The sequence below is a fragment of the Parus major genome, chromosome 4 (assembly GCF_001522545.3).
Source record: "Parus major isolate Abel chromosome 4, Parus_major1.1, whole genome shotgun sequence".
NCBI classification, from domain to species: Eukaryota; Metazoa; Chordata; class Aves; order Passeriformes; family Paridae; genus Parus; species Parus major.
Window position 1 is genome coordinate 5,057,291 of NC_031771.1, and position 144,179 is coordinate 5,201,469.

The 144,179-nt window shown below is 42.4% G+C and overlaps 3 protein-coding genes and 1 long non-coding RNA gene across 10 annotated transcripts; 1 reads left to right on the plus strand and 3 right to left on the minus strand.

Annotated features, from left to right (window-relative positions):
- Positions 1–4,385: 4,385 nt before the first annotated feature.
- Positions 4,386–26,598, minus strand: NDNF (neuron derived neurotrophic factor). 2 transcript variants are annotated; one of them, XM_019006460.2, is made up of 4 exons: positions 26,429–26,598; positions 8,431–8,610; positions 7,297–7,421; positions 4,386–6,446 (listed from the first exon to the last, which is right to left on the minus strand). In XM_019006460.2, the coding sequence occupies exons 1-4, from the start codon at positions 26,446–26,448 to the stop codon at positions 5,056–5,058; spliced, it is 1,716 nt and encodes a 571-aa protein (XP_018862005.1). In that variant the 5' UTR covers positions 26,449–26,598; the 3' UTR covers positions 4,386–5,055. The 2 variants fall into 2 exon arrangements, with proteins under 2 accessions (XP_018862005.1, XP_015481197.1); XM_015625711.3 differs by lacking the exon at positions 26,429–26,598 and adding an exon at positions 24,791–25,183.
- Positions 26,599–40,492: 13,894 nt separating this feature from the next.
- TNIP3 (TNFAIP3 interacting protein 3) lies at positions 40,493–94,543 on the minus strand. 5 transcript variants are annotated; one of them, XM_015624821.2, is made up of 15 exons: positions 90,288–94,543; positions 88,895–89,036; positions 84,445–84,557; positions 73,531–73,616; positions 66,682–66,814; positions 60,698–60,784; positions 59,114–59,203; positions 58,487–58,552; positions 57,476–57,607; positions 55,220–55,348; positions 52,873–52,989; positions 50,402–50,527; positions 48,781–48,942; positions 46,188–46,248; positions 40,493–41,318 (listed from the first exon to the last, which is right to left on the minus strand). In XM_015624821.2, exons 4-15 carry the CDS (start codon positions 73,593–73,595, stop codon positions 41,287–41,289), a joined length of 1,200 nt encoding a protein of 399 aa, XP_015480307.1. In that variant the 5' UTR covers positions 73,596–73,616; positions 84,445–84,557; positions 88,895–89,036; positions 90,288–94,543; the 3' UTR covers positions 40,493–41,286. The 5 variants fall into 5 exon arrangements, with proteins under 5 accessions (XP_015480307.1, XP_033369516.1, XP_015480304.1 ...); XM_033513625.1 differs by lacking the exon at positions 84,445–84,557; XM_015624818.2 differs by lacking the exons at positions 84,445–84,557; positions 88,895–89,036; positions 90,288–94,543 and adding an exon at positions 80,194–80,733.
- Positions 64,212–100,192, plus strand: LOC107203185. The gene is made up of 3 exons (XR_001521077.2): positions 64,212–65,512; positions 65,780–65,976; positions 99,649–100,192. It is a non-coding gene; the product is annotated as an uncharacterized LOC107203185 (long non-coding RNA).
- Positions 97,061–111,036, minus strand: QRFPR (pyroglutamylated RFamide peptide receptor). 2 transcript variants are annotated; one of them, XM_015624816.3, is made up of 6 exons: positions 110,426–111,034; positions 102,266–102,424; positions 101,625–101,686; positions 100,620–100,855; positions 100,225–100,322; positions 97,061–99,296 (listed from the first exon to the last, which is right to left on the minus strand). In XM_015624816.3, the coding sequence occupies exons 1-6, from the start codon at positions 110,763–110,765 to the stop codon at positions 98,893–98,895; spliced, it is 1,299 nt and encodes a 432-aa protein (XP_015480302.1). In that variant the 5' UTR covers positions 110,766–111,034; the 3' UTR covers positions 97,061–98,892. The 2 variants fall into 2 exon arrangements, with proteins under 2 accessions (XP_015480302.1, XP_015480303.1); XM_015624817.3 differs by having other exon boundaries at positions 99,208–99,296; positions 100,225–100,269; positions 110,426–111,036.
- Positions 111,037–144,179: the final 33,143 nt, after the last annotated feature.

A 144,179-nucleotide genomic window follows, 5' to 3' on the forward strand; every position in this document is an offset into this window, starting at 1 on the left:
ATCATTTTATAATCCAGACTCTCTGATCTTTTCCCCCATCCAAAAAATCCCTACTTTGAAAATTAGCAAGATTATTTCTTAACTTCCATTCTAGAAGCAAAGCAAGCCACAACACTGTGTCCCCTTTGTGGTGTTATTCCCACCTTACAACCAGATTTCACAGAGTCAATCTCTTCACTACCACACTTGCTAGGCTTAGAAAAAGGATTTTAACACAATTAAATCAAGAATTCAGGTATCTTTGCAAGGTATGCATTATAAGATTAATACTTAATAACCCTGTCAGCATTTATTTAAGCTAAGGCATTGGAGCAGGAATTTACAGTCATTTTAGCTGCCTGTTGCTACAAACACACATTTCTCTAAATCGAGGGAAACAATTAAGCAAGTGACTGCTTACCTCTAGCAGGCATTATCCTACATGAATATCCAAACCCAGAATTAAGACACAGCCATAGCACATATCAATGCAGCAACAAAACCCTCAAAAACCAGCAATTCATTATTTCCTCTCTATCAGCCTTTCAGCAGCTTTGCCATTCTATTATCCACACACGTTTGGGGCATGAAGCATTTATTCCTTGTTTGCCCAGAGAACAAAGGAATAATTCTTTTGTTTGCTCTCTGAAGTAAGACATCATAGCTCAAGTTAAACTTCTTATGCAGAAGGTTAGCAGGTTCAGGAGACCTCATACAAGGAAATAGGCTTTTTTCACACTTTTCAGACAAAAGGAGAGACAAAGAGGGAAAAAGGTGTTTTAATAGGGCCACACTTACTAAGCCCTCACAAACAACTGACTGAAATACCAATATCACGATACAAAACTGAGTAACTATCTCTGGCAGAGTTAAAGCATAAAAACAAAGCCTCTGAAGGCCTGAACATTCTCTTTTTACTCAAAAATAGATTTAAAGAAGCAAAGACAAACTGACCCACCTACCTCTAGGAGCACACTGCTATCCTCCATCCTCCTGTGGCAGGGGAAGGCAAGGAATCTTCCACAGTTGCTGTGCAAAGGTTTGTTAAGGGAAGCAGGATCACCTGGCCCCAGTGGTGAAGCTGCTAATGAAGCCCAGCTACATCCTCCCAGGCTCTGGGTGATATTTCCCTGAGGAATTGGATTGCATTTTGTGTCACTGCTCAAATCAGTGGAAGTGGGGTAAAAGCAGATGGAAAGAGCCGCCTTCTTTGGAGCGGATTTATTTTGCACCCATATTGCCTTTAAAAAAAAAAAAAGTCCATGTAAGAGGGAAAACCAGCAAAGAAAGGCATTTCTGCAAGGTTTTCCTCAGATTTCTATGGCTTCAGTTTACTGATATGCCACAGCCGTGTGGTTTTTAACACAATCAGTTTTATTTGTCTCCCAGAAGAGGAAGAGAAATTGCTCAGAGCTTGTTTATTGGGCAAAACTGTGCATCTTATTCTCCTGCACCTTCTATACAGAAGTGTTGGAAAGAAAACCAGCAGCAAGAAGTAAGAGACAAAAAAAAAACATGTGTGTAATAGTCAAGAATAAAAATATCATATTCCTCTAGCCTCTTAACATCACTAGAATGCCAGGACACCTTTTAAGTAATAGCGAACATTATCAAATGGAAGAGGACATAAAAAAATCGGGAATTTCAATGAACAGATGCAGAACTGAGAACATGAGTTTCCAGCTGTGCTGTTCACATCTGGGACAATTCCAGTCAAACGAGATTCACGTATTGCCACAAAACTGAGGGCTGATCTCTGCTGTCACAAAGGTTTCTGGATAGGTTTCCAAACAAAGAGAAAGAGGAAAGTTCAGGGTTCCTGGTGCACATTCCCCCAGCATGGCTTATGTACTGAATTAAATAAAATGCATTTTCACATAACTGAGTGTATCCAAACGTGGTAACCCAAACCCTGACTTGTCAAAGGACTTTGAGCAACCACAACTATTGCATTTTTTTGCCAAGTGCTAAGGTAAATGCTTGCTGTTCAAAATAAGGATTTGCTTTTTCCCTGTTATGTTACCAGTCCTAAAATTTCTGCTTAGAACCCAAAGAAATATGGCTCTGAGTCCCATCTGTTGTTGCTACTAGTGGAGTTCTTGAAATGTTTGTGTACATCACTGATGGATTTATTCTGCAGCTTTGCCACCATCGTAACCTTTTGTTCCGTAACTCATGGACCATTTTGGGCTCTCTGAAGTTCCCATGGTAAGGCAGCTGCCACATTTGCCAGAGAGTAAAGGAGTAAAACTAAGTAAGCCCCCTTTGACTGATGAAGGTGTTGAAGATTATCTTGCTGTGGCTTTGCAATGGCTCAGTGACTCTTTAGCAGCTTTGAAACAAACCTCATCTCTAGAGAATTTCTCTGTTACAGTCCTGCGATAGATGTGCCTTCAGGAGGTGCTGCCACCCCTGTGAGCCACCTCTGCTGCTTTCCTACAGCCCTGCGTGTTCCTCAGCTGCAAATTCCAGCGTGGCACTCTGTCCCAAAGGGACACATACCATCAGTATGAATACTGAACTCCATCTAACCTTCTATTTCCCAGCTTAGCTTTCTATTTTAATTAACTCGCCAGCTTTGTGCTTAAAAAAAAAGCCCCCATGTATATTTTTATGTATATTTATATATGTATGTGATATTCTGGGGTTTTTTGACCTTATACACCAGGTATTCATCTATTGCATTCTTTATAAATTCTTTTCATATCTGTTTCCATGTTGCCCATGCTATGACTTCTTACATGGGCTCTCTGCTTTCACAAACACTCACTCTGGAGCCTTCCCAGCAGGTGAGACCGATTTTATTTTAACACCTGCTTCAGTCACCTCTCAGTTAAGCTTATATTTGCACTGTATAAAACAGTGCCTTTATTTTGACTCTATCCTTCAAAGAACAGCCTCTCTCAGATCATTAAGACCTGAATACTAATGTGATGATTAGTAGATATGGCATTAATATGGTCTCAGTTTAATCCAGAAGAATAAACAGATCTGGCTGATCAGGAAGAGAAGAATTCCAGTGGGAAATAAAGACAACTCTTGTGACATTTTTCTTCGAAATCAGTGTGCTCAGAAATAGAAGCTGCACACATCTTGGGGAGTTTTTTTAATTTTGTGACATGCTGCAAACATAAGAGGTTAGCAGGCAGGAAAGCCAAGTGAGCTGGGTGAGTATCCAAACTCAGAGAAATCTGGCTGAAGGGAAGAAGGAGAGCTGGAACTGTGGTAAAACATGTGTTTTGAAGTAAACATCATACTAGGCCAGTGGAAGGGGTACTGATCCCCACACAACTAGCAGCAGTAAAGAGAGAAATGCTTAAAAATTTGTCTTTAGCTGAAGGATTCAGTAGCTTTCCAGACTATGAAATATAGGGAAAGTATCTCCCTGGCAACCAGTGATCTAACCTTGGTACCAGTGTCCTGTTCTCGAGGATTCCCAGCTGGAGTCACCTACTGCTCCTGGACACCCTGGAACAGTAATCCAGCAAGTGTGTGCTTCTGCCTTCCTTTAAGGAATCAGAGAGATCTGAATTATCTCCAGAGAAATCTGAATTCCCATTATTCCATTTGTTATGTAACATTAAACACAGCAGGTGTCTTCTGATCAATCTTCATATGGTACCTGGTTTTTTTGGGGGTTGAGGGGGGAGAATCACAACAAATTTGGCACGTGGAATGGCACAGGAGCTTGTGCAGCCACAAAACCCTACTGTCACCCGCCAGTCTGCAACCTGCAACGTGCTGGGGGCAGCAGAAAGGAAAATGTGAGGAGCTCAACACTGTGGGACCAAGGAAAACTGGAGCTCACCTCTGCAGGGAAGGACAGGAAGACCAAAACTTCTGTTTTTCCCGTCAGCAGCATAAGAGGAACCTGCTTTCAGCCTTTATATGGATTTTGGTCCCTTTCCCTCCTACTGTCACTGCTTCAAATGGGGCTGGTCTAGCTGCTTCTCTGAGGAGTGTTTTCTATTAAGCAGCTCTCTACAGGCTCTTGAGTCAATGGAGGTGATGTGGAAAAACAAAGAAGACAATTTAGAAAATATGATATCTAGAAATACACTATCTTAAAGAAATCTACACCATGGAAATAGCTGCAAATTAAATGAAACTATCCTGGGTCTTGGTAGCACTTCCATTCTTGTCAGTGGAAAAAATACAATCTTTTCAGCTTATTACTGTTGTGGTCAGACCCAGCAGCACCCAGAAAGCAAATGCTTCCAATGACAATCTGACAAAAAATAACAAAAGACCGTACAAAAGACTCCCATGGCCTCTCTAACTCAGGCTCCAAGCCACAATGAAACAGGAAAACTGAATTCAGTTCAAGTTTCAGCATGTCTCTCTCATCCCCACGTCTGCCTGCCCACTTAGAATGTCAAAAAAATCCCAACAAAAAGTCAACAATATATAATCTAATATTTTTAATTTTATGTACAGGAATATAACGTTATGGCAACTTTGTACATGAAATACATACAGTATTTAAACAAGAAAATCAGCTAGGTAAGAATTTACATTAGCAATGAAACTGCTTCATGTGCAGCCCAGTTAATACTTAGTTTAGATCTGTATTTTATTGGGGGGAGATTTTAATAGTTTACAATCATAGAAACATAAACATTTAAAACAAGACTCTATAAAATAATTTACAGAAACCCTACCATCTACACTGAGAGAAGGGGCATATGTCTGTGAGTTGTGTGTGTGAGTAACAAGGTGGACAAATGATGTACCTCAGCCTCTTAAAAGTATAAAATAATTTAGAAGCAGTTCATGCAATATGGAAGCAAAGGCGTGCCAGTTCCTCCGAGGTTTTCTGCTGCCTTGGACACCTACTGAGCATCACACGTGGGTCACTGGACTCGTGGTAACACCGCTGCCAGCTGCTACCGGGCAGCACCAGCCTCAGCTCCTCCAGACAACGACTTATGTAAACATAAATATACAAGTTGATATCTTTTCTACACAGTACAAATACAGGTCACAACTTCTCAGCTGTGCAAGTAGTCAATCCCTATACTCGGAAGCAGGATAGCGCTCAGTCCAGAGTTCCCTGTGTTCCTCTGTCCAGGGGCACTAACAGAACTTCCTTGTTTTCACCAGTTTGCTCTGGTATTTCACCGAGTGCCCGCCGTGCCCTATCACGTAAACATCCAGCAGGTAGGACTTGCCAGGCTGCAGGCCTCTGATTGTCTCTGTGGTCACTGCCTTCTGGATGTTCTGGCTGTGGAAGTATTTACAGAGAACCTTTTCCGACTTCTTCCTCGTGTCTGGACCCAAGCACTGGTTCTGCTCTCTTTTCTTCTGCTCTTCGTTGTAATTGTCATCCACTTCCCTCTTGTAGATGCAGAATTTGTTCCTCTCCTGCGTGCCCAGCCACGCCACCGTGACCGAGGAACACGTGCGGAGCTTGTCGAAGGCTTTGATCCGCGTATCTTCGGGAAGGGAAGGGAATGACTGCTTGTTAGGCCTTGTTGTGGCCAGGATCTTCAGCATGGAAGCGCCTTTCTTGCTGCCCTTCAGCCTGATAAGGTATTTAGCTTTTGCTTTCCCCCGGAGCTGGAACTGCCGCACGCCCTCCACGCTTTGAGACAAGAGAAGTTTTCCATCCCTCCTAACTTGGATCTGAACAGCATCCAGGCAGGAGTGAATGGAAAAAGTGACTTTTTGGTGGGATGAAACAGGGGCAAAACGTAGAAATTTGACTCCCTTTCTTTTGATGAACACATCTGTAACTTTGCCATCCTTCAGCTCGATTGTCTTCTGCTTCGCCTCCTCCTTGGTCCTGGCAAAGGTGCCGACGTAGGCGGTGCTCATGTTGGTGTTGGTGTTGACTGCAAACATGTCGAAGTAGTACTGGGTGTCTGGCTTCAGGTCAGACACGGTGAAGATGTTCTTGTTCCCAATGCAGACTCTATGCAGGTCAACTCTAGGCTTTGGGGATGTTTGCCGCCCAAACTTGGACGATTTTAGGAAACCACGTTCTTTGCCAGAGTTGCTGTCTGCAGGGAAGCCGAAATGGGCAAAGTCAAAGGGACTGAAATCCAGGCCTGGCTTTGGAGCCATCATGAAGGCATCGTCAGAGCTGAGCTTGGCTTCGACAGCACAGAGGCTTTTGAAGTTGTGCTCTTTGTTGATGACTATGCAGTACTGGATGGGCTGTCTCAGCAAGGAGGCCGTGGGGCTCGGTTTCCATGCCAGCGTCACCGTTGTGCGTCCCAGAGAGGTGACATCCACTCTGGGATCGTAAGGTAGCTCGGGATAAGGCTGGTCTGACTCCGGAGTGGTGGTTGCATACACTTTAAAATGGGTGTCTTTCTCTGTGGACAGCAGATCCAGCTGGTACAGCCCAGAGGGGGAACTGGAGGACACAAAGTACTCCACATCGTTGCCTTTGTAGGAGAAGAGCTCCGTGCCTTCCTCGTTGGTAATCTGCTGTTTCTGTTGTTCAAGGGGCTCTGGGTCACCTGGAATATGAGCAAAAGGAAACATTTGTACAGCCACACTCTGCAAATGTGAGGAAACAGAGCTCTAACAGGCACATTGATAAAATACAAATGTGAGATGGAAGGTTTTGTCCTCTGAGGAAGATGTAATTGATCAACAATTGTGTCAAATCAGAGTGGAAAATTGGTTTGGCACTCGGGTTAAACCCAAAAACAACAGAAATTCCACCTGAACAGCATTAATGGAGTTTCATGAGTGGTAGCTAACACCTTCCACTGGAGTGTCAGGCATCACACTGGGAGTTGCCATGCAGTTTTCCCCAGGGGAAACTCACTCACCTGCCTGTTCCACCTGGATGTGGACCCTTGGCTTTGGCCATCTGAGTCACACTAAAATTTTGTTGCTAAACACGGTGGGGACCAGTGGCCATACCATGTGGTGTGTGACAGCTCAGCACACGTGTCAGAGGCTCTGGCAGCCCTTTTCTGTCCTGAGCAGCAGCTGCACAGCTCCGTGTCAGGGGGTGAGCCCTCCAAGGGGTGAGCTCAGTCCTGCTGCAGTGCCAGCCCCATCTCTCCAGTTCTTATCTTGTGTCAACACCTCACAGCAAAGCCCCCATCCAACTGAGTGGCTCTGGGCTAACACAGTTTGCTCTGGCAGCATCCAGACCCCTGTGACTATAACCTCAGCTTTTACTTTGTAGTCCTTTTCCTTTTCATGTTGCTGCCTGTTGTCAGTCTCCTGCCCTGGTAGACAGAAACAGCAGGAGATGATAAAGAGAGCCCTGCTGCAAGACTCAGTGTTTGAGGAACCCAAAATCCAGGAGAAAAGCAGGGAAGGGGACAGGGGAAGTCTCTGATGGTTTGTTACCTGATCCTTCCCCGCTGGCTTCCTCTGGGAGCTCCTGCACACTCAGTTTCCACTCCAGAGGGGCATCACACGGTGTCACTGTCACTGCTAAGGGAGTGTTGTCCTCTTCAACCACGAAGAAATACCTAGAGGGGGGTTAACAGACCCACGTGTCAGGAACCCCTGATGGCAGTCAGCTGGCAGGGACTGACTTGGCACCATCAGGGATGGTCTTGGTGGGGCCACAGAGTCAAAAGTGTTACCAGCAGGCAGAGGGAGAATGGAAATGGAAATGGAAATGGAAATGGAAACGGAAATGGAAATGGAAATGGAAATGGAAATGGAAATGGAAATGGAGGGCAGAGCTAGGGAGGAGAGTTCACATTTATGTGTCAAGGCAGAGCAGAGGGGTTTCTGGCCTCCTGCCCTCCCCTCCAGCAGCTTTACTTACCCTATACTACCTAGATACAAATAATCACAGAGATAGAAATGAGGGAAAGGGGGATCTCTCCTGGAATGTGCTCTTCCAAGCAGGACACACATTTTACATTGTATCCAGGCAAGCACCCGGAGATACACATGCATCCAGCTGCCCTCCCACAGCCCTCCAGGCACCACACATCACCTACTGTAAAATGTTCCTCAGTAATGAAGGCTGGAGGAGGTGTGTGATATGAGGCAATGCAGCTCTTCCCTGAACTCTCTGGAGCCTCAGGTTCTCCCCCAGCCTAACCCTCAGTATTTTCTGACCCATAGGGTGGAGTTTGGGAAGTGGGGAGTGCAGACCAGGCTGCCTAACGCTGCTTCTTTAAAGCACAGGAGGGAACAGTGAAGAGGGACAAGTGTGGTGGGTCAAGCCTGTAGTTTCTAATTTCCTTCCCGCTCCCACTGCCTCCGGACAGGGACAGTGGCCCCACTTCAGGGAAATTCTGCAGTCTGAGGGAGCTCTGGGCTTATCCCAGAAATCAAATAACTTGGGCAGACCCTCAGCTGGGGAAGCCAGATCAGGATGGAGGCTCACATATTTACTTCACCAACCAGAACACTGGCATTTGTATTTTTCTGGTTGGGATCCAATTTTTATCTCGAAGCACCCAGCAACCAGAGCTGCTGTCTTCAAAGTTCTGCTTCCTCACTTGGGCCAGGCAGAAATACCTTTTGGGGGTGTCTCGGAAGAGGTAGCTGCTGATTTCCGCTCCGTCGGGGATGACTGACGAGTCGTGGAAAAACGCCTTGTCCCGGATCTGCATCTGGAAGAGCTCCTCATCCCTGGTGGGCAACTTTTGGGGCCTGGAGCCGAGGGGCAGCAGCAGCAGCAGCAGCAGCAGGAGCATCCTGCAGCAACGACAGGGAGTGCCACCTCAGGAGGGGCACCACGTGCAGCTGGTCTGAGCTGGAACGTGGGCACACCTACAAGAATCTCACGGGAGCTTTGTGCTGTGCAGGAACCTTCGCTGCCACGCAAAGGCCAGGACAACTCACGGTCAGGACTCGGCTCTCACTGTCACAGCGCTCGGATAAAGGGTGTCACCGAGATTTACCCATCCTGAACTGTGACTGCTTGCAAATTGGAGTCACTACCAAAGAGCAAAAGGCTTCCACATGCTTGGGTGAGTTACACTTTGATGTTTTGCCACAGCAGAAACGGAGCTCGCTGGCTTTGGGAGCTACAGAGCAGACGGAGGGGACATCGATTTTGCTTCCCCTGGATTTTGGTTGGGCTTCCAACAATCCTCTGGAAAGTAAATATTTCCAGTGAAATTGTTCTTTACAAAAATAGCGAATTAGGAAAACATGTGACACAAACCCACACATATTCAAAGCACATTGGTATTAGCATGCAATTCAGCAGGGCTTAGTCCTCAAGCCTGATGGGAATTGCAAAACACAAAAGCAGAGAATCCTTTACAAATTAGGCATAATAATTCATAATCTCAGCCTTTCATTATTATGTCTATAACTAGGTCAGAAATGACTACCCTAACAGATACAGTGGGACAGGCTGGAAATCTCCTTTCAAGTACAGTAGATGATCTCATATATAATGGCTCTGGGATGGGGGGGAAAGGGAAAACAGCCCATTTATGTACAAGTGCATCAAGTTTAAATTGTTAAAGGATAACCATTTTTAATTAGGAGAGAAAAAAAAAAAAAAAACCAAAAACTAAAACACATTTAGGCCATTACCTAAACTGTGTTAGCACTGATTTTGGGGAGAAACCTGGTAAAAAGCTGAGCTGGCAGGAACAGTTTTATCTTGTCCCTTGGCTGAGTGTGCAGTCGTGCACTGCTCTGGGTACTGCACTGTGAAGTAACTACTACTTTACAGCAAACTCTTCCTTTTACATTTAAGATCAAATCTGTTGCTGAGATAGTTCTTTTTCCCACCACCCCAAGTATTTTATGTAAAAATAGCAAACATAAAGCTCCTTGAGAATTGGCACACTGTAGTCCAAGCCATACTAAAACTGTTCTTCCAAAATCCCTCTCCCTGCTGCCTCCAGCTCCCCTTCTGCCTGTCCTGCTCTCATGGCAAAAACACAGCCACCCACATGCTGCACAGCAGGGTTTCTGACACCAGCAAGGCTGTGGGAGGGCTATTTTCACCCTCATTTTGCTTACTCTGCCTCTGACACTGTTATTTAATCATTCCTTCCACCAACATGAAGGTCCCATCTCCTCCTCTCCCCAGTTCCTCGTCCCCAGAACGACACCAGCTCGTTCCCTCCTCCCTTCCTACTGTTTTCTCCAACTCCTGCTGTCCAGCTCAGTCCCTTCACTTTTCTATTTTCCCATTGAAATTGGTGATGGGAGAGGGAAAACACATGGCAAACTCAGCAGTATCCACAAGCCAGGAGTGATGTGCACTGAGCACTCCCTCACAGGACGCAATTTTAGGTCTCAAACATTTGGGATGGTTTAATGCCAGCTTACTGCAGTGCTCTGCCCTACAGAAGGGAAAGGAGTCCAGGGCTTCACCTAACACATGCAATTGCTACCTACAGGTAAATCCTGATTTAGCTTTCCCAGCCTTTGTCAAAATCTATCCCAACCAGGTCCTGGGTTAGCTTTTGATGACAGTGGCTATAGCTGCTCAATTTCAGACCAAAGTGTTGATACTTACCAGCAAAGTTAAAGACATTTGACCTTTTGGAGCTAAGATCATAAGTCAAAATATTTGCTGGCTTGAGTCACCCAAGCTGGCAGAAAGCTCCCCTCACACAAAGCACGATGAGTTTCGTGTGCTCTATCACACTGTTTATTGATTTTTCGAGTATTATTGTTGGCCAACAGGGATGAAATTCCTTCCAACTTAATCACAACAGTTACAGCAGATTATTTGGTTAGGTAAGAAATTCTGATGCTTTCTGCAGACAGCGTCCTCCACATGAACCCCCTGAAATTGCAATCCTGTGTATTTCCATAGTCAGTTATAGCGCAATGTAACCTCTACTAAAATAAACCATTTTGATTATAGGCTAAGCTTCACTTCTTCAATAATTTCACTAGCTAATGCACTTTAAAAACTCCCATAAACAGTGTTTCTGCCCCCCTTAACAGCTACAGAGCAGTGACAAGGTACAGATTTCTCTCCAATTTCTTTATCTAATTGTAAAAGCATTTCGGCTTAAAAATAACTCCAAAAAGACAAATTAAATTTAGTTCTGTGATCCCTGCCCGTCCCACACATGAAATACCTTGCAAAGTTGTCAGCTGTTACTGAAAAAGGAAACTTCCATAATCTCTGTTCTTTGACAAATTAATAGAATTTTGAGTGCTTTCATTTTCACATATTTAACCTCAGAGGCTTAAAATGGGCACAGTTTTCACACACGGCACTTCCAAAAGCGGGACAACAGCAAAGTGGCATCCAAACCTTGCTCACAGTTTTGGGAAGCTGTGCTGTCAGTGTTACACCACCCTTTCACAGCAGTTAATAAACAGATTTTAGTTTTTGCAATGCACTCATTATAATTTGGCAGGGTTTCAAGCTAAACCCTCCACAGATCACTCATGCAAAACATCAAGAGCAAAGCAAAAAGCCCATTTATACATCCCATCTTTGTTTCTGGGAAAGATCACCAATGATTTTGACAGTGTCCCTCAGAAAATCCACTTGCTAGATGTGAGCCTGTGAATTTGTGCTCTGCCATCCAGCCCTCAGAAATTCCCAACAAACCATTTTCTTGTCTTGGATTTGTTTTTAGGAGCCAGGTACAAGCTGAGGCCTAAGTGCTGTGCTGCTAAGCCACACAAATTACAGGAAATACGTTGTGTGATTTTCTGTTCTCTAGGCTGTGCCGCCTCCTCAAATGTCTTTTATTCTGTTTTCTACAAGTTTGTCTTGGTATTTTTTTTCTTTTAAACTCTGAGTCAATATTTTATTGATATATTCCTGCTGACTAGAGGGATTTGCCTGCTGTTTATCACTGAATTTAAGAGAGTGCCAAAACAAACAGTCCTAAGTGAAATAATAAGCACCCTTTTCCTTCTCCAGGATTGCAAAAGTGCCCTCTAATGGCCCAACTTTACCTCTCACTTCTTCTCCAAACTCTGTTTCAGCTGAGCCTTACAGCCAGAGGGAAAAGTCCTGCTGGCTGACCGACCTTGGGAGTCAGACTGAGCACGGAGCATCCAGAGGGTCCCATCTGCTCCCAGGCAGGGCTGCTCCCAGGGGACAAGGCCACTCGATTTTGCCTTCCAGTCACCAGGACACTGAACCTGAGCAGGTGAGGGATGCCAGGGCAGGTGGCCAGGGTTTCCTTGGATTTGAACCTGGAATGCAGCAGTGCTGTCCCCAGGTGAGCAGCTCCCAGGCTACACAAACACTCCGGTAGCAGGAGCCACACCTCAGGAGAGGTTTGCTTAATGAGCCCAGCTGTATTTACCTAGAAAGATCAACAGTTGAAAAATACATGCTGTACATTGGAGAGGGAGATACATGATTTTAAACACTTCAAAATTCACCACCTTGCCAGAGATAACCATTTTATAAATGGCATTTTATAAACTTGAGTTATAAGCACATACATGAAAATAATTGTTAAGTCAGGTCACGGGTTTTATGACAATTACAATTAGTTCCTTTTATTAAAATCAATCTCCTTACCCAACCTTTCCAAAATCCCACCTACAGAAGCCCTACACAGCCCTCTCTCCTGCCTTCAAGACCTCCAGGTAACAAACTCCATCTGCAAATCTCCAGGTAAACTGCAATTACGACCAGAAATGGAGAGGATAATGGGATCTGCAGCTGGCTCAGGTTTGGGCTGAGGGATAAATTAGCTGGAGCACCTCATGGGGTTTTCCCACAGGCTCAGCAGGGTGGGCACATCCTCAAGCCAAGCCTTGGTGGCCTTGGGGACAAATGAAATCACCCCTGTTTTGATTTCCCTGCTGAAGCCTACGGTATTTTCTGACTGACCTCTTTTTCCAGCACTGAAACACATCTATAAGGGATCAGAGCCTCCCTGCCTATATCCCACCACAGAAATCCCACCCAGCAAGCCAAAAATCCATTTTGTTTGGCTGTTGGGGATCCCAAGCAATTGTGTCCTCCTGTTTGGGCTTCACTGTGCGTTCATTTTGTGCTCCCAGGAAGGCTCAATGTCACCGAACACATCTATGCTGTGGAAAAAGGGAGCAAAGTGTTGGATTCACCAAATCCAACACTGGTACCTGCTCACAGTCATCTTCCCTCATCTGTGGAAGTAATTTGCTTTGCTCCTCAACTGTCACCCAGACCTGCAAAGGAATTACAGCACCAAAACAAAAAGGATCTGGGTTTACCTGGAGCAAATGCATCTGGAATAACCAAACCATCCCGTTAATTACAGAGAGTGGGAAGGGCACAACTGTAATTTAGTGAGGATAATTTCAAGGCACTGCCTGACACAGCGCTCTTGTGTTGCATTTCTTCTCTTTTTATTGTATGGATGCTTAACTTTTTTTTCCTCCTTACATCCTATTTTTAAACTCTGGTGTGCTGGGGGTAAGGTTTATTTTTTTCTGTTTACATTACCCATGCTGCATCTCATAGTAAGTCTGCAGATTTATTGACGTGATTCAAGTCCAGCTTTGGAAATAAAAGGGCCCTGTGTGACTTCTTTGACTTATTATAGGAATGCTGGAAGTCAAGAGGCTGTGAGCTTTTCCATGATACACTCCATTTCCAGAGATATATGCCACAAATACATGCACCTCAGCACACACAGTTATCACCTGAGCAACAGAGGACTTTAAAAGCGCTTATAAATTTGGATTGCAACGCAATTAGTTATTTTTAATGTGCAAACAAGGAAAAAATAACTCCTTTGCAATTTAAGCATTTACTGGGAGCTGCTCAGTTTGTTTGTTTAGGGGGAGACCAGAGGGGAGAAGTGAAGGCCTGCTGTTTAATGCTGACTGTTCCCTGAAGGATGTGGAAAACGTTTGGCATGCTTTTCATTTGGGCTTTTTTTGTGGTTCCTTTTTATTTATTTTTTTTAAAGCATCGCTTTTGAAAACTTGTTGTCTGGTCCTGCCTGGTGCCTGGGGAAAAGCATGGGCCAGGCAAGGCTCTGGGACCTCTCCAGGGGCTTGGGACAAGGAATGCAGCCCTGACAGGGGGGATGCAAGGGTGTACCACTGTCTCCTTGGATTTTAAAGACCAATTTTTTGTGTAGTGCCACAGCCAGCTTGACATGGCAGCTCCCACTGGCAGGACCAGCTGTAACTGGGCGGGCAGGAGCTCTCAGGGACCTGTAATCCATGGATTAAAGCTCCCTAAGTACTGGGGACACGATGGACTATAACGGTGCCTTTGAAACATGGAGGGTCCACCGTGTCAATAATCTGTGGATTATCCAAGCACCTCTTGGCAATTCCAGTTCAAGCCACAATTTTCCTTTACTGGGAATATTGTTTTAGCCAAGCAAATCACTGTAGCATTCCAGAGGAAAAAAATACAGCCACGTAAAAATAGGAAGGTATGAAGAAATAAGGGTACATTTCTACCAAATCTTGATGGACAACAGTGGCAGTGAGCTACAGCTTAGGGGAGAGGTGAACTCCAAAGGGGCATCATTAGAAAATGCAGAGCTGTCTCAAATTAGACATGTTGAAAAGCAATTATACCCGGGGAGATACGGTATCAAAAAATCAAATTTTACATGGGCTATTTTGTTTCTAAACTGAGATTTATTTATTTTTCCACTTTTAGTGGAAACAGATTCAACCCCAATCACATCAAAAATCGTCACCCTGGAGCTGGTGGCAGCTGGACGCTTCAAAAACCAGCTGAGCCAGGAGATGCCATTTGGGACGCTCGAGGAAATGCCTCATAGTTTTCCTTTTTTCCATCAGAGACCACATACCAGCGCTTCTCTCTCTCTCCCAGCCACCTCTGCCCACCAGACTCAGCGCCAAGTGTCAAACCCAAACAAACAGCGCGGCCCCTGTTACAATGCTCGGTTGTTCCGTGCCTCTCCCTGCAAGGGGGTGGCAGCAGCACGGGAAGCAGGGATGTTCTGGAGCAGGGGCGGCAGCCAGCTGGCACAGCCCTCTTCCCAGGACAGATGTTACCTCCCCTGGCCACTCCTGGATCCCTGCTGCTGTCCCTGCTCACCCTCCCAAGCCCGTACAAAGCCTCCAAGTGGCTGGATGTCACTCCTGGAGAGGGCAGGCGGCGTGGGATAGGTGAGTGGTACCAGCTCCTCCAGGGGAGAAATATATCATACTTGGAGAGTCTGACCCAACTCAGAGTAGAGGAATTTTTTCCATAGTCTCAGCAGGGGCTGAGCCCCAGTAGGAGAAATAAGGCAGAGAAATCTCAGTTTGCACAACTCCAGGCCATTTCAGATAACCAGCCCTGAATGCCACGCAGCTCTACCACAAATCTTTCAGCGCAAGCGCTGGGGGTGTTTTATAATGGAAAGTAATTATTATCCCCTTGTTACAAGCAATAAAAGTAGGGCAGAGACTTTCCTTGTTCAAGGAAATCCCAATATAATCCTTTCCTTTAATCATAAAACAATAGCTACTTTCCTCGGCCAAGTCATTCTGCCTTCAGCACAGCTCGCCGGGTGTAGGTTGCTCGCTCTCGCTAATGAATTTCAGCAAGGGGATTAGCGGGGAGGAACACACGAACAATTACAAATTACAACCAACACCAGCTACAGAGTTTCCCTCTGTTCCTCTGGAATACTTCAGGATGACATTATGAGCGAGTGCCCTCGCCAAAATCCTCCAGGGACTGAGATGAAATGTCAGGGCGTGATACAGAGCAGGGACACAACCAGGATCTGCATCCTGCTGTCACATCCTCAAACCACCGTGGCTGGAGGACTTGGAAAAGTGCTACAACACAAACCCAAAGTCCTGAACTTCATTAACTACCAAAGGAGTTAAGGTTGCTTGAGCCATTCCTAGGGAATACTGCTGGCATAGCAGCTGCTCCTGGCCACCAAGTTGTTTGCTACAGGGGAGAACTTGAGGAGCTGCAGGTCTCCAGAGTGACTCCCAGAGCAGGAGCAGGTGAAGCAGAGCTCCAGCAGCTCCAGCAACAACCAGAGCACTCCCATTCTGTGGAAAGCTGTGCCATGAGCACACTGGAATTCCTTATGTGCTTCTCCCCTTCCACTTTTTGGTTGGTGATTAATAAAGGGAATATTGCTTGGAAAACCTGTCAGGTGCAGGGGGGCTGATTCCCACAGCTTCCATCAGGCAGTTTCCTTCGGCATCAGGAGCACCACCACACGTACACAGGATTACAAACCACAGCCAGCCCACAGGCATTGCAATTCCCACTCACTTCCCTACCTCTGCACACACAGTTTTCCCACGACAGCGACTCAGGAATTCCCCTTTGCCGTGTTACCACACCGCCCTTGTTACCACTGAGAGTTTCCCACCTGCCATAGCGGAGAGGAACAGCAGCAGCTTTCCAGAAAGCTGGAAAAGCAGAGTAAAACAGCAGCAGTATTGCTTATCTGCAATGCCTGGGGAAGAGCCTGCATCCCTGTGCTGCCACCAGAATGGTGTCTTGCAGTGCTGCTGACTCCAAAGGAATGATGAGTTCTTCTGCTGAATTCAGAGTTTGGCCCATTTGAGAATTGTTTAGGTTGGAAAAGCCCTCTGAGACCATTGAGTGCAGCTGCTAACCCAGCACTGCCCAGGCCACTGGTAACCCATGTCCCCAAGAGCCACAACTACACACATTTCAGATATCTCCAGGGATGCTGACTCCAACCACTGCCCAGGAAAGCCTGTTCCAATGTTTGACAACCCTTTCCATGAGGAAGTTTCTTTTTAACATCTCATTTAAACCTCCTCTGGCACAGCTTGAGGCCATTTCCACTTCTCTTACTTGGGAGCAGAGACCAGTACATATTACTTATGACCACAGTAGTATACTATTTTATATATATATTGAGAACTGATCCCTCAAAATTTCCAATCCCTGAATTATCAGTCAGAATCCAAATCTTTCTGATTGCTCTTACTATCCAAAACTGTATCTAGTTTTAGTATTTTCTGCCTTCAGCTTTAGAAGTGTGGAAAGGAAACCTTAGGCCCTGCAAGTCCTTAATGAACCCTTAAGGTGCTCTCTCCTAATGATTTGTTGCATATCAGAGTAATTCACAGATGCTGTGTCTCATTTTCCCCAGCTGGAAGAAGGCTGCTGAAAATATGTAAACATTTGTCAAGTGTTTGAAAATGGAAAGTATCAAATGTAGTGCTGAAGCTGTTGATATTTACATATTTCTACCAGGAACCCTTAGTGTTAGAGCTGGCAGATCTCAGCCACAGTTACAGCAGCAAAGACTCCAAGATCCAGCATGGATATTGTCTCCCACACTGATCCCCACCATCCCCAGGAAGCAGCACACACCATTTCTTAGCTCTGGTTCCTCAGGGGCTGCAGTGGCTGAGAGCACAGGATGGCTCATCCTGGATGAACCACATCCCAGCTCAATCAGCCTCGGCACCGCTCCTGGGCGACACACAGCAAATTCCCCCTTTTCAGGGGGAGGTATGAGAAGGAGCAGGAATGCTCACACTGCCTAAATTTTAGTATTTACTCCCCCAGCATCCTGCTTTTGAAAAAGACACAGATTTCCACAGATAAATTAGTGATATTAGCTCAATAAATTAGTTAAAGTTGTTAGTGGAGGGCATGAGCTGCTCCAAATTTCTCGGCACAGCTGCCTGCTGTCCCCACAATGGTGCCTGACACTTCCTGGTGCTTCCAGAGAACTTCCCCCAGCATCACTCAACCCCTCCAGCACATGTCAGCCATGTCACAGAGCAAGGATTTCACTCCAAAAGGCAAAATGATGGGGAGACAGTGAGGCAGAGCCATGGAGATGGCCTTGGTCAGAGCTGACCCAGGCACAACTGTCTGCAGAGGCTGTGAGACCCCACAAGTCCAACTACAGCACACCAGCCACCAGCCCACCACACCAAAGCGGGACAGGAGCACATTTGGGAGCTGCCAGTCTTCCTTCTAGCACTTTTGTGTTTTCTAAGCAGTGGACTTGTGCATTTCTGAGCTGGAAAGTCTTTCCCAAGTGCAAAAGGGATGGGTACTCCAAAGGGATGTGGCACCAGAGGTTGAAACCTGCCAGGGTCACCCGCAGAGCTGTGGGAAGGGGTCTGAAAAATCAGATTATTGCAAGGGTTGGTTTCAGCTCCACTTTAGTGCTGGGCCAGTGTTTATTTGTGCAGGCTGGCAGGGGAAAGGTTAGCCCTTTATGTGCTGGCTGCCAACAAAAGCGGAGGGAACCCATGCGGGCGGGGAGGCCAGGCTGTCATGGGTGAGCGAACATCCAAACAGCCCCAAAACCTCCGGCCCTCTTATGGCAGCCATACATCCCACAGGGCCGCCAGAGGAGGAAAGAAGGGAGAAGAAGGGAGGAGTTTCTGCATTCAGAGGTGACTGAAATGCACACCAAGGGCATTCTTTTTCCCAAAGGGTAAGACATGGTGAGAGCTGTGGTGTGGGCGCTGCCTTCTGGGGACGTCCCTTTGCCAGCGACTGGAAGTGGCTACAACATTCTTAGGCAAAAGTTACTGCTAAAGGAGTAATACCAGCATCACTGCTGATCATTGTTAAATCCAAAAAGCTGTAAATTCCTAAAACAGTGTCTGCCCCTTGGGGCTTTGTCCCCTCAAAGCATCTCAGCAGAGGCTTGGGCTGGAGCTGTGTGGGGGAAGATGCCCCCGGGTCCCGCTTTGCTCCCACACATTTCACCGAGGGCCAGGAGCTGGGGTCTGCTGGGCTCTGCCCAGTGCTCACGTACCTGAGAGCAACAGGCTGAGCCAGAGAGTGTTTGGGGCTACTGGAAACACACCTTGCTGAGGTCTATGAATTTTGCATTTTCTAGTTTAAGCTGTAATTGCCTGGATTTCCTCATAAACACCTTGCAACTGCTTCTTCTTAGTTGAGTGGGAATTAGAACGTGCTCCATAAATTAACACAGCACGTTTCTTTCCCTGAGCCTGCCACACTGCTATCACACACTTGCAAGAGATGTCTCAGACTCTTGCTTTAAAATACCTGCTTAATTCAAACATTAAATTTAGACTTGTTCACATGATGTGAGAGGGTCTTAAAACCTACTTATTCTCCCTCTTATTATTTTTTTTCTGACTATTGTACTATAACAGGATTAGAAAAGTTTTAATCATCTGATATTAAATCTTCCCTGCAAAATTGTAACTTTAATACCCCCTAGGACTATTAGACTTTTATTCATTATTTCTCATTACTGAAAAATCAGTTTGAAAGAGCCCCTGGAGTCTTCCCCAAGTAAGGATAAGATCCTATTAGTCGTACAAATCACACTCAAATAAGTAATTCTTACCCAGGAGAGAAAACCCCCAGGGAATTAAACAGAGATTTAGTAGCCAAAGGAAGGGAAGGAATGGGGACTAGAAACTGTTAATGCTGCTCACTGATGTTTTCCTTTGCATCCAGAGACCAGCTGGCAGCTCCAAGACACTTGGCTTTCCCACACCATCATCATCCAAATCTATAAACTGCTTAATTTCCATCAGGATTCTGGATTTCAGAACGCTGAGGCACACTTACACTGTTTGACTAGAAACAAATCAACAGTAAATCTGCTGCACCTAAACAAAGAGACAGAGAGAAAGAGAGGGAGAACTTGCTTCTTCACGATATTCTGGCTGCTTTGTACAAACATCTTCCCTGTTCAATCATCCCTGAAAATGTGTGTGAGGAACCCGCGATCCCGCCGCGCCTCGCCTGGTCCGCCTGTCTTGGTACTGAGCAAGCTGAAGGTGAGAAAGATGAAAAGCATCATTTTTCTCACCCCCTAATAAAGTTTCAACAAAGTTGTGTTTTCTCAAATAATACAGGAAAGAAGAAGAAGAAGAAAAAAAAAAAAGAAATAGACTCAATTAGGCAAACAATGCTTTTCCCCTGTAAATCACAGGGGAAGTGTCGGCCTCGGTGCTGTGTCACCTTGGGAGCGTGCGAGGGTCACACCGGAGGGGCACTCATATCCGGCCCCTTGGAGCAGGGAATGAGGCAGGAGAGATAAATTATTGCCTTTTGCTTTTCTGTTTTCCAGGTGCTCGCAGCAAGTACCCACTGCTTCCTATCTCAGCTGTCACACAAGCAACAAACATCTCTCTAAACGCTGAGCTTAATTACCCTGAAGCCAGAGCAGTCCCAGTTCAGGCCAAACCTGAAGAAGCCTGAGAAATCGGTGGGAAATGCTGAAAATACCTGCCTAGGTGGAAGGCCAGAGCCCACTGCGAGATGCTCTGTGCAGGATCTGCTGCACCCCTCTGGTAACTCAGGCATGTTTGTGTTTGGTGAAGCAGTCCTGGAGCGGGACTGGCTTCTCAGGCCGCTCGTGTTGCCGGTAACTCCAATGTCATTTAAAACCCATCCTGTAAAATGCCCCCCACCAGGTTTTTGGTGAAGTTGGACTATCAGCTACCTCACACATGAGGTGACATGACACTGCCTGTTTCTGACATGTCCCACATGACCGACGTGCTCCCTGCAGAGCAATCAAAGCCATCCACGAGGTCATGAGATTTTCAGCTGGTTCCTGTTACAGCTCTGTGTTAACATTTATCCTTCTGCTCTTCAGTGGGTGTCCTTGCAGGCAGCAAATGAGAAAATTAATTCTGAAAGAACAAACTTCTTTCTAATATTTACTCTCTTTCTCTCCCCTCTGAACGTAGTTCCAGCTTTAAGCACTTTCTCCTGGAGTTACGATTTATTATCCTGACCTGTTTCCCAATCTAAGGGCAAATACTTCCTCTGATGATATCTTGTTAAAGTTTTCAAACATAACATCTCCTCAGCCTTCAAAGCTCCTTCCATCCATCCATCCACAAGCTTATTTCAGTCGTCTTCTCAGGCAGAAGCTATCCCTGTTGGATCTAATGAGGATTTTTGCCACAGAAATACATCTCAGTCGTGATGTGAAACAGGACACTTTCTGCACTCTGCCTTTTCCCCAAAGCGATGCTCGCTCACTCACTGCTCCGCTCATGAGTTAGCCGAGCTCAAGCAGTACCTAAGTCCCTTCTCACTGGTCTTACCTGGGATGTTCTCCTTCCTTGGATGCAATTCTGATTTATTCTGGTTTATGCCTGCCCGTACAGTCAGTGCCACCAAAACACAGAGCTCACCAGCATTCAGTACCACACCGGGTGCTCCATGACCAACTTAAACGTCGGTCTCAGGGCCTGTCTGTACGCTCTCACATGGAACTTACATTCCAAACATGTATTCCTTGAGATCTAACTAGCTGGGGTTATCCTCCCTGAGCCTGGGGCATTCCCATCTATAAGGGCCTGCAAACTTGTTTTCTCGTATAAAAGAGGCTGCCCTGCCCTCCTTCACTCCGTTCTACTCTTCTCCTCTGCATTTTTGTAATCAAACAGGAAAAGAAAGCAACCCCTCCCCCGTTACTTTAACTCTCACCAGTGGCTGAGCTGGTAGCCCAGAGCAGCTCTGTCACCCTCCAGGTCACCAACCTCATCTCCTTCGAGCGCCGTGAAGGAGAAACCTGCGGCTTTCACCCGGCTGCCCCTAATGCAGAAAACGTGCGCGTTCGGCGGGGGCGGTGGAAACGCGCCCGCCCTCCCCGGAGTGGCCATCGCTACAAATTAGCGAAGCTGCCTCCCTCGAAAGCGAGCCAGGCACTGAGAAGATAAATACCCACTTAGCACAGCAAAATAAAACCAGCTCCAGAAAGATGCGAGAGCCCGAAGGGGGACTGAAACAGCCCCTTGCAAACGGTGAAGTAATGGGCTTAGAGTTTTATTATTCGTATAAAGTTTAGTGACTTCAAAATGAACGCGAAGCCAAGCAAGACTTGTTATCCCACTAAAATCTGTGCTGTAACTGAAGCCAGTGCCCAGATGTTCCGTGGTAAAATCCACCGCCTCGCTGCATAAAAGCGCCACATACCCTGACGTACAATCCTGGCTTGCCTTTATCCAAACCTCCTTAGATTCTGGATTGTTTTTCTAGCAATCCTTTCAACTGCCATGGGAAGCATAAAAGGTGGTCTCCTATGAAACCACTTGGTACCAGCTTGAAATGTAACCGTTCGCAGAAATAAATCAGGATTTCTTTTTAATAAACTGTTTATCGCCAGCCTCTCGGGACATAAATCGTGCAAGAAAAAGCAGGGCCTGAGTTTAATAAACATCTCATCTTTTTATATATATATATATATATATTAAGGCAGAAGACCCTGGCACACTTCAGAGTGAAACATCCTGCAAAAAGCCTCCATCCAGCCCTATTGAGGGCATGGGATGGAGCAGAAAGCCACTGCATGGATGGAGCTTCCAGCAAAGGGTTTATCCCATCGTTTTCAGGGGACATCTAAGGTAAGCAAACCTTCAAAGCAGGACAAAGGGGACTTGAAGATGCCCTTTCTGCTCCTGCACACAGCTCAGGATCCCCAGCCTGGCTCGCAGGAGGAGGAAAGAGGTGCTGGGAAAGCCCCGCAGATGGGCCGGAGCTGCGTGCCAGGAGCTCCAAAGGACAGATGAACACCGGCTCTGTGGCGAAGGCATTTAAGCCGAGCTGGGAAGGCAGCACAGGCGTGACATGATTTTGAACAGCTTGCTTGACAGTTTGCACCAGATTGTATTTATAAACATTGGGGAAACCTCAGAGCTTTTTCCTCCAAGCGTTTCCGAAGCGCTCACCCACAAGAACACAGGCGCGCGGGGCGATCCTACACAGCTCTGCCTCACCTCGGTGACAAACTTCTCACAGTTAAATAAAGGGGCCCGTAGTCATCTCGGGGTGATCAGCATCCCACACAGTGCTCAAATTCCCTCTCATCTGACCACCAAATCCTGACCTTCCCCAGGGAAGCTGGGGTGTGAGGTGACCTGCTGGCCCATGACGCCAGCAGCACGTCACACGTGTGTGCCACTGCCTGCCAGGTGTGGCTGGTGCCAGGGAGCTGCAGGCAGAGGCTGGCATGTCCCCTCTCAGGAGTGGGACATGCATATTTTGTCCCTTCACTGGTTGGGCTGCGATGACGCGCTGTGGTGCCCACCCTCCACAGCACAGAAATCAACGGGATTTCTGTCCAGGGCCGCACGGAGACAAGGAGAGTGGGATGCATCCACAGTCCTCATTGTGGAAACGTGACAAGGAATTTTGCAGACGTATTATAAAGCTCTTCCAAAATTAAGAAGGGCTCCTTAGCTGCTGGCACAGAAAGCCCACGAGGAACAGCTATCACTTTGCTCACAACAGGGTCAAACACAGCCTCAGGAGCCTGGATACATCCACACGGTACCCGCACGTGATGTGCTACTGCACATCTCACCACACTCCTAATGCTCAAACTAGAAGCTAAAAATCTCTCAGTGCTTTAAAAAGTCCTCTCCTGCTTCAAATATCAGCAAGTTTTAAATTCTAGACGTTGCTCTGAGTACTTCAGAGAGTTGTAGTGGCACTAGAAAGCTGACCTGGGCAGCTCTCCTGCAGGTACGTGTTTCGCTATGAGGTAGGAGAGCGTGGCAGGGAGGATGAGGCATTCCTGACAAGAAGCAATCTGAAATGCCATTCCTAAAATAGCTCAGATTCAGCGATTTTCAAAGTAGGCTGAGCAGAAACACAAAGTTTTTTCCCCCCCTGCTCCCTCATGGCACAGCCAAGGGTGCTGACGGTGTCTAACACCCAAGCGCTGTTTTTATGGAAACCAGGTTATGGCCAAGCCAGCAGAGCCTGCCCAGGGTCACCGATGCCATAAATCACTCGCCGCCAACCTCCCAGGGAGGAATTCACCCTCACATCGCTCTCGCCCCTTCCACTTTCACAGACACAACTCCGCCGTCTCCACCAAGCGTGAAATGGGTGCATCGAGGCTGGGAGCCCGAGCTCAGTGCCGGAGCAGCCGGACTGCGGGATGCTCCGGCGGAGACAGTGCCACACTTGTGCCACTCAACATCTCCCGCTGTCTGTGGCTGCTCACAAACAGCCAGGACAGGGAGGTCCGCGAATTTACGGCAGGGACCTTGCCTCCCCTCTGAGCTCGCCTCCTGCCGCTCAGTCGAGCCACAAGAACAGCGATACTGCTTAATTGTTCTAATTAACACTGTAACTAGATGCTAACCAGCTCCTTCGGTGGGGAGGGGGGAGTCCGAGGGAAGCTACAAGCTTCACGACCCGCTGTCTGAAACCAGCCTTGCAGAGGCTGCCTAGTCCACGTCGGTGTCCACCGGGATGATTTCCAGAGCAGCCCCGGGCAGCGAGGCACAGACAGGATCACGCTCATCCCTGGCACCACGCTAACCCGTCCGGGGAACCAGGGCATGCTACCGCGCTCAAGTGTTAAATTCGTCCAGAAAAAAGACGCTCAGAGCATCACAGCTTTTCAAAAATCTGCGCTAGTCTTTAACTGCGAAGGTTTAGATACATAAAAGTTCTATCTGCAAGTGATTAAACAACGCTTTGTAGCCATTGTCTCCGCGCTGTCGAAATAAAACCAGAACCAAGGCTGCGCGTAGCAAACCTCGGCACTTACATCCCACCGTAGAGTTTTCTGTCTGCATTTTTTTGGTAGCCACTTTTTCTTCCCCGAGAACAACGTAGGATGCTGGCGAAGCCGGAGCCGCCGCCTGCCTGGCACAGACCCGCTCCGCGGCAGCGCCGGAGGACGAGCCGGGCTCGCCGGCAGCCGCACGGGCTGTGGGGGCACCGGCCGCCGCGGGCTGCGAGAGGGCAAAAACGGGGAGGGAAAAACAAACCTCGAAGGCGAGGGAGGGATCCGAGAGGGCGCCGAGGCTTCTCCCGGCAGCATCCCGCAAAAGCCGCGGCGGAGCGCTGCCGGGACGCGGGCTCAGCGCCGCAGCCGCGGCTGCAGGGACGGCGCCAGGGTGGCCGCGGCCACGGCCCCGCTCCGGCCGAGGGTCCCGCAGCCGGCTCGGGGCACCGAGCCCCCCGCCCGCCCCGGGGCAACCGGAGGGGGCTGCACGGGCGGCGCCGCTCCTCGCCCCGCTGCCGGTGCCTTACCTTGCGGCGTCCGGTCCCGTCGCGTCCCGGGCTGTCCCTCCCACGGCGGGGGAGGCTCGGGTTGTTTTTTAGGGGGGCGGGTGTTGACCTAGCCCCCCGCTCCGGCGGAGACGGGCTGCAGCGGGGACTGTGTCACGCACGTCCCTTCGCGCTTTATAGCCCCTTCCCTTCCCCACCCCTCCCCGCGGGGAAGGGAGGAAAAAAAAAAAAAAAAAACAACCAGGAAAAACAATAAAAAGCTGGGGAAAGAAGCCGGGAGCCCCCCCCGGGCACCCGCCGCCGCCCGGGGCGAGGGCACGGCTCCGGCTTCGCCTCCCGGGAGGAGCCGCGGGGCGGCCGAGCTCCGGCAAAAGTTTGGCGGAGGGGGCGCGGAGCGGCGGCGCCCGGCGCGTCTCGCTGCTGCCGCCGGGCCGGGCGGGCAGGGGGTGCCCCGCGGGCGCGGCCGCCCCGCCCCGCCACCGCCACCGCTCCGCCACCGCAGGGGCGGGCCCGGGGGGAGCCCGCGGCACCGCGGGGAGCACGGCCCGGCCCGCCGCCCCCGGCAGAGCCGCGCAGGGGCAGCGCCCGGCTTTGTGCCGCGCCCGGCTGCGCTGCCAGAGCCTACTCAACATCCATCTTGGAGGGCTGGATCCTGCCCGAAAGCAAAGCCCGGACGGGGGACGCGGCGCTCCCGCTCCTCTCCTTTCACGCAGCCGCTGCTTGAATCTGTCGGGGCTGCGGGAACGCTGCGGAACATCCCAACAGCGATGGAGGCGGGAGAGACCGTCAAGGATGCGTGAGAAATGGGATTTATGAAACACTCCTGCAACTGAGCAAACGGGTCTCGAAGCTGCATGTTCAGCCTCTCACCTCCTCCCTCCTCACGTTTTGGTCACAGGCAGTTTTCAGGTTTGGCGACCGAGGGACAATTTTCTTACTGTTACCTGAGAGCTGCAACGAAAAGACAAAAACTATCCTTTGCCATTGAAAAACAAACCCATCTCTTTTTGTTTCCCTTCTGGCACATCAGTCATAAAAACGTCAAGTGCTACATAAGCATTAAATAAGTTATTACTGATAGCAGCTGATGGGTAATTCCCAGAAGCTAATCATTCCTGCCCTATTATTTCAACAGATTTGGGGAGCAAAAATTAAATAAACATTTCTTTCTTTTTTTTTTTTTTTTCCCCCTCCTTGCAAGACAGCTGAGCAAATCTGACAGCAAAGCCTCGGCGGAGGGATGCAAATTGTCATATTCTGTAGGGTGACAAAACAGCTCCACTCTGTGAAGACACAACCCCCAGAAGAGCTGATGCCTTCAGGGACACACAGCCATCCAGACCTCTGCTAATTGCCATTAGTTACTGCCACTTACCTCCCACTCTGTCAACTCACAGAGCAGCAGGGTCCAGCCAGCCAGCATTCTGCTCAAGGGTCTGCTCAGAAATATAAGTTCACCAAAAGGAACCCAGGATTAAGGAAAAGAGCCCCGTGGGAGCCCCTATCCAGTTATCCTTCTGTTGTCACATCCCTATTTTTACATATTTAACAACTCTATTCATCGTTTTCAAATAGGTTTTAAGGGTAGGAGTTTAGGGAAGGGAGAAAGACACGAGTTTAAGATTAATTTATGCATGTTTAAGGAGAACCAAAAAATACCTGGTATTTGCACACAGCATCCCGACTTCTCTCTTCCTAGAGGACTGTCTCCTTCCAACTGCAACACCTCAATAGAAAAATCTCAGCCAACTACATGTGTTCCTCTTGTGATGCAGAAGACACGGAGATTCAATCATCCAAAACTGAGAGAAGCTGACTAAATGAGAAAGCCAAAATTAGTGAAGAAAACCTGGTACATTCTGACGGGCTTCCCCCCAAGCCTTCGGAGCGTGCAGGAGCCAGCAGGCAGGGATGTGCTCAGGTGAAGGCAGCAGCTACCTCCGGGTGCAGTTCATGGCACAACAGGGTTTTGTAGAGCCTGCAGAAACGGCTGGCTCGGGTTTGAGGTCATTAGAGGTAAAATATTGCTACCCAGCCAAAGAGCTCTGGCGACCGTGCGCTTCACACACAGGCAAACCGATTATTTTGAAGCCAAGGACAGTTTTAGTGCTATTGTTCTTAGGGGGTATCACTGTCTGTGATTCCAGGGGAAGCAATGTGACATCCCTGGGATATTATTTGCAGGGGTGTGTGCACACCAGCTCCTCTGCACAGATCACTCTTGTTTTGGATGCCTGCGGTTCCACCTCTATCACTGCTGTAAATCTCCGTCGTGATTTAAAGCCCAGCACAGAGCAAGACTCCCAGCCAGAGGCACAGTAAAGCACTTCCACAACAAGATTCGCTTCTCCCAAAATTTACAAGGTACAAAAACATTCAGTGCAGATAGAGGAAGCAGATTTGGGATTTAGATGCTGGAAACTATGGGAATATCTGAAAGGAATACTGGGGCAGCCTCCTAAATGGAAACCAAGCAATGAAAGCCAAACACAGAAAATTCTGCCGTGTAGGTGATTCCTTTGAAATCCATTAAATAGTAGCTGGGATAGTCCCAGCTGCTATCCCAGCTCCCAGAAAATTGGCATTCAAACATTCCTCCCTGGAACCAGAAATGGTTCACAATCATTTACAGGAACAGGTCCCAGGCATGGTCACGTACAACACCCAAGGCAAGAAGTCCTCAAGTGTAAAATGCTGTTCCTTATGCCTTTGGGGAAAAACCGAGAAACTAAAGGGGCAGAAGAGAAGGAAACCTCTAAATGATTTCTCTCTGGGCACTCACCTTCTCCTCCCACCCTCTCAGAGGCTTCCATGGAACTGAGTAACCAAATTATTCATCCACATGCAGTCTGTAGCTGTGGATCACTTCCTTGGGGGCTGAAACAGCTTTGATTGCAGTGAGCAAATAAATATCTCAAATTTTGAACATCTCTAATTGGATCCCAAGGAGGGCTGTAAACTGTCTGGGTAAAAACTGCACTCCTCCCACTTTCCCCACACTGGGAGGCCCCGTTAGAGCGGATGGATAGGTGCTACCAGGAAACAAGATGCGTGTTATGTACGGTGGAGAAAAAGAGCAGGAAATGTTTAATAAGTTACCCAGTGAAAAAAAAAAATCCTGAATAATAAATCTTTCCGAAACAAAAATGGAAACGGGCAATTGGATATTCTAGGAGGGGAGAAAGAAGGATAATTCATCATATAAATAATTCATGGCAAGTTTTAGCAGCCGGCGCTGCCGTGCATTTGGTATGGAAGACAGATGACACTGGGAGTGCTCGCGTGTGTGCTTAATTTTGTGGATACACAATCTTTTTGCCCAATTATATGGTTCTCATTGTGGTGCAGGTCTGAAGATCCGTTATCAGTAGCCCATGGATTAGCATTTGTTACTAGGGAGAGGGTATTGCTATTTTTTAACATCATCAACTGAGGGGCTAAACCAGCCTTACCGATCGATGCTGCCTGATAAGCCAGGCTGTGATGGGTTTTAGTTATGCAGCATCACACAGAGCACACTCTCCCAGAAGAGGGATGGGCAGGACAGCAGGGGCCTCCAGGGGCATCTTGGAAGCCTCAGGTTTGGGAGCTGCCATTGCCTTCCCCAGAGGAGCCACACACGAGTGCCCAGGTGGAACCCAAGCAGCGGCAGCGCCCAGGAAAGGCTAAAACCAAATGCTGTGAGCGTAGAGATTGTGCTCCTACTTCCAGCAGGAAGACTTCATCTGAGGAAGAGGGGGTTTGCTGCCCTTTAGGGAGCAGGTGGGTGCTGCTTGAAGCTGTGATGGCCTTGTGGGGCCAGAGCCAACACCATCCCTCGTGTGCTGCTGCTCCATGAGCACAGCCAGGCAGGGAGCACCGTGCCCAGCACTCATGGCTCCCTCCCCGCTAACCCCAGCCCTGGTTTCTTTTCCTAATAAGAGGCATTTTCCTCCCTCTCTCCTGAGGGAAATCAAAAGCACGTGCCGTGGTTGGCACACCACTGAAGCCAGCGTTTGTCCTGCATCCCCTGGAAGTGCTGGGGAAGCAGGATAAAACGAGGCACCCCAACAACACAGCCCTGTTAATACAACACCACAACACCTCCAGGCTTCACCCAGAGGCACTGCTAGCTGATGCATTGCCACTGACCCCAAGAAATTACACATTTGGGCTGCCCTCAACTCATTACTTGCCCATTTTATCCAATTATGTTTTATTTATTAAGCTACTCTGCAAACTCTCCTGGCGTTGACTGTTTTACACCTTCAGTGCATTTTTTTTAATCCTACCGTTTTATGAACCGATTAACAAGACTTACTGCTCCAACAGTACAAAAATACAATACAAATCTTAAATATGGTCCAATTGAATCAAGAATCCAGCATTGGTTTTTCCATATCACTATTGGAAAACATCTGCCGTTAGACACCACTGCAGCACTTGCTTTATTTTGCCAAATCCGATATAATATTATGAAACCAGTTTCAAGATGAACAACTTCATTCTAAAATCCCAAATATGAATGTGAAAAATAATGACAAGCAGAGCTTTCATGCTCCAAGCGTTATTTCTTAATCATAACTTCATTCTACTGAGAAAGAAAAACGATGCTACTTTGCATAATTGAAATAATCTAATCTGCTTTCCAGATAAAATTGTTAACAAACCATTGATTTAATCTCAAGTGCCCAACAGACCCTGTAAACTCTGATGCCAAATATCTATTCTTTTAATTAAAACAAATGAACTTAATAAAGATGACTGGTATGGTAATTAGACATATTATGAAGTATAGGCTACTTTGATCTAGAACACGCACCCTTTAATTCTTGTGTGAAGGTGTTCCCACAGACACAGCCCAGACCTGAGTTCTTGTTATATTCCTGTCTTCAAAGAATAATTGTTTCAGACATGTCACAGCAAAGTGTTGATTTAAGTCACTATTTTCCCACCACAATTTACACACACACACACACACAATGGAGCAACAAGAATCAGCTGTTCAAAAATGGCACTTGAAACTAAATGCTAAATTTTTATTTATTTTTTTTTTTTTTACATTTAATGCTTCACGTGCCCTTACCTTCAGCTCTGCACACATGTGGGCAAATAGGATGTTCTGCTGCTCATAAATCCTCAGTGCAAGAGCAGTAATTGCAATTTTTAGGGCAAATTTGAGGACTCCGTAAGTGGTTGCCTGTGAAATGCAAAAAACTGGAATGGGTTTGAAGAACTGATTTTGGGTTTATATGATGGCAACTGATCAAGAAGGATTTACCTTTACTCAGGACAGACAAGGGAAGTCTGCAATGTCCTAATTCCTTCCAGGCTGCTGAGAAATCCACAGCATCAACCTCCTCTACTTCTCCTTCCTCTCTCAAAGTGAGGGCCAGCCTTTGACATCCTCAGCTCCCATTTCAAGATCGAGATTACTTCCCTTCTGGTTAACCAGTGGCACACAGGATTCCCAGGAAATGGGAATATGCAAGTTACTGAATAGACAGAAAACACCAAGAAAGAAAGAGAAAAGGGAAATTATCACTCATTGACCAGTGATACCATATTACTGGGAGAACCTGAAACACAGCAGAGCTAAGATTTGATTCTCTGTCATTACTGTCAAGGAGCAAACCTTTCTCCTCTGAGGAGCCCCAGGTTCCAACTTTGTCCATTTTCAAGGTCTGCACTACAGGCTGTAACAACACAAAGAGAGGTTAAATTAAGCATGGTGCCACATCTGGCTACTGCAGAACTACAGCCAGCACTCAGAGCACACATCCAGCTCTGCTAAAGCACATATGCTCTTTTTTTCCTACCCAAGTGCATCCAGCAGCACTCAGCAATTAGCAGGGATGTTTTGTGTGCTGGCATTCACATGCACACAGTGCAGGAGAGCTCCAGGCAGTGGCAGAGTGCGATGGCCAGCTACAGAATGGTTCTTCTAAAGGCATTACTGAAGGCAAGCTCATCCTATATGATTTAGAATAAAAGCTCATCTGACTGGTTTTTGTCTCACAAAGCGAGAAATCCCATGGCATGAGGCAGGAGGGCCTGCTTCATGCTGGCTGAAATTAAAGGCTGCTCAGTATGAACACAGCTTTTGGCCGGTCGGTGGAACTTAAAATAAATCTGATAGCGAGTCCAACTCAGCCTCACCTCACCCCCAGGATGTCCCCAGTGCCAGCAGGATGGGTGGCAGGGAACAGAGATGTGCTGCAAGGGCTCACCTGTCACATCAGGAGGTGAAATCAGTGGCATCCAGTTGCTGTGTTTTCCATGCAGAACGTGACTTGTGGCCGCCTCGGGCTGCGCGCGGAGCAGGGGCCGAACCCCAGCGGTGCCTGCACCACCCATGTCGAAGATAAGCACCATGTCCTCATAGGCAGAGTGTTTACACTGCTCCCTGATGTATTGCTGGAGCACTTTGATTGCACGAGTAACAAATGGGCTTCTAAAAATGTGTGTTTTAAAAGCTTTTGAAGCTGAGAGGTGACGTGCACACCAAAATCAGCGCGGCAATGACGTGTAGCTGGGCCTCTGAATTCGTGGATTACACCTTTGCAGACTAAGGCATGCTTAATTCTGCTTTCTTTGCCACACTCCAAAGTTTTATTAGCTGTCTTTTAGGTAACTAAGTTTAAGGCTGAATACTTTTTCTTTCCACTCCCCAAATGTTTCGGCTTTTTTTTTCCCTTTTAAACTACTAGGAAAGTTTTCCACTGCTTTGATTTTACGTGGATTTAATAGCTAAGGGGTGTAGTTATTATAATTAAATATGAGAGACACACTAAGGGACAGATATATTTGAGGGAATGATTGCTAAAACAGTTCTGCAAAATAAGACAGCGACAAGAAAATTTAAATATCAGTGAAAGCTCCAAGCACTTCTAGCTGCAAAAAACATTTCCTCTTCCTGCATCTTTAGCACTGAACATTTCCTGTTACAAGCAAGAGCTTGGAAAGCCAGGCTTGCTCAACTCACCCCTATTACTGAAACAATCCAATAAAAAACAGGTCTATGTCCTATTTTCCCAGCTTCTCGCTAGAGCTTGATCCCTCAAACACGAGCTCCACCTGGTGGGCTTGCCCAAAATATCGGAGCATCCATCCAGCCCTCCCCAGGGCCAAACAAACGTGCCTCAGCATGGGAATTCCAGCCATAACTTGCTTCAGAGGATTGATTTTGGTCCCCGGGGTCAAACCCAGAGGCACAAAGAGTTCCAAGGAGAACTCAGAGGACCGACCATCCAAGCCCTTTGCCACAGAGCTGGTCTTGCTTTGTAAGTTAAAGCTGCTTCAGTTTCCCGAAGAAAGCGCCCAACACTCTCTGAGACATCTCTGGGGGTCCTGTTCTGCCACAGCTCCCTGTACTGAAGGGAAAAGCCTCCCACTGCCAAAAACATGTCTGCAGATGTTACAGTTACCCCGTGGCATCTCAGATGGCATTGGGTGACTGCTTTTAGATGGCAAAGTGAGCCAGGTGTGACACATGGCGAGCAGGGGCAGCAGCAGCAATCCCTCAGCAGCCGCTCCAGCCACTGCGCAGAGCTTCGTCGATGGGAGACAGCACAGCTCAGAAAGGACAAAGCTCCCAAGTTTGCACTCCAGGATGCTATCACAGTTTTAAATCCTCTCTCCTGTTATAAAACACGGCATCCTGTGAAAGACATTTTGCTGTGTCTAAGTAGGACATCTCTTTTAAAGATCTATAATTGCTTCCCGTCTCAAGTAAAGGGATGATAAAGCCCAATGCAGCAGATTACAAGTTAATTGTAATAAATTGCATTGGCCAGGAAAGCAAAATTTAAGAACACACAAGATTGAAAAGATATAGAACACAATTATGCAAAGCTTCAAGCCCAACATCTTATGTAAGTGCAGGAGTTTGTATCTGCCTCAAGAACACGGCGTGTGGGAACGCACGTAACCCGTTTGCCTTCGGAAGCGCTCGCTCCTGGTCAGAGCCTCCCCAAACCGGGCAGGGGAGCAGGATTCATATGGATACAACCTCAGACGTGTGTGTGGAGGCAACAAGCCCCACTGGTGGGTCTGTTTTTTCATAACATTCATATGTTGTGAGGAGCAAAAGGCACAACAGAGACGCTTCTATTGATTCGCCATTCCCCGGTAGCCGAGCACATCCGAGCTATTCAAAGGAAGTTGTTTCCCACTCTGGATAAACTGCTTGTTAGAAGGTGGGTAATTAACAGAAAAAAATGCCAGAAAAAGCTGAGTGTCTGTGTGGTCCCCAGGAAAGCCCATGGGACAGCTTGGGTCAAGACATCAAGAGATCTATACAGAAAAGCTGACTTCTGACCAAAGGGCCAAGGAGAAACTGATGGGATACATTTAATTAATCTTTCCTGTCACTTTTATAACTCCAGCTGGAGGAGCGCAGGGAATCCACTGAATGAGAGTGTGGAAAGAGCACCCCTGAACTAAGACTGGAAATGCTCTTGGGGTGTTCTTATTCCAAGTGGAATTGTTTGCTTAATGATAATTATTTTTCTCAGCACCAGCTTTAAGTTTTTTCATTCAAGCCGATGAAATATTTTCCCTAGCCCTGGTTTCTTCTCCCCCTTCTCCACACAGAACTGGCATTTATTGTCTGTAAACGCCCCAAAAATCTGTTACATCTATCCTAAGGACAAGTCCCAGAGAATAAGGCCTGGTGATATCCCCAGTGTTGCTGAAAAAATGGGTGTTCCAGGGCTCCTTTCTAAGATTTGCCAGGGTTGGCTCAACAAGTAGAAAAGGAAAGAAGACAGCATTTTAAAACCAGACAAAAGCCAAATAGGAAACACACAGCTTAGAAGCCACTAATTTCCCCCACCACCATCACAACCTTTGAAAGCAGGGGAAGATGCAGTACATTTGTTTGCAAATGGCATTTTTACTCCTGCTAAAGAAGAAAGATGAACCACTAAGGAGAGACATGGCTTTAGCACCAAGTGCTCCCTTAATGCATCCCACTTTTCCAGAGAAGGAAGAGTGGTTCCTCTGTTTAGCCATCAAGATGATGATGATGACCATGTCCACAAAAACCCCATTGCCAAATCAAGGGAAGACCAGCATCACAGCACTTCAGCCTGGCACCAGCAATGACATTTCAATGTATCGACAAGATCAGCTGCCAGCCCATCAGTTCATTTATCATGCACTAATTCATAATGTTCTCCTGCTTCATTGACAGCTTTTCAGATTTCCTCTGGATTGGCCTGGATCTGGACTACAAATATCCCACAATTTACATGCTCGTTCCCCCTGTGAAGATCCTTCCCTGTGCAAAGTCACACACGCAGTTGTTTGAAGAACTTGAAGATCTCCAAAGCAGAGATGAGCCTGCACAGCAGTGACTGTATTTTGACACTTTTATCCAGACAAAGTTCCCATTGATTAAAATGGTTGGATTCCATCTTCTGAACACACCAATTTTTACTTACACACACACACAAACATGTACATGGTATCACTGACACTTTGTCAGTGTGTAACACACATCCCCTGTTTATGTGTTATTTGTGTGTTATGGCCTGCCTCTCCCCCTCAGGAAAACCTCACCAGCCTGCAGAGGCAGGGATGGGGATCAAACAGGCAGTGTGGCCCTGGCCCACTGAAGTTGGGTCTCCTGGGGACAGGTCCCACCTGGCTGAGGTCCTATTTGCATTTTCTGATGTCTACCAAGCCCTGAGATTTCCTTGAGCTAAAAGGCTCCTCTGTCTTCCACCTGCCCACCTCTAGGAAGCCAACACCCTTGGAACCTGCTGGCTTTGTAGCAAACTGGACATTTCACAGATGATGCAAAGTCACTGGGAAGGCCTGGCAGACATGTGGCCTGCACAGAGCCAGCACAGCTCCATAAACACTGCTCTGTAGGAAACCAGACAAAAATTGTGGACCTGCTCTGCCTGGGTCCCTTCCCCAGAGCTCCTAAAAATATTCTGTTCCCTGTAATGAAGAGTTTGTGCCTCAAGGAAGAGTTTCCTTCCTTGCAGAAGGAAATCAGCTCTGTGAGCTGGGGAAATGGCCCAGGGAGTCTTTGGGGAAGTCAGTTTTTATACTGCACTTTGTCTCTACAAAAAGAAGTGTTTAAATTGGGAAGTGTTTAAATAAGGAATGGTTTTTCAGGCTGTACTAAAATCACATCATTTTGGACAAATCCTTACTCTCAGCTGTGAGCACAGCTCTGCTGGAGGGACACTGACCTTCTCCATCCTGGTGAAACCCCACACACAGCAGGGTGGAGGAGGCTGAGGAGAGCAGAGGTGTCCATGCCCATTCCCAGTCCAGAGATGCACCACGAGCCTTTCCGCAGCCCACAGGCAGGGAGGAGATGGTGGTTCAGCTCCCGAGGCCCCTCATCACCAAAGGAAAAACAGAAGCAGAGCAACAGCACGGTTTTGTGAGCAGGACAAACTGCTTAGGAGCCCAATTAAACTCTTCCAGTAAACTGGGAGTAGTCTTATAAAAGAGTAAATAAAACCTGATGGAAACACGACGTCTCCCTCAGCAGAGGATAAACATAAAGCCTGCACTGAGAAAACAAGCAGGGTGGCAGGGAGTGGGCTCTGCCAGCCCTGAGTGCAACACATCCAACAACTACCACAGGCAAAGCTGCTCAGCCTGGGAAGACTTGAAAAATCAGACCCTGGTGAAGTTTGAACTCCAGGCTGAAGAGAAACCTTCATTTTCTCTCACTACCACGCTCTTCCCTGGGGACACTGACTCTTGTTATGTGGCCAGGTTAAAAGTTTTAGCAACCTTGCTAAACCTCTTGGAGATTTCTCTCCTAGAGGAAAGAGCGTGTGTAGGGATTTATTTGAGCTCTTACACTCAAACCTTCAAAAGTGAACACTTGTTTTCTATGTATATAATAGAAATAGAAATATGCAAGTACACACAGGAGCACAGACTGTGCACAAACATCATCACCTGCACATACAGGCCCTAGACCACCTGGAAGAGCCTGAGTTTTCCACACACATTTTTCCTACAGAGCAAGGAAAATCCATGGAGTTTAGCAAAGCCAGACTCAGTCTGGGCTCTGCAGAGCCCTCCCTCTGGGGACCTCAGAGGCAGAATGTCTGCACAGTTTCAGGGGCTAATATGTCAAAGCTTTAAGTAGCCTGAAGAATTTAATGGGGATTTAGATGCCTGCAACTGAAATGTAGCATTTTTGAGAACAGCTGACTGAGATGAATGGCATCTGCTCAGGAGTCATGAAACATCCTGCCAGTGTCACACCCTCCCAGCACACAAAATTGAGGTGCAATGCCTGCATCATTTTCTTCTCAGAAGAAGAAAGGCTGACAGTTGTCATTAGCTGAATCTGTTGCAAACCAAAATGAAACACTGCTCATAAACAGTAGCAGTGTTTCCATACAGAAACTAAACAAATTTGGGCAGAACAGGCTGAATGAATATGAACAAAGAAGGAACTCTTAAGGGATATCCCTTCCTTATTAATATCCTCCCCCTCCCTGGTACTACTCAGGGTTTTTGTTTGCATTTCCCACATCTCTTATCTGTGCTTTCAGACTCAGAAAGCCACACAGCGTGCCGTAGCTTGAATGTTTGCATTCATCAAAGTGAAAATTCCTATTAATAAGAATTCAATTATTTGGAAAAAAGTTCCTGGAAGTAAAGCACCACCTTTCTAAGTTCTTTTCCAATGAGCTGGACTCCAAAAAATGAGCATGAAAAGCAGAACCTGTCACAAAAATCTGTGGAACAGCAGGAAGTTATGGCCAGCTTGTGACGGTAGCACTAAGACTCCACATGGGAATACTATTAAATTAACAGCACATTGAGATTAATTGCCTTTTCTTTTTTTTTTCCTGGGAATTTTAATTTTATTTTTTTTTTCAGTTGCCCAACAGGTATCTTGTAATGCAGTGGGTTTGATTTGGTGGGGAGGTTTTCTGGTTTTGCAGCTCTTTATAAGATGTGTTTTCATGCCCTGTGTTATTAATTTATAACCCAGGAATAGAAAAGCAGCTCCAGTGCTCTGACCCAACCACACCCAAATCCTCAGGGAAGTCAGATGTCTCTTCAGAAGTCATGGACAGTGAGATAACAACATCACACACACACTTTGAATTTTAATTATCACTATTAAGGATTAGGAACAATCCCTGTGAGCAACCAATTTTGCTGGCATTACTAAGCCAGACCTAAGCCTGCTTTCAGTTGACTGCAATGCAGTATTCATGCCTCAAACCTGATTTTAGCGAGTTCCCTTCCCTTCTGGAGCAAGTACATCACTGGAGGCTCCAAGTCTCCTCTTTGGCATCCCCACCCTCACTTAATTCTTGACCACAGGGGAATTTTAACAGAGAATAAACTAATCTCTCTCTTGCTACTGCCAACATAAGACAGTACTGTTATTCCAGTTCAGAAGAGATCAGCTTTTCTCCTGTTAAGTTTTTCTTTCCTAAAAGAAAGCTGGAAATATGGGGAGATTGACTGCCCCTCCAAAGCTGCTTTAGTGTCTGAACAGGTCACTTACACAGAAAGAATTTTCTTTCAAATATCCTGGTGTCGATGATCGTGTTTTTCTGGTATCATCACTAATCCCCTCCATTCCATAACAAGGATTGTTTCTCCTGACATTATTTCCACAGATTCCATGCTGGGGCATGACTATAAAGGACAGGCTGCAAATCTGGCACTGATGAGAGAGAAGGAAGAAGAACAAGAATTACAAAAAGACCAGCTCTCATTTTAACCTTCAGAAAAGTGCAGTTTTTCCTAACTTTTAGCATAGGGAAATAACCTGGCTGGTGCTTTGTGCCTTACCTTAAGTGAGAGTTTTAAGTGATACTGCTATATTTACTGCTATATTTAATCAAACATTTAATACTGCTATATTTAATCAAACAGAGCTGGTTTGGTGAATAACTTGCAAAGAGTCTCTGCATGTGCCAGCCCTGCAGGGTAATGCCGTTGTCTTAAATGGATTAACGTGGGATTAACACGACCAACATCTGACACACAGGATGCCTGAACACAGGAAGGCACAACACAAAAACTTCCTCCAAGAAAATGAAAACATCTCCCTCTCTTCTCCCAGCTAAACCAAGCAACTAAATGAAAGGAACCACCCAGATGACAGAAAGGCCAACAAAGGAGCTTTACCATTCGCCAGAGCTGTCACTTCTCTCTCAATCAGGTCATGTGCTACAAACATGAGCAGCACACATCCTGCTGCACCAGACTTCCCTTCTCCAAATCCTTTCCCTTGGCCATGGAAAGCGCCTCAGACCCCTACCTTGGGCTGACATCTCCCATTAGACCAAAGCTGCAATCTGCAGTCTCACTGTTGTGAGCTCTCAACTCCTGCACTGATCTACTATGAGGAGCCCACCAGGTTCCCCTTCCCTGGCTGCCCCAGCCCTGCTCCCAGCACTGCCAGCCCATGGCCAGCATGGGCCTTTGGCTCTCACAAAAACAACCCTTGGACAGGAAGCACCTGGGTGCTGCCCTTTTATAGGGCAGGTGGGGTGGAAGCAGGGCTGTTGCTGCTCTAAGTGAAAACACAGCATTAACCAGCATCCTGGCTCCTGGGGGGAAAGTGTTTTATTAATCAGAAAAATGCTTTCCACCCCGTGGTGTCTTGCAGACCTTTAAACTTGCATCTGCACAAATCAGAGAAATTCTTCTGTCATTCTCACAATAGTTTAAAATACAGAAACCATTATTAGACTTCAGGATTATGGGTTTTTTAAATAAAAGAGAGAAATTAAACCTGATTAGAATTACCCTCTCAGGTCAGCACAGGGTGCTATGGGTGAGGTAGAATTTCCAGGGTATGTTCCCTATCCATTATAGTGGGAAGCTGAGATTGCTTGACCAAAAGGCATGGTCATACACTACCTGCTTTTTCTCATTCTGTTCCAGACTGCTGAAAAAGAGAGAGAGAGAGGGATGAAGATCAGGAATGTTGGGCACCCCATAATCCTGATTACCCAGAAACTGCTGACTCTGGTGGGAGGCTGGGAGGATGATGTGAAGGTAATGAAGTGCAAGTCTTTGGGTGTGAGGACCCAGAGCCAAAGGGTACAGAGCATTATTTCACCCACGGAATTCACCATGCATTTCTAGATCTACTGTTTATACAATTCATTTCATCTGAGAATAAAATATTTTCATGGATGGTGTATTCTTGCTATAATTCATGAGACTATGTATAAAAACAAAACGTTTTTCTCCACAGGAAAAAAAAAAAATCCCCAAAGACCCCAAGTTTTTTTTTAAGGGAGAGCTGGGAGTGTTGATATCCAGTTTTGGCACAGCTCAAGGAAGAAAAAAATCCCTATTAAGAACACTATGGTTGATTTTAACTAAAATAACTTACCCCCTCAGAGTTGCCTGGGTCACTGCAGAAAGCGTTTCCTTTGGGGGTGTTTGAGCCTGACAATGCTAATTCAGACAGATGACAGCACCTGCATTGGGGAAAATACATCATTCCGAGAAAATCAAGCGGAAAAGCAACTTCCAGGCATTTTATGTGCGTTTTAAAAGATACAAACTCTCCATCACACAACACCAGGAATTCTGGCGTGATTAAGATTCGTGCGAGCCAAAGTTGACGGTCTTGTGCCCAAGCCCGACAAACATTAAAAGCCTGTGACTATAAAGATAGCCCTGCAAACACCATTTTCTCCCTGTGAATAGCTCGCGTTCAATCGTCCTTTTGGGCCGGCTAATGCTGTCAGATAATGAGTAAAGCACCACGAATGGCCGGAGCAAAACCTTGGAGGATGCTCGGGGGAAACAGCGGCAGTGAATGGAGCGGGGTGGCTGCCCCCACACCGAGCACACAGAGCGCGTCTGTTCGGGGGATTCCCGGCGGCTTTGAGCGCGGGGTGCTCTGCCCGCAGTGCTGGTCACCTGCTGGGAGCTCCCATTGAATGAGGTTACATTCTAATTGGATTTTCCGAAGGCAGCGCATTAGCATTTTCCATGATCTCACCCTTATTAGCCAAATCGCTAATCAGGAGGAGCGCGGTTATATTGTGCGCTGGTTACATTATCTGCTGCCGCAGCGTCTGCAAGCCAGCTCCAAATTCAGGCGGAGATAAAAACTCCTCTCTCTCTCTCTCTAGCAGAGGCTCGGGAGTCTATTATGGAGCTAAGGTTGCAGTCAAATTCTAATTTTCAATAGTTCACCAAAAAAACAAGAACTCTCCAGAGGCTGACTCGCTCAGCCATTCGCTCCTGCTCTTCCTGAGTCCGTAGTGTAAGTCAGGAATGTCAGTTCTTTCATCCCTGTTGGCAGAAGCAGCATCGCTCCACCATGTAAAAGCAGAAGAATCCTTTCCCATGGACTGTTCCCCATTGAGTCCAGAATCAAATGCTGGACATGTTTAATCCCCTGAGGTTATTATTTCTATGCACAGGCCTTTGTATATTGAAAGGAATGGAAATACCTGTTCTGAAGCAGAAATGACACATGCAGGCAGTCCTGTAGCCCACGACTCTGCCTTTGCACAGCTCAGAAAACTGTGTCAGAACTTAAATATTCCTGAGATACCCAGGAAAGCAGGCAGGACATCTCAGGTCCTGCAAAAATCTGTTTCTTCTTTCAGGTGGGGTCCCAGCAGGGTTGGATACCTATTTCTCACAACAGCAGCCCCCTTAAAAGCCTGAAGGGAAGAGACAATCTTGCACACAGATTATCAAGCAACGCTTGCTGGACACTCATCCACCAAAATTTTCAGAAAAAATTAATTGTCTAAATACAATTTCACTTAAAAAGCCAGGTTTTATTCTTGGTTAGAGGTTACATGACGATGTTCGGATTCATTACAAGAAAAATTTGGAAATATAAAGCCATATTCACTGAGAAGTTAAGCCCATTCAATATTTCTACTAAAATTCTTGCAACACAAGTAAGGACACACAGAAAAACCCCCCTGTGATTATGTTCTACATGAAATTCTAGAGCCAAAACAAAAGGAGATCTGACCTGGACTCAAAAAAGGGGAAGTGGGCACCTTCTCCCTGGCCTGGCATTGGTGGTACCCTGATTACAATTACATAAAGGGGTTTAAACAGTGAAGCAGATTTCCCTTTTACCAGCCAAGGACAGGACAGAATTCAAGGTGCTCTATCAACCAATCATTCCCTGGAATCAAATAAAACCCCTCCTAATTCCCAAACAACAACAATCACACCACTATTGGGCTTGTAAGCTCTTGAATTCAAACCAGATGTGACAGTCTGAATCCCCAGCAAGAACTGCATCTCTTCTCATCAGGCTTTTAAAGAGATTCTCACAAGGCAGCACAAACAGCATCTTCAGAACAAAGGGCAGTAACGCTTCCCAGCAGAGTTTAACTGGATCCTGAGGATCACCAGCCTGTATGAGCTGCTTTTCTATTGTCCTCACAGGGATTTTACCAGCCATAAATCACATGCACTGAAGAGATAAGGAGCTAGGGGCAAAATAAAACCCAGAAGAAAACAGAATAATGAAGCTGCAAGAGTCCCTCGCAGCCTTTGGTTCACAATTCTCCAGAAGCCAGAGGCTGTCAGCGATGGGATCTCTTCTCCAGGGAGGAATCTGCAAAAGCAAAACCAATGGGAATTATTGTGACATTGAGAAATACAACTCACTTAGGAGTCATTTTCCTCTATTTTGTAACACTTTCACACCCACACCCCCCTCAAAGCCAACCCTGTACTTCATTACAAGACTGTAATCAAACCAACGCAAGTGGCAGCAGGAGTGAAGAAGCAAAAGAGAGTGGGATATCACAGAGTGCTCCAGAAGTCTCTGTCTCAGCCTTCCTCTCATCCTGGTGGTTGATAGACAGCACACAGTAGGGTCTAATGGATTAAAGTCCCTCTGTAAAATCTTTCCAGACTTCTAAAAAGATCAGCTGGCACTCAGTAGTGCTCAGAGTTGTACATTGGCATCAGGTGCACCCAAGGGTGGAGCTAAATCTGACAGAGGGATAATTAGGTGGTAGGACCCACGGCAAAGCAGGTGTCTGTGGTCCAAAAATGTGGTTGATAGCAAGTTACTCTAGCCAGGAAAATAAAACAAAATTGAAAAAAGGTTTTGGAAATGCTCTAAACACATCTCTAGTATCACAAGCACAAGTGCACTTAGTATTTCACTCGAAGAGAAACGCTAGGAATGATGAATCCTGATCTGTTGGCTCACAGAAATAAAATGATCAAGTCCTGAAGCTGTTTAAATCACATATCCTGTTCCTCTTCCCATGAGACTTTTCTGCCTGGTACTCTGAAGATCACTGTTCTGTGATCTTCAGCTCAAGCTGACTTTTAAAAACACTTTAACTTCATGTGTTCTGGAGTTAGGAATCAGAAGTGTGCTAATGGCCTTTCTGTGGTAGCAGAAATCAAGTCGTATCAATAAAAAAATGCTGGAAATAATCACATTTTCATTCCCAATGGGGATGGCAAGCTGCTAATTAAATCTGTCTTGACTACTTGGAAGCACTGATAATTTCTCATGTAATGTATGCACTGAGGACAGGCTAATACCAAAAATGTTAAAGGTCTGGGATTTTTTCCAGGAAAATTAAGATGTCAATTAATTGACTTTTTTTTTTCCCCCCTTCTGGTTTTTATTGAAGACCTCCACAAATCTATTTTTTTCAGGTTTTCATATTTTCCCCTCTCTCCCTACAGATGTCATTATTTTCAGTGGCAAACCCCACACTTCTCCCTCCTCTTCTTCCAATTAGCTGTAATTATAACAACATTAGCAGCAAATTAGGTGCCTCGAGGGCAAAAATCTGGGAAGCAGCAGAGTGTGGAAAGGAAGAGGAGATGAGATTATAATGGAAGTAAGCAGGCACATCCATGTGCTCATCTGGGCACCCTCAGGGCTTTGCAGGTTGAGCTCTGCTTTCCCTGAGCATGCCAAGATGAGGAAGTGACCAGCTGCTCCCACAAGCCTCCAGAGCTACTCCTGGAGAGGGAAGCAAAAGACTCCATTTGGGCTTCTCCCTGTGCCTGGCATCTCTGGGTCCAACATGAGAACATCCAGCTCAGGCTGGAGAAACCCATTGGTTGTATCTGATGTTCTGAATGGGTAATTGGCGTCCTTAAATGCATCTGCTGGGAATCTTTCTGCCAAGGAAAGAAAGGCAGTAGGATTAATTGTGGAAGTGAAAAAGGCAAGACATGCCAGCAGTTGCAGCATGCAAAAGGGTTCTTGCTCTGAGTAGGATTTTGAGCAATAAACCTTTTTTCCAGAGAATTTTGCATGAAGCATTTGGGTTCAGGGAAAATCTCCAAGATCAAGCTCTTTTTTACAACTGTCTTTTCAATTTTGCACAGTGGGATAAGGAAGGAAGTCAACACTGCTTGCCAAATAAAGTGACATTAAGTACATTTGCTGGAAATCTTTTTGCCTTGCCCCTCAAAAATTTAAAAAAAAAAAAAAAAAGCAACAACTCAACCACAACAAACAAAAAGGTCAGACATCAGGAGTGTGGCAGAGACATAGGAGCTAAAGTTCCTCCTAAAGCAGCACTGCTGGTCCAACAAGGCATGGCTGGGAGAATTTAAGCACAATTTAGGACAAAGATTTCCTGCACAGCAAGGTACCTGGGGAGGGACCAGTCCAGTGGTGGGCAAGAAGAGTTATTCTCTTGGAAATCTATTGCCAGTGCAGTAAGGAAATATCATCTGTCTTAATCTCTGTCTTGTATCACTTACATTTCCACTTTGCTTCTCCTTCTTTATTGGGACTTTAAAGGAAACACCTTTGCTTTTTTGGAAGACAAGCTAAACTCTGCTATGAGTTATCTGAGGTTCTAAGCAGTTTTTTGAGTGCTGGGGTTTTTATTTCCTCTCATTTTGCCTACTCTATCCCCCCCATCCTTTCCTGTTTTCTGACTAATTTATTCCCAGTTTATTAGAAAGGGCTCAAATCCAAAAGTGCCAGGTCCAAACCATCACACAGCTACCAGAGCTCAGTGCAGGACACAACATTCCTTAAGTGACCCTCTGCCAACTACCACAACACATCTCTGGGGAAAATAACAGTCTGGAGAGCAAACTTTAGAAAATGGCACCTAATCGTGTTCATCAAATGTCTGTAGCAAAGGATTGGGTTTTTTCTTTAATTTAAAAAATTCTTCAGAGATAATTCTATATTTAGAGATGCCAGAAAAAAATGTTTCTTAAACGAAATAGAAGGACACACTGGCCTTAACAAAGGCAGCAGTCCTTTGTGACAGCCTCCTATCATGGGAGCAGCTGAGGAAAGCAGTGCCAGTCAGAAGAAAAGTACAGATATGGTTACAGGAGAAGCAGAAAACATGAGATTACAGCTGGTTACAGAAGGACCTACAGAATCCAAGTCAAGTTCCAGAGTATCTAGGTCCAAACACCTTCCTCCCTCATAAGAGGGGAAGGAAAACACAATGAAGGTGCATCTATTCAAAACTACAGCAAAAATTAGTAGTTACTGCTTAGTGACCTTTGAAGTCCCAATCACATTATGAGACTCTCACAGATTTCAGATATCTCTAAACCAGGCTTCTTAATGGAATATTGTCCAAAATATCCATTTTCCCAATTAATTTCACTTGTGTTTCATAATTACTACTTAAGAAAAAATGCCCAGTGTCAAAGGAAAATTTGTTAAGGGAAATTTCAAGGTTTTCTCCAGAAACATCAATCTACTGAAGTGACATTCCTAAAGGAAACTGTTTCATGCCTAAAAGTTGCTGCACTGCTGATTTGTTTCCTATAATGAAGACCTAGCTCAGCAGAGAGAAGATTTATTGGTCCATTCATAATCTACTGAGAAAATGAAGGATGAGAACTGAGAATCAGGAATGCTGCTGCACATGCTGGCTCATTTAGACCCACCAGTGCAATTAGCACTTGGACAAAATGGAGCAAAGAAATGGGAACATCAAGAACTCTTGCTCATCACATATTCTTGGAGCTTCTATCTTGGAAACTCTTCTCAAAATACTTACAGGCAGATTTAATATAGACAACTATATATAATACATAAAGCCAGGCTAGTGACTCAATATTTTGACCTCTGTGTAATCAATGGATAAATTATCAAAATCATCTGTTTTAGCCCCCAGGATAAAAAGAATAAGAGCCCAGAGAAGGTGTTAAAGCAGACCTCCTACACAGCACCATGATGGGATTATTAAGAAATCCTCTTTAAAGGGACTGGAGCAAAAAGGGAAGGGAAAAGTCTCCAAATATGCTAATTCCTGTCCAGCTGAGATGTTTGGATATTCTGGGCAAGGAACAGCAACAGAAAAAGCCCAGATGTTGAAGAAGTTTTTTTTCAGGGAGTGAGAAGTCAAGTCACATAGTCAAGCAGGGTAGAAGAAGAATTTTCTTTCTTCAGATCTCCAAGTGCACTTCCCTGGACCACAGCTGCAGTTGGTGGCTGGACTGGTTTGATTCCCTGTTATAAACATCCTCCCTCTATCTTCTGGTGCAGTAAATCACTTGGAGTTTGAGTGGGAGGGATGGCAAAACTAATCTCTTGTTCTGTTGTGCAGGCACAGCACTACTTTCCCTGCAACCACATCAGAACCCTCCAAAGAGCTGCCACGTAATTATGGGATGCCCATCAGCCATTTTGGGGAGCTACATTCCCACCCTCCCCTCTCTTCTGAGCAAATGTGAACGACAGCAAATAATGGAACAGTTCCTCTGTAGCCATCTTCTTCTTCTCCCAGATGTAACAAAACAGCTTCTGGACTCAGCAGTCCCTGTCACCCCACTGGCACCATGGGATGGCAGATTCCTGCCCAGAAGAAATTCCTTGTGGTGTGCATCTTTTGAGTGGTCTGAAAGAAGTACTTCAAAACACCCAGGAATGATTTCAAATACAGATAAAAATGTTAATTACTCCTCCCCATTTCCAAGAAATAGTTTGTACTGACCCTTTGGCAGGTATTTAACTCTGTTCCCTTTCATGGCTCTATTTTCAGACCTGGCACCCTGAACTACAAGAACAGATCAAGAACAGCAATGGGCATTTTGCTTTTAAGGTGAAACAACGTCCTAAAGCCTGCACTTTGTTAGCAAGGACACCTAAACCCGTCCCATGATGGCCCCCAGTTTTGGCACATCATTAAATTCAGCCTTTGCTGGAGCAACAGAAGCTCTAAGGAGAATTCTGAGGGTGTATTTTCTTTAGGACTATTACTAGGTGTTTAATGAGGCAAATGTGTGATCCCATAATGTGTAATAGAGACATTTTATGAATTGCAACAAAGCTGTAACATAGATGGTGTTACATCAGAAACCTCACCTGTGCTGCACACACACCAACCTTGACTCTCCAAGGCAAAGCTGTCACATAAGCACTCAACAGATAGACAGGAAAGTTTACTCTACATCCCTCAAAGGCCTCCATTTGAAAAAAAAAAATACATTTAATACATACTCTGTACAGCTGTTGTCTTACCATTTGCCTTGTGCTGCACATCTGGCGGAAGCTGGTCAGGAACATACCACTGATAGTCTGGCTGCACAGAACAATAAAACATTATTGCAGCAATATGGACTTCACAGGCACTTCAAACAAAAGCACAGTGACATGATAAAAACATAATTGTGCTGTGAAGCTTCTCATTAGCCATACAAAAGCTATTTTTTACTAAAATAAAAATCTTATATTTAGGTTTGTTTCCACCAATCCCAGTCTTCCAGCTTGCTTCTTCTCCTGCGGCATTAGAAAAATTGGTGTAAACCTTCCTAGATCCCACAAATCACAACGAAACCTTGGGAGAACCAAAGCAGATTGTGAAAGGGCTAAGGAATAAAGTGCAGCAGAAGATACCAGCAGGCATCTCCCTCTATCAAAGAACCCCAGAGAAACCTGGCCCACCTGACAGGTGAAGCTGCTCCAGTTTGAATGCATTGTAAAATGCTCCAGTGTGACTGGAATTAACCACAGAATCAAGTTCTTTCCCCTCCTCCCTTTCCTCACAGGTTAGCACTGCTGTTACTACAACATTAGCTATTATCAAATAACTTCCTGGAAACACTGTGGGATAGGGAAAATTCCCATCTCTCTCATAAGAGGAAGTACTGGGAAGGTTATGTCCATGCAGACATAGTTTTATCCAGGGAAATCTTGGAAGAAATACTGCATCATCATTTGTACCACCCACTGTGGTAAATGAGCAGCAAATTACCACTACAGAAAACAACTCTGGGACCAGCCATTTCAGCTGAAGCTCTGTTAGGCTGTCTGTCTGGAATAAGTAGTCCATGCAAGCTTGTCAAATTCTAGGTAACTGCTGCTTCAAATTAGTTACACTGGAAAAATGATTCTTGTTTTGCACAAATTACTCTGACAAAATCATTGAGTAGTCCCAAAGGGAATCTTGCAGATTTCAATTTGCAGGGAACAAATTTCAAAGACTCCTACAGAAGTTTTGCCTGAACTAAGATGGCAGGATGAAGCTGTAGACAGAGAAAACAGATTTAACTTTTATGTTTTGCTGTCATTCATGCTTATACAGCAGTAATCACTCTCATACACTGTCAGGAAAAAAAGGAGCTATTTGTATTTTAACTTACATTGTACCAGTCACAGGAATTATTAACTAACTCTGTGCATGTGGGCAAACAAAGTAGACTTTGATACAAAGCTTTAAGCACAGGTAGTTTTTCACCAATGGCTCAAATGACACTCATTTGCATTGCTTTCTTGAGTTTCTGGCAAAATTTATCTTCTCTGATCAATTCTTCTCTTTTCATATACCTACATCCCCCAAATTTGAATGAATTTCAGGAACAAGATGTGTATTTCACATCAGACTGACCAAATTTTTTCTACTAGAGCGTAAAAAGGAAAGAAAAAGTGCAAGAACTGAAAATGAACAAAAAAGCAAAAGCACAGCCTCAACACGCAGGATTACGTATCAGGACACCCATTAAATTCTAACACCTTTCTTCATTGCTAACAAATTGCTCAGGGAGGTACCCAAAGCTCAGAGCAGCAACTCACACAGGCAAAGAATTGGAAAAAAAAGGGTCAGAAAGAAACTGGGAGTTACAAAGCAACCAGTCAGACTGACACCGGTGCTCCGGCAGGAATGACAAAGTTGTAAACCCAGTGATCCCTCACAGAATTAGAAACCCAGATGATGAAAGTTCAGGGAAAAGAGCCAAAATAATCTGGGCTGGTTTCCAAATTGCAGGGAGAAACATTCTGCAATACTTCCAACTTTGATAAATAGGCAGATAAGCACACTCCTGAAGCACAGAAATTACTTGTCTGACCACAGCTTTTCCATTGGCTTTCTATAGCCTGAAAGCCTTACATGCATTTTGCAACAATTCAGCTATAATTTCTCAAATAATGAGCATCTTTCCATATGTGACAGCTTTACAGCCAGAAACAGATATTGTATATTTAAAATGACATTCACCATGTTTAAATGCATTCTCACTAGATTGGAACAAGCCAGCCCACTTAGATAATCAAAAGCACTTCAAAAATGTTCTTTGAAGCAGTATTTTCCTTGGAATAAATAACTCCCACTCATAGAACCTGTTCCAGTGCAAAGCTATTCTTCTTCATGCTGAGGAAGACAGGACCCTGTTGTGTTCCAGGAAAAAAGGCACATTTCCCATTGTGTTAGCCACACTCAGATAGAACTTCCACTTCTGCTGATTTGGTTTTTATCTTATGTCGAAAGCTCAGAGCAGATCCCTACTTCTGAAGTGGAGTAATTATACAGCTAGAAAGGGCTCTGAATGTGTGTCATGGAAATAAATTAACCTAAGAAATCAGCAAGACTCCAATCAAACAACCTTATTTTTTTAATTAACAAACAAAATGCAAAAGAATCCTGTTTTTCTTCTTAGTGCTGTTACGGATAAAGACTATTTGCCAAAGTAAATTCGAACTTTGTCTGGACTAAACAACATGCAAGGAAAGCACAGATTCAGTTGCTGCTGAGGATGGCAGGGTGATGGCATCTGTGTTCACCATGCTGTGAGAAAATCGTTGTCATTGTCACACAGCTGATGTGACAAGCGCTTACCGAGCACTGCTGCTGCTGCTTCTGTGCCCTGTGAGGCACTGGATGCACCCGAGGATCTGGGTAGTGAAGAACCATCCCACAACCCCCATTATGGACACATGGAGAAAGGAAGAGTGGAGCTGGATAACTGGGCCTCTCAGGCTGTACTGGGAGGTCTTTTGTCTGTCAAGAAAATAAGAGCAAGAAGAAACGCATTAGCAGTGGAATACAACCAATAGAACATTCGGGTACAAGTGGGCTGCAATGCTGCTTGTTCAGACCCTTCAGACTATTTAACACTAAAAAAATTATTCAAGACAGCTGACTTGTGCCACACCAAAGTCTTGATGCCTTTTATGTGAGGAAAATAATGGTTTCAAGATATGATAAGCACATTTCTGTATGTCTTTTATATTCCAAAACAATTCTGTATTTTCATTACACACAGTAGCTCTCAATAGACTGAAGCAGAACTACATGGACAGTTGCTTGCATGACAAGATAAGTAAATAATTTTGGTATAGGACCAAAGTTGTTGGCCTCAGATTTGGGTCTGCCTTTTCTTAGGCCCTCTGCATTCCAGTAGAGTCAACAGGAATTTGCCTAAGGACAGAGCAAGGAGGGGCAAAAGATGATTAATATTCTGTGACTTCGTGAGTCACAACTAAATAATTTGACTTCAGAAAACAAACCAATAAATATTTTATATGCTTGCTCTCATCTTTAAAATCCTCCACAAGCTCTGTTTAATCAAATCCTGAGGCAGGAAGAGACAAACAGGAAGATCTCCAGTGTGAACTCTTGGTGCACTGCAGGGACAGTCAGGCACAACGTTGCTGAAACCGGCCAGAGCAAGGGGCACTGAGCAGCACCCAGCCTCTGACACTTCAGCAAGACCCCACCAGCACTCATGCATGGCTTGGTTGAGAAGAAGACAATCCTGAAGCTTCTGTGTCACAGCAATGTTGGGGAGGACAATAAATCACCACAGAGCATTTTGGCAATCAGCCGTTCTTTTAAAGCATTGCACAATTTTGTCAAGACAGGAAACCTCGGAATTTCGTCATTCTTAAATGGGGATTGAGAAAGCTCAGAGTTTTGCATGCCATGATTTTACTATGGCATCCTACTGACACTACTTTGAAGAGATAAAAAGGATGTTGCAAGAAAAAATTACTGCAGAGGCTGCTCAGCTAATTTGTATGGAGACCATTTTTTCCTCAGTGATATTAACATCACTCTGTAATTCAATTGCAGAGGTCAGGATTAACTACAGAAGCTCGCTATTTCAAAAGTTGGTTTGATCTTACAACTCTTATATCAAGTGCCAGTGAAACAATCAAAGTCCTCTGGATTTGTTTTTGGTTCTGTCCACCCTCCCCCTCCTCCATTTTCAGATATGTCTGAAAAGTTTTTGCAATAAATACTCCCTTCATCTACTTATTTTGTAAGTCTTCTCTAATCGTTTCTCATCTTCTTACTGCATTACTTCAGAATGATTTCATCCCAGGTGGTGACCTCATATAAAATCCGATGTCAATTAATGGAAGCCAGAAAGCCTTGAGTTGTGTGGAAAGTGAGAAAAATAAAATAAAATAAAATACACATGTGCTGGCAATGGGAGCTTTCTTTTGACTCATACCTGAGAGCTGAGTTTACTCAGTTGAGATTGTAATCTCTCATTAATTTTCTGCAGTGCTTCTTTCTCCTCATTAAGCCTCTCTCGGTCAGATCTCTCCTTTCTGAAGTCTTCCTCGTATATTTGGACCTGCAATAGTCATGAATGGTGTGTGAACTTCAGCAGAGCCACTTTTGTGGCTTGGTTGCTTTCTAAAGACTGCTCAAGCAGAAGGGTGAATTCCAAGGGGATCCCTACTCCGTACAGTCCTCCAAACAAAAGTTTCCCTGGACTTTTTTTGTGACCAATATCAAGTGGCAAGCAATGGCCATTGTCCAGTGGCACAGATCAATTGAAACAGCTCCCAGTGCCAGTTTTTGTACAACCTTGCAATTCAAAAAGCTGACTGGCAAATATCAGTTTCAAATATTAGAAACGAGAGAGCAAATACTAGTATTGATCTTTTTAAGGGATTAGCAGTAGCAGGACAAACATTTTACCAACACTTTTCCAGTTTTCTCTTCAGTTATGGGCACTTTAACTCCCTCCTCTATCTCAGGTGCAAGGAGTGAGAGAAGAACCTCCCCACCCCAGTGTAGAGGCAGAGGGGAGTACAATGTACACAATTCCAAATGGAATGGAATGTACACAATTCCCAGTGGAAATGCAGATGTTTGACCCTGTTCCTAGAAAATAAGCTGCCTTGCAAATGCTGAAGGATGCAGTGGCTTGTTCCTTTTTTATGTGGTCAGGAACAACAGAGCTTCATCCCATTAAAAAATATCTGACCACCCCAGGCACAGGCAGCGAGCGCACAGATTCGGAAACAAAGCACAAATCCAGAAATTATTTGGTGTTAAGATGACTGCCTTAATGTTTCAGCTAATGGGCAGGCATCCACCTGGTGAGAAGCTGGAGGCTGGTGGCACTTCTGCTGACAAATAACAGCAAAGGCATGTTTGGGTGGGAACTGCCACCAGAACTTTCAGAAGCTCTTTCATGTCCTCTTGGTTGCTCACTAAAGCCTGCTGACAGTCTCTTCCCAAAAAACTTGCTTGCTGTGGCTCATGCCCTGCCCATTGGACAGATCCAGTTTTCTTTTTGCTGGAAGCAGTGCTATGACTTCACAGAATGCTGGAAAAACATTAGTATCTCAGGGGAAGAAAAAGGTTAACACAGGGCTCTATAAATTCTTTCCCTGACCCTCCAAAGCAGAGACAAAGCTGTCACTTGCAGAAATCCCCGCATCCCTTGTCCATCCACACACTTCTGTCCTCACTATATCCTCATTTTTTCTCTCCCAATTCCCTTTTTGCTGTCCCATCTCCCACTCCCCAGCTGTACAATCTGCTGGAGCTGCAAGGGAACATCTTTGGCACAGTTTTGCCATTTATTCTGTCGCCCTGAGAAAGAGAGGACACCTCCCAAGGAATGAATGCCTTCATCTCCGCTGCTGTGGCCAGGGATGGGCTGATGAGAGCCAAGCTCCCATGGGGCTCTGCCAGTTCACTCTTTGTCCCAAGAGTCCCTCTCCTCCATCCAGTTAGAGCCTTCTGCTCCATTTCATGTAGAAGGAAGTCTGGACTCACTGTAAAGATTTATACAACTAGAAAAACACATTCATAAAATGGATACCCCATGAGAATTTTGGAAAAAAATCGGTTTACTCTATTTTATTGTGTAGAATGAAATAACTCATTACTGTACAATCAAGTGCAGGATTTTGTTCTCCAGCATGTGGCAAGCATTACATTAGAGAGCAAAATCTGGCTCTGCTGTCAAACGTGACAGAAACAAGTATTTTATTCCCATTGAATAAAATTCCCATTCTGATCACATCCATTTGTGTGTCAATAACGTTAACCCTGACACTATACAGGACAACAGACCTGAAGTGTTAAAATTATCTGAAAACTATATTGTTTTTAAACAGATTCTTTCTTATGGAAAGAAATACAGTGCATAAAGCACTTGAGTTGCCCAGAACAAAGATGAAAAAATAAATAAATACAAGTCTATAGTCCTTGGGATGCAGGTTATGGATGCAAATGGTTTGCATCACACTCAGAAAAACTGCAGTGCCAATGCTCTAGTTTTCCAAGACTAGGAACTTTGGATAATTCTCTACACTGGCAACTTCTAAGATAAAAGGAGCAGAAAACACAACCAGTAATTAATGAAATTCAGCATTCTCTCTGGATGACATTCAGCCCCTAACAGAGAGCTGGCAGAACACCTCCAGGAGTCAGGAGAGCCATTCTGCTGCTTTGAGTCCTCCACAAGTCCTTGGTTCAGTCCTTTGCCAGGACTCAGTTTCACTTTGTGGACACGGCTGTGATGACAGCATCTGAGGAAACATCACTCCAAAGGGCTGTGGCTAAACTGGCTCTTCCTTTCAAAAGCTCCACACAGCAAGTCTACCAAGCACAATCCCTGGGAGAGAAGGCAAAAAATGCTGTGTGAAATCCATCCAGGCTCACTTGAGCTGTTCTTACCTGCTGTTTAAGAACTTCAAGTTGGGTTCTCATCTCCTCAATGCTGTTCCTGTCACCCTTCCCTGGAGGAGTCCCAACAGCAGGCGGGTGTTGCTTTTTCAATGCCTCCAGAAGGGCCTGCAACATCAAACAGCAAAATTACTAAATTCACTACATGAACAAGAAAAAAGATTCTTTAAAATTGTTAGAAAGAGGTTTCCCCTTCACTTGTGCTTGCTTCAATTACATACATTGGATAACAAGCCCACTTTATTACAGCAAAGCCTGACTGAAATATTTTTTTGCACTAAAAGTAGAGATTTCTTCGCGTGGAACAAAGTAAACCCTCCTGAGAGGAAGTTGTGTAGTCTCGACAGCTGGTCACTAGAGGGAGTTACGAATACACACAACATTGGTACCACTCTTAACCCTGTTTCGTACTGAAATTCTGCCACAGTTCTTTGCTGACTTTGTTCATTTGTAACAGCTCTTCCTTGGACTGGAATAAAAATTACTCCTACATCTCTCTGTCTATAACCACACTTTGTAATTATCTCTTATTTTCTTTACTCAAGCACAAATACCATTCAGTATTTTTCAAATTCTCTCACACAAAATATGAATCCCTAACTTCAGCCCTTTTTGAAGTTGAATTCACACTGGTGATCTTCAGCTCTCCCTTGCTGCCCATACTCCATGCGGGAAGGATGGAAGGTATTTGGAGGAGGAAGAAGCAAAGGGGGAAGAAGTAGCCAAGCAGGAGAACCAGTATCCAAAGTAATCCAAGGACTGGGATTAATTATCCAAGGCCCAGTGAAAACCAAGTACTTTCCATGGAAGGCACAGAAAAGGAAAGCTTTTTATCTGATGAGGGAAAGCTTTTTATCTGTCCCTAAGAACTGTGCAGAAGTGAGACTGGTGTAAGAGTGGCAAAGCTTGTGTTCCATACCTGTACATAAAGAAGGTTGAACTTAAACTGGGAGGGTGAAAATACAGTTACCCTGATTACTGATTAACACTTTTTCTGCCCCTTTGAACCCCCCTTAAATACCTTTTTGAGGAGGTTCTACAACTCAGAATTATGAAGAGGGAAAAAAAAAAGAAAAATCCAGAAAATTCAATCTTCAGAAGGTTAATGATAAGGTGAAGATTATTTTTAAACTGCATTTGGAAACAATACAGTGAGACCCTGCTTTATCCATTCACATAAAAAGAAGAAAAAGTTTTTTTATTTCAGAGAAGTTGTCATAACTTGGAGTGGTTGAACCTGAAATAGCAGGGGACTAAAGTTAAAAGGGCACAGAGGGTCCCTTCCTGTCTCATGCGTATTCATGACATAAGATTTGAAGGATGTAAATGCACAGAAAAATCAGTAAATTACTGTTGGGAAAGTGCATATGAAATTGATGCTTCATTTGAAAGAGTGGTCTATATACCCATCTGTCTTATTATAGCCACATCATAAGACAGTAAAATAAAACACTGAAATAAGTTGGTTTTAACAAACAAGGCCGTGAATTAAAGTTAGACAGGACCTTTGAGCAAGTCTTGTCAATGCATTTCAAAAAGAGCTATAGGCCATGAGTTCTGTCAGATTTTTTCTTATGGAAACATTATTATTATTTCTTGGCTTGACTTCTGCACATCATGGCTCTTTAGCTTATTAAAGCATTTATTAAAGTTACACAGCAATGGTTATTGCAGTGCATTTCCTCAGGAAGTGTTTGTGGTTCACCATGAAATACAAAATTGTTAGAAAACACCCACTGCTTTATGTGATCTTTTGATTAAACAAAATTACATTTATTACTTTCCCCCAGTTAAAAAAAATCCCATTTAGCTATTTAATGACAATTTCCTTGGTGAGACATACATACATATAATATTATAGCTATAAATATGTGTGTGTGTGCATGGATATAAACAGTAAGGCAGGACCATGTCTTGTGAAGAGAAGCCATCATTCTCAAACACAGAATAGATGCAAAACAGGTTTTAAACTGTGTGACCTTGATTTTTCAACCAGTCTTTCACCTGGTGCATACAGAAGCACCTTTGTGCCGTTTCCCTTTTGCTCTGAGGAGGGAAGATGGAGAAAGGGCTTAGACATGATTTGTAGGAAGGTTTTACAGGAGAAGCCTAATACTCTCTGAATTTTAATCCTTGCAGTGCAACCCTACTACCTGCCAAGAGCAGCATGCACAGGTCTGAGCTGAAGTGAGTTCTTGCTTGTTTCCCCAGCTCCCAAATGGTGATCATATGTTTGCCACCAGGTTGTTCACCCAGGACTGAGAAGATGCTATCTGGTAGGTCACTGACAACAGAGATCCCAGAATTACAGGAATCAGTAGCTCCCTCATGCTCCTACCTTGTTGAGACGACTTATTTCGCTCTCATAATGTTCTTTCTTTCTGGTCATTGAGGCGTTCTTCTGCTTCAGGAGTCTGTTCTCTTCCTTCATTTCATGGAGAGCTTCACTAAGGACTTCTGTATCTTTCTGGGATGCAAAAATACAAAGAGATACTGCAGAAATGCAGATGGAAACATTTTTCAAGAGCAGTTTTCGGAATAATCTTCTGTCTGACAGATGTGCTGCATTTTTGTTGTCCCAAACACAGTTGGGAAGGGAGGCAGCAGGAAGGCAGATCATTAGTACACCCAGATATGATAAAGTCTGTAGAAATTGTTTTGACCACTCACCATATGATGAGACAGAGACAACATAACAGACTAAATCCCTGCTCTCTGCAGTTGCACAAAGGCATGGGAATTCTGGCAGACCAAGCAGATCAAAATCACACCCACAGTTACCCCAGACCTGCTTTTATCTTGTGTACTCAGAGAATAAGACCAGGGCTAAATGCTGGTGGAGTCCCAGCCATTCCCAGTGCCATACAAGACTGAAGACAAAAACAGAAAAAAAAAAAAAGTATTTCAAATATTTTCTGCAGCTGCTTCATGTGAATAAAAAAAGTGAGATCCAACAACCACAGGCACAGCAGACCACAGGAATGGGGTTTTTTCTGCATAAAAGGCACATCTCTGTGCGGCCAGTCACAGTTTGGGCTCATCAAAAGTTCATCACTATGTGCTAATTGAGCCAGTGAAAAACACCCCTGAGTAACTGTTGCTTACACATGAGGCAGCTTGATTCTGCTGTGTTCTAAGTTAGCTGGGACATTTAATTTTCTCCAAAAACTAGGCAAGATTAGCAGGGTATCTGTGTAATAAGTATAGGAACTCATCCAGCAGCTAGCTCAAGCTGATGAGCACTTACTGGCTGAGCGTGTAACTTTCAAGAAATTGCAGATTTAAGACCAAAGTTCCGTGCTGGTTAACCTGTCCCCATAAAAAAAGTTTTGGACTATATTGTCATTTAGTTCATTACTCATCTATGTAGTAAAAAAATCTGTGAGAGTGTACTACTCATCCTTATTTTTATAAAATGGTAGCTATTTTCCCAGGCATCATACATTAAAAGGCAGGCAGTAACATGAAGAGAAATATGGACTGTCTCACATTGAATCAACACTCAGAGCAAATATAGGCAGAGATTCAGCAAGTTCATAGCATGGTTTGTCTTAGAACATGTAAACTGCACTGTGGATATTTGAATCAAGTACATGCTTAGCTAAGACTAATTGATAAGCAAGTAAGATGAATGTTCTGCTTATGCAGGTGTAAGCTAAGGGGGTTGCTTTTCTTTTCCTGCAGCAGCTAACTCACATCTTATCTGAGCCTGGAAATGATGCAATTGCCACTTGTTTCAGGTTACCACGTGAATAGAGAAGCCCAGCTTCAGCCATCATCACCATCCAGAAATTCTCACTAGAGGTCATGAAGTACATGATACCATGAAGCAGAATGAGAACAGGAAGCACCACTCTGTGGGGTTTCTGAAGTGGAGCACACACACAGTTTTGTGTAGGTGCCCATCATTCAGGCTGCTGGTTTTACTGAGGTGGGAATCCAGCTCAGGGATCTTTAGATGCAAAAGCCCACCACAAGAGCCAGTGCCCACAGAGTCCTGAGAGAGCAGCCCAACCACTCTGAGGGTGAGGTGAACACCACACTGGAGCAGCTGATCAGCCCAAACACTTCCAGCCCCAATAACTGCACTGACAGTGTCACCAATATTTGCAGGAAGCTGAGATAGCTAGCACATGTATGAGAGCCTGTATTGTCAATACCAAAACCTGGGGGACTGAGGCTGCACTCACTCCTCAAGTATTTCTTGCCAAGCACTTTGTGTAACATCTGCACTGGTGCCCTTCTTCCATTTGAAATAACTGCAGCATTTTCCTTCACAAAGACATTCACCCTAAACTGAACTGTGAGGAGGGAAATCTGTGCAATGTAGATAACAACCTGCTCTTTACTCCCCCGCTCCACACACTAATGCTGTGCTGTCTGCAGTCCTATTGATTGACTCTTTCTCTATACACAGTTCTGTGATGAGGCAGCTCAGCAACCACTGCCTTGGGTAGGATATTGAGAAGCCACAGTCTCACCTCTGGGCTGTGTACAACCCATGCTCTGCCTCACACAAGGGGAGAAAGACGAAAGGCAAGAGAGAGCTCACCACAGAGCACAAAAGGGGTGCCACAGGGCACCACCCTCCTACCTTTTCCTGCAACAGCCTCTCTCTGCCCAGCGCTCGCCACCTCTCCTCCTCTGGATGCTGCCGGTGTCTCTCTTGCTCCAGCTCGCTCACTCTCCTCTCTGACACATCCAGCTTTGCCTTCATCTCTGTCAGCTGAAAAGCAAGTGACAGACCATGCTGAGCTCACTGGGGATTCTGAAAGGTACAGCACCTTCAGAAGGTGCCAGAGGCATAAAACAGTTCCAGATTAAATGAGGAAGAGCCATTCGGATTCCTCTTCTCTTTGGGGCAAAAAGAAAATTAATGATTCAGATCTCAGTAAAGCTTTCTGGAAAATATTAGAGAGAAAATCTTCCTGATAAGCACATTAAGTTATTCTATAAACTTCCTTTTCATAGCAGGAAACAGCAGATGAGAAGTGTCAGTCAATGAACCAACTTGGGTTCTGGAATACCAGACAAAACTGTAAGCACTAGGCAGCTGATGATAATGCAGCAATGATGCCACACAGCCATAAGCAAGGAATAAGAGCTACGTCAATTTGATCTTGGATGGAAAAAAAAAAGGGGAACCAAAATATTTATTTACAAGTAATTTTGAAATTCTCTGCTTAGAGAGGGCAACTTTCACAAAGAACTTACCAGGGAGCTCTCAGGCTTCACAGAGATGGGACAAGAGCCAGCATACATGAAATGATGTGGGTCAGGGGCTGGGCACACCAGGCTGATTTTCAGTTACTTGTGCTCTCAGTCATGTACAATTTTTATTACAGTGTGGAGGGCACGAAGATCTCTGCTGTCATGTCCACACTGGTCCCTACTATTTTAGGGACACTTTCCATCTCTGGTTAGTTTGTCCTACTGAAGAGTGACACAACATTGGCTTCACTTTAATATGATGAAGCTTTTTCAATTTATGAGCTCAAGACAAAGTAAGAGATTTGCCATGGCTATGGCTGGCTGGTACTTGAGCACAGACTTAACTGACAGCAGGTGGCACACATATTGCAACAGAAGTTGTCAGCATTGTTACCTGCTTCTCATAAAGCTGTTTCATACTTCTAAATTGATGATCCCACTGCTTGTTCACCTCCAGAAGCTGTAATTACCAGGAAGGCACAGTAAATAACCCTTATTTCAACATTTTCAGCAAATCAAAACCAGACTGGCATTCTAATCCTCTGTCAGTGAGTGTTCCCAACCTCCTCATCATCTGGCCAGTTCATTTATTTGAGAAGAAGCAAGTTTAAGGTTTGGCAAGCCTTGCAGCCCATCTGCCAGTGCTTTGGTATTTCGGTTAAAGCACATGAACATTCAGGAAGCAGCACTCAGGAAACATGCAAATACATGATAAGCTACAGGTGGACCATTTGCCATGGTGCACAAATCCCAGGCTGCAACTCCTAAATGGCCAAGGACTTTCCTGCTAGTTTGCTACAAGTTCACAAACATATTCCCAATCTGAAGGGCTTTGACTTCAAACAAATGAATGGAAGATTCCTAGTGTCTGGAATACTACTGGGGGCAAACCCTGCTTGCTGTTCCTTGGCCTTTAGCAATAATTAATAGAATTTTCCCTTTGAACTAAATAAACCTCTGCTCTTACAGATTCATAGGTATGGTACAGTCATGATGTGGTTAAGGGTACATTTAGGATTACCTCTCGTTTCTGTCTTTCCAGTGTGAGGATCTGTTGCTCCAGAGAATTGGATGATAAAGGCTTCTTTTTGCTCAGTAATGTGTGCCTTGACTGGGAAAAAGGAATGTACAAAAAAAATTAAAGCTTCTGGCCTGCTCTCTTCAAGATTCTCATGTAAAGCTCCCATCCTGACAGGTGCACATAAAGAAACTGAAACAAACATTTTCTTGTACCAAATTTGTATCTAAATACCTTCACACCTGCTGACAGCCGAATCTGGAGCGTACATCTGCTTTAAACCCTCTCAGCCTGTGTTTTAATTGAGGCATTATGCAAATAACCACTGAAATAACCAAAATTGTATCTATTTGTACCATCTGAGACACAGAACACAAAATAGGATTTTAATTAGCTTGCAGATGACAATACAAACAAGTAGTACAAGCCACAAAAGTTGAGCGTGACTTGGAGTGGGTGTAAGTAATTTCCCTCATTTACAAGAGCCAGAATAATTAGTAGGATTGCTCCTGGTAAGTGCTTGCAGGCCCAAGGTGATAAACTTCAGCCCAATGGGCTCAAAACAAGCAATACAGAAAACAAATAGGCCATTTGGGGAAATTTAGGAGATCAGTCTGTAATTGTTCCATTCTTTTTTTTAAAGTGTGGAGTTTCAGCCATGCAGGAAAACAGCAGATAGACCCTCATTTTTATAATGGCAGTGTTGTACATCATAATTTCCAGGAAGTTTCTATGGATTGTCATGAAAACAAACATGTGATCTATTAGAGAGAAAGAGAGAACTGTACTGGAAAAAAAGAGACAGCCTCATAAAAATAGAACACGCTCTGTTCAGATACATGCTCAGGGATTTTTGTTTCCCTCCCTAAATTCTCAACCAATATATGAAAAACAAGAATAATAGAGTGAGCACTTCTGAGGTCTGGAACAAATTTTCTGTAGATAGAGAATTTAATGCTGAATACCAATGAAGATCAAAGGACAGTTTTGCTGTGTCTTTTCAAAGGCAAAAATCCCAACCACATATTTGCCCCATGGCCAGTCCTGCTGAACTCTGATGTGGAACTCTTGACTTCCAAGCCAGAAAACACTTAATCCCTCTTCTTGTAGTTCACAGACATGTTTAATTTAGAGTATCTGAAGCAATACCTGGCAGCTAATGGAGTTATTCCCATGCTGAACTGCTTTCAGCATCTGGGCCTTAGGCATAATACATTGAAGAGAATGTTTAAGAATAGTAAGAAAGTGAATAGGACAACTCACAAATCTAACAACTACACATACACTTGGCACCAACTAGCCCAAACACTGCCCACAGAAGTTGTGGGGTCACTCCAATGAACTATGTTGCACCCTTGGTGCAACTTCTGGAGGGCAAAAAAAACCCATTAGGAAAGGGCTTCTTTCTAAGAATGCCATCTGCAAAAATATTTCTAATGTTCCCTTCCACTCTTACACAGTTTAAACCATTCCAAAAAATCAATTAGAACACAAAGATCAGCTCATAGTTGTCAATCTACAAAGTGACCTGTACCAGCTCCTGTTAATCAGAAAACACTTCAGAGAACAGCCAACGTGGTCACTTACTTCCAATGGTTCTGCTGGAGCTTCCATGTCACTCCCACCTGCCCAGGTGCATCCAAGCTGGCCTGGAGCGTTTCCTTCACTGTGGGTCTTGGGAGGAAGAAGAGCAAAGAAAGAGAGATTTTATGTAGGAGCAGGAGAATTACTTTCAGACCCACAAGATCCAGGAGTGCTGCCTGTGGAAGCAGCCAAGGTCCAGAAAGAAGTGGTGGAATTCTGATTTTAACCTTTTCCTCCTTCCTGGCTGGGGCTTCCCAGAATGGATGAAGCACAATGCCTATGACTAATGTGCCAGGCAAGGCAGCTCTCTGCTTTGTGTGCATGGAAATCACAATTGCCTGGCCAGTTCCTCCACAGAGAGGAAGTTGCATGTATAAGGGAAGGAAGGGTATTTGATTTTTCAGTAAATAAGAGGACAGGCTTTTCTATCCCTGCTTCCAGTTATAAAAAAGGACTTAAGTAATTACAGCAATTATTGACACTAAGAGTGACCGATCAGAAGAGAAAAATGAGTGAGTCATGTTTCTAAAGGAGCAAGAGCAAAGTCTGTTAACAATTACGGGGAAGAGAACCCCCCATGTTTAGGAGAAAACCAAAATTGGAAAACTGACTTTTTTCCCCAAATAAAAGATGCACAAAGATGAAGAGTGACAGATACTTTATTTGCACTTCTGCCACTTGCCTTACCTGAGCACGGATCCAGCTTCAAGCTGCTCAAGACTTGAGTACTCAAAGGTACCCAACACTCCAAAACTGTGCCTCAGTTTCCCATTTGGAGGAAGATGTTCACTTTACCAAGTTAAACTCACAGAAAAGATTAACAAACTTCCACAGACTTTCTATACAAAGTCAGAATGAAACAGAAAAGTGCAAAGTGTTTACATCTTCAGTCTTGGAATTCTGAATAATAATGGATTTCAGAGGGAAGCATGGAAGAAAAATCCTGCTCCTTATTGTGGAGAGACCTCTGGGTCTATGGCTTTTGCAGTGGCAGCAGAGGTTGCATATTCCATTTTCAGGGAATGAAATGAAAGCTAGCCTGTGAAATTTGACAGAAAATAATAGAAACCCCTCTTTCAGTTTCCAAAAATGAATTTAGACAAAGTAAAGCAATCCTGCGAAATGCTGGAATTTTGCGGCCACATTCCAGATCTCTGGTTCACAATGTGTAACTAAGCAACTCCTCTTCTGCAAGATACAAACCCCAATTTGGAAGAAAGCTACTATTTTATAATATTTGCATATGGAATGTCTTCTGCTACCCTGAGGTTCTTTCCATTTTTCTCCTGGTTTATGGAGAAGCTGGAAAACTTGTGGTGTATCAAGAGAAAAATTAAAAAACAAAGGTTATTTTAATGAAGATATTTCAGATTCTACACAGTAGTCATCCTACTCACCAAAAATTAGAAGAATTTCATCTGTACCTACATCAAAACTAGTCTTTGAGCATATCAGGTACAACACTGAAGATTATGAACTCATGGCAAGAGTCCAAAGTACCCACACTGATTAATCAGATGATTAATAAAAACACAATCTCAAACCTTCCACATTGCACATCTGCTCTTGAGGGTGGTGCCTCTCAAGCCCAGACACTGTCCCTTCCCCAGCTCCCACTCTCACCAGTCTCATCCCCACTCCAGCAGCACGTTCACTTCTGGACAAAGCTCAGGTTCAACAGCTGCATTTCATGGTCTGGCCTGCAAAGGTAAAGCAGCCCCAGTCTCTGTATCCTCACAAGAGCAGGGGGATGTGGTGAGGGAGGGAGGCACTGAGCGGTCCCAACAGCGGGGACAGAAGAGCAAACTGAGCCTCACTCATGAATCACAGTTCCCACTCAAAAGATATTAATGCTCAAATTACTTTGAAGAGAGGATGAGGCTGAGACCTTGGTTGATACTGTAATTTAGGTCACAACAGTTTCCTGGAGAGCTGAGTAGTTTCCTGGAAAGCTACCTGGACATTAGAACACTGAGTCCTTTGCTGGTGATTTCCCCATGACTGCAATAATTTAACTACTTAAAGTGAATGATTTTACATGAAATTTGACAAGATAGAGCTAAGACTAAAGTACTTTTCAGTGCCTGTCTCATCCAGCTTAGCAGTCATAGGAATAACTGGTTGCCACGTAAAAAACAGACTGGAGAGAGAAGAGTATGTCTGAAATCCGTATGAATAGAAGAAATGCCAATGAGTAGGGAACAAAAAGCTCTTCAGAGATGGTGGTATTCTTCCAGGAAAAACTGGGAGGTTGAAGTAAAATCATTGCCTGTCTTTGTGAAAACAGTGAATAGCCCCAAAAAGAAAGACAAATGACAACATTCATTTTCATTGATATCGTAGTGATAAAGACACAGCGTTTGTTTATGTCTACTGCTATCAAGAGAGTCTTTGTTGTACAACAGCACTACACAAACCTGAGATATACAGAAATTCATGAAAGAAGGACACTTGGAGACCTATCAGGCTTCAGAATTCAAAAAGCTCCACAAATATTTTAAAGCATTTATACTTGGTTTGAAGCTATTGAACAAAACACACAGTTTTAAGTTGCTTGGAAAATTCCAGTTGACAACCAGACTGTAAATGCAGTCACAAACATAAAAATCTGCCAGGTATGGAAAAAGCTTCCCAGAAAGTAAATGGGAGAATTTGCTGCCCCTCACACTCCCTAAGTTAACTCCCAAGATGCATCTTACAACAACTTAGAAGCCTCTTATTAAATTCTATTTTATTTCCATGATAATCTGTAATTTCTATTAGTAGCAGCTTTGAAATTGTTGGTTGGTTTGTTTTCTTTTGTAAAAAATGAGAAGTATTTCAGTTTGCATTCTAGGATGACCTGAGCTTCCTGAGTACAAAGGCCTTTTAGGTATCTTTGGGGAGCTTGCAGTGGCAGAAAAATCAGAGCCTTGGAGCTGTGGTCAGCACTGAATCCTCTCACAAGCCTCAGCACCACAGGAAGATAAAAGTTCTCATTTTCAGAGTGCTGGATCTTAATTCTGGGAACAACTTGTGTCACAGTATTACAAAATATCACTCAAATTCAGATAATGAAAACCATTTCTCACTTCTGAAAATTCTGTCTGTTCAGTAACTGCAGTGAAACCAAGAACCACTAAAAGGCTCAATGAAAACAACTGTGAGACTATCCTTGATGATAAAAAAATTGTTAAAAATTACAAAGTCTTGGGTTCTTTTTTCCTAGCTGATTATGTGTCTGCTGTGAGGTTTGTTGGGAATTTTTTTTTTTTTAATTTTTTTTTTTTATTGTATTGTTCATTTGACTTGTAGACGTTAGATTAACTCTGAGATTAGTTGGGTTAAAATTTGGTGGCTTTTGGGGAGCCTTCACTTTGCTTATGTTTCACCTGAGCTTTGTTTTTGGCTTCATTGCTGAAGCTGTTTTGCCAGCACTTTTTGCCACAATATCCATTTTCCCATTCTGAGGCATGTGGTGAAATGAAAAAGAAAAAAAAAAAAGAGATTTTAGCTGAAGAAAAAAAAAAAAAAAAAAAGAGATTTTAGCTGAAGAATAAAATTGGCTCTTGAACCTGAAGAAGAATCTGCCTCTTCCTACCTCATCCTGGCCCCTGTGCCTCGCCAGAGAGGTGTACTACAAAGAGATTTTCCCTTCAGTAAGTGTGTCAGCCTCAGCCTTTTGTGCTGCTCAGTTACATGCTCCCTCTGACAGAAAAATAGGTGCAGATGCAAATTTGTGTCTTAATATGTGAGAACCAGATAAAATTAGAGCAAGACGTGGTAACAGTGTAAATCAAAATATTTGAGCACAGACTCCTGCTTCAGGATTTCCTTTATCCACTAACCACAAGGGAATGGCCTCCCAGGTACCTAAGCATTTGCAAACTCAGGCCTGCTGATGAAAATCCAAGTTTCATGTGAAAATAACTGGATGACAATTTGCAAATCTAAAAAATGCAAATCTATTCCCTTCCCTGGAGTGGAGAATGCAACATCAGGGCAACTTGCAACTGAAGGAATCATGAAGGATGTGCTGAAAAGTTCATTTTGCAGACCTATATTTTCTCTTTCTCAAATATTTGCATTTAAAACCATATTAATATCGTAAGTTTTTATGGAAAAAAAATCCTGGCAAAAAAGGGAATTTGTTTACAAACATTTACAGATCAGCCTTGAAAGTGATTTAAGGTCAGATGGAAATGCCATTCTGCAGAGTACAATTTGTACTCTTCACTCCAGAAAAAAAGTTACAGAATGAAAATGACCTGCTGGCTCTGACAAATAACTTCCTGATGAATGACTGACACGAGAGGGAAGGGTACACTTTTGTTTCATTATTAACTTTTTCTTAACTCTTAAACATATAATTTCCCCCTCATTTTAAGTCCGAAACAACATAATTTCACAAATGGATGTTTTCTGGAGTAGGTTGGGTTCTTTTTTTTTACTATTATTTCATAATCTTCACAGAGTCTGCCAGGTGTTAAAGATATGCCCTCCTTTCCCAAAACACACAATCCAAGACAGGTACTCCTAGCACCTTACACTGAGGTTGTTGAAGCTCATAAGAACTGCCAAGCTGTCACTCACTTGAAGCCCAGCTCAATAACCAGCCAAGTGAAAAGCTGCTTGACTTAAAAGTATAAATAAAAAATAGACAGTGTGCATCTAGTGTAGAAATATCATGAAGTGTCCCTCTTTAAGCTCTGAAAACCACACATGCAGACACTTCGCAGGCAAGAAGTGCTATAAATGCAGAGCATAAAAGCACCACAGATTAAATACTGCCACGGTCTCCTGTGTGAAGCACTGCAGCACCCCTTAGAAAGGGTCCAGGTGAGCACATCCCTTCTCTTTCCTCCTCCCATTCCTCATATCCCCCAAATCCTTTCCTTTGTCTCCTTCTGCTGGAGACAGGCTAAAGTGTGGAACACGGTGTTTCCACGGATCATTTGTGGCTTGTAATTTCAAGGCTTGGTTCTGCCCTGACTTCTGCTTCACCGCGCTTATTTCATCCCTGCCTCCGGGAATCCCCATCTCTCCCTGTGGCTTCTCTCTCACCGTTTCTAATCCCACTTGTCTGACCCTGCGGTGTCTCCTTAGGCTGGGCTCAGCTTCATGCCCCGAGGTCATGAGTCATTCTGGAGATGGCGGTTTGCATGTGAAAGGAGCCGTGTGTAATTTCGGATTTCGTAGAAGAGAGTCATCTCCCTTTTACCTCCTCACCGATTTCCTGCATCGTGCCTCGGGCTGCAGCCTTCAGAGTTTGCCTTTCCCCATCCCGTGCTGGAGTGACACAGGTAAGAGCGTCATCCCTTTGCAGGTGAATCATTCACGGTTTAATCACTCCTCTCCTCCATACCCCTCCCTCCTCCTGTTCCCAGTTTGTGGAAAACGGGGAAATTCCTTCTATTCTCGCTATTTCAGGGGAGAGGAGTGAAACTGAGAGGTAAACCCAGAACAAGTTTCTGTCAGGCTTGCTAACCACTGCTTGACTGCAGGCAAAGACAGCCGCCTTAGCAGGTGGCTTGCGATTTCTGTTTGCAATACCACAGAAGCGTGGGTTTGAATCGTCATCATTTTCCTTCTCCTCTCCTCCTATTCATCTAAAAGCCTTTCTGCCACTTCCATAGGTCTTTGTGTCCCACACCTCTGCTCGTTCCCTGTTAAATCAGAACTTCCAAATGCATCAAAAATGACGGCGTTTTGGGGGTTACACAGTTCCAAGGACCTGTGTTATCCAAAAAGCACATCTGGATACAGTTGACACTTAGGATAATAATCAGTGGGTTTAGCTGACCTTTTAAAGCACTACAACATATACCTTCTCAGTCACTCTTCCTCATAGCAGGAAGTAGCTACATCAGGGGGAAAAAAAAAGTGTAGCAAGTTCATTGCATCATTTCAGAAATCCTCAAGTTTCATGCATAGTCAAGTCCCGCAGAGAACACCCCTTGAACGTTCTTTCCTGGAAGATAAACATTGCAAAAGCACACTGTGATTACCTTAAGGGAACATGCAGTCCTCTGAGGGCACAGCCTCTTTTGGGCAAGAATTTTAGGGTCCTCACACGATTCAAAAGTGTTGCTCTTCCCTATTAGGTTTCTTATTTCAACATCCAGCTCTTTACTTTCACACCTGATAGGGAGAAAAAGCAATGTTAAACTTTACACCACAAGTTTTGGCTTTCTTCTGAATGTGAGAATGCAGAGCTGGTCCTGCACCACTCTAGCTCCCTTCCTTCCTGGTAACGAAAGCAGAGAGCACCAGGACAGTGACACACAGTCTCTAAGTGCTTTGTGGCAGAAATTAATTTAAAATACTTACAACAAGAAGCCTTTATGAATTATACCACTCTTCACCTACAAAATCCAAATCTGAAGACTGCCATGTGCCCTCAACCTCACCCAATCACAGGTTCGGGAGTTTTAAATTCAGCTTCAGCAAAAATGCAATCAGAATAGGTGAACAGGTTTAGAACTGCAAAACTAGGTGCTCAGTTCACAAAGCCTTTTGAAGGCACATTTTGTTTTCTCTAACATTTTGTAGGAGACACCTGACATGCATTTTCAAATTTTTTTTTCCTTAAAGGTTCCTTTTAAAAACATATGTATCTTATAAAAAACTGGTCTGTTGAGAACATTTAAAACTACGTTGTTTTTTTTTAATGGGAAAATTATTTTCTTTCAGTCTCTCTGCTAAGGACATACAGGACTTAAGTGCACATAGGGCTTGTTCCAAATTCACAGGACAAACTTGCAACTAGGGCTGATTCACTTGATACAGTGTAATGGTGGAATGCGGCTTCCAGACCAGATAATTAACTGAGATATAATTAATACAAGCCCCTAAATCTTGTAGATCAACGCAAGTTATCATGAAAAATTCATCTTTTGCAAGCTTAAGACTTCATGGACTAATCAACTTGAACCAATTCTAAATATAAGTAACGCGTGACCAGAAAGCAAATTGCAAGGCTCAAAAATATCACCAACCTGTTACAGCAAGATTACTTCTAAATTTAGGCAGAAAACACAAAATCCTTTATTTGAACTACCAGAAAAACTGAAAGCTGTAGGAGTTTATCAATTTTACTTCCTGAAGTTTAGACAGGCAATCCTCAGGGATTGCACCGCAGGTTCTGAGGAAACTCTTGAAGCGAAATTGATAAAATTACCCAATAAATAAACTCATCTATCTTAATCCTAAGAGTAAATAAGTGTGGTGAATTTCATGCTGACAGCATAGAATGATTCATTTAACGCTCCATATTTAAAACACAGAGACTGTAGCAGAAATATATTTTCACTAAGCATGGATACAAAATCATTTGCAGGAGGAAATAAAATACCAACAGTAGCAAATCAGGGCTAGTAAAATTCTAGGGTTTTTTTGTTTGTTTGTTTGTTTGAACTCGCTGCTGGTAGTTAGATAAATTGTACTTTCACAGCCTTGAGGATTAAGAGCAAGGCCTTCCCAAGGCACATTTTCATGAACTCCATGGTGGTGCAGGAGGCTGCAGCTGCTCTGAGGCCTGGTGGCAGTTTCCAAAGCCTCAGCTGTGCGGGGGGGGGCAGGTGAGCCCCAGCAGCAACTCAAGGAGAAAACTGCAGGAGGGAAGCAACAAACCTTGTGAAAGAAATCCAGCCCTTCTCTGTCTGCCTAAATGTTGCAGAATCCTGGATAAGCCAGGGCAAGTGGCATTTTTTCTAAGCAATTCTGCGCTGAGGTCCCCAGACCTCAGGCAGCAGCCAGAGCAAGCACTCTGCACTCTCAAGTGCACTTCGCTGAAAAACAGCACCTTCAGCCCATTTGGACTCCAGTTCCTGATGCTGTCTGAGACACCTTTGTGTAACAGAGGTGCACAGACCCTGTGCAGAGCCCTGGCTGCTTCTGAGGCTGCTCAGAAGAACTGAGAAGCCACAGCACGGAAGCAGCCACTCACTGCTGCTGTTTACCACCCCCAGCTGCCAGCACAACCTACTCCCCTCAGCTCGGGCAAAGTATCCCGCGCTTCTTAGACTCTTTTAAACCAAATAAAGCAGCTTAGCCTAAGGAAAACAAAAACCTCAGAATAAAGGAGCACTGCCTAAGTGCATCCCCGGGGACAGTAAAAGATGAGCAGCAATCTGGCAGGAGTGCAGCAGCAAATGCTTAGGCGGGCTGCACTCAGCTCTGCTGCTGGTTCAGCCACAGCAAGTGGAGATATGTGACCACAACCTCCTGAGGTCAGAGCATGAACCAAGCTGAGAAATACCCCATAAACATGAGGGGTTGGCTTTTAATATCTTTTTTCAGCAGGAAGTGTTCATTCCTCTGCCTTGCTCCCCACAGCTTGATGATGTAGCTGTAAATTATATTCACCTCTGGCTGCTCCTACCCTTGCCTCTCTCTGCATTCTTCTTTTTGGACTTACCTGGGCAAGAGCAGGACCCAGCTGTGCCTGGGTAAAAGAAAGAGAACTACAAAAGGCTCAGATCTCTGCAAACCAATTTCTGCTCTGTAATATCCATATGTTTGACGATTATCATGAAAGTCAGAAAGCTACTTCATTTTTAGACTGAGATACTATATCTGCATTTTATTATAAGCCCCTTTGACAATCAAAAGGATACATTTATGGTGAGCTAGAACATTAATTATACCTGCTGTGTAAATCTAACTTAGAATCTGGACTTTCTGAGTGCTTGAACAGATCAAGGCACCTGTGATTAGGAGCTACCCCGGACCAAGACAAGCTGACAACCAGAGCTTCACCCAGAGAGCTCTAGAGGGCATAAAGTATTCAAATTCAGATTAATTTCCAAAACTGCTTTTGGTTTCCTGGAGTTCACAGGTACACCTCTGCACCTGCATTGAAACTTTTCACAAAATATTAAAAGCATTTTTCTGTGGTATGTATACAAGACAAAGTATATCCCTTCTACATGCTAAAGTTTTCTAAAGTATACAAAGATATAAAAACTGCACAGAGCAAGTTGTGATTACTGCAGGAGACAATAAAAGGCTAGAATGTTAACTCTTCTTTGTAAACTTGGAGTTAGTTGCAAAATTTCCTCCTTTTTTAAAAAAATTAAGCGATATTACATGGAAGCAGATGTAATGAAGGAAGTTGACCTCTCAGCACAAATTTTAGCAGCTTGCAGGGAAAGAAGAAAGCCCAACCTTCCTCACAATTTCCATGTCATATCCAAAAAGCCATGTCCTCTAAGAATAAAAATCTAGGAGTGTTCCCTTTGGTTTTCAAGTTATCATATCCATGCAGAACTTCACTGTGCACTCCATTAAAGGTGTTTTCATTTCTCCCACGTGTTCAACTGGCTGCCTTTAAAATGGTTTTCACTTCTTTCCCCGTGGTACATCTTTGCTCCACTTCAGTTTCTAGGCTCCACTGGCCTATCTATTTATAATTATTGTTATTGTTTAAAATATGATAATGCTCTAAGTAGTAATGATTGTTTGTTTATAAATGGTTGCATGCTTTTTACAGCAATTCCATTTTTACACTGAGAGCCAGAACAGGATCAGCCCCATGCTTTGGGCTTTAGCAGCATAGACTGAAGGCTGAGAAACAGAAGTTTGTCAAATAAGAAGGTAGAAGCCCCATAAGAGTTCCAGTTTTCAATCTCTTGGCTTTCCCTGTTTTCCACTGGAAACTGGCATTATTCCTTACTCATTGCAGATCCATGGCAACAATGGACATACCTGCAACACCTTCCAATGCATTTATTGCACAATATTAATACCAAAGCCATATAATTCTAGTTAAAATATTAATTTCAAGGCTGGTGTGCCTGGGTCATTCTCTTTGGTGGTGAAAGCACAAATACAAACCATAAACAATTGTGAAAAAAGGCTTTAAGCCAGGATTTACAGCCAGACGCCAACACCATGGAGTCATATTTTGATGGGAAATGAATTCCAGAGTTTAATAGTAAAACGTGCTTCATCCCCTTGGGTGGGCATTTGGGATGTAGGATTCTTGCTTGACTAAGCCTAGGAGGTAAATTCATGGAAAGAAAGAAATTTCTGCATTTGGATTATGGGGAATGAACCTGTCAGATAAATTACAAATGTGGCAAATTTCAAGACAAATTGTTTCAGCTAATATTTCCTCTATTTATGATAATATACTTCATGTCAGAAAAAAAGCCTGTAGAATAAGGGGGAGAATCAAATTGAATTACAGAATATTCAATTTGTACTAGATCTAACTTGTACTAGAAATAGGCTTAAAATAGGAATAAAAATAGAGATATAATTCTTTAAAATGACCATTTATCTGTAGAATGAGCCTATTATCTTATGTTCCAAGTGATTTTACAGAATTTTTCTCTCTTAATTCACTTTTGTAGAACTCTTAGATTTTTTTTAATGCAAATACATTGGGATTTTTATATTAAAATTTTCTCCAGTTAAGACTAAAGAATAGCAAAGAATTTCCAGTCCAATAAGCAATAGGAAGAATAAAATTTTGCCAAGACGACAAAAATACTTTTGTTACAGAAAAAACATTTTGCAGCCCTGTCAGCTCTTAGAAGTTTAGCAGACTCTGAGCTGATAGAGAATAGTTAAAATGTGGTGCAACTCCCTAAGGACCAGTGGTGCTATTCCAGTACTCAACACCCCACTAGAAGTTTAGGCTCGGGAATTTGAGCCAGAACTCTTGAAACTGAGCTCCAGTCATTGCATGTTCCACCTCACATGTACCACCATAAAAAATAGTTTATTGGGCATAAAGCATACTGTGCTGGGACAAACACAAAAAGAACACCTGCCTTTAATGATTATGAGTAGATACTTACAAAGAGAGGTGGGATGGGGGTTGAAGGCAACACATTATTTCAAATTGCTCCTAGCTTAATATTCTAACCTGAGTTTCACCTTCCAAAAGTTATCCAGTATTTCAAGAGCATAGGTGGAAAGCCAACCAAGCATCAGCTGAGATCTACCTGGCAGAAATGCATGGTCTTCACAGTGAGATGTCCCACAGGTCAGTGTGGCATTAGGAATAACCTCACCCCAGTGCCAAGAAGAGAGCTCCATAAGTTGTATGATAGGGGTTAAATCATGAACTGTGACCATAGCAGAGAAACCACTTAAAACTTTCCCTCAAATCTGATGTAGCCAAAACATCTGCCTCTCACCCCATAAACGTCCCTACACTTCTGTTCCCTTTACGACAAAGGAATGGGCCTTTTAAGGCACATTTAACAGCCAGCAGCTGTTGGGCTGTCAAATGCCACATCTGGAGAAGCTGTGTGCTGTTCATGTGAGCAGAAACAATTATTCCTTAATACTTTCGTTTAATTTTAAGAATTACACAAATGACAACTAGAGGGGGGCATGTTCTTAATGGAAACACACCTGGTTTTCTGTGAAAAAAAGCCAAAAAAAAAAAAAAAAGAGGAGGGGGCAGTGATTAAATGAAGCTGCACCTATAATCCATCCCTGCTCAGTGAGGAGAAGCACAGCTACTGATATACAGGCACTCAGTGTCTCTCAGTGTTTGACTACTCCCCTCAGGAAATTTGCAACATGCAAGAAGACCATGGCTGTTGGTTTGCATTCAGTGATGTTATTTGTCACACAGTGCTGTTCCCTCTATGCCTGGGTATTCCCATCCCTTGGGAAGTGTCCATGCTGCTGCCTCACTCCTGCCCCCTAGACAGCTCGTACATCAGGAATAGAGCATCGTGCCCCTTTCACTTGCATCTTCTACTTATTTATACTACCAAGACATTGATTGTCCTCCTGATGGACAGCATTTTATCTGCATTCGAACCTCAGGAAAGCAAATTAAATTATTTCCACCGACTTTGTCAGGCTTCGAATGAGCCGTGAGTTGCAGAGGCAGCAATGGGGCACTGTCACCCAGACTCACCCCCAAGGCCTCACGTGGCTGCATAGAGATCACCAGTGGAAAGGGAATTGATTCTTGCCATCAAAATACATCAGCTTGAAAGTTTGGCCAAGCAGGGCCACCAAGCAGCATGTGCTGCCTGAGCAGATGAATGCCCCCACTGAGGCATACATGCAGAAAGCTGTGGGGAGGTGGCAGGAATGTGCTGAAAGATCTGAAAAAGGACACGAAGGGAGGCAAATCTCGGTATTTTCAAGTGCTCACTCTTTTTCTGTGGAGATCAATGCCTAGAAAAGCTTGTGCCCCTTTTAGGGCACTTTCCTGGCCTCAGGACATGCCTTTTTGGGATGGTATCCCTCCCACAGCCCCTTCTGGACTGGCTGCTTGCCCTGCAGATTCAGCTGAAGCCCCACAAGTCTGTTCAGGTCTTACATGTGCTTGTTCCTCTGGAAAGCTGTAATTCTGATGCACTGCAATTGCACAGAGATGATATTTTTAACTGGTACTTGACAAAACGACTCTCTTTTCGAATCAGGCATCACCACAAGCAGCCCATTCTGCCTCCTACTTCAGCCTTGGCCAGGATGAGGATGCTTCATCAACACCCTGCTGAGCTGGGCTCACAACTGGGCTGAACCTTTGGAGGAAAACAAGCCCATGATTCATTTGAGTCCGTGTTGCCCACACAGAGCTGACGTATTTGCAGTCATCTACTAACAGCACGAGCAGGACAGACAGATGAAAACCATTTGGAAATGCAGCCAGGAAATGTAACATGCAGTAGCTGACAGGGGGCAACCAGCTCTTTAAGTCAGGCCAGCTCCTTGCCTGTTGTGGCTGCCAGGCAGCCTCAGTGAAAGGCAGAGGACGCTCACTGCATTGTATTTAATACTCTCAGTACTATCAGTAGAACTAATACTACCTTGTGAAACTGCAGCTGCCCAAAAATTTTTTAACAAAGGAGTTTTTCCATGTAACATTAACACAGTACCTTTCCATCTCAACACACTGATGGGGGCACAGTTCCATGCAACGCTCTTCATCTTTCTTCTTCATTTTGAGCTCCTCACAGTGAATCTATTAGGAGAAGAAAAAAAAAAAAAAAAAAAGTAGTTTTTTAAGGGGAAGTAAAAATATTAACAATTTAAGAAGAAAAAGTTAAGTATCCAATTACAATGAGAACAGATAAAAGTGTCTTGTATTTCTATTTTATTCTTCATAAACTACAAATGGTTGACAAGCAAGCCAGGAATCTACTTCCCCCTTCCCAGCACCATCCTCTATTAAGTTCACCACTATGTCAGGGACAGTTCTGCAAGGGAAGGAGCAACAACAATCTCTGGCTGTGGTGACAAAAATCTACCCAAGGAACAAAGCTGCCAGAAGTCGCAGGAACATTGGAAGAGTGCAAAAAGGGCTTTTATTAATCATCCTAAAAGAATCAATTATTTTTCATACTCTAGAATTCAAACGTGTCCTCACATTGTTCAAAAAATTTCTATGCTTCATGGAAGTGCCCAGTAAAACTACTGGTCCAAAATTAAGAGTATTTGATTTGAGTAATGTGAGTAATGTCTCTGATCTAAATCATTTTGAGAGAAAAGGAGCCACACATAAGTTACTAAGCATGGGTGTGTTGTTCAAGCACTCCACAAGCTCCTAACAAGATTCCCTCCTGTCAGGCAAGTTGCATTTCCCAAGGGAGACAAATAAAAAATCCCAAACCAAACTCCCAGAGAAAAGGGCTGCTACAGGGTAACAGAAAGCAGTCCACATTGAGATAATCCCTTGAAACTGGAGGTTTTGAATTGAAACTCCAAACATGAAAAAAAGCAAGCACCACCTTGCCATCTCAAGTGGGAGAAGGGATTGTACGAGGAGTGAGCCAACATCACCTCATCCAGAGGAATCATTCTGCTCCTGTGCTGCAGGCTGGTGACAGCCCTGAGTATGCTTCCTAAGACACCTCTAGTTTCCCAGAAAAGGAGCCCAGAAGTCTTATTCTTCTCTTTTGATCAAACAATATCATTATCGCAGTTACTAGAACTGCAAATTGACAGGTTTTATAAGACCTATCTTAAGGACAGCAAGGTGACCACTGAAATGAAGTGGGGAACCATCAAGAGCTAAATCTGCTATTTATAAGCAAGTAAGTTTTCAATTACAACACACTCTCTTTATTGGTAGCATCAACTTAATGTGAAACCACAGCTGAACATTTTATAGAAACCATACTGCTTTCACACTCTATGTACAGGGCAGAAATTTAAATGAAAGGTTGCCAGCAGAAGATCTGAGGTGTTTGGCATCCCTCCCCCTTCTTAATTCCAATTCCTGCAGGCATTTCACACGTTCTAAATGCATCTGGTAATCACTAATTACAAGGATCCTATTAAGAAAAAAAAAAGTCAATTCAGTTTCATGTGAAACTTGATTCCAGCCTGTCTCGAGTTTTATGAGTGTCTGTTTAATCATAACACAATCACACTGAAGTATGGAAAGCTGCATTTGATTGATTTCAATTGGAGCAGCAGACACTGGGGACTAATGAGGATTAAGCCTTATTTTGGAGTGTCTGAACTTAGCCTGCATGTGACTAACTTAAAAATATCAAATTTGAAAAACACTGACCTGGAATAAACACTCTCTTACTGCCACTGAAAGAACAACAACAACAAAAAAAAAAAAAGCAAAATGACTAAAAGAAATCAGAATGAAAAAACCCCAAAGCTGACCCAGAACATCACAGAATTCAGACTGCTACTCCAGCTGTAATTTGTCCCAATGAGCTTTGACATTTCACCAGTTTCAGATGTATTTACCAAGCTGGGCACAGTAATGCAGCCCACATTGAAGGGATGCAGGTTAAATGTTACCGAAAATATGACACCCTGATGTTGGTAAGAGTCATGTAAGAAGCAAGCAACATTCTGAAAAACTGGAAAGGAAAAAAGCAGTGGTGAATGAACAGAAATATATTGATTTAGTTTTTAGATGTGTTCTCTCCTGGTTGTGCAGTGTGAGCCAGATTTGGGGGCCCTGCTGAGGAGATCTCTGGGGCTGCAGTGAGGGCACTTTGGGTTTTCTGTGTCCCTGCTCTGCTGAGCCAGGGAAACAAAAAAAAGTGCTAAAATCTGATAAAGTCCTATATCCCTGAATGGCCCAGCTGCACACCCAGGCAGCATAAACATGCATTTCTCCAGAAGCCCTGCTGCTCACACTGCTGCGGTGGGGGACCTTGTGCAGGTCTCCTGACTCTTAGTCATATGCAGATTTTGCAGCTAAAATCCAAATCTCCACTTGAGAACCTGAACAAAAAGAGACAACCCAGTCGCTGTAACCCCTGCAAGTGTTTGTTATTAGAACAACCAGAAGTTTTTACAACAATAATATGCAGTGTAATGCTGTAGGTTTTTATTAGATCTGGCAGACTGAAGCCAAGATGGATAAAATTCAGCTACTTCAAAGAATTAAGGCTCTGTAAAAGAGAAGGTTGTAATGGTCATGTAAAGGATTGCTCAGAATTACATAAATTTTCTGCTTTCTGTCAGGGCTTTTAAGAACAGGAACACCCTGAAGTAAAACAGAATCAGTTCTGCTCACAGATTTATGGGGTTTTGCAATAATTGGAAATGTTTGTTAAAAAGTGTGCAGAATTTCCTTGGTGCTCACCCACCAGCTCCTAGCCCTAAGTATTTCCTAGATACACCCAGAACTGGTCAAAATGGCACTTTTTTGGCTGGAGTATTAATTTGCATTAAAAACAAGTTTCCCACATAGAAAAAACATATTTGGAGAGGAAAAGAAATACATTGTTCAAGAAAGACAATGAGACTCACTAATTCTAATGAAATCTTAACTCTGAAATTGATTACAGCCAGAGAGGCACTCATCACACTGGTGTTTCAAAATATTTTCCAAAATGCTTTTCACAAACATTCTTACTGAAAATGTTAAATCCTGCACTGCCCTTGCCCCATTCTCTTTTTCTTTCTCTAAGTCTAGTCCCAGCTTAAGAGCGTCTGATGTTAGCAAATCCTTGCTCATTTTATCCAAACTTGCTCAGTAATTCACTTGTATTTTATTTCTACCAAAGCAATATTTTGTGGGAATGCAACCTTGAATGAATGTCAGAAATGAGACAGACTAATAATACAGAAAAAGGTAAAGGAGATGTTTGGTTTGGTTTTCCTGCCTAGGTCAACTCAATGGTTCAGTTTTACAGACCACCACCATCACCAGACACTGTCCAAGTAGAGAGAACAAAAAAGAAACAATATACCAAATAAATTAAAATACATGCTAACAAAATTCACATAAGGAATAAACCCACTCATAAATTACCTTTCCAGTAATGCACATTTTTCTGTTGTGCAAGCTGCAGGGCCTGTCACAGACAGGCTGAGTAAACTCACCTCATTTAAGCATTACCCATATTGCAAAACAGCTCCAAAACAAAGTGGAACAAACACCATCACCAATGCTGTTGATAAACAAGCCAGCAGGTTACACATTATTTGTGTGTAGCTGTCGTGTAGGAGGAGTGGGAGGGAGAAACACATTATTACAGTAAATGTGATCAAAATGGAAGAACAACCAGAGAAATAAAAGAGCATTTGGTGAAAGAGAGCCTAAGCAACACTCACTGAAACTAATCTAAAACAGGAATGAAGCCTTCAAAAAGCCATCTCCCCCTACCAAGATATTCCCAGGTTCTCAGAGTAGCACCTGAACTAGCCACGACACTGCCTGCCCTTTGCTGAAAATGCAGCTTCATGCACACAAATGCTGCCTAGAAAAAGCCACAAACACAGCAAGATCTGTCAGTTGTCTCCTCTCCCTGTTATTTCCTGATAAAGTGCTGAAACTTCAGTATATGACAGTTTCTAACCAAAATTTTAAATCTGAAGCTTGATTTTAGCCAAAAATAAAGAGTAGACAATTTCCTCTGTCCTGTCTTGCCTAATTTCATTTGGACGAAATGAAACTGGTACCTGCCCTGTGTGATTAAATCCAGGAGGATTTAATGCTGAATACCTTAATATTAAGTACAATTCCCCATGATTAAGGTAACAGTAGATTTTGAGCAGGAATCCCCTCGAATAATTAAATTCCCAAATGCCCTCCCCATGGAGCTGTGATATCCACAACTTGATAAACAATGTGGGCTATGGTCCCCCATACTGGGTGTGTGAAAATGCTCCTCTTGACACACACAAATTTGTGTCAGTGGTGAGTGCAAAGCACTGCTTTAAACTACAGGACCTTATTCCAAATCAATACAAGGCTTGTTTCTTGCATTGAAAGGGAGACAAAACCAATTTACAAGCATGTTTCTCCCTTTGCCAACCAGCAAATTTCCAAACATCTTTGGACCGAAGAACTCAACAAATTCTAAAAGTCAGAAGATGATTCGCACATGAGTATAAATCCCTTCTCCAAGCAGCAATCAGTGGCACAAATGTCACCAAGAAGCCACCACAGTTGTGCTCAGCCTGGGGTGACACACATTTTACTTTTGGGCTTCCCATGTCAGCCACTCCACACAGGCATCTGCACAAGCAAGTTTAAAGCACACGGACTTGTTTGAAAGGCCACAAAACACGAGCTCAGTGCCAAAAATATCATGACCACACTTCCAACATGCAAAAGAGTCACATAAGAAGTGACCAGAGGAAGTTGCAAATATCATCTCACCAAGCTATCAAAGTCACACACAGCCTACCTCAAAACACCCTCAGTACTGCTGTTAAAAATGAGACTCCTCATTTTTAATACATTTAGAAGAAATCTTTTCTTCATGGCAAATGTTCAGTTCAGCTAACGTCAATTAGTGTACAGAGGTCTGGATGCAAAGTCCATGATATTTTGAACACACTTACTGTACACAATTTCTATGGAAGCAAATTGCTAACAGAATAAGAATTAATTTTTAAAAAACTATAAAATGTGTTGATAAAATAAAGCCCTTAACAGTTAATATCTTTTCAATGCTATTTGCTCATTATCTGTGTCCAACTTTAATTTTCTCAACAAACTATTTGGAGGTGGGAGAGATGGGAAGGAAGTATTTAGTTATTTGTTAAATGTCAACTGTAAATTATGCAGTAAAAAAAAGGTAGTTTATTATTATTCAATAATAATGCCAAAGCACGGATAGGAAGCTTTCCAAAAGATAAAATACAGAAGTGAAAGGGAAAAATGCTGCAGGATAAAAGCAAGATTAATAACTATGACAGTCACTGATAGCACCCAAAATGTGAGGTTTTTGCAGAACAGTTTTTAATAGAGATGTCACTGCAGTGAAACTGTGATGTTGTGACAAGAAAGGACAAAACTCTCTCATACAATCCAAACCAAGAGAAAAAAGTTAGGATGCATCAAATCCATGACTTTGGAATCAAATCTCTGCAGGTAGAATATAAAAAAGTAACAGAAAGGAGATAGCTCCAAGTACAGGAGCCACGTGGCTGTAAAAAAAGGCACAGGCAGCCCTTGAAAAGAAGGGAAGTTTAACAGCAAGAAGACAAGAAGGGTTGATTTAGAAGACGAATGCAGCTCTGTTCTTTGTAAGATTCATGCCCTGCAAACAAGCTTTAAAATCCCAGGACAAAAAAAAGTTAAGGAGAAAGAAGAGCCCACAGAAAGGTGGGAACAATCCAACCAGCCAGTTGCAAGAAATCACTGGCATTGCTTGGCTGGCAGGAATACCAGTCCTAAACAATTCAGAAACATATGTGGCTTTCCACACATTCCTGCACTCCCACACTTCTGGATATGTGGTACTGCTGCTGCCAGAAATTTGGACTCTGCCAGCAGCATAACACGATGTCCTGAGGATCCAGAACCAAGTCAAGGAAAGATGAGAACTTTTGCTTCATTTTGGGAGGGAGGTAGAACAGTCTAGAGCTCCTACAGCTTCCCCAGCACGAACAGGAATGTGCCCTCTGGCAGCAAACACCACCATCCCTGGAAAAAGGAGGTTGAGATACTGCAGCTCTAAGTATCCCATACTCAAGGTTAGGATGCATCAAAACTTCTGAGGTGCAATTTTAATGCCAATTTACAGCCACAAGGCAAGCAAAATATCACACCTAGCCCATTCTCAAATGCTATGTGGGTTGTAGAAAATAATTTGTAATCAATTCCTAGTGACAGAACTACCTAAGGGAATTCTGTGCCTGCTCCAGGCAGAGTCAGTAGGTCAGGGAACATCCCAAACTCCACAGAACAGATGAAACTGCCAAAGTTCTCAGCAGAAACCTTATCCAAAAAGAGGGATTTCAAACCCAGCATAGGTGCACTGCATCTTTGTATCACTAAATTTACCCCAAAATAAGAGTTTCATATAGTCAGCAATATATATGGCAATACGTTTTTTATTATTGTTGTTCTCTTCATTGTGCAACTTTATTCAGGAAAAGTAAATATAAGAACATTCCTATATAAAGTTCTATATAAACAGTAGGAAGAATTTTAAAAGCCACTTGGGAAAAAACCAAAAAAAAAACAAAACCCCACACCTTTAAAAGATCAGGTTTTGGATTTGAGGTCTTTTTGGTAGATGAGAAGGGAAAAGAGGCACACGACTTCACTGTGAGGTTAGGAAGAGACCCACCAGGACAAATTTCCAGCGAATGCAGATGTCACTCACCATATTTAGGGAAGGTGTCCGTCTCTGTACTGCCAGGTTAGGACATCCCAGTCTCAAATAAAGGCTCTCTGAATCAAATGAGAACTAAGTGGTTTGGAGGCAAAAGTGTATCTGTGTATATATATCTCAAGGTTTAACCCACACCCCAGGCTTAAGGGAAACCCCTTTCCTAAAGTCATTCTACCATCGAGAGCACATTCATCTCTCTCAAACAAACACAGCCCACACAGACCTACTTGAAAGCACTGCTTGTAAGAGACCACAGAGGATTCCCTCTCATTCTTCAGATTAGCACGGAACAGTGACACAATGCTTCACCCACGCACCAACAAGAGCTGCTCTGTGGGAAAAGTGGTGGTCTAGCATGGTGGAAAAGCTGCATCAACTCAAATTGAATAGAACACAAATATCAATCTAGAAGCAGAATCATTTACTGTAAGGGGCAAAGAGATCGGGGGCCATTTCTAGGAATGCATTTTAATTAGAATTTATTCTAAAGGTTTCCCTTACAGAATCAGTGCTCAGTTTGACCAGCTGCAGTCTCCTCATCAGCAGTGAGGAGGAGTGAGCATTCAGCTCTGCCCCTGACCAGAAACACCACCCTATCATATCCGATTTTCATTCTGAGGAAGAGGGTTTATAGAGGCGAAGGCTGCAGACATGCCTCCCCTTCACCAGATAAGAAATGATGCAGCATTTTCGAGAATCTACTATTCATTTCAGGCTGTAGCCCACTGCATACAGTTGATTATTCAAGTTTCACAGATGATAAAAATGAACATTATCATGCTGTCACCTAAAAGTGAAAGATTCACCATAGGTAAGCTCAGAAAAACACTCATCTGTGAGTCTGATTGTTGTATCAGTTTCGGTTTTGACGATAACAAAACCCGTGCAGTTCTGCACCGGGGACTAAAAGCCCTGCTGAGATTTTCAGGAGATTCCTGTTGTAATGATTCCTTCTCATCACTTGTGATCTAACTGCCCTGAGAGCATTCCCATCCTCCTAGCAGAAATATCTCAGCTGCTCAGGAGAGCAGGGTGGATCTTTTTCTGTCCAAGCACTAACACCCAGTTCCTCATGTGCACACAGAGAACAGTCATTTGTGAAATCATGCTCAATTCACTGAAGGTTTGTTCAAACAAGACTATTCTGGAGGCATTTGCAATTATAACAGAGGAAACAACAGACCTGGGTCAGGATGAGGACTGGGAAACCAAGGTCCAGTTCTTACCCCTGCCTTTCCCTGAGGGGAGTTTCACTGTGTTTGTACTTCCTGGATGAATGTTTTAACTGCTGGAGATGCAGGGTGATTTCTCCAGTATTTTGCAATAATAGTGTTCCACTCCATATGAGGCATTTACTGTCACTTTCTCATACAAAATGTTAATGACTTCAGTTTGATGGTTCACACATTTACCAACAAGAGTTCAGATTTACTGGTTGCCTGCTTAAAATAAATTTAAAAAAAAAATGCAACAGCATCAACATCTTCCACTTCTCAGAACAGCATCCTATACTCCCAGCTCCACATCAGCCACTTGTTCTTACCCTGATCCCTCGTTTAATTTTATATAAGAATTTATAGAAAGTTGAACAGCCTGAACAGGGGACGTTTGAAACCCAGCAAAGGCTCAGTAGCAAAGTGCTGGAGCAGTGTCATGGGAGATGAGTGACACATACTCAAATCCAAGCAGCAAAAGAAATCAAAGCCAAGAGGTAATCCTCTGAGGGGAAATGCTTTTCCCACTGGATGAATAAGAAGGGAATAGCATTAAATATTACTCAGCAATGCATTCACACAGAATACAGTGAATTTTGCCTTCTGTGGTTTTGCCTTTCACTGCACTCAAACACAGCTTTCACCTTTGGACTGACCAACATGCTTAATTGCAATGGGACTGGAAATAGCTCAGGGCACTGTCATTTTGTCATCACCTGTCAGCTCAACAATGATGGGACCAAATTAAAACTTTGTATGTGTGTAGCTCCTGGGTTTATCATCCATCACCTGTTCAACCAAACCAATGTGATTTCTGCCAGGAATAGCTGCTTTTCTCCTCATGCAGGACAAGGCAAAGCCGGAACTGTTAAGGCTTTAAGGTCAGGTGCCCTCTTATGCCATCCCACGAGCTAAGAGAAGTGACCAAAGATGAGAATTGATTCTGGGAACCATTCCCTGAATAAAATACAAAATACTTAAAAATATTTTAACTGGAGTCCTTCAGAGCCTGGACATTTCCTGTTCTGCTGGGCTACTCCAAGCACCAGCCATACCCAAGGCAGGCACAGGCAGGGATGGGATGCTCCATCTGGGCAGAAAAGGTTAACAGGGCACAGCATCCTTCCTGCTTCCAGAGAGGAGGAGAGGAACACGTGGGCCCTTCCTTTCCTGTTAACAGCAGCTTCACAGCCCTCCTGACTCAAACAATTAGAGGGTTTTCTTTTTTAACTCCTGTAAACATTGGTGATATGAAAGTATTGACATTTTCAGCACAGCAAGGCAGGCATAGCAAAGTGTTTTGTGGAGGCAGAGAAAAGCAGTCAATGGAAAATTTGAAGGGGGAACCCTTTCTTTTAATGTCCAGTGGAAAATTGTGGGGGTACAGCAGAAATCACCTTTTTACCTGACTTTCCCACTGCCCCCATTCAGAAGAAGAAAACCCCTTTGGCGACACCACTCACAAGTGGATAATAAAAATTTCATTGCTTCTTATGCATACTCAAACCCTTTATCTAGAAAAAGGCCAGGTTGGATGGCTGCCATTCAAATTATTTTATAGTCCACTGAAGAGCTGCTTGTTTAGGGGCTTCCCATAGGGGAAAAATAAGGAAATGAGTTAGAGAAAATTTAATATAATGCGAAGACAACAGCTTGAAGTACAAGATCCTCAGTGACCTGTAAAAGGCTTAATTGACACATAAGTATTATTCAGGAGAGAAAACACCACTACAAAGAGGAAAGAAGAATGGGGGGAAAAAAACAATTTCAAAAGCACTCAAAACACTTTGGGACTCCAGTATTCTGGAGAGGCAGCATAAGACAGATTTGCTGCACAGAAAATTTCCAAGATTTAGCTTGAAGCTGACACTTTGATACCACACTTAGGGCATTAGGAGTTTGTTCTGCTGAAACAAGGCAGCCTGCTGTCCTCCACCCAAGCCTTACTTTCTCCCTGGCTGTCTGCAGCGGTCCTCCTCTCTCTCTGGTGCACAAATGAGAACTGCTCCCACGCACTCAGGGCTTTCTCAAGCTAAAATACTCTCTTCTGCTTCACTCACAAGCAGGCTGACTGCTCTTTTTAGTTGCATATGTCTTGAACAGGTTCACATGCCAGTGAGACAGCCAGTCCCAGCCTGCCAGGTTTTTGAGGTGAACTAAACACTTAAAGGTGAGGTTATCTCTTATCCACTCTTGATATACTATTAAAATATATTTTTGTGCTCACAGAAGTGGCTTTCTGAGGGAGGGAGATGCTGCTGCCCAGCTCTACCCTAAACTTTAGTGAACTGCTCTGATTTTAGTTTGGACTAAAACAGCTTTTGCCTGAGATGTATTAAAAGTCAAGGCACTTCCCACCCATTTTTTTCCTGCTCACTGTGTGGCTTTCCTGCTTAGCCGTGAACAGAAGACCACCCACAACAAAATCTCTCTTCCTTATGGAAAAATTGGAAATGCCACAGCTCCTTTATGAGGTCTTAGATGGTGATTCTATGAATTCTTTACATTTATTCAAATATATTATGCTATTTCACTGGGTTTTCCTAAAGATGTTCATGAAGTTTGATACAACATCAACTATGAAAACAGGCTTTACATCAGACCAGCAGCAGGTTCCAGCAGAACATCCCTTCCATCACATTTGTCAATCCCACAAACTTTAAGCATGCAGCTTAGTGTCAGGGAGGTTTCACTATAAACCTTTTTTCTTGGCAGTAAGGCCATCCTGTTCTCCAGCTGACTGCCCACCCACTGGTCTCTACCACTACATTTTTTACTGAATTACTGCAGTGTTTACATTAATTGGAATTATGCCTCATTTTAAGTAGTGTCTACACCCCCCAAGAAAGCATTATCTCTTTCTGCACCAGCTTCTGTGAGATTTCATCCCTGTCCATAAGCACTTGCACCTGCTTGCCAATTACCAAGAGAAAAAAGTCAACCCTGGAGCTATACTAAATTTACTACTCTCTACGTCAATGAAATCTTAAAGCAACATTTAGTGGTTTGACAGAAAAGTGACCTTTACCTCATGGAGACACAGTATTTTTGCAGGAAACAAGCATTTTCACCCAGATTCAGGGACTGCCAAAACTTGCAAGTTGCAGACACTTTCCTGCCTTTTGCAATTTCTTGGCTGAGCTGTAAAAATCAAATCAGACAAATGCCAGGGGACTTAGAATTTTCTCAACAAGTTGATCTACCACAAAACTACGTTTTTCTGGTCTCTGATTTTTATCTCAGCAGCAAGGAGTGCAACCAGCTACTATGTTCACCCAGAGCAGTGGATACCTCCAGAGACAGGGCTGAGAATGGAGTAAGGTGATAGACAACAACATGGGTCTGGGTTAAAAGTGAAAGGAAGAAGGAAGCAAAGTAAGAAAAGGAAGAAAGGAGATAACTCTGATGTACCCAGTGAGAGGTGGTGTTTGCCCTCAGTACAGGTGGCTGAACAGAAGATGCCTCCACCTGGGTTTGCAGCTGGCAGGGCAAAGAGTAGTGAGGGTATCTCAGAGGAGGAATCCTGGCTGTTGGTGGACAGGAGGAAAGGCACTTTGGAGGAGAGGAAGGTGGGGAGAGGTGACAGATCTACATCTCAGATGAGAACAGTACTCTTTCCCAGCTTCTCTGGACAATCTGATGACCTTTCCACAACCACCAGCATTCATCATAATGCTGAAGCAGAAGTTGTTCGCCCCACCTTCCCCATGAAGCATATGAATCTAATTTTCCCTTTTTGTGAAATCAAGAGTAATATCTGCTTACAACTCAGCAATATTGTTCTCCAAGTGTGTGGTAAAGCTAATAACCACACAAGAGAGAGCTCTCTGGCTGTTAGAAGCCAGATCCAAATGTTCCTAAGGCAGCTCTCCATCACATAAGCATGCAGACACACACACAGAAATCTATAAAGGCAAACACTCCTATATAACCTACAAGCAAGCTGCCTTAGAGCTGTTTCCTGTTACCAAAAGAAAGGACTATAAAAATGAAGGAACTCCTGATCTTAGGCTGCTATTTCCACCTCATATGACCTCAATTTTATGGAAACTGTACCCTTGTGTTATTTAGATTTTACTCATAAAACATAGACAGAGGCAGTGTATAGGCATTGGGGAACAATCAAGAAAAATGTAAAACTTCTTTGAACAGTAAAGAAAAAAGTTGTTAAAATGATTCATTTTTATAAATGATGTAAGGAAAAGCCATTTGCTGGATTGGAGATAAGGTTTTTTCTTTACTATTTTCCTTTAAGAAGGAAAAAAAAAAGAGTTCTTGGGGCACTGAAATGCTGTGGCCAACAGTTCTACTTCCCTTATGTATTTCCCCAGCAATTATAACCTAGAAAAAACATTAAACACTGAGGAGCATTTTATAATGTAGGGATATTTATCCACCTATCAATCATGACCTTACTCAAAGCTTCTGCAGTTCTCTGTGCATCCTATTTTTAAGGAAGCCTTAAACTACAGCAGAGTGCCAGTCAGTCTTTTCTAGATTACTAATTGTAAGTCTTCTAAATGTTTGCAAGCATTTAAGGTTAGTTCAACCTAAACTCCTTAAAAAGCATATTCAGCCTTTGGTCCTGTTACCTGAGGGGAATGCAGCTAAACCAATCAGGCATTATAGGGCATTACTATGGGATTCTGAGTCTCCAGCATTAAATACCTTTGAAGAGATGCAAACCCAAAAGCATTTTGGGGTTTGAGGGATAGAGTTGTGTCCTCTCAATCAGCACAGACATTCCTGTCAGGAAGGCCATTTCCAAGCACTCTTCTAAGGAAATCCTCCCACCTTCAGCTCAGAGTGGTTTTTTAACTGCTCTCTTTCTTACAGCATTAGTAAAAGGCTATGGGAAATTGTACATCTTTGTGGCTTTTATTAACTTATTTCCTTTCCAGCAATATGCCGTAAAACCAGTAGTGAGACTCTTTTTCAACTAGTGTGTTACTGTGGCAATCAGCACCCTCATGGTCCTTTTCAATGCTCAATAACCACAGCCTTCAAGATCTTAATATTGAACACATTGATACAAAATGCCTTTAAATGGTGCGTTTTGTGGTTTGGGGGGTTGTTTTTCTGTAGCCTGTAGAAGTTCTCAGGTGAACTCTGAAAAAAAGGACAGAAATCTAGAGCTGAAAGAGGGTGCAAAGTCAGTGTTCAGAGGATAGACCTGGATTGCCTGCATCCCTGACAGGACCAAAGTCTACTTCAAACTACAACCTCCATCTCCTGTATGCACAAACAGGGATTTGGAAATTGGTCAGAACTCCAGCATGACAGAGCACTGCAGCAGTTACTTCAGATGAAATAAAGTGAGAGACAATAGTTTCAGAACATTGCAGCTTAAAGCAGCAGGGCTAAACCAACAGTAATAAAAATATGAGGATCATCAGATTTATAATGAAGAAAGAAAATGGAAAGCAATCTTCCATGTCTGAAATAACCATTCTTAAAGCAATTCAATTTTGAATCCTTAATGAACATACACAGACACACAAAAAAGCCCAAACCAAACTGTGTTTCTTGCTGAACTGATTTTATTATCCATTGCTAGAAACACAAAAACTATTATGGTCAGGGGTTATTTTTTGGTTCTTTATGTTCAGTTTCAGAGATACAGAACTGCTTTACAGCTAGAGATTGGTTTTGATCTACTAGACTTCTAAGCTGCTTACTGCTCAATGTTTTTATTGACAACATGGTTGAGGGTATTGAGTCTTTCATTACTAAATTTGCAAACAACACTAAGCTGGAGTCTTGGTTTGAAAAGACAGTTGTCTGCTAAGGAAGGCAGAAGACATTCTTGATGTTCTTAAATTCTTAATGTTATTCCCTTGAAATTCTTAATAGACTTAAGCTGCACAAAGGAAAATATAGGTTGGATATTAGATAAAAGTTTTTTACAGAAAGGGTGATAAAGTATTGGAATGGTTTGCCCAGGGAGGTGGTGGAGTCACCATCCCTGGATGTGTTTTTAAAAAGACTGGATGTGGTACTTGGTGCCATGGTTTAGTTGAGGTGTTAGGGCTGGGTTGGACTCAATGAGCTTGGAGGCCTCTTCCAACCCAGTGATTCTGTGATCCTGTTACTGGAATTGCCATTAAGCCCCTAGTAAACAAACTAGCAGCAACACTGCTTGCTCACCCTACAACTCCCCCAGACCTTTCTCTGCTTTCAACTGCAACCTACGCAATGGAACAGGATTCTATTTTAGCAATAAGACAATTTCATAGTTGGAATCCCCTTCAGTTTGAAGCAAACAGCAGCACTGAGTCATCACAAGGCATTTGAAAAAAAGGGGATTTCCTACTAAAGTAAAGCACCAATGAGTATCAAAAAAGGCAAAAATCAGCAAAGATCACAGTAAAGAGGGAGACCAAGAATTCCTTAGGGAGGTGATACAACTACAGAAAAAAAATGGCTTTTATTTCAGCTGGAGGCTTACGATCCAAACTGGATTTGTTATTTTAAAGCTGAAACCAGACACACACCAGAGAGCGAGGCTTCACTCTGAAGCCTGGCTGAGCCAACACAGAGTTGATTTCAGCAGCCAGCAGTGGTTTTGGAGCTTTTGATTCTTGCTGGATTGCAGCAGGGACAGAGCCATCATACACATCATCTGCAATATGGTACCTGACACAGAACTAGGCTTGCTTGAACTGCTGAAGCAGGCAGTAGAGAGAAATTCTACCATTCTCCAATACCTGGGCTCCTTTCATGAGTCACAGCCAAGCACTCTGCTGCCTTCACCAAGTATGAAGGTCACCTTTTAAGTTACTGTTTCGACTAAACTCCCCTGCACAGTGAAGGCAAACTATGTGGGCTGTTTCATACCTAGGCTGTTCATAGAAGGGGCTGCCTCCTGCCTTGAATACAGATGCCAGGAATTAAGATTTTTAGTAACTCTCAGAGCACTGGCATGCCAGGAAGTTCATGGTGGCATCACGTTTTTGAGGAAAAATCAGCAGGCAGAGCCTGAACCCAGGGATGTTCTGCTACTGGACCACAGTGCTACCTCACCAAGTCACAATTCCTGTCTGCTTCAGTCCAGGAGAGAATGAAAACTGCAGAGCTCCATGGCCCTTCTGCACTCAGCCCCCCTACAAGAGCTGCTTTAGGTATCAGCTTTGCACTAAGTTTGGCTACAAAAGTTCTAATTCTTCACCACTGAGAGATGGAGACTGGAGGCAACACCAGCAGGTCAATCTGCCTTTGCCCTCTACCTGTGCTATCTGCATGCAAAGAAAACACCACAAAACTAAGCAACAAGTCAAACATCTCACTTTCAAAGGCCAGGCATGGAAAGCAAGAAGTAAGCAGGCAGTATCAATATGCATAAATTAAAAGGAAAGCAATGTAAGGGGTATAAAACAGCTTCATTTCTCCACATGAACTGCAGAAGAAGACCTGGCTAAAACCTCCTCCAATTTGTTTGTGTATTATTAATTACTATATAAATTAGAGATCAAACTCACCCATTTGTAGAGCTGCTTTCTTTCACAGCGGGGTTTTGTGGGAAGGCTTTGAATAGAAGAGGTCCTCTGGACTGATTAGTGGATTCAGGTGTTAGAGACCCCTTTTTACTTTTCTCAGGCTCAGCTGGCCCAGTGCTTCCATCTAGGGAAAAGATGGAAGCAAAGAACACTCTCAGTGGAATCAAGGCCACCAATTAAAGGATAAATCACAGAACTCCACAGAAGCCTACAATGGCTAAGGGAGGGGTAGAAAGCCAGAGGCACCAGGCATGCAAGGGAAGGAAAAGATGAGTGCTTAGACAAAAAAAAAAAAACCGACAAACAAAAAACTAATCAATCTAGCTGGGCTGTGCTGGAAGACAACCCCAGCATTTTCTAGAAGTCTCCAATTTCTCCTTCTCAGTCAGTAAAGGATCAAGCTAAATTTCCATTCATTGTACTTAAGTACAGGCAGAAGAAATATTCTTCTGAGCAAGCAATTTTTCAAATCTCTTTTCAGTCCTCTTTCCCAAATTATCTTCATGTAGCAATTTATCTTGCTACATGTCCCATCTCTTCTGCAATAATCTCCACACCCATAGGCTCAGCAATAAAAATTCAAATTTTTATTTGGTTCAAATTATTTCAGTTTGGTTCAAAATTTCCTAAAAAACTGGTCTGTCTCAAAAAAAAAAAATTTGCTCTGTTCCCCTGGGGTTAGCTGGGATTCATCTTCTGACCAGCACAAGGCAGCAAGCATTTTCAAATGCCAGATGGGTGAAGCTGCAACCAGCATAAAACTTTAAGAACATAAAAAAGAACCACTTTTTACGTTTTCTACAGGAGATTTTGGTTACCCACAGTCTTAAGCATCTCCACAAAATGAGAGCAAGCAACAGGAAACAAATCTTTTAACATACCTAGCTAAAACAGTTAAATCCAGTATAACTCAATTAGAAAAAAAGATCTTACAAGTAGGTGAAAATCACCAGAATGTTCTAAAAACAAATTATTGCATAATGAAATATCGATTCAAGATCTCTAAATACTCCTTTTTTTTTAATTCTTTGAGATAATTTTCCTGGCCACTTTTTCCTCAGAATATCAAACCTTTACCAGGCAGGACAATGAGCTCTGTACTGAGTACACCTAAATAATGCCAGCTGATTTGCAACATTCCCATTTCTCATTGTTTCACTTGAAAGCAAATCGGTTTCATTTCTAAGAGTTAAATTTTATTTCTAGATAAAATTATTCATACACCCACAATGGGTGAAGTATTTAACACCTCAGTGGACTAAGGAAGGACAACTTTAACACGAGAAAGTTTATCAGTATAGCTTATTTTTAATTACAGGTGAGTGAAAAGGTTTAAGTGTATCCCAGTATTTGAGCAGCTTTTTGTATAACAAACCTTGCTTTCTTCCTTCCCCAAAAAAGTTGAAGGGGATTCTGTGAAACATCCCACAAGGTGTCGCTAGAGATGCATCAGCCAAAACACTCCTCGAACGCCCTTCCCTATCCTTTGCTCCCCCTTCCTTGGAAACGTGTTAGACAGCTTTGGAACGGGATCACAAAGAGTTGACGCCTGAGCAGTCCTGGTGCAGCAGGGGTCTTTCAGCTGTAAGCAGCAAGGCGATGATTTGAACAGTAAATGAACCGAGTATACACAGATCAATGGGAAAAGCAAACCATTTCAGGCATCAGCTTTTAATGAACTACCTCGAAAAAGTGACCCTAATACAGAAAAAGAAACAAAATCAATCGTCAGCTCTGCCTCAGTTCCACGCTAATGCGAGGAAAGATGGTTTGTCTCATTTGATTTTGATCATTCACAGTTTCATGCCCATATTTCACACCTAACCCTGAAAGCTACACAGACTCCTTGGAAAAATCTATCAGATATAATGGTGTGCTTGATCCTCAATTACAGTTATCACTTAAGGCCTTTTCTAATGAACACTGCACAAACACAGCATGAATCCAAAACTACTGTGCTGGATTTAAAATGAATATACCCCCTTATAGTTCCCCTTCTACCAACCCCCTGTATTTCCCTCTCTTGGAAAAAAAAAAACAAAACAAAAAACAGATCTCACTTGAGAGAAGGGTTGCTTAACATTTGAAAACCATCTCTGACACAGCTCTTAGGCAGAAATTACAATCCAGTATCTAATTTTTCATCATCTCTAAAAAATCAGTAGGAGCTGGAGCCTTAGATGATGCCATAATTACTCACAGGTGAACAGAAGCACAGCTGACCCAGCACTCACCTGGCTCCAAGATGCCCCAAGTACACCAGGTGAAAGGACTTACTTTGCCTATTGCCTGGCAGACACACAGCTGCAGCACAGGAGTGAACAAAGAAAAAAGTTCCAGGAGCATTTGGGATCTCCAAAATATATTAAAAAAAAAAAAAAATCAGGAAGGAATAACATGGCTATTCTGTAAGTTTACTTTAGAGAGGAAAATATCACATGCTAAGAATACTAACATTAATATTTTCCTTAAAATAAAAATAAAAAAGGAAGCCAGTGTTTGCCTTTTTTATTTATTTATTTTACAAGATTATCAAATATTTCCATTCAAAAGAGCTGATTACTGTAAATTCAGAAAGTTCCTTTGCCTGTTCAGGTTACTTTGCAAACAAACAAACCACTTTTGTGGCTACGTCCTTCTCTGCTCCTCCCCCCACATCAGTAAAGTGGGTTTATTCTATTTCAGACTTTATGAACACCCATCAATACCTCACTGAAAAATATTATCATTCCATGAGCAAATTATGGCAAATACTTTCCTCTTTTTCTCGTGGTTTGTGTTACCTTGGATAGCCAGTAGTCTTCTCCTCCATTTACACTCTTAGCAAGTTCATATAATAAATAATCTTCATTTGCCCTAGTATTTGTGGAACCTTAACTTAAATCACTATGGCAAGACTTGTATTTTACAGCTGATCTTGACAGGCTGCTACATTTATTTGCCTGCACAAGGGTATTTTTTGCTGTTTTTAAACTTTAATAGCAAAGTTCTTCCACTCCCTTTGAGAATTTAGAGGTTGTATTTTTTTTAGCTTGCATAAAATGTTTAAACTAGTATCTGTGAATAACAAAAATATATATGTGAATATCTGCAACAAAAACAGATCACTTTCTGAGACCCTTTATATTTTTAAGTTCACCATTTAGGAACTGAGATTTCTCCTGACTGTTAATAAATAACACTTTATTCTCTCCCCTTTGGCTTCCCTCCACTATATCCCCAGATTTGAGAAGGGGGATGCCTACAAGGCATTTTAGTACACTCGGGGGAAGAATCTGGAAACTATTTGTCTCTGAAGGATTTCAGAGAGCCTTGATCTCTATGATTTTTTTCATAGATCCATTCACTAATTTGTATTTCAAATGCTCAGCTTCAAAAAAGAGAGAGGCTTAAGAGTGGTATTTATTTGTTTTGGAAAACAAGTTTCCAAAGCAAAAGGATGACTTCTAGATGAAACTTTAAACATTTGAGATACAATAAAACCAATTTTGACTGGCTTGTTTATACCATGGGTCCTCACTCAGTCATGAGTTCCAACTGCTTTTCCAAGCACTATTCCACAAAGGGAAAAAAAACAGAAAACAACCAACCCCTCTCTCCATGTTTCTCTCTAATCCTAGCGAAAGAAGAGCTCTATCAAACCCTTACCAAGTCCTACCATGAAATACATGCTTCCAAACGCCTGTAGGATAATTCCCTCGGGAGGAAGAGCTCAGCTTTTCATGTGCAGCAACGGTGCCATCTACAGCCCGAGCAGGGCCACAACCCCACCGAGCCGCTGGAAAGTTTTCAGGTGTTGTTTCTGCCACACATCTGCTCTTCCAAAATTCAATTCTGCCTGAGGACGAAACTTTAATATGATACTCAATACTGATCTTTAGTAGGATATATTTTATACTTTACCCATGGAGACATGAAGTATTTTCTACCTGTTGCACTGTCTTTAAGATTCTCCAGTTATGAACTGAACTCACTAATAGCTAAATTGGGTGTTTAGCAGATGTATCTATGGAAACCATGTGTTAGAGGCAAGAAGCAGAAGAACATTACATTTCTGCTGTCACACACACACAAAAGGCACTGCACTGAGTGTATTTTACAGACTACCAGAAGTCACTGGACCTTTTTATAAGCCATAGTTTAGCTGTCATCTGTACAATAAAGACCGACATCTATACTTGTTATTTAAAGCAAAAAAACCCAACTCTCCCAGTGCAGCTGGCCCGTTACCGAGAAGCCTCACTTCCTAATAATTACAAGTCTGTAACATCAAAGAAAAAAAATACTAAAATGGAAACATGTCAATGAGCAGCCTGAGACATAAAATGTCAATATATAAAGTCAACTCAGAAACAAAATATACACATGCAAGCCTAATGTAGCCAGTAGAGTGGGCAAGGTCTTTCCAAGGGTGCCTGAAATAAGGACTGGAAATGCAGTTTGTAATCTGATAATCAGACTTGATGGAATAAAAACTCTGAACCACAGGGCTGCTTGACTTTGTTGTCAAAATTCATTGCCTGGTTATTCTAATCTGTATAAAAGAGATAAGGTCACAAGGAACTCAAGGAGTTGCTTCAGGGAAAGCAAAAGGGAGAAGAAAAAAGGACAGACACTAAGTGAGAAAGCAAAACAAACCAATGAGAGAAAAAAAAAAAAAGGAGCAAGGCAAAAGGCAGAAGTCAAAACTCAACCTCCTACTAAACAAAGTTTAGCTGTTAGGAAAAGAGGGATCTTAAGCAAAGGCAGCTGCAGAGTTCAGTGACACCACGAAAGCAGAAGGTTCACCGGGATGCCAACAAACAGAGCACAGAGCAGCCCTGATACAAATTGAGAACTATAATTCAGCCTCTTCCCACACACTCCTGTCAGCAGCTTTCTCACCCTGCACAGCCAAATCTGGGCACTATCTAAAGTCTGGGAAAGACACCTTAAAAAGCAATTAAGAAGAGAAATTTTTAAAAACCCTAAACATGCTGATCTTTTTCTTATACAAGTAGAAAGAATATTTAAGGATATTTTTTTCCCCTCCAGTGTGGCGGATCTGTAAGTCAGAGCACTTCTGCTTTATTAAGTCAGTCAAGAATTTATTTGTCAACACTGGAAAATACAGTTCAACCCTGACTAATTTCTGCTTGAGCAAACTGTTGAAGCAGAAAATGAAATTAAAAGACTGCACCTGTGATACCATAGGAGAACTATCCCTGATCTTTCAACAGTTCTATGTCCATACATTAGAATACTTATCAAGATGGCATAAATGCAAATAGCAAGGATGTGTATTTCAGTTGGGAAAATGAAATGGATTTACAAATCAGATTCCAGAGCACTGAAAAAGCCTGAAAGCTTTCTCATGACTTTCCAAGATGAAACAAGAGATTTGTGGAGACCATGCCATAAATTTTAAATCATTTAATTAAGGCTTTGCTCAGGGGCATGGGGGAAAGATGGTATAAGATCATAAAATTTAAGAAAGCATGGAAAGGATTAGAGATAGAGAAAAAAAGGACCATATCCAAGGGAACAGTAAATTTACCTGATGAAAATGAGTCCTGAGAGACCCTGGTGAAATTAATTTAGAAAAAATTAGTGATGGCATTGAAAAGAGCAAATAAAAATTAGAATACTGTAAAGAGAATTCATCAGAAACTTTAAAAAAAATACATATATTTTCCTCTTAGAAGTGCTAATGTAAAAAAGTTTTTCAATGCAAGCACATTATGTAATTTTAGGACAGAGTCCCTTTCATAAACTAAACATATTCCACAATATATTTGGGGAAAAGGTATAATGATTATTTCTCAAAAGAATAAGAAATAAGCAGAAGTTACTGTTTTGTGGAAAAAAATGGAAAATGCAAGGAAATAAGAGCTTTTCATATAAAGCTTTGTATTACTCCACAGGAGGCTGAGAAATAAAATTCAACCTTTTTCAATCAGCAGGACATCTTTTCAAGTCTTGGTTGGCATTTTAAGCACCCTACAGGGCACAGATGCAATTTGTAGAAGTTTGTTTGTATCTCTACTAGATTTCTTCTTTTATGAATGCGTGAGGTACAGGTAAATACCCTTTAACCTTCTCAAAAACAACCCTGGCTTGTAGGATAGCACTTTTGTAGCAAAACAAACATTGTGAGAGCCTAACTTGTAGGACTGCTTGCATTTTATGGAATGAAAGGAACTAGGTTTCTGTTTTTTTCAACTGCTTTTGACTGAGGAGGTTTTATTGTACTGATGTGGATGAAGAGTTGGGGGGAGATTAAACTCATAACAAACCAGCACATGATCCTTCATCTGAAATCACACCAGAGCTTTTAAAATAACTTCATAATCCATCAGCCTCACTGGAGCTTCAACAGAGGAAGCTAATGATGGTTTCTATGTCCAGCAGTACTCCTGGAAGCCAGTTTTAGGGGTTAAAGCAGGACTTTGAGTACAGACAGAAATAAAAAGATTGTTATGTCAATGTTTCTGAAGGGATTTACACAATCTAACCTCTTTAGTGTGCATTAAATCCACATTTACCTGTCTTCTCCTGCTCCATTCCAGTGCTCCCACCTGGAGAGGAACCAGGACAGCTTCCACGTTTCCCAGCCTTTTGCCCTGTGCACTGAGATGCTGCTGTTCACAAAACCACTCTCTGAATACAGTTCCTAAACTTTCCCAACTTTTCTAACACTCAGATCAACTCTAATCCATATAAAAATATAGCTTGCCATGATTATCCTCCTCTCCCATCTCTCCAAGTCAACAGCTCTACTAAATCCTTTCCTCTACTTACTCCTCTTTTTTTTTTTCCTGGGCAATAATAATCCAGGTCTCCTCTTCAGCGTATTTCTCTGATCTCTCAGGTGTCCCTTTCACTCTGCTGGATCACATTTCAACAGCTTCTGCCATGCTGAAAGCAGCACATCCAAGCACTGCACATGAGCTAATCCTGTAATGAGCACACAGACAGGGCTAACACATCTCCAGGCTGACAATTTATGTATTCACTCCCTGGATGCAGGCACATCACACATCTCTGCTGCTTTGGCAATCACTGGCAATTGGTTATTCCTTGGAACGGGATGATATTGGATATTTTTTAATTGCTACAGTTACTGAGAAGGTTCACTCCCTTCTACTCACTGTTTTCCTTGTTAATGCTCTGGTATCAATCGAACAAGCTGACATATCTGACACTTTTTCCTCATCCATTCATTTCCAAAGTCTCTGTTCAGTTGAATTTGTCCTTTTAGGCTCCTGTCTTCATCAGCCTGTCAGTTCCTGGCATCATCTCACTGCAACCTAAAGGCTTAGCCCCTTGCAGCTGAGAATAAAAGAAGCTTCTCTTTAATTTTATCAAAGAAATTATAAGAAATTCATAACCAAGATAGTAAAAAACTTGAACAAACATTTCTCCTCAAAGAACACAATAGCTTTGATAAATATTCTCAGTTTAAGGAAATGAGTGTGGTTATTTTTTTCTGTTCTCTGATAAATTCATTAGCCAAGAATATTTTTGTATGCAGGTGAACTATGCAATTATGTTACTGGAAGATGGAAATAAGCACAGGCAGGCTGAGGGACAGCAGGGCTTTTCCTGGTTTGTAGCACTCAGTTACAGCCACACACAGAGTACAAGCCACTGCAAGGGACAGGCTACCAGCCTGGACTCAAAACTGACACACCTCAACAGAACAACTGGTTTTGGTGGCTAAATCAAAGCTGAAGCTCTGACAGTTTTAAAAAACATGGGCAAAATCCTGGTAGTGCTTACAGTAATAATGGATCTTTAATTCCCTGCAGCCAGGACAAGATTGCCTGGCTTCAAGATAACTACCCTGTCAAAAATGCACAGATAATTTAATTAGCATTAAGAATAGTATGAGAACTGTCTTTTGTATTTTGGTTTATATTTAATCTAACCATAGTCCCACAAATCTGTGCTGAAACATTTATTACTTCTCTCCAACCAAGAGACTGGACTTCTCTTCCCTTTTCTCACCTCATTCTGTAAAGTCCTTTAAACCACAGCTCTCAGGATTACAGGAGCAGCTGGCACCTGTAACAGGACTGGAATTTAATCACTAAAGAGGCACAGATAAGATCACATGAATCTTTAAACAAAGAGAGACTCAAAGTGAAGTTTACAGCAGATATCCCCTAGTGCAAAACAGCACCAACAATGCCATAAAAGAACTTTAATGAAAAGAAAATTAACACTACAGCAGTTATTCATTGACACAGTTTTATGAGACAACAGAAGAAGCAGGTAAGACAAAACAAAAACATAAGATACTTGGACGTTTTGGTTAAATGCATGTTAAAATCTGTTGCTGAAATTAGCAGTGCAAATACATAAATAGCTTAAAATAAATTATTTTTCAGGCACAGATTCTATCCAAACACATAGTTCTCACCATCAGGCAGTTAAAGTTTACATCTGCTGAGGAAAACTATGACAATAATCCATTAAGCTCTTAATTCCTGGCCCTCAGAACAAGTCAGGAACTTTCTGTCAGTGCACAGGAGTGTATCATATAGAATATAAAAAAATATATATATGTAAATAAAGTGTGTCACAAACCCATTGCAATCTGCAGACATTAGAGAAGGAGCAGATTACTTCCAAATTATACAAGGACATTTTATCCTAAGTTTTCATTTACAATGAAGTGTAAAGTAGCAATGTGAAAGAATCTTGAGTTGACTGCCAAGGCAGCACCAAGGTCCCGTAAGGTGAGGCAAGGGGTGACAGAAGAGAGCACTGACGTTTTACAGGCTCTTAAAAGACCCAATCTAACCTCAGCTGGAGTGGCAAATTCTGTATTTCAAGGCCTTGTTTATGGGACCAGATCCCAGTGCACCACTCCAGATCATACCTCTACCCCAGTCCCACACTTACAACCATACCTTTGCAATTTTGCAGTTTGGCCCACTGAGAGCAAAAACATTTAGAATTTACATGGATATCAACCCCACAATTTACTGTGAAGCCTAAAATAACAAAGCACTGGCCCAGTTCTCAGACAGCAATTAATCCTGTTTCAAGATGATGGACAGACAAAAATGCAAGCATGGCTTCAGAGCTTCTGGTCAAAAGACCACGAAATTCCATTGAAAGCCTTATGTGAAGTCCCAACAGGCTCTGGATCAGGCCCTCATAACCCTCCAGAAAATGGTAACACCACCCTTTCAACCTGAGAGTCACATGTCCAAGCATGACTGGAAATCCAATTCAGTGCTCACTCTACAGACCAGACCTGCATCTGCACTCTCCTGTACAGCACTTTTTCAGCTTCTCCATTTTCCAGTAGAACAATGCAGTTTGCAGGGCAGTACAATAGCATTTAAATTTGTACCCAAGAATTAACCTATAGAAACAGTACAGTAATTATGCATGCACTGTTAATTACTTATATGCTTCCTGTTAACAAAATCTGAACATGCATGCGATGTTTAAATCTTAAATCTCTTCAGAGTCATGTTCTGGATAGCTTTCTCATATTCCCTTTCTTTTTTCTAAAAGACAATTGCATCTCAGTCTCCATCATCTTTCCTGAACTCAGGTCTAAAGCTCTCCTCTGTCCTCAAAGATGCAGAGAACAGATCTTATATGGTCAGCCCCATGTCAGACTTCCAAGTTGTCCCAAAAAAGGTGCACATGCCCTCCATAGTTCCTGTCTTCTGTGTACAGTCCAGATACAGAATAAACGGAGCAAGCTGCAGTTGTTTTGTTTACCTAAAGCACAGGGCAACCAGGCCCTAAATTAGCTCAGGAAGAAATTAATTTTTTTCTCCTGAAAATCATACAGTAATGTTGTTTTCCAAAGTTTTACTCCTCGTCATTATAAAATAAATTTTACATTTTCTCAGCCACTATCCCAACATTATCAGAGTCCACACATTTTCTCCCTTCATTTCAGCATGCAAAGTAGCCAACTCTTTTAAATGGCTTATTGAGAAGACTTCTCCATTCCCAAAACACTTTTGATGCTACTGTCCATTTCCTACTGCAGAGTGCACAGTAAGCTCAGAGCTGAACAGGACCAGGTGCCTTTTCAAATTCCTTTTGGAAGCTGGCTGATCACAGAACTTGACCTCGATGTTGCCATCACTGAATGCCTCCCTCCTGCCTTCATCCGAATCCAGGGCATCTCTCTGAGATGCACTTGGCTTTTGCCTCCTCATGGTAATTCCTGAGTTCCCATGTTGCCTGTTTGGGGATGTGTTGTCTTTCACAATGCAGAAGCAGAGGGCAGACAGAAAATTTTTCTTGAAGTTCTCATTCATGAAAGCGTACACAATAGGGTTGCAAATAGAATTGAAGAACCCTATGATCTGGACAATTGCAAAGATCATTTTGATTGTCACATCATCATACTTCTCCTCAAAATTACCTGGAGAGGAGAAAAAAAAATGCTGTAAGCACAGAATATCATAAATGCTTATTACTTTGCCTATTTCTATCCAGTTTGGCATTAAATGCTTTTGTTTAAAATCAATAAAAACCCATGCTGGAAGTTCTTAACATTAACAGTTGAGTTTCACCAACAAGATAAAATCAAGATCTATCACACAGTCCTGCTTTGTATGTAGGTAGCAACAGAATCAAATGTAAGAGAAAATTTCTGAGGCAAAAAAGCTGGCTGCACTATTGATTTATCTGCTACAATCTTATTTGTGATAGGAGACAAAGAAACAGCTCCTGCCTTTACAACTACTGAAATTTCCTCTTGTTCCTGCACACAGGCTGCTCCAGTGTCTATGGAGGAGGTGGGAGAAGAACAGTGGAAAACCCCAGGGAGTACAGCAAAGAGCAAAAAAGCCAACAAAATAAGCATTGAGGGCATTTCCAAGCCAGTTTTCAGTAAAGAGCACTGAAAAACTCCAGTTGGATTCACTGGGTATCATCACTGTGATGGCCAGTATTTGTATTTCCAATACGCCTACCTCAATAAAAGGGATGTTTCATTTTCAGTTGAACTCAAAACAGTTAAGTTAAATTAAATATAATTAAAAACTTCAAGAGGTTTTATGCTCAGAGATAACTTTTACCTTCCAGCCAAATACTTTTGACCTTTCAGCAAATGAGGGCAGCATAACAGACATGGTAGAAAAAAGAATCTACACAGAGATGCTCACCCCTCTAATAGTCCTGTTTTCCTTACGTCCTTCTTATAAGCAGGACATCAACCTTTGCTAGCAGAAGGTATTCTAGACCTGAACGCTGTAGCATCATTAGCTTTTCACAACCTGAAGTTCCATTACCAAAAAAAACCCAACAAAACCACAGACTTTATTCTATGAGATATGGCAGGTACTCACTGTATTCCATCATCATGTGAATCACGTGGAAAGGGGCCCAACAGACTGCAAAGAGAAACACCACTGTCACCATCATAACAATTGCTCGCTTCTTCTTCCTGAAATTGCACCAAGAATTCCACACTGAATCACTGGGAACTGGCTGGCAGTTACATATCTCTCTTCAAGTTACATCTGTGACTGTGCTCTGATGGCTGCAGATGCAAATAAAACCCTCAAGGAATGCATCATATAAATCTAGGACTTTATTGCTCTTTTTTGGGACAGCAGAGGACTTTGCAGCATGACATTAGCATGCCTTGCAAGGCATTTTCAACTCTATTCAAGAGGAATAAAAAAAATCAGGAAAAAAGCTTTCTAGAAGTCAAAGTTCCAAGAGCATTTTGCTTACAAACCTTGATATTTTAGACATTTCACTCCCATGAATGGTTTGAAGAACTGAAGCGTCTCCCACTCGTTTCTTAATCCAGAGTTCATAGCCAATTTTAGTGTATAATAAAAGCATCAGCATCAGTGGAAGAAGGAAGAGTATAACAAGAATGAAGGTTGTATAGATCTTCTGATAAATGGGACTGGCCCATTCTTCCAAGCAACAAACATGCACTTTTTCATACAGAAAGTCATATTTAACCTGTAACAAATGCAAAGAAGATGAGTCACTAAGGCGTTTATCCCAAGTGAAAAACCCAAGCACATTCAGATATTCATTTCTCTTCATGGAACAACGAAAATTCAACAGATTTTTCACGGAGACTAAATTTCTTCAAGCACTTTTCCACATCAAGTGCTGGGTTTGATCTGAATTGACAAAGAGAGGCCGGGAGATGCTCTGATTTGCCCTTCAAAGGAGACCTTGGCTACACATCTTGTAAGTAAAGATGGATGTGGAGAAACCTTACACGTTAGCCACCTTAAAAAAAAAGAAAATTATTAACATTCAGACTCACAAGCAGCAGATTCTGCCAAGCCTCCTGCTTAACCTCCACACAAGTGTGGTAACTCATCAAATATAATGAGCAGCTAATTAATTTTAAACTAAGCACAGTTCTCCCAGATCTTGGGGAGCACTATGTCATCCTGAAACAGCAATCTAAGCCCTCTATTGCTGTATGCCAGTGCACCTATAAACCAAAAGAAAGCCACAGTGGAAGTCACAGATGTAATTACTGCTCTTTGACATAATTAGGGAGAGTAGGCATGACTAGTCCTTGTTGGTATTCCTTCTTCCAGTGCATATAAATTCTAATCCGAAGCCTTTCACAGGCTGGCACACAGAACTAAAGGTCCACCTCCCTTATCACCCTCTAATTTCACAGAGTTGATTCAATTTCACCTGAAGGTACAAGAAGATCCAGCAAGGATTGAGTTTAATAGGCAAATCCCCATTTGACATGACTTACCTCAAGCCGTTGCACGTACCACATGGGCGACCCAACGATAAGAGCCAGCAACCACACTACGCCTGTAAAAAAATACATTTTTTTAATAATTTGTCCTACAAGCAGGATTTGGTATGAACAGTTCAACAGCTTTGAAAAGTCAGGCAAGGCAGAAAATTGTAGCAAAGAACAAAGTCTTCTATGAGGTATATATCAGTCAACATTCACATCAATGACAACACACTCTTTTGACATCAGTTTTCTGTCTCTTAAACTACCTCCATTTATTGATATTCCACAGGAAAAGCCACTTAATCTGCATAAGGAGCATGAAGTAAATCTCTCTGTGAACAATGGAAGGACCATTTCCCTTTGACATTGCTTAAGCAGCACTTGTACATTTTAAACCTTTCTTGAAAAAATAAAAAAGAATGGGTGCTAAAGGTTTCTCTTTGTTAAGTACATTTTTGACTTCAGATGCTAAATACCTTGTTAGACTTTTGGCTAGTAAATACTTTACTTGTAGACACTATCCTTGAGCTATTTTATAAAGGTCAATTAACTCTGAATCACTGGTCATATCAGTGCCTTCTCTTACGCCATGCAGCCTACACCGAAGATCATTTCTCACACACAATTACTGGAGATGCTTAAAACCTTACCAAGCATTGTGAAAGCTCTTTTATTGGTGTACTGCCACTTCATTTTTAGGGGATGCACAATTCCCTGGTGTCTTTCCACAGCAATGCAGGTCATTGTAAGAATCTCAGTTACAATAGCAGTGGACTGAACAAACGGCACCATCTTGCAAGCGAAGGCACCTGCAATAATCACAAAGTAAGGCATGCAACAGCTATTAACACTGGACTCCACTACTAAAAATAACAGACCAAGATTCTTAGACTTATTTTAACATCTAAACTGCTAAGTCACCAATTTAAGCCATTTGTCAAATGCAGCTCTCTCTCCACAGCCATTCTTTATTGTACACATCTGCAAAGCCAGGATTTCTAAGGACATATTCACTTGCTCTGTTATCAGTCTGACACTCACTCCTATTTCACTTCTGTCCAAGTCTTCCATCATCTGTTTTCAAACATGTCAAGTTACAGAGACATTTATTATTTTTTCAGAGACATCTCTTATTTTTTCATTTTGACAGCTTACTCTCCAGTTGATGAAGGTCTGAGTGTTACCTGTTTACAAGTTTCCTTTTTCTGCTGTTGCTATCACATTCCTTAAGCTCTTTTAGGTATCACTCTATCTGTACACTTTGGCATTTAATGCATCATCCTGTCAAGTGAGATGTATAGAGGAGGAGGCATAAGAGGAAAAATTCAACCTCTCCATCATCCTTCTCTTCTCCAAATCTCCCCCTCTGCTGATTATCAAATTATGTTAGTGCCCCTGTCCAAATCAAATGCAATTTCCTGCCTGCATTTTCTAAGTAATACAGTTTCCTATTGTGTTTATGCAACTTCAAGTTTTGTTGCTGTAACAGCTTTCCAAAGTCCACATTCAATTCTTAACATTACTCATTCTCCATTCTCCAGCCCTAGCCATCTTAGAAAGAGGTATAAATTATTCTGCAAAAAAACCTTACCTTAATACCCTTCCCAATCTTCTTCTAATTTACCCATTTTCTGACCTGAGATAATTTTCTCTGTTCATATTTCCACAGTTCCCTCACACTCTTACAGTTCAGTATCAGCTACTCATTTCAGCAACAGACAGGGTTATTTTTCTTACTAGACCATTATTTTTACCTTACTCAGATATAATCCATCAATTCAAAACAGCCTAAGAACCATCTGATCCAATTTTCAGTTAAGCTTTAAGATGCTGCAGACACCTTAAGCAGAAACAGCACAGAAAACAGACAAAAAACAAACTCTGAAAATTTAATCCTACCTTCCATGAAGGGAACAAGGAATAGAGAAACTTCTACTTGCTAGGCCAAGCTAAAAGCCCCTTCAGCTTACAAGATGCAACTGGTTTGCTACTGGTCTTACCAATTCTAGTTGCCAAAAAATCCCTTTTTCTGTGGCTCCACAAAGGGAAGGAGAGGACAAGCAGCAATGGGTGAAAAATCAAGCACCTTTCAAGCACATATTCAACACCAGCAACACGGTGCATGTGCACACAGACGTGGCTTGAACCAGAATAAAACCATACCATGCAGCCCAGTTTCAAGCTCCTTGAATGAAATCTTAGTGTGGCCAGTAGGAACTGCGTGGCTGAGTTGAGCTGCAAGCCTGTTTTTCACCTGGTATGTATTTTTCCAGGGCATCAGGAAGAGCAAGGCAAGACATCCTCACATCCCTGTATCAACTGCAGTTTATAAAATAAAATTCCCCCTGCTTCCTCCTTGACTTCAGTAATGCGTTAAGGAAACACCTCATGAAACACAGCCAATATTTAAGTAACTCAGATCTCATCAGTTTCTGACTACACCCAGTACAGAAAGTGCTGTACATACAACACTAAACCCACTCTGTCAAATTCACATCCTTCACCCAGTGGGATTAAACTTCTGTCGGGAGATAAAACCAAAAGCAAGCCCAAATCCTACCTACTCTGCACTTGGCAAACAGTGAATGTGACCAAAGAGTTGGTTTTAATTTTTTGCTTCACTAAGTTAGAAGGCACTCCTGCTACAAATAACAAACAGAAAAGCAAAACTTGTTAATGAAATGTTTAAGCTCCTGTTTAAAATGAGGAAATGAGTTCAAGTCTGTATGCTGCCACTGGGGGAAAATGGAAAAAAAGCAAACAAACAAACAAACAAAAAACTTATAAAAACAACCCAAACTTTCACCATAGGCTATTTCTGACAGTTTGAAAAAGGCCAAACTTAATTTAAGTCCACTTGAACTATACTTGCCTTACAAAGATTTATTTTCCTGTAATGCACTACTCTACTGAAGCCCAGCATTCAGGGATGCAAAGGAAGTATCGCTGTTACTCAAAGAACAAAATGAGAAAAGACTTTCGCCATCAGTCTGGTGGAATTTCCAGCTGGCACCCAATTATTCAAAGAACAAAGAGAATTCCCCCAGCTATATATTCCACATTAGGGAGAGAACTCCCATTTGTTTTTTTACATTTTTTTAATAGATATCTTCTCATTTTCTCCCAAGTAACCACACTGTCAAGGAGCAGAGACTACCACTCACTACGCCTTTAGATCAGCTCCCAGGAGAAAAGGCTTCAAAAACCCTCTACTTCAACTTTTTGAAGACAAACAAACAAAAAGTAAGCACTTATGCTACATAAAAGTAGCTAAAAATATAAGTCTACATAATGCCTGCAGGTTGAGCCTACTGAGCTGGACAAGGAGTGACATCAGCACTTCCAAGAAATGGGAAGCAAAAGGATATTTTCCATTAGACACAGCGGGCTGGAACAGAAATGCCTTCTCTGAGGCACACAGCACATACTTTGTGGATTTGAAGGCCACAACAAAACAGCCACAAGGTTTTTTTACAACAAACACCATGACATTTTCAAATGAATAGTAGGTAAAAGCTACTCACAAAGCATCTGTGTACCAAAAGCAAAAACAGAACAAAATTCAGCTTCCCTGAAGATTTTGATGCCACCACTTAGAGAGTCTCTGAGTATTAGTGTTATTAACAATAACACAGCAACACTTCAGGGCTCTCGTGCTTACCCTGAATTGTCACTCACTACACAAATGCTTCCCACTTTCTGAAATCAGAGACCCTCAAGTGCCTTCAAATTCAAACCTCCATCAACATTGAGAGACTGCTGGCAAGGAAGTCAACTCTCCTTCACAAAACTATTTAAAACAGATTTGCCTGGGTGAAAAAAGGAAAGAAATAAACTGTTTAGAATGTCAGGGCCAACAGAAGACTTCAATGGAATCAACGGCCAATTTCAATGGAATTCTGACATCAACACACCTGAGATCCAGCTCCACCATCCGTGTTTGAATGGGATTTAATCCTGAGATACAAGGAGTCCTTGTACTTGGCAGAATAGTGAATGTTTTTTCACATCGAGTCTCTTCTTAGTTTTATTTATTTTGTGTTTATTTTTAGTTTTTAGTTTTGTTTTTTTTTTTATAAAATACAGCAGCCATTCCCAACTGCTTACTAGGGACTTTCTCCAGATCTTCCAATGCTTTAAATTATATAACTTATGTTTTCAAACTACAAATATCAACAGGCCTTTACCCATGGAAAATTAAATTTACTGTTAAAACAAGGTGATTATTTCAGAATAATACATGAACCTTTCACTTAATATTTAATCCATTTGTGTAGAACAAACTTGACCTGCAGCAAGAAGGAATTGATACAACCCCATTCTTATGTGTCTGTTAGTTCAAAGTCCCTTACAGAAAAACTGAGAAAAAAGTGCCAACATTTTACTATAAGGAAGACATAATAAGTTTTGAGGAAAAAATATTAATTATGCTACTACACTGTGGTAAATACAGTGAAATTAAAAAGAGACTGAGACAGGCAAAGAATCAGCTGTGTCAAACACATACATTAAAACCATTTAAAGCGAATTTTCACATTTGTGTTCAGACTTAATGCAGAGTAACAGATAATTTTAAAGGAATATACTAGCTTAAACCTTTATTATAATCCAGCTGGTAAAAATGTGTCTGTTTGGAAGATGGTTTGGTGATTATATGACTAACAAACAAACACAAAGAACAAAAGTCTTCTTTAGTGAGGTTCAGTCAAGGTTATTGAAATCTCACTCCATAGGTTTTCCAGTGCTGGGTTAAAGCCTAAAGTGCTGGGATCACCTCAAAATCACTGGAATTGTGGTAATTTCTGCACTGGTAGTAGTACAGCAAAGTGTTGACTCTTCTGAATAGTTTAAATAACAATAACACTTTAATTAATATCTTAGTTATGTACCAGAATGTTTAAACTTCCACAGTGTTAGGCTTTCAGAGAATACTTCCAACAGACTGGCAGTCAAGACAGCTCTACAGCATCTAATACTGACCACTTTCAACTGGGAAAGAAAATCATTTGCAGCAGAACACTGGGAGTGAAAATAACTAATTGTTTCTCTTTTTCAAGAGGCTGAAAGTATTCCTTATTCACTGCTTGCTAAAAACTGCATAGATTATTCAAGCAATGAATAGTTTTCCCAATAATAACATATTCAGAGACTGCAACTATAAATAGCATTCCCTTAAGCAATGTTTTATTCCTTTTATCAGACATTGTGCCTGGAACTGTGATTTAGTCATTTCAAATATCACTTTTTCATCAGGGTAACAAAAGTAAAAGCCAGAAACGATTCTCTGATAAAAGTAAAATTGCTCCTTCCTCTGGTAAAATGCTGTTGATCAAGCCCTTGCACTGGAATTTTTATCACAGCTGGTAATGAGCTCTCTCCACCTCACTCGAAGCAAGCAAGTTGACTCTCCTCACATTTTGTAACTTGGAGCAGTACACATCACTCATCATCACACAGATGATATCCCTAAGGGTGTTGCATACCCAGGCATCGCTTTACATCAGCTCTCAGTATAGATGCAAGATCCAGCTCTCATCCCTCAGCAAGGAATGTTTGTGTTCTCACACACCTAAGTTCTAAAAGGTAACAACACACTGCTTGACACAAACAGCACCTTAAAGGCTCAGCTGGGTAGAAGGTTTGATTTTTCACCAAGCCTTTAGAGAAGAGGAAGCTGTCACATCGAGAGGCAGCATACAGAAGACCCACCCCTCTCCTGAGTGGCAGCTGAAGGCCAGAGAAGATACACGAGGGCACCTCAGTATTCAGGAGTGCGTCAGATGACTCACTGCTCTCAAAGTGACAGGTAAATGTCACCCTCTGACACCTGTCTTGAGAATACCCATTCCAACTGATAAGATGCAAAATTCACAAGAACGTAGCACAGTGCTGGCTGTGTTGTAAGCTCAAGTGCTGCCCTTATCTTTCTCCAGGACTGTTACATTACACAACATTAAATTAATCCTCTCGTCACCCCAGGCAGCTCTGTAAAGACAACACTCGGCTAACTAAGCAGTGTCAGGAAACAAAGCAACTGTTGTAATATTTGACTCAGAGATAAAAGCCCAAATTTATCTTTAATAGTGCTGTCATCACTATGACAGGACCACTGCTGCTGCCTCACACCTAGGACTATATGAGAGCAAGTCCTCAACTGCTTCAGCTTGCACCAAGACACACTACTGCTGTATGCATCTATTTACTGCCACTTGAGCTCCCATTTCACTCTTCTTATCAATAAATATGATCCCAGAGATCATTTATGACAAAGCAACAATCTTCATTTTCTTCACATTACAGAGAGGTGAGCATGCTGGATTTTCATTCCAAGCTCCCCTAGAAATCACAGCCATTTCAGCTGCAAACTTTAAATTTGGAATTAAATCATATACTGTCACTATTACACTCACACAGCTACACAGATTCTTAAAGAGATCAGAGAATCAGAAGCAGGACCAATTCAAAACTAATTTTTAGTCAATATGGTGCTGCTTCCAGTTGCTACCCATAGAGAATTAAAGGGTCTGTGTTAACGCTGCTCCATCATCAGGCAAAGTGAGACACACTGAGATTTTTAACTGCAGGTGAAGTTAAGAGTGTATTATAATAAATATAATATATGAAATCCCACGGAAGAAGTCACAGCTTCAGTTACTCTCAAACTGTGGCTGTTCTTTTGTTTGCATTACAGTGTCTGCAGCTCCCTCTTCCCCTCTCCCATTCTTCTGTGGGTTTCTGAAGGGAAGAAACACAAACACACATATACAAAATGTACATAAAGACCCAGTTCTAAATGAAAGCCAAGTACAAAACATACACATCTCAGTTTACACCGCCTAATACAGACGCTTGTTTTAGTGATGCAAGTAAATCAAGATATGAAGTGACTAAAGGCTCAGAATCCCCAATAAATTTCTAGCATCAAGTGTCTCAGGATGCACCACTTTGTCCACCAAGGATCAAATTTGACCACAAGTCAAATCACCTTTTTTTATAACAGAGTTGCATCTTGCACTACTCAGGGATGTTGCATTACAGTGGGTGAGAACAAGATTTTTTTCAGACTCCAAAACGAAAGCCTGAAGGCAAATTAAACCAGTTAAGCCAGCAAGGAAAAGACTCCTCCAGGACTGGCAGGCCGTGATTTGCAGTACAACTGTAACCACCACTCATGCTTCACCGTGTAAGCATCAGGAACCAGACACCCTTGGGATACCATCAGTTCACACATTTGTTTTCCTCAATTTTACTTCACACCCTCCATCCCCCAGAGTAAAGGGTTAATACCCAATCAATGATATTATGTCCTCCCAACACTGTGTCAGATCTCACCAGATCAGAAGACCTAAGGATTCACTTGTACTGAAAATGCTCTAGCACAGCAAAGAGGACAGGCAAAAAATACAGTAATCCCCAGAGAACAGTGTACTTTAGCTACCCAAATACTGAATACCTGAGGAGATTTGTTGTTACTACACAAGACCTTTTAACATTCACTATCTCTACATTTTTGTCAGGCACCCTCAGTAACTGAGTGTAAAGAAAGACATACATTTTCCCCACACTGTTCCACATGCCCATGCCCTATCTCCTGTAATTCACCCCACATGGAGGCTTCAGTTGATTCTAATCAGGTGTTTGGTCAAGCTGACAGATCAGAGCCTTCCTTAGGAGAAAGAAGAACTACAAAGGTTATCTTTGGCAGAACAGCTCATAAGAAAACAGCACAGTTGTCCTTACTATCAGTAGTCCCAGGAGCTTTGGATTCATCACTTCTCACTGAAGTTTCTGTAATAAAGCCCATTTCTCACAAGTGCTCCAAGTCTCCTCCGACCTGTCAATTCCCACCCAGCATTCTTGTCTGTAAGAAGTTCTAGAATTCATGTTCTGACAACAACCTTCACTGTCTCCAAACAACAGAACAACAGTAAGCCTTGGAAACTGAAACATAAATGTGTCACTTCATCAACATCTTTCCTGATCATTCTGAAATATTCTGAAAAATATTTCAATTTGTGGTTGTACAAGATGTTGTCTGCTACTTGCCACAAAACCATCCCTTTTATTTTTCCACTTATAGTTGTCAAGCACTGTTTTAAGAACAAAAAAAAAGGAAGACAAATACCATATACAGTTCTACTGCACCTATTTCTGCTTACTCTTTACTAGCTGGAAATGGGATGCATAGAAAAGGGGTGGGGCGGAAATTCCTTCTTCCTACGCATCAAGGAAGCTTTGCCAAAAGGTTATTCACATCAACAAGAATACAGCATAGCTCCCAAGAAAACAAGAATTTTTAAAAAAATAAAAAGATGCGTTATTTCAGCATAAATTCTAAATATTCTCTCAGTCACCTGTTCCTCTACAGATATTATTTTCCTCAGAAAAGGTTAAGGAGGTCTGTCTCCAAGCAGACAGCTGTCGGAGGAACTTAAGTTGCATAAAGACTGGTATCTCATTTACCAGACATATTTCATTAACTAGCGAGAAAAGAAAAGAAAAAAAAAAAAAAAGAAAAAAAAAAGGAAAAAGTAGTACGGCAAGGCTTCCTGGCCAGCTCCACACAACGAACCGCTTCCCACACGCACACAGCAACTTTTAAGGAATACAAGCCGGAAAGCGCACTGGGTTATTTTAAGAGAACGTGAGGGAGGGATGGAGAGGGCATCCCTCGCAGGGGACGGGAAGGGTTAGGTTCCCTCACTGAGGGCAGGAAGGCTCCCTCAGAGACGGGGGGAACGGAGGTCTCGGCGGCGGCGCTGCCCCTCATCGTCCTGCCCGCTGCCCCCCGGCCCGACCCCGGCACCCACCGCCGAGCCAGTTGGAGGAGATGTTCTGCAGCATGGTAAAGGGCACGCAGAAGAAGGCGATGAGGAGGTCGCTGAGCGCCAGGGAACAGATGAAGATGTTGGTGACGGTCCTCATGGCTTTGCTGCGGGTCACCACGTAGAGCACCAGGCAGTTGCCGAAGAGCGCCAGGACGAAGATGAGAACGCAGATGAGGACGAAGGCCACCTTGGTGTGTCCCGGCAGCTCCGGGATGTACACCAGAGGCTGCAGCCCGTAGAGAGCAATGAACTGCTCCCGCGTCACGTTGTTGTCCCGCAGGAGCTGCGCGAACTGCTCCGGGGTGATGTTCAGGGACTGCATGGCGCCCGCTCGGGGACCGACACTGACCCCCGTCACACTCCCCTCAACCTCCTCAGCGCCGCCACCCGCGCCCCGCCATGGCCGGACCACTGTGCCTCCGGGTCGGACCCCGCGGTGCGGCGGCGGCGAAGAGAGCGCGTAGAACCCGGAGCAGCCCGCGGGTGAAGGCGGAGAAGAGAGCGCGTAGAGCCGGGAGCAGCCCGCGGGTGAAGGCGGAGAAGAGAGCGCGTAGAGCCGGGAGCAGCCCGCCGTGCGGCCACGGAGGGCGGCAGCCAATCAGCGCCGGGCGCGCGCCCGCTCCCCCCGCCCCAGAGCGGCGGAGCGGGATGGGCGCGAGGCGGCTCCTGTGTGCAAGGGGCGCGCGAGGACTCCCCTCAGACCTCCCCCCCCTCCCCGCCTCACAGCGCCGCTGCTCCCTCACAACCCCTCACAGCTCTGGGAACCCCGCTGACAACCTCTCGCAGCTCTGGGAATCCCGCTCACAACCCCTCACCGCTCTGGGAACCCTCCTCACAGCGCGCTGCTCTCTCACAGCCCCTCACAGCTCTGGGAACCCCGCTCACAGCCCCTCACAGCTCTGGGAACCCCTCAGAGCTGCCCCTCACAGCTCTGGGACCCTCCCTTCCTTCACAGCTCCAGGACATCCTCACAGGCTCCTCTCACCGATCGTCACACAGCTGTCCCCTCACCGTGCTGGGCCCCCCAACCTCCCACTGCACTGGGACCCCCTCATAGCTGCCCCTCCCATCGCTGCCCTCCCTCACTGCATTGCACATCACTCACTGGTGATGCTCAGGCTCGAAATGCCCAAGGTGGGTGCTGAAACTCCCAAACCAGCCTCTCCTCACTTTGGGATCAGGCTGAGAGGGAAAAAAGAAAGAGACGATGCTGTGGGGAACACGGCCTCCTGCGTGAGGGGAGGCTCATGCCACCTACAGCAGGTCAGACTGCCGCTGGTTCATGCCCAGCCCAAACCAGACAGCACAGGGGTTTTACCTGCCTTTCCAGCCCCCTTGGTGCCAATGCCACTACAGGCCCTCCCCAAAGCTCAAACAGAAAAGTAGTTTTCTAAACTTCACTGAGAGCACCAGAGACTCCTGAAGACCCCTTTCCCAGCAGTACAACCACCACTCTTGCCAGAGGAGATGTGACCGAATTCCAACCCCCACAACCTGGCTGGCGAGGCTACTCAGGTAAGGTCATGGAGGCTACTGAGGTGCACTACTTTTGCACTGTCTGCAAAAACAATGTCTCTGCAGTTTAAATTTGGGTAATAATGACAGTTAAGGTCTAACAGAGGGACCAAGTTTAAAATATGCATTGATTTCTTTTCCAGCCTAATATAACTTGCCCAGTATGGCTATCTCACTAGCATAGGTAATATTCCCTTTGTATCATATACAGTGTATACATTGATACTATAAAACAACTTGCTTTAATCAGTCCCACAAAAAATTACCAAAATATATCCAGAGAAGGCAATAACAATACGGAAGCCTGTTCTGGCAACACTTCCCACTCCCACAGAGATAGATATTCCATAGGGAAACCACATCACCAGGAAGAATGCTGCAAAATCAGATTTTGTGTAGAACAAATGCTCCATGCCCTGGGTACATCACTTTACCTGTACAAGGGAACTCTAGAAAAGAGTGAAGAAAAAAAAAAAAAAAAAAAAGCTGTCTTTTTATAGAGCTTCTGGCTTGCCAAGGAAAACTGGAAAAGGAAGAGTTCACCACCAATTCCTTTTCAGCAGAATAAATATGCTCAACAAGACCAAAGATATCTTGTGTCATCTTTGAAAAAGGAAAAAAAAAAAACCCAACTTGTGTTAAGTGGAAATCAGTGGGGAGAAGTTCCAATGCCTGCACTAACTTGTGCTGCTTCTGTCCTCCAAGCGATGACAACCCTCTCTTAAGGTGCAGGTCCATGGCAAAGACTGTGCTTATTATCCCATGGTGAGAGGAGGTGTCACTTTTCTTTGGTGCAGCACTGCCGTGCGTTTCTCGCTTGAGACCAATGTCATCAGGCTCCCTCTCTGACAGGCTTTCTAATCCTTGTTCTGGAAGGCAGATACTCATCAGACTGACTTAGACGCTGACAGCCCCTTTCACATTCCCTTAGGCCTGCCTTTTTGGCTAGAAAACTCAGTCTTTTATCCCCATCATGATCCTGCTGAGCTTATGCTCCGTATCACTCAGACAGATTTCTTTGGAAGTCAGTTTTCCCAGCACCTTCCCTTGAACTATCCATTAACTACAGCAGGTACGGCCTGAAGCCACCTTCATGTCCTCTGTTCACACATCCTTTCCCTGTATCTCTGTTTCTTTTCCCTCTTCCCCCTCCACTTTGTGCTGGTAACAGAAGCCTCATTTAGGAGGCTTCTTCTATTTATTCTTCATTGTCTTCTATTAGAAACAGGCCAGATGTGTTTCAGCAGATTTCATTCTATCATAGATAAAGTGCCAATGCAGGAGGCCATTCTGTCATCATGGACTGCTGTGTTGCATTGCTCGCTGTAAAATGCATCCAAGTGTATCAGGAACAAATAAATGGGAATAAGCCCTCACCTAAATACAGCAGATATAATCTGGGTTTATGGTTAGCATGGACATTTGTTTTTTCATGTATCTTCATTTTATTACTGTGATTTCTCATTACAAGTAATCAAACAGCATTAAAAATGAATAACATCTGAGTGGCTATTCCACAGAATATAAACAAATTTTGAAGCTGTAGGCATTTGAATGGTGCCATTGCATCTAGTGCAGATTTAGCTGGGTTTTTTACATGCAAAGAAAGGCAGATAATTTTAAAAACAACTTTTCTTGTTAATACTTACCTACATGGAGAAGACAAATGTAGGATTTACAGAAACTTTCATTTTTCTTTGAGCGTTATCCATCCTTTTAGCTGAAACAATAAGAGCAGAGACATCATATAGGTTGCAGGGCAAATCATTAGTAACTGTGTTTCTCAGCTCCTTGACTTGGATGAAATTGTATTTGGAGTTAAAAGGGTTGAGTTACAAAAGGTGACCTCATCTCAAACCTGTTGAAATTACTGAAATGACTTCTCTGCTTCCCTGGGCTACAAAATAATTGGCAGGTAGTGAAAAGTGTTTACTCCTCAGCGCAGCACCTTGTGTTCTGCCTTTATCCTGCACCCCACTGCTCCAGCTCCTGCTGCTTCCTGCAGCCACAAAGCAGAGCTGTGTGGGGCTGCCCTGACTCTTCCCATACAGTGAAATCACCAGCCAGGTAAACTTTTGCTTTGGCTAGAACTGGAAAGAGAAGCTGAGCAAGTATTCTAAGGCAAAAAGGTATGAAACTGCTTTGTCAAACAAAAGGAGTTCTTTTTCCTTAATTGACATTCCTAATTCAAAGATTTGAGCAACTTCCCTGCTGCCTTGCTCACCAAAATATGTACACACCCACCCACCTTGCTTTATCCTGCATGACTGCTTTCATATTTTGATGATGATTTTTCCCAATTCTTATTGGCAACCTCCAAAATGCACTCCTGGTACCACTGAAGTCTTTGGAGTTCCAATATTTGCAGCAAACTGACATGGCTCATGCCCTCATATAATCTTTGCAATAACAAATCCATCTCTGCTCTAAGTTTTGAGAACCTATAGCATGCTGTTAAAAAACAACAAAAAACACCAAGCCTATTAGTAGCCTGTACTTAATAATAAATTACAAGGAACCATTCTGCTCTTTTGACAATTAATTATTAAACTGATTCATTTGCAAATATAAAGCAGGGTTTGAAAAAGCCCAAAATCATGTAGTAAATAATTGATTACATGGAAACAATGCATTTCTCATTATTCTTAACTGAAAAATAATTAAGCCTCCTACAAATTAAGTGGCTAGAAATATTTTACTTCTGTGTCTAGAATCCCAGTGGAAAAAACTTGCAACTTGAACACAGATCAAAAATTGTGTAATTCTCCTTTGGCTTCTGAAGGATTGTATATTCTTTGATCACAAACAGACAGGCTGATAAGCACAGAAAGTTGTGAAATGTGTGTTGTACCAGACTGCACTCCACTCATTGCTTTGTGCCACCATATGCTCATTTGTTTTTTGCCTATGTGTTTTATCTGCATGACGCTTCCTTCTCATTTGAAAGAGACAGTGCATTTTCTGCAGGCTGAGAGATCCTGTTAGTCAGTGAGCAACCTTTTCTCTCACAGAGAGGAAAGAAGCTGTACTCGCACTCCATTTCCCTTCTAACTGCACACAAACAGATCCACGTCTGGCACCTGTGAAAAAAGGGACGACAACAAAGAATGTGCCTTCATAGTTTTGCATAAGTTTTGACAACTGAGCATGAAGTTTGTAGAAACTGTGAACAGCAGACATTTGGAACGCTGAAAAAGCACATGCTGTATAATCCTAAACCAGAATTTTTAAAACACTTTTTCTCACCCTTCTAAATCTCTACTCATGCCATCTACTACTAGTTCAGGCAAAAGAGATGGCAAAACTAACAAAGAATCTCTTTCCTCCTCCTCTTTCATTCCCTGGAAATACTTTGGAAGAGACAATTCAGATCCATGTCACCAACTTTTAAACAGCCACTGCAATTAATGATTAGTTAACCTTCCTGGCCTTGGATCATTTTGGTAGATACATTGGGGATGAACTCCCCTCTAATCCAGATCAGTACCACAGCTTTTGGGATGAATCTTTAAAGCAATGCAACAGCTTACCATCATCATTAGGTAATTTTAGATTAGGTCAGAAATGGAGTGGTTCTTAAAACAGCCTCTGAGATAAATTTAGATAAAGCATTTGCTGTTGTTGAGAATATATGTTTGGAGAGAGCACTGAGGCTAAAACTTCAGCTTTAGATTTACATGCTTTAATACACTTAGCCAACCCATAAATTATCTTGGAAAAGGGAAAACTCGACACTAATTGGACTAGAATTTTACTTGGTATCTAAGGATACAGCTCAAAGTTGGTCTTATCAGTGTATACTTAATTTTGGCTATTGTCTCATCGTCATGCATGCTTTACTTTCCATCACTTGTGGAGACAGGCAGCTTCCACTAAACAATATTTATGAGGGGAAGCATAAATCCCTAAAAGCAGAGTAGCACCCAGCTGCAAAATATGTTGGAGTGGCTGAACAAGAAATAAATTTTGTTAACTTAACACATTGGCTTAACTCCAAATGTTTTGTGTCCCACTGCGTGGCTGTGCAGATAAACACTGCTGGCTGCTAATCTTTATTCTTGTGAAGCCTCGTGTCTCTGCACCTTTAGATTTAGGGATCCCCACTGAGCTTTATTACCCAGCCTCTCCTATCAGTGATATTAAGGCACCATGTGTGCATGGTGGGGCGGAGAACACAAACCTTACAGTCCCATAGAGCTTGCTGGTGATAATTGATACAGCAATTCAATTACAAAGAACTGCTTGTGTAAACTGGTCTTTGTTTAAGCTTGGGAAGCCCAACCTCAACAGGCTGCAGGTACTCCAACAACTCCCTGTGGGACCCTGCCACTGTGACAGCTGTGAAGAATTAACACAGAGACTAACTTGATGTTCTAGAGAATAAGTAGCCACCCAGCCCAGTGCAGGCTCTTACTCACCCAGCCCAAGACTTTGTTGCTCAGGCTGTTCTGATGTTATTTGATTTACAGTTTCTATCCCAAATTGTACAGCTGGCATTGGTTGATTGAGCAAGAGCCTTTTAAAACCACCTTGAGAAACTGTTCCCTTCCCTCCAAAGAAGCACATTTGTCACAGTTCCTGGTGCATGTGACACCTCCACTTACTCTTACCTCACCTTCTGATAAACTTTCATTGGGCTCCTTCCTTGAGTTTTCTTCCTACTGGAAATACTTTTCTTAACAAAGTCTGTGCTGGACTAGGATTTATTTTTTAGACATTGACTCCTCCAGCCATTTGTCATGCCAACAATGTTTAGCGAAATTGTGGAATCAAAAATAAGCTGCAGCAAGCACAATGCTCAAGGGAAATAATTTAATGTACTTGCTTTTTCTATTTTTCTTCCTTTTCTCCCCTATTCCCTTTCCTCATGCAAATGAAGTAAAAATAAATAAATAAAACAGTCAACAGTTTCACAACTTAAAAAAAAAATAGCATATACAAAATATTTAACTTGTGAGGGTTTGGGGTTTTTTTGAAGAGTGAGTTTAATTTTTTAAAAAATAGCCAGTGATGATGTGCAAGTAGCATTTGATATACACCTATACATGCCAAAATACTAAGCCATATATTGATTAGGTTTTTAAGTACCTCCCTTGTGCTGACCAGCAGTTCATCCATCCTCAATTCACTAAATTTTTCCATTTCTGTAGACAATTCCAATTGGTATTCTCTTTTATCCACATACACAGAAAACCAGCAATTTTTTGACACCACTTATCAACTGCCACAGTTTGCCTAGATATGAAATTAAATTTCCTCATCTTCTGATTTAATACCGAGTCTAAACCCTGGCCCAGTCCCATTTGTTAGGAATAGTCACAGATCCCACAGGAAGCAGTGTTCTCCCTGGCCAACCACAAATCTTATTCTGTTCCCAGAACACCAGGAGACAATGGCAATGGCACCAAATACCTTCACTCCTTGTGGCCTTCGTGTCATTTTAATTTCTTTCAATGACTTCCAGGTGACATGTACCCAAAAATCAGTTCTAAACCTCCTGTTAATCTCATTTGCACTTACTGAGAAAGGTTTGCAAAAGCAACTCTTTTCTTTCATCTAAAATCTTTCAGCTGAAAATATATTTGAAAGTCTGAATACCCTTTGCTTGTTCTGTCACTTTAAGTAAGCATTTTTGTAGTATTTTTTAAGTTGACTGTCACATGAAACCTTACCTAATTGTAAAAGGCCAATTACCTGGCACAGCTTTTAGCTGTTAGGATGTTATTTATCTTGCACCAGATTAATTCTCCATCTAAGAGCAGACACAGTCATTTCCACATTTCATTTTCATTCAAGAAATACAAAATGTAACAGTAATTTCATTTTCTGCTAGTCCAATTCTCATTTTCTTCCTCTCTATTGATGCTAGTACCCAGCTTTGTCCTTTGCAAAATGCGGTGTTAAATGTCTGTACTGCAGTGACCTGGATCTTTTGCTTCTCAGGTAAAAGACCTACTTACCACAAAAAAACTGATTCAGTTCTAGGTGTCAAAAGTGAGAGAGCCTTTGGATCTGAGCCTCCACAGGGACGTGCAGAATATGCTGCTAGAGGGATTGAAAAGGGATTTTGGAAAAGAAAAAGCACTTATGAGAAATGTTACTAGCATTTTAAATTTAAGTTACAGTTGTGATTTGGTGTATTCTTATTAAAATACTATGGTATGAAGATTATCATGCTGTAATGCTGTTAATAATTTTAAATGTTTCTATTTAAAATCATTAATTTCATATTGTCAAGTAGAGATTTAAGCTATTTTCACCTATGACTGTGTGACAATTTCAATCTCTTATTTTCATATACCAAAAACACCTCGGGGAAGGTTCTTTTGTAGTGAATATAATGCTGCAGTTCTGTATTTCAGGTACTCAGTAATATAATTGACCCTAAATTATTTCTGAAGAAGAAATCCCTGTTAGCAAATATACTTTAAAAGGTGAAATGAGCTCATTAAACTTCTGCAGGCAAGATAGCAGAATCCTACCTTCTGGCCAAGTGAAAACACTGATTATTCACCAACAATCTTTTGAAAAGCTCAGCAAGAGAGCTCGAGATATGCAGCAGAGTTCATCGCTGGCAATTTCATGGCAACGATCCATATTTTGCTTCAGGATAGTGGATTTCATGCTTTACAGCTGCTGCATCTCCAAGAATGGCTTTTGCTTTCTGGAAAGATACTGCTAAGTAGTCCATGTGTGTTCTGAAATTTTACAAGCTTTAAAGGCTTCATATTCCACACTCTGGAGCAAAGCAATTGACTGACTCCATTTTTACCTTTGTCTTACATAAACACTTCAAAATCACAGACACTGTTGGACCAAATGCAAGCAGTAGCAGGTAAACAGAAGATGCCATGTTCACTTCCATGTCATGATTTTTCTATGTTATATTAGTATTTGCAACCCTTCAGAAGTCCTTTTACGACTTACAATGGATTTATAAAGGAAAAATAACCACTTCAAATGCAAGAGAGTGCTGCTGAGAAATTACCTGGGGGAAAAATCTGATGAACAGAATAAGAAACCTTGGAAATACAGACTGCAATGGAAACAGCTAGGGAAGATCAACATAACAGCATTAACAAAATTTGGTAGTATTGTTTGGCCTCATAATTTCCTTCCACAAAAGAGCTTTCAGAGTAGAGTGAATGAAGACGGCGCACAGGGAGATAAAATATTTCTTATCCTTTTTGATGAAATCAGAATTAGACTCTCAGGCTTGTTTTCATGTAAGAATCTTCCTTCTGTGATTAATCTGCACTTTCTCTGACAAGGTAAAACCTCTTCTATGAAAGATTTTCAAAAACCATCTGATGGCTTAACAAGTACTACTCCCAGTGAAAGGCACCACCACTTAGGAAACTAGCAGGAATTGGCTACTCCTACCCTTTTTGATGTGGGAGTTTGCTGCTTTGCCATGATTTGAGAGCAGCTGAATTTGTTTCTCTGAACTCCAGAGGGTTTTATTACACCCAACCACGTTTGGTCTGATTGGCAGCACTTTCCTAATTAAAAGATAATCACAGTGTTTCAGAAAGGATTAAAACAAAATCAGTTCTTGAAATGAACACCCTGTGCACCACTCTACTTCGAACAATCCACAGGGTATTCAAGGATAAATCCCAGGCCCAGCAATATGGGGCTCATGTGAGTGCTAATGAGGCTCTTTGGCTGTAAGCTGGGTATCATTTCAGCATTCTTTAGTACTGTTGTGACTGGTGACCTTCCTGTGATGCTATTGCACCATGGTTTAGTTAGATGTGATTAATTTCATATAGCCTATATTATTCTAAATTAGATCAGCTTGCTCTGAATGAACAATTCCTTTCTTTCAATTAGAATATTAAAACATTCTTCTTCCTTTCTAATATTTTGCATAACATCAGCTAGACAGGGTGGTATCATGTGCTACACAGCAAGAGGCTTGTGCTAGCACATTTCTGCTGCTTGTTTTTCTGTTACCACCTGCTATCCCCAAAACTAAAATTTAAAGAAGGGGATGTATGTGCAAAAACTCAGATTTCAAAGCACAGGCAGATTCCAGGGCGTAAGTATAAATATATATTTTATGACATTTAACTGAAAGGATATTTAAAATGCTAGGATCAACAGCATACAGAAGCAATTGAATTTTGTGCTTTTAAGGGTTTGGGGATTGTTTTCCACTTAGCTAAAGACGATGGTAATGGCTTCAGGGACAGGTTGGGTAATTTATTTTTAGTCAACACATCTCCATGAATCAAATGTCACATAACACCGCATAAGGTTACCAGTAAGAAGAGGTACAATTTGTCACACAGTCACAGCAGATTAACGAGGTAGTCACTGGGCTGGCAAAAGCATTGGCAGGTAGAAGATTGAGGGCAAAGAACAGGAGTAGGAAGGGGTAGAACCTCATTCTCACAGTCCCTGTGGACAAAACAAGAGTTTATCTCCCCCTTCAAGCACCACTGGGTTATACCTTGCTTTTGAATAACAGGTTAAAAGTGAATCTAGTTACAAAAGAATTAAAAATATTCAAGCATTGAATAAGCAAATGCCATCATCAACTAGAAAAAGATGTGTATATCACAGAATTTCAGTCTAAGGCTGAAACAGCAAAAAACGCTCTCCTAGGTAGATGCAACCACCAAGGACCTGGATTTTGGACAATTTTATGCACTGGGGTGTTATTAAACAACAGGAAGCTTTTTTAGGTACCTAAACTATCCCTAAGAGTTATGTGCACAGGTAACAACTTCTTCAGAGTATTATTCCAAGGATAAAAAAAAGCCGAGGAAGTAAGAAGCATTGAGGGTTAAATTGTGTAAAATATCCTGAGAATCTTAAATTAACTGAAGTACAATGGAACAATCTGATCTTTAAATGGTGTCAGTATCAATGAGCATTTTTGGCACCATTTACTTTTCACATTACAGGAATGAATTCAGGGCCACTGTGGTCTTTGTTTTGTACGAATGTGAGTGGTTTACAAAGTGAACACCAGGAAATAAATCTAAGGAGTTTTCTCCTGAATGTAACAGAGACAAGAAAAACAGAACTATGAATCAAATCTTTGCCATTTAATATTTCATAGCTATTGTTATGTTGTACACTGCTCACCATGAACTTCTAGATAATTTTATAGGGAAAAAAGTTCATAAAATATTCAGCCTATTAAGGAATCAATGGCAGAGAACTCCACATTTTTTCAAGAAATGTTTTGACCATGGCTCCATGAATGCTTCCAAGTCATTTACTGGGTAAACAAATTATTTAGTTGAAATAGGCAAAGACATTTTGCAAAAAAATCCAGCAAATCAAAAAGTCTTATGCCAGCACGCAAGTTAGAGGTTTCCCAAATTCTCAGAAGTTAAACAGCCTTCATATTAAGAACCTCATCCATGCTTCCCTAGGAGTGCAAGGAGTTTTCCAAAACAGCTGATTTGTTTGGACAAGTAAGTCTTGGACAAGCAAGTCTTAGACAAGCTTTTGTGTTTGAGGGGGCCACAGATGAGGTAAGTGCATTAACTCCTCTTCAGCAAATTCCTAGAAATGTCTTCCTTAATTGTGAGCTTTCCCATTTCTCCCATATCCAGAACAAACTCAGGGCTGCAGTCCCAGGTGTAACATTGGTGAACAAAGACAGGTTTTTACAAGGAATTCTTCCTTACCTCAGAAAGGACAGAATAATGACAACAGTTAAAGGCAATGCTTGTGATGTCTCTGGAATGCAACCTGGCAGGCTCACAGACTGTCATCGATTGACATTCAAAGGCTTGACAAGGAGAGCAGTAAATGCTGTTAAGGGGGAAGCTGAGATCTAGAGAGATGATTTCCTAAAGGTTATTCCATAAACAAAAGCAGGCTTGGCACCTGGACATTAGACCAATGCTTTTTCCACTAGATTCCAAATACCCCATCATGAGAAATTCATTGCATAGGTTTGCTCTTCTTTCATCAGCTCTTGCATAAGATAAAATGTATGCCTCTAATCAGTGTCCACCTTGGTGTGGGGGAAAAGGGTTCTTACCTAAAGAGCTCCTTCTTTTCCTAACACCATGCTCCATATCCCATGCTGGCAAGCTGAAAAACTCATCTGGGACAAACACATGTGCAGAATCATTTTAAAGTCAGGAAAAGCCAACATTTTTACAAAACCTTATCAATGCATCAGCCTATGCAATACCAATATGTTGAACCTGAAATGCAGTTCTGATTATTCAGTTTAAAGACAATCAAGCCAAGCTGGAGAAGGATGGTTAATGAGACCAAGTTTTCCCATGTCCAAAACTCTTCAGGTTGGAAATATATGACTAAAGGTGGGAGAAAACAAGAGTCTAAGAATAACACTGAGTGACAGAGGCTGGTGAAGTGAGCATGGTTGTTTCTTTAATACAAAAAAACAAACACAAGTCCAAAACCAAATTAACTTCCCTGGTTATGTTCTCTCTTTTCAAGCTGACTACAGTATAAAATATTAAACCCATAATTCTGAGAAGCTAAATAATGTTTAGGCTTCCAGATCATTGTTAAGCCTATTATGTTGAAATATTAAAGAAATACGAAGGAAAGAAAAAAAAATAATTATTTGACCCAGACCAAAAACTTGAGATGTTCATTAATAAACATCATACCTTGTCATCCCAGCTCCAGCAAGCTGCCAAATCTCAATGCCTGAGGTTTTTGTTCATTGCTGACTTCAGGTTCTAGGCTGACAACGCTTGACAAGCTTTGGAAAGCTTTGCCCTTCCTTGACTGTTATTCAGAAAAAATAAAAAAAAAATCATCCTAAACCTACAAGGGTCATTAAATATAGAAAAGAAAAACTTTTAAGACGTAACTAAGTCCAACCATGAAGTGTCCCTTCTGTGTCATTATCCAGCCTACCTGACATCAGCTGCTGCTTCAGTCTGAACCCAGGCACGAGAAATGGAGCAAGAGCTGTGTGATGGGTGACAGCTGAGCTGGGGCCAGTGCTGTAAAACAGCTTCTGATCTGCTCAGGAAAAACAGATCAGGAGGATACCAGAGGAACTGAGGCTCAAGGAAGACTGAAGGAAAAGCAGGATGCCTGCAGGAGTCTTCTCCCTTGTGCATGGCTCCAGCTGACTTACTGTCTAGAACCCCAAGTCCTCCGGCCAAGGTCCCATTTATGAGTTATGTTAAATGGCAGGAACCTGCTTCACCTCGTGCTGGTGGGACACGGATGAAGAAACATGGGATTGAGGAGAGAGGGAGCAGGAAGTGGTTACTGGACATGGAAATGGCATTTTCACTCACCACTGGTTTTAAATGATGCAGCTGAACTTTACCTGTGTTCAGGAAAATAGTATTTTCTAATATCTCTGTCTTCCACATCCTCAGGTTTATGACAGACAAGCTATTTCAGTGCACAAAAGATTTTTGAAGTTACTTCTTCTGAATAAAAAGCCTGCAGCTTTTTGTAGAGTTATGCCTAAATACATTTTCTACCTAAAATAGCATTTGAAATAATTACATTTTTTAAATATAAAATAGAATTTTTAGAATTGGTAATTAAGCAGTAACACTGTAAAGAATGAAAACCACTGGATGAGGAAAATCACTGCCTGAGGAATTGGTAACAGAGTTTTTTGATAGCTGTCCAAGTCAACTGTTATGAATTGGTCCTGTAGACTCAGCTTCCCTGCAAATCAGCTTACCACAAAAGTTATTATTCAGTGCAGCTCAGCTGCTCTTTGCAAACCAATTAAGTATGAATGCTAAAAGGACAGGAAATTTGGGTATGAGAACATGATTGCTTCCTGTTGCTTTAAATGACACTGATTTACATCAATCTTCATTGTTTAGTCTTATCTTTTGACTTTTCAGGAAAGTATCATTGAGGTCCTTTTTTTATAATTTTCACGTAAAAACAAAGAGTGTATTTTCCAGAAGACATTATTATGGATTTTTTTTTTTAATTCAGAGGGAAAATAAGTACCAGGGCAATCAGACACTTGGCATTTAACACTTGATAAAATTAGAGATCTTCAGAGAACCATCTGCCAGATGTCAAGATTTCATTTGAGAGGGTCACATCCATCTTTTCTTAGCTTTATAAAACTGCTAAGTCCAGAGATTACCCTGCCTTATCATGTGAAGCTTTTACAGAAGAGCACTGCAAAAAACTTACTTTTTTCTTGCCATCTCTCATGATCTCACAGAGCCCGAGACTGGAACTCTCTTCCATTTTAATATGATTCACTGAAAATATTCTTATAGGCACAAGCTGAAAGCCTGAAACACCACAGGCAACCAGATACCTAAGAAACGTTTCAGGAGAAAGTGGTACCTGTTCCACCTGCTCCTGAGCCACATGAGTTTTTCCCAGCTTCAGGTAGCTGCTCATCCTCTCAAGCATTATTAGTGTGCTTGGAAAGAGCTGTCAGCTTCTCCCTCAGACACTGTTTTGTCGGTCATTTACTGGAAAAAATAACTCTGGAGGAAACCTCACACGTGTCATTTGTCACTTCTGTTTTGTTCTTATTTAAAGGCATGACTCATTGAGCTGAGGTATACAGCATAAATAAACAGCATGTCACACAGCAAGTGTGGCCTGGGATCCCTTTTTGCCCTCTGTTCCTTAAATCCCCAACGTTTTGCTTTCTTCTGACCACAGTGCAGCTCTCAACCCTCTGGGAATGAGAGAGCCCTAATCATTTCCCAGAACCACAGTCCTTTGGGAATCTGGCATCAATAAGTAGCTGTAATTGTTGTTCCCCTGTCCTGTCTCACATCTCTCACAGGTAGCCCACGGTAGCCAGGCTGAACCTTCCTTGTCACAGGGCTGTCCCAAAGTGAGTGCTGGCACAGCGCTACCGCAAGAAAGGACACCTGAAACGTGAATGAGCTCCTAAGAAACACTGACAGGTAATTAAAACTGTAATATTGTGATGATAGACAAGGCAAACACCTCTGAACCAAGATTCCTTCATGCTGTCACAGGCTGAGCCTAGTAGTGTCAAAAACATGTTCTAGTTAGCTGGCATGTGGGAATTCCTTTACACTTGCTTCTTAGGTAGACCCATTCCACACTTGCCTTTTCTGTGTGTTGAATTTACTACATTCTTAAAATAAAAAAAAATGGTAATATTTTAGGTTTAAAACATTGTGCAATGAATGCTTCTTTTGGCAGAGCCTGAATTCAAATTTGCAGTAAGAGCCACAGGGTTGTTCTCTCTGTTGTGAAACAAGGTAATACACAATACAACAATAGACCCATGTTGCACACCTAAGTAAAGGAAATTCCTTCCTACGGTTCATCTGCTAGCTCTCATTAAACTACTTAGATTGGGACATCAGGACTACAGTAAATATCTTTAAATCTGCAATATGTCATGTGGTAAATACAAATGCCACCATTTACTAATAAAACTCAGTTCTGGGCCAATAAAGTTTTCATTTTACCTAACAAATGCATATTTATACATTTTAACTCAAGTTTATGCATTAGTCTGATTTTAAAAAGAAAAGGTAGGAGGACTAAATCATCTTTTTTCTTTTTTTTTTTTTTTTTTTTGCATGCATGTTAACCCTGTACACAATGCCTACCTTTGGAAAACAATTAATTCTCAGGTTTCCTTTTAGCAAACCCATGTGACTGTGATTCTGAAAATGGGATTTCATTTGGTCAGCCTAGATTATATAACTGTGTCTTTTCACCGATTTCTACATGCCAAAAATTCAGCTCAAAGAATATGGTTTGTTTCAAGGAGCTGTGGTAGCAGCTTTTCCCTGAATTATTGAAGTTATTTCAGTCATCATGTTTGTTATCCCAGAATAATGATTAGGATCTGGTGCCGTTGCCCACGGTACACAATCTGCACTCACGGCTAGTATATTTTCAGTAAATAGTTTGACAGCTGCAGCTAACAATAAATATTCTTGCCAAGACTGAAAACTTCAGAAAATGTTCTTTCTCTTACAGTTCATTACTAATTTCTAGTACAAGACTGACTACGTTTCTCTTTCCAGGCTTTTACATATGACTCTAGGTAACATACAGTGACAGGACTAATTAATTTTAACAGTATTTTCCAACCAGAGCTGGAAATGTCATCCAATTTCTTTGGATCATCTAGGTTTATGGTGAGTTATTAAAATTAAAATAAAAACAACAAGCAAATAGCGCTCGGAATCCAATTTTGACTGGAATTTGCAGTGAAACTGTAAGATGTAACTCAAGTTGGTCTCTCCAACCTCCTACTTTCAAGTGCCATGCTATAGGCTTACCTTGCAAGACCTTTTCCATTAAAAAACACCAGGAACAAAGGTATACACAAGTTTCCAATGCTTCTCAGAACTCTAAGTTACCATCCTTTAATTGAGGGATTTGGAGAGATGAGGAGGCTTGACAGGCACTCAGGTTTAAAAACAACCCACAACTTTTTCATTTCATGTATCAGAAAGATTTGGCAACAATTGTTGACATGGAATTCAAAGCAACTTTGTTTTCAAATTTCAGATGAAATTCAGGAAGCAATTGCTTTAGTGGCAAGCCTGGCCTAACAAACTCTTGGTTTTGCCTCCCTGCTGCACAGTTGTTTTGTGGATTCATGGATTTCAACCCTACCACTGAGACAGCAAGCCAAAGCAGAGAGACTTAAATTAGTATTTAAATTATTGCAGGGATATGCCCTTGTATGTTTATAATGTATATAATGGCTGGTGCCATTACCCTATGAAATTATGAAATAATTTTTTAAAAGGTTAGGACCTTAACTCTTTAACTGGCTTTGGAAGTTGGCCAGGACAATCTGCAGGACTGTGAACATAGAAGCAGTATATTCTTGGAAAACAAATTTTGAAAGAGTCAGGCCATTTTGTTTGGTTCCTGTGGACAACAGGTTCCATTTTCCAAAGGACATCCAATAACACAACTGGAGGTGACCAGGGTATGGATGACCACTGCTACGTCCAAACAGTGAGGACTTTTACAAAGCAGAAGGATCAGTCTTTTTGATCACTTGTGGCTAGCAATAAATTCAACAAGAATTCCAGTGGTTTTTCAATGACAATCAGCAAATGCTTCTGTCACACTGGGAAATGAGAAAAAAGGCCACGAATTTGAATTTGCCAACTGCTTCTAACCTCAATATTTGTATGCATGCAGATGCCATTTCTGCCAGGAAACTGGGAAAACTTTTTGGTCACGAAACCTTTTTATTCCTATGATAACTTCCTTTTCAAACTTCAAATTATTATTTTTACTTTGAAAAGGCAGCTCAGAATAAATTATAGAGAAAATATCTACAGAGCATTAATTTCAAGAGATAATCACTCTTGCTTTGCCAGCAGCAGCAACTTAATGAAAAGAGCAGCTGTTTGGCAATGCCTTACAGGCTTCACATAGGCCTGGCCCAGGAGATGTCACCAATCCCGAGAGGCAAAGTAAGAGTCAAATGCTTGAGGCAATATTCATTCCTTCTCTAACTTTCCAAACTTTTGATAATGCTAACAACAATAAAAAAAAATCAATAGGAGTGATTTCTGCAGGCAGTCTGTTTTCAGCTGAAATTATTTTCCCAGAAAACAGCACGTACTTGTATGATTTCAATGGCAACTGGCTACTGGAACCACTTCTAATTATCTATCCTGTTCTACACTGCAAGATTTCTTTTCCACATTGCCCTTGTGCTTTTACAGATATACCTTATCTAAACTTGTTCTCCTTAAAACTGGTTATGTTTGGCAAGAGAAAAGATACAAGAGGAAATGACTGACCACATTAAAATATTCAATCTCTCAGCCCAGTGAAGAGCAGCCCCTCTTTTTGGGTTGCTTAAATGAATCTGCCTCATTCCCTCTGAGAGCAGTGTCCTCCCATGCTGCCATCTGAGTGGCACCTGAAAAGTCTGTATATGAAAACTAATATAAACACACATTGTCAGGCAGACAAAAAGAACATGGGAAATAATGCTTTGGAGACAGTGAGAGGAATTAGCACCACCAAGAGAGATGAAGTCTGAGAGCAGGGAAAGAGAACAGTACCATGCTTACCCTTACCATCCATTTTGAAAGCATTAACTCCACACATTTTCATTTGTCAACACAGTCATGGAGGAGCAAGAATAACCCTTACAGGATTATGTTTGCATAACTGTAATCAAAGTTTCCAGAGTTTTCCCCCAGTTTAATGAGTAAAAGAAGCTTTGAACAGTTAGGCTGGACTTAAGTAGTTTATCTTTCATACTTATCCCCCAGAGAAACACCTCTCTTGCAGTGCACTAACACTTGCATTGACAAACAGGGTTTTTCCTAGACCTGAAATGTCACGGGATTTCATCAAGTCAGGCTCACTTCTCAGAAGTGTTTCTCTTGAATGGCTACAAAGTGATTGCCTTTCTGATTCATTTCTTCCTTTGTCTGTGCAGCGGCAGGTTACAAAGCTCTCTTAAAGCCTTTGGTGAGATCACAGTGATCTAACTCACCCGGAGGCCGTGATGGTGCAGAAAAGTTGCTGAGCTCAGACACCTGCCCTCTGGCACACCACTGAGTGAAAACTGTTCCCAGATGGAAATGTGACCGTCTATACTTGTGAGAACATTTATTTCTGATCCTGTCCATGAAGAGGGCACTGCTTCTATTCCAATGCTCTGGGTCATTGGGTAAACATGGGGTAAAGGACAGCAGATAAATACTGTTTGCTGTCACAGACCTGTGACAAACTGGGGAACTGCTGACTCCTGCAGTGATGCTCACTTCCATAAGCTCACTGCTTTCAGGAGAGACTCATTTTCCCTGAAAGATGCTTTTGTTTTAACACTGGGCTCCATTAATTTTGAACTAGGCATTGTCCTCCCCACTGCTGAGTTGAATAATCACTGCTTTTCTTTCTGCCTGAAATTTATAGCTGCTGGCAGCCTCTTCATCAGATAATTCTTGAAACCTTGGTCACAGGAAGGCATAATCATTTCTGGTATTTAAAAGCATATAGTCCCATGACAACCCAACATCTCTTTCTTAAAATAAAATCTTAAAAAACTAATAAGGCTATCCTGCTTAACATTTACAGCCACCTCCTCATATTTGAAATGAATCATCAATAAAGCATTAGGAAATACTTTAAATTGCTGGAAATACTACTATTTTTTTGCAAATGTTCTTGTTACTGAGCACTTCTATGAAAGTCTGTGCTGAAACAAATGCTCTGGCAGCAGCAGCATTGATGGCAGCTTGATGCTGTCACCCACAACTCAAAAAAGAGTGAACCCTTCCCAACAGGCACACTAGGAAATGGTCTTGGCATTCCAGCAGCTTCTTCATCTGCAAGGCAGGTGTCATTTTCTTACAGGAACAACTGAGAAAAGTTAAATGGCAATAACCTGTGAAAACATTCTTGTCTTTCTGTTCTTAGAAATGTATCAATGCTTTTGCTGCACCCTGTTTGGTACAACTGAACACTTCCCTGGCTTTGGGACTTCACAGCAGCACCAGGGTCCAGACAGGAATGCTGCCTGGGTAGAACACTCCCTTTCCAGCTCAGAGAACCTGCAATACCCACATTTCACTTTCTCTTGGACATTTATTTTTATTAAGCACCACAGGAGTGTTCAATAGATGTGACTTAGAGTCCACCTTGTCTCATCAGTAAGGCAGTTCACCAATACTTTTAGTTCCAACTACAAGTTTCCAAAAAACATGGTAGGACACTGTTTCCACACATGCTGCAAATCATAACAATGCCCCTTCTTTGTCTCTTGACAGCAATCATGATGAAAAAAATACTGGAGACAGTTTGAGATTACCAGCTGGTCCCATACTGCTTTGCAATTAGTTTCAAGGTCATGCATGGCATTTTCATCCTCAGAAAAGACCCTTAAATTAAGACCATCCACTCAGCCAGCACTGCCAAGGTTAGCACTAAACTATGTCCCTACATGCCACTTGTACACATCTTTTAAACACCTCCTGGGATGGTGACTCCATCACTTCCCTGGACAGCCTGTGCCAGGCCTTGGCAACCCTTTGGGTGAAGAAATTTTTTCTAATAATATCCAACCTGAACCTTCCCTGATGTAACTTGAGGCCATTTCCTCTTGTCCTGTGTCACTTGTTACCTGGGAGAAGGGACCAACCTCCACCTGGCTACAAGCTCCTTTCAGGCAGTTGTGGAGAGCTACAAGGTCCCTCCAAGCCTCCTCTTCTCCAGCTTAAACACCCCCATTTTCCTCAACTGCTCTTCAGACCCTTCACCAGCTCCATTGCTCTCCTTTGGAGACCAAAGAAAAGGAAATAGGAAAGAAATAGTTGCTCTGAGTCATCCATATCTGTCGCACAAAAATCAAAGTTTCCATTAAATTAAAGGGGGAAAAATCACTTGTTCCTTAAATTGAAAGATTAGTTAAGAATTTAATTTCATTTATAAGTTTTTTTAAGAGGGAATGTTAGTTCTGCTCTTGGAGGCCATTATTCTTACGGCTTAGAATTACATTTTACTGATGGGTGTTCAATACAGCCCACCTGCTGCCTTGGTTCTTCTAAAATTCAGCTGCAGCTATTCATTTTACCATAAAGGAGAGGTACAGAATTATCAAGACATACAAAAGAATTACCGTCTGCTAAAAATAATTAAATCCAACATCAAATGCAGCTTCAGAAAAGCTTACTGATTCTTAATTGCTTTCCTCCATTAATGGCTGCCTGCATTGTACAGCTCACACTCATTAGCCAGTGCCATTTCTGTCCCCTCATGGCTGCCACTGTGTGAGCAGCACAGCGCTGGCTTCCCAAAGCGGTGGCAGCTCCAGCTGAGGTGTGGTTTGCTCCCTTCACAGGGATTATTATCCAAGGCAATTGGCTTACAGTGCTCATCCACCACACAGCATCACCACCCTCTGCAGAGACCACAGGGGGCTGGAGGCTCCATAGGTGGGCTCCTAGCTATGACAAAGTTTTCCTGGAGAAAGGGAAGTGCAAAAGCTGCCTTTGTTCAGAATAAGGGCACAAGTTGCCTTGGGAAAATTATGATGTATCCATTAATTCGTATCCTCTCACAAAATCTAAAGGAAGAAAATCACTTCCCCTCTGGTTTCCCTCAGACTCACCTACACAAAGCCCAGAGAACTTGATCTAAAGTGCTGCAGCTATCAGGAAGCTCCTGTTTCCCAGACAGGGACAAGACAATTATTCCTCAGGTGGCAGTAGCAGCAGAGAAGTGATTGAGTGACAGAAGCCCTAGCAGTTCCTGCAGGAGATCCACTCCCTAGGCTTCAGAGAAAGGTGGAAATCTGACGGATCCCTGTGGTGCAAATTCATTTCCAGCTCATCTCAAAGAAGATGCTCAAAGCTGAGCCTATACATGAAGCAAAAATGTCAGGAAAAGACCAGAAAAAGAACCATTTGTGCCACCTCAAAGGTCTGTCCCATTGGAATCTTGTGCCTCATCTCAAGCTAAGTTCAGTCCCAGCATGCCAGAGAATGGCAGGAAAATGGATTCTGTTCCACTCACAGCTGAGTAATGAAGTGTTCCTGGCCATGACAGGAGAGCCTCCACAAGATTTTGTCTCAATATAGACCCACAGTGACTCAGGGGAAACAGGGGAAGCAACTCCAATTACCTCGTGTAATCACCATTTCAAATTGCTGAACATTAGAGCTTGATTCAAATCATGAATTCCAGTCTTAGTTTGCATCTGCATTTTTTAGCAATTTGTTGTTTGCAATTTTCTCAGAAACCACTGGAATCTGCAAGTAAAATAGGAGCATAAACACTACTGAAACCAGTGCAGAAACTCTTCTCAAAACAAGAGGGCAGCTTTAAATATGCACCTTGAAATAGCAGCCATTGAACTCTATACTTATTTTACTGCATCATCAGGTGATATGTATCAAAATGATATTTTGTTTAAAAAGCGTAGGTTACGTGCCAATTCCTATTGAAATCATACTAACATAGCATTTACTATTTATTCATTTAACCAGCACTACTTTATGACTGCTGCAGAGCTCCTCAGGGGCGTCACAAGCACATACAAGTCCCTCAAGGTATCATTTTCTATTTTCCCTGTCACACTTGCTGCCTTTTCGTGGGCCAGCACAGGCATGCTCTGTACAGGATGCTGTTTACACAATTCGCTAGCAACCTCTTCGTGAAATTTCCTTTCTTGCTCTTGCTTTGTGCACACTCACTCCCAGCCTTCAGCAGCTACAAGGTCATCCAGATTATCTCCTTTTCCTTTACTAGGGGCTGAGGCAATTCGGTTACCTGTGGTTTGCTTGTAGCCATGAACATATGCAGTGTGTAACACAACCCCCTCTGCTCCCTCAATTTATATCCAGAGTACAAGGTCTCTACTTATAAGGAAACATCTCAAAGATGTCTTGCATTCTAAAACTGGTTTATATATTTTTAATCTTTCCATATTTTAAAACAGACCTCCATCCATACTCCAGCTCATGTAAACAACTCACGCATATCCCACTTGCATATAAACTAGGGATTACACTGAATTCTCAGAGAAACTAACAGGAAAAAATTCTGCTCAAATTGACATTAGAGGGCCTATTTCTGCTTTTTGCTAGGATTAATTTCCTCATATCATTAATTTTAAGAACATAAATGATGTTTCTTTCCTGCTGATAATCTTTATTTTTCCTTATGGCAAGAAAACAAATGCTCACACATCTACGACTTCTAAAACTTCTGTGCCTTTGGAATCTTAGAAAAAAACTCACCCTCTACTCTGTGTAAAAGAACATCCTCTTGGTAAAAAAAACACCATTCCCAGGCCTCAAAAGCAGTAGGTTGATGGAAAAGGACCATAACAACATGATGCCCATGAGTTGCTTGGCTTCAGCAAAGATGACAGCTATGCACATCACACCAGCCCCGGCCAGAGTCCTCCAGAAAGGCTCGACACCCTTTCCTGGGCAGCTGTGGAAATTAAAGGCTTGGGTGAAATTCTTCTATTCTCATCTACTAGGCTAAATCAGCGCTTTCACTGGCACTGGCTGACAGAATTTATTTATTGGTACATTTGTCTTTGCGCTGCTGGGCAGCAATTGCAAACCTAATCATCGCCAAAGTGGCTCTTGGGGCTTGTGCACAGGTGTTTTGCTTAATACTAAATCTAAATAAAAAACTCACTAGCAGGGACCTGTTTATAACAATTTGTGACATGCACTCTTGAGGAGAAAAGGCACAGCTTTCAGCCCTCTCTCCCCTCCAGCTCCTTGGTATTTAATTCTTCAGGCAGAAGCACTGTGCAAATCAGCAATCATCATCACACCATTTCCAGGTAACAGCTTTCAGAGTTACCAAGCAAGCGTGCTCAAGTGGGTCTTTCCCTCTCTAGCACTGCTGACAACGACAACTTAATTGATTTGTGAAGCTTCATCTCAATGAGCTAGCTTCGTTCATTTTGCTCAAGCCGTGTTCTCAGTAACATCTATATAGTCCCACACATGCAACTGTCAAGAATAATAAATAATTCCATTCAAAAAGCCTGAGAAGGAATTGAAAGTAAATCAAAATTCCTCAAGAAGCAATTTAAAGTGTGTTTGCTACTCTACAAGACACATCTTTTTCTTTCAGTAAATATGTAAATAAACAAAACAGAAATTTCCCTTTTAAACACCATGTAGTGTTTCTCAGTAACATCAGCATAAAAGCCTTGTAGTCTTGAAATAAACAAATAAAAAAACAATTGCTGGAATTTTCAGAGCTTGACTCCAAAATTGTGATGCAAAAAGCACAGCTGTGACCAATAAAAAGATACTCTAGAAGGTGTTAACACTCACTGTTCTTCATCCTGTGCTTCAAGATTTGATATTAAATCTCTGTGTAGATTAGAGGGGTCTTAAATGAATGATTAGCTTATTTATTAACAGCTGTGCTTCTCTGCTCTCACAGCAATTTATATTACCTGATCAGAATGTTATGCTCTGAGTTATTTTTTTTAATTAGATTTTCAAGCTTTTGCTATTTCAGGGTAATATGAGTGTAGAAAACAAGAGACGTACAAAAACATGCAATAGTTACCTTTGGTGACTTCAAAGAGGTTTTTCCTGAGCTTTAGCTCCTTCAGAGTCCTGAATGTCTTTTACATATTTTAAATCAGACAGTGATACTCCACTTCTAGCCCCATCACCGACTGCTTTGCCAAGAGGAGCAGGAATAACCCTCCAAAGAGGTTTCTGCCTTCTCCAAGGTAATGAAAAGAAATGCCCATAACAGGTTTAGTCATTTTTTCAGTCTAACAGGGAAGAAAGGCAAATTTCAAACTATTTTGCCAGTGATCATCCATCTTCCTCTAGTTTTTGACTGATTCAATCACATCCTTTAAACCAAAATCTAAGGTTTACAAAAAAGAAAGGGGGAGGATGGGCAACTTTATCCATACCATGTCATAACTTAGTTGTGATTCTCAGTACACTCAGAATTTTTAAAAAAATAAAGCCCAAAAGATCCATTTTAAAAAGAAAGAAATGGAGAGACAAGACACTGAGTACATCCTGTAAATACCACTGGTGCTTAAGCAGTCTATATTTTCAGGATGGCTGCAATTAGTTTTTTGCTTTTTCAGTTTTTTTAAATAATGAATCAACAAAACAATGAGTAAGGAGTAAGAGCACAAATCAAAATGGCAATTATAAGAGCGTGTTTTCCATGATGATAAAAGCTACAGAAACACATTATTTGAGCTCTTGCTGATTAATTATCAAAAAGGACATTCAAATATGGTTAGAAAATTGCTACATTTATCCTAATTTGTTCAGTGCTGTCAGTCACATTTGTAGTGTTATTGAACCATAGGTATTTCATTACTGTGGCTAGAAAAATGTGTGTGGGCTGAAACTATAGCTGAACTAGAGAAAAAACTGTTTCAGCATAGAAAATCATCTTACTAGTAATTCTTCCTTCCTCAGATTTGTGTGCATAATACTGAGTTTCAACATCAAATGAGAGATTGTTGGAGAAGATACAGTGATCAGTCTGAAAGTATAAGTGGCAGTAAAACCCCACTGAGAAGACCAAAATGTTTTCCAGAAAAAATGTGCAGTCAACAAATTCATAATTCCAACCAGGGCAAGAGGTAATGGTCATTTAGGTTTTTTGAATGTTTAAAATCCTAACATTTTTTAAAGGGTATAACAAAACTTGCTCCAAATCTTCTGGGGAAAATTAGAAATCATTTCAATGTCCCATCTCAAAAAAATGTTCACAGAAAAATGACTGCTGACAAGCACAGCTGCTTATTTGAAATCCCACACTTGCCTCAGTTTGTAATGTTTTACTAGAGGCTTCTTGACAGCTTCATATTCATTATTTCAGAGATTTCACTTCTGATGTAAGAGTATTTGGACAAATAGTCTTTCAAAATACTGCATTCCATCCACTTTGTCCAGCTTTGATAACAGCAGATTGATAGACAGAGAAAGCAATTTTCTATATGTTTTAGAACTTCAGAAGAAATTTCAACTGAATTTCATCCTAAAAATGAGTAAAAAATTTAAGTTGTGCCTGCAGTGAGAGATGCATTTATCAAGTTAGCTAGCTTGCTTCTTAAAATAGAGTCTCACACCCTTCCTAAGCCTGACATCATTTCCTTTGTAAAGCAACACCTTTTCTGTGATGAAACACATGAGGACATTAGTCCTTCCCTGTGAGGAAACATGAAAGAAAACATGAAAGGCCTCCTGTGTATGGCTTAGAGCCATACAAGGCTTCTTCACCCAAGTCTAAGGAAACACAGCGAGACAAGGTGAGGTGAAAGTGTGAGAGTGAACATGGAAGGTGTCATCACACATGGAGATTCAACTCACCTTCTGCCGTGATTCCACTGGGTATGTGAAGATTAAGGTTTTACTTCAGGGCAATTGAGGGTGCTTTTGGCAAGTCAAGAACTTGGAGCAATTTTATCACTGACCTGCAGAAGGAGGACAAAGTGAATCTTTTCATCTTCAGTTTACTCCTGTCCCTGGGTAGCTGATCTCCTCACCTAACCCAAACCGTTTTCATTTAACTATAGAGGATTCCTGCTCCAAATTAATACAGCATTAAAAAACAAGTTAATGGGATGCAGCGTCCTCCACACCAGCAATTTCAGAACTACTCCTTATCTTTGGGCCAGCTGCAGAGTGAAAGGCAGCCTGAATTTCCCATAACCCTCCTAATGAGTTCTGAAGCCCACATTGCTGTGGCTCTGCTTTTAAAGTCCTGTTTCTTTGTACTTTTATGAATTTAGAATGCAGTTATCAAAATATGAAAAATATTGTCTTCTTTACCACATAAAATAGATCAAAAGAGTGAAACATTATCAGCTTGTTCAAGTGTTGCAGTGAATAGTTCATCTAACAATGATTTTTATGCATTTTATGGCCACCTACCCATTTCATAATAAATTTTCAATATAAAATCTGATTCACAGTTCTTCCAGAGACCTTAAAGAGGTCAGAGTCTTCACTGAAAAATTAGAAATATTGTTCAGTTTATACAAAAAGGTAACTGAAGAAAGTCTCTTAATACTAAAAGCCTGAAGAACTAGAACTTTGTCCTTTGAATGGAAAGAAAAGCCTAACAGATTCATTTATTCTGGGAAATATTCATGTTGAGTTTCTTACTGCCTGAAAGAACCTTTCAAAAGTCACTCACCCCACAGAAGAGTAAATCCAGCTTGCCTAATAGGTAGGTAGGCATAGAAGAAATATCCAGCATTTTTGGAAGGCATAAAAATTGAAAACCAGCAGTAGCCATTACACTTGATTTAAGTTTCAGCTCTCTGGAGCACACAACCTTCATGCCTGAAGCAGACTTGCAAGCACACACCAGCACAGAGCAGGCAGGACTCCAACTCCACATGGTTAGATTTTATTTCCCAAATAAGCTTTTAATAACTCACTACCTACCTTCATCTCGTTTCAGTTTGGGAGATGAATGAGAAAGGCCATTTGAGATGTGTGGTTGCTGAGATCACAAGCAACTCAGCAACTGTAGATTCTTCATTTTTAAGGAGAGCAACTGCCATTTGGAGGTGGAGAAAGCAACAGATTTTGGGGAGGGGGCCAAGGATGTGTATAAGTGACTTATAGGAAAGTTATCATCTATCAAGAGCTGATAAATTCTACCACATACACATCACTCAGTCTGCTCATGCTCCTGTTCACCACTGTTGCCTAACACATGGAGGCTGCACAGGCAGTAAGACCCCCAGAATTCACAGCCGAAGTGTGAGCTTGGGAAGGATTCCTTTTCTGTGCCCTGGGGCATGACCAGCTGTACACATTATTCCTGACATGTATTTGTGCACCCTGTTCTTAAAGGCTTCAGAGCCTGACATTTCTGTATTCTTGTAAAGTCCAAGGGAAGCACTCTCTAATTTCCTTCAATTTAAGCCTGTTCATGACTTGCTTTACCTAGAGCAGCTAGGCAGAACAAGCCATTCTCTTCCACACTGCAACAGTCTGTAATTAGGAGCAAAGGATGGATTCTCTAAATCCTCTCTTCTTCAAGCTGAAGAACATCAGTTTGATTCATCTTTGTCATAAGTCATGTTTTCACACTTTCAACAACTCTTTTCCTCTGTCTACACAGTCCTCAGCTGGTGCACAGCTTGCTTGGATTTTGGTACCCAGATGCTCTAGGTTTTGGTACCACATCCCCTAGGACAAGCCCTAATTAAGCAGAACAACTCACTCATCTCCCACCCAGGCTAAGAATCTCATGCACGTGCCTCAAGAGCATTTTTATTTTTACAGAATTTCCCGAAAACTGCCATCCATTTCTGTAGAAACACTCCACAGCCAGATCTCCCCATGCCATTGCTATTCCTAAGCACTGTGCTTGGAATTTGGACCTGTTGATGAATGTTTTTTTCTTTTCAAACTGCTCCTCCTGCTTGAAAAGATCATTCCAAACAAATACTGAGCTTTTTATTCTCCCACACACTTCTGGCACCTACTCCACATAGTGTGCTCAGACAATCTGAACAATTCAATTCAACTCCAGTTCTTTGTCCTAATCATTAATAAAAGTCAGATGTAATACCAAGGAACATATAGATTCAAACTCCCCTATGCATAATCAGATAGGGAATTTGGAATGTAAATTAAGGCTTTGTTTTGAACATTATTACTCAACAGCAGTGATATTTTAGCTCCTCCAAAACCAAACCAACTAAACCAACATTTCTCAAGCATTTTATGATTTCAGCTTTTGTGCTCCTTTTTATTCCATTTACTGAGCTGCTGCCTTATTGTGTAACTCCTTAATTTAAAAAAATGCATCAGTGATACAAAGCAGTTACAGTAATAATTGCTGAAAGATAAACACACATTTATTTTGAGAAACTAGCTTGTCACTGACAATGAAGACCATTGTTTAACAGTAAGAAAAGCATCTCATGAAGATGCATCTCATCTCTGAGAAAACTTACTTTTTTTATTTCACCTGAGAACAGTTTGTCAAGAATCTTTATATTCCTCTAAGCCTCTCTCAAGGTTATCTCACAGATGTTCAGAAATTAATTGAAAGTAACAGGGACAAAGTAGAGAAAGCTTTTGCCCCTCGAAGTGATTTTTAAGTGGGAGTTAACTCTCATAATCTCTGTGCACAGCCAGAAGCAGGTGCAGGCATGGCCCAGAATAATTTAAGCACTCACAGTACTCACGGGGACTGAGTTTTATCCAACCTTGAGATTCCTGCAAAATAAATGAAGGAATAGTAGGCTTCTCTCAGGAGCTTGAGACAGAGGAGGGCATTTCCTGGATGTTACATCCTGGCTGCTCTCCTGCCAGTGGCACTGGGGAAAAGGGGTGCCATGGCTGTGTGAGCCCCACAGTGGCTGGGAAGCCCACCCATGAAAGGTGGGGTGTCAGAGCACCACTTCCAACTTTCTAGGGTATTGATATCACCAAGACAATGATAAAGGCCCTTCAGAAAGTTCCAAATCAGATCAGATATGTCCACATTTTATCTATCATGCCTCTGCTTCTGTGGTGAGGAGAAGCAGCTGTCTAAAGCACCATTTGGCAGCACCCTCCAGCAGTGGACAGGCAGCACAATTTCCCATCTCACTAGGAACAAGAAGTCAGCTGTAACACACAGATCAACCAACCAGACAGAAGCCTGTTGCCAGCCCTTTGTGGCTTCAACACAGAATCACAAATCAGGCCAGTGATCTGCTGCTGGAGAAACATCCCAGGCAGGCCTAGGGCCAAGTGAAGCACAGGCCCAGCTGTCAGCTGGGCAAGAAGGGAGCCCATGGCGCAAGCTTCTCAGGAGAAAACCAAAGCAAGGCTGTATGGTTAAGCCATTCTATAGGGAAAGGAAAAGGTGGGGTGCATGGGAAAATCACAGTAGGAAAAATCACGTTTCCACCTCAGGTACCAAATGTACCCTTAACAATCTATAAGGTTAAGGAGTGAAAACATCTGAAAGGAAAGTACCTTAGCTCTGATAACACTGCAAGATGTCTGAGAAACTGTGAAGCCCAAATAAAGATGAGTCAGACTTAGACTCTTGAGTCTGCTAAATGCCCTGAGAGCTGTACCCTAGTGCAGGCTGTACACTATGTTAAACAGAGCTCTCAACACACTCCATCAAAATGAACTTGGCAAAGGCTACCAAAGGGGTTGTCACTCAATGAAGTTTGTAATGGTCAGCTTAAAACACAATAAGGGAGATATCATTAAACAGAGCACCAATTTCTTTTTTCTCAAAGGGGAGAGATATGGTCATTTAAAGTAAGAGAGACACAGATAGATGTACGTAAGTGTATGGAGACTGGAAAAAAAAATTGAAGGTCAGGGACCTCTTATTTGCCTAGATCCCACTCAAACTTGCAGAGCAGTGTAGTGCCAGACATGTGAGACAGAAGGTCAAGGAGAAAGGTCCCAGAACAACTAGGGAAAGTGACTGTGAAGCACAGATTTTGGGCTGACCAGGGCATGGTGTAATCAGGAAGGAGACTACCTAACTGCAAAAATGTGTATACTGCCTGTATACCCAGAAAACACAGTAAAGATGAAGGCAAGAATTAAAACCTCCAGCTCGGTATGTGCTGCTGGCTTTCCTTTTCTCTCATAGACTGCAGACTATCAACTTCTTCACTTTAAAAGACTTTTTGCCCCTAAAATTGAAGTGCACACAGGTGAAGAAAAGCAACTAAATTCAACCAGCATGCCTTGGATATTTTTTTTCCTCTAAATATGATTTGGCTGCTGGTCTGTACAATTGAGTCAGTGCCAGTGAAGGTTACAGAGGCTGACTCAGGGGTCAGTCAGTCCCAGGAATTTCCTTTTTGAAGGGAACATTTGGTAAAATCTCACCTTTTATTTGGCACCTTTTTCCAAACTAAATATAATATTACAAATAATGCTAACTGCTATGCAAATATCTTTATATTAAGTGTCTCCAACTATTCAAAAGCTGTTTCAAATAGACATTTTCCAATTGTTAAAATACACAAATAGGTTGCCTCTGATCTGCTGTTTTGGCTACTAAATACCTATTGTTTATTTAACAAAGCTACATAAGAAAATATATTTGTTTCTCTGACGTCCAGATATTGACTTTCACAGCCACAGCAACAGGAGAACTTCCTTGGGATGTAACCAAAACAAGCAAAAACCAAAGTAAATGGTTTGGAAAACCAGTTCTGTTACCCTGGCTTACTTTCATTTGAGCTGCGCAGTCATTGACAGACTGCTAATAGCAACTTAAAGGTCTAAAACAGGACCCATTTTTTCATAGTTGTCAGCACATTTTCCTGCTGTGACTTCTCTCCTAATAACTTTTTCTGCCCCATGTTCATCCCCCTAAACCATATGTCAGGATCAGAAACAAGACTGTACAACTCCAGGGTAAGCAACTCTAAAAGGCTTGGCGTCAATAGAGAAGCCAAAGTTTTTGATGACTGATAAGTTCAGGAACCTTCAGAAGTCCAAGCTCAGCTTTACAAATGCTTTTTATATTTTCCAGGCTGTATTACATCAAGGAGATTTCTCTTGCTCCTTGGGGCACACAGAGCATAGAACACTGATTGCTTACAGTTTCATTCAACCATCTCTCATTTGCATTACCTGCGTTTATTAAACATTCAGATTTTGGCTTTCCGCCATCTGGAGGCACAGCAGATTTGGCGAGCCACCAGCAAACTGGCAATTGCTTTCCTGTGGCTGTGACCAGAGCTGCAGAGGCTCCCTTAATTAGAGAAAATTAACAAAACCCCAAGCATGTGCTGGTGAGCTGAAAGCAGTAACCAGTTTGACCCCATTCCCAGCCACACGCCACTAAACACATTCCTCCTGTTGTCTCAACACCTTCCCAACACCAGGGTTCCTTTGTACTGTTCTGAGTCTCCAACATTTTGAAAGAACCTAAAGCAAAGTTCAATACAAATCCTTGCTCCTCACAGTCAAACACCCTACAGTGTCTTTTTTGGGACAGTTGACCCACTTATCATTAGAATGAAGTTTTGAAGTGACTTGTCACATCTCACGTCAAAAATGCAGTTTCATTCCCAAACAACTTGATCCAAGCACATTCACTTCAGATGTTCTAGTTTAATGGCAAGAGACTTTTTCCACCAAGAGTCCATAAAAGTGAAGCTAAAGAATAAAAACACTTGACATTTTTTCCTTCCTTCTGAGCTTTCACACAGACTTGCAAAACAGCAAAGTGTGGTGTTGGAGTCAGAGGCACAGAGAGTGTGCCCTTATCCCTGATACCTGGCTCTGGCATCCAAGAAAGCACTGAATTTCATATAATATCCTGAAAACAACTGTTAAGGTTAAATAGAAAAGCTAGGAGCGTAAATGTGTAAATTAAAGAGTTTATTATGTCACTGGGTGAAAAAGTTAAAGTTTGAAGTTTAAAGTAGTTTAGAGAACAGAAGACAGGATGGAAGATTTAGGGTGTTATCTCTTGTCCTCATTCTTTCTTCTTCGTCTTCTTCTTCTAGAGGTTTTTGGGTAGTAGTAGGTGATTGGATAGAGAATGCTGCAGTGCAGCACCTAAGTGTTGGGTCATTGGGTCACTAAGAAAAATAATTTACTTGGCATCTGTTAATTGAGTAAATGGACATATAAAAGACCTTGAAGAAAATCTTTTGTTAGCCATTTTGCACCTTTCTATCTTAGTGCACATAGCTCCTTGTACCTTGTATACATGTAATGCAGATAAGAATAAACAACCAAGTCCAAACAAAAGAAAAAAACAGCCTCCCCCTCATCAATTTCAGTTCAAGGGGAGAAAGAACCTAACCATGAGAGTCCATACAGAGACAGTGCAGTATCTGGCCGATGCTGTACCAGAGAAAATAGCTCCCAGGCCAACGTCACAGCTCTACCAACTATAACAGGTTCATAAAGAGTTCTTGGAAACCAACAGCAATATTGCAGTGTGTGTCAGGATATAAAGGTCTCTGAGCTGCCTTCAGCCTGGTAACCAGAAGCAGATTGACTGCAGCAATAATATGGCCAAACAGATTAACCTGCACTGAGCTCTGTGCTGGCAGAGCCACACTGCCTGCTCATGTGAAGGGGCTTCAGCAGCTGCTGAGGAGCCAGCAAGCTGCTACTGTAGTTTCTGGGTTTCTGGATCATTATGAAAGGAAGACCATCTATTTTAATTATAATTTCAAAAGGCATGCCCTTGTGCAGGACAGTGCTCTGCAATTCTTATGCACACACTTGAACTTGGGATAGTGGCAGTTTTAATCTGTTCCAGGGTTGATTCATCTAACACTAATAACAGAAGGCAGTTGATGCTTGCAAAAGAACAGCATAGGTATCCATCATCTGAAATATTTCCTCTGAAGCATCTTATTTTAGCATGATTTTTCTTCCTTTCATTTTTTCTCTCTGCGTGTAATCACAGTCTTCAGAGTCAGCACTCAATAGACTTTGTTCTTACCAGCTCAAAATGCTTTACCTTTTAAGTGGTGAAGAGAAGCTTCACTCATTTCACACTCAATATGCTGCTCTTCTGGAGTTCCTTCTTTCTCCCACGAGCAGAAAACTCTTTGGAGTGAAAAAGTCTGATTACAATATTTCCAAAGGAAAGAAAAAAATTAAGTTATTACATTTGTCTGAAAATTTGTTTCCCTGAATGTTCCAGTCTGACTTTTCAGACCACAGATGTTTGAAACCTTCACAAACCCCACTGACGTTGCTCATTGCTAATAGGATTTCACTGTTTCTAATGTGCACTGTTGCTGTTTCTCCTCCTGTCTGTGCGTTTCCAGCCATTTATTCTGCCAACCTGGATTCCATACTGGGTGATAACTCCAAATCATAAAAGTCTTACCTGTTTCCACTTGGAAAACCTTCTGTCAATTCCTATAGACATTTCCTCCATAATCCTGCTTGCTTCTCCTCGTTATGCTACCTGCCCACAGTCCTGCTTGTTATCTATAACAACAAATGCCAATTTGCTTTGCAAACTAAGCCAGGAGCTCACATTTACCCTGTGCCATAACTTGCTGCTCCTACCCCTCTCCCTCCCATCCCACTCCCCAAAGCTGCTAACACTGCGCCACATAAAAAGCTCTTTTTCTTTAGCTCAATTGTAAAAGGAAGAAATCTGTCAGGATCCAATTTGTCTCTTGCTGGTGCAGAATGTGGACCTCCAGAGGAACTTACCTCAGCATCCCCCACAAAACAACTGCCTTAACTGCACATCCCTTCAGGACAGCAGCAAAGCTTATCAGCTTTCGTTCTGCTGCTGCCCTGAGCCATTCCAGCCCCAGCAAGTGAAGTGCAGGCAGGTAAAGTGTGACATCCAGCAGTGCCCTGAGTTTCAGCATGTTCAGTTGTCAGGACAATTAAAGCTGTTTCATGCCAGCACTGAGATGCTGAACATGACAATGGGATGTTGATATAAATAAGGAAATTATCTGTGCCTGCTGCTGTCCTGGGGGGGTAGGATCTCTAGGGCAGAACTAAAGGAATCAATGGGAAATAGCTGCATTTTATGGCCAGGTCCACGTGGCACCACGGGAAACATTAAGACTGTACCAACTAAACTAACCCCAGGAAAGGAAGATACATATATTTGCATCAGAGCAGCTCTTACACTGTAATTTGGCTGCTGCTTCAGCCATCACTGATTTCTCTCTTTCTGACCATAGCAAACCAAGATCTAATTTATTATCAAATTCATCTGAAAGAAAACTTTAGGGCCTTATAACATTCAGTACTTTCCAGTACTAGAAATCCTCAACGTTACCTCTCATTGATTTTACTTCCTCAGATATTTTTCTTGTTAGAGATACATATTT

Excerpts from the sequence above, each read along its gene's own strand:
- NDNF (XM_019006460.2), bottom strand. The coding sequence starts at position 26,448 with ATGCTGTGTGCAAATACCAG. Across the intron at positions 8,611-26,428 it reads ATGCTGTGTGCAAATACCAG|GATGCTCCTGCTGCTGCTGC; the intron begins GTATTTTTTGGT and ends TCGTTGCTGCAG. Across the intron at positions 7,422-8,430 it reads TTCCGAGACACCCCCAAAAG|GTATTTCTTCGTGGTTGAAG; the intron begins GTATTTCTGCCT and ends ACCCCCCTCTAG.
- TNIP3 (XM_015624818.2), bottom strand. Across the intron at positions 60,785-66,681 it reads GGACTGCATGTTCCCTTAAG|ACCCACAGTGAAGGAAACGC; the intron begins GTAATCACAGTG and ends CTTCCTCCCAAG. Across the intron at positions 48,943-50,401 it reads TGAGTAAACTCAGCTCTCAG|ACAAAAGACCTCCCAGTACA; the intron begins GTATGAGTCAAA and ends TTTTCTTGACAG.
- QRFPR (XM_015624816.3), bottom strand. The coding sequence starts at position 110,765 with ATGCAGTCCCTGAACATCACCCCGGAGCAGTTCGCGCAGCTCCTGCGG. Across the intron at positions 102,425-110,425 it reads CTCCTCCAACTGGCTCGGCG|GTGCCTTCGCTTGCAAGATG; the intron begins GTGGGTGCCGGG and ends TGATTATTGCAG. Across the intron at positions 99,297-100,224 it reads TCACATGATGATGGAATACA|GTAATTTTGAGGAGAAGTAT; the intron begins GTGAGTACCTGC and ends TCTCCTCTCCAG.